This window comes from Rhinolophus hipposideros (assembly GCF_964194185.1).
Source record: "Rhinolophus hipposideros genome assembly, chromosome: 5".
Lineage (NCBI taxonomy): Eukaryota > Metazoa > Chordata > Mammalia > Chiroptera > Rhinolophidae > Rhinolophus > Rhinolophus hipposideros.
The window spans coordinates 95,436,904-95,581,082 of record NC_138051.1 but is presented as its reverse complement, the minus strand read 5'-3'; the positions used below and the strand labels follow the sequence as shown (position 1 = coordinate 95,581,082).

Here is a 144,179-nt window from a genome sequence, read left to right as displayed (position 1 = left end):
CCACTTGGTCTCCTGTCCCTCGCTGCTTCCCGGGGGGGGGGGGGGGGGGGGGGGGGGGGGGACCGCGCTGAGCCTCTTCTGCTCAGGTCCTCCACCCTCCCCGGCCCTCGGCGGCCCCCGAGGCCCCCAAGGCGACCCCAGCTGCCCCCCCCCCACAGCGTGGACGCAGCTGCGTGCGGCCCCCGCCCTCCGAGCGGCGGCGACACCGTCTCACCCCGCGTCTCCGCCTTTCCTCGGCGGGGCGCAGCCGCGTCCCCTCCCCCGGGAGGTCTCTAGGGTGAAGTGGGGTCCCACGAAGCCCTGTTTTGCTCCGTCCTCCTAATTGCAGGCGCCGGGGGAGCCCGTGGCGCGCCGTGGGGACGCGGTGCTTCCCGTGGGCCCGGCTGCGGGGCCCCGCGCTGTCTGCACCTCATCGGGCGCAGGCGGCAGGGGCGGCGGGAGAAGAGCGGCCGCGCGTCGGTCCCGACCCCCGGCCGAGCCACAGCGCGCGGACTCCTGTGTGGGCCGCCCCGGCCCCCATTTCAGGGCTAACAGTGACACCTGCAGTTTAAGCCACTACATGTCACGCTGCAGGAGAGCCGGCCTGGGAGGGAGCCTCCGACCCCCGCACCGCCACCCTGCTGGGGCCAGGGTGGGAGGCTGTCCTGGGTCCCCCACGCAGAGGCTGAGGCGGCTCAGCTCTGACTCCCCGTGAAGGAGCCGGACCGGCCAGAGCCCCCCCTGCCGCTGGGGCCCCCAGCTGAGCCTCCAGGAGGAGGACCTGAGCCCGCGGCTCTCCCCACCCCAAAGCCCGCGCTCCGCACGCAGCCCTGGGCCAGCTCGGGCCGCACCTGCTGGGCGGCAGGCAGGACAGGGAGCTCGTCTGTGAGGACCTGCTCCGTGCAGCACTCTCTCACCTGCTCCCTGCCCCCTCGCCCCACCTCGTCCCACACCCTCACATCTCAGAGAAGACTGAGGACCACAGAGGGGAAGCCGCTCGGTCAAGGCCACCCAGAGAGGTGCTACCGAAGTCAGGTCTCCAGCCTCTGACTGCAGAGCAGTGCTCGGGAATGCCAGGGGCCCTTAGCTTCCGGCAAGGCCCCCGTGGGGAAATGTACGTGCAGCTTTTTCACAGGCCATCTCGTCCACTCTCCATGCTCGCACACGCGCGTGCCCACACCACTGCGAGGGTGGCCAGTCAACATGGATTTACTTCTGCACCTCTGCCTCCCGGGCCAGGTCTGGAGAGGCTGCTTTCAACAGCCCCAGCCCCACTTCCTCCCACACACTGGCTTCTGAAAGCCTGAGCCAGGACGCCGGAGCTGGGCATGGAAATGAACCACGCAGAGATTTCTTTATAACTTTTCTCAATATTCTGCTGATTGCTAGCTCAGTAGCAGATGTGGCGTGCTTAATGGTGCACAGACAAGAAGCAGCCCCAATCCCTAAATGAACTTCTTATCTCTAAATATACACAGGGAAAGCTAGATGAACTCAATTTAGCCCCTCTGCTCTCCCAGCTATTCAGTGGAGGAGTGGAAGGAGAGTGAGCGCCTAGGAGACCTGGCAGAGGCAGAGGAGGGCAGGGAGGAGAAGGTGGGGGAGGCGGCAGGGTGGCCACCCACAGCACCCAGCACTCCCATGTGACCAGGCAGCCCAGCTCTCCTTCCCACAGGAGGACCTGAGAGCCTCCCGAGGAGCCTTCAGTGGCAGCTGTGACAATAGCCACACAACCTGCACCAGCCTCCCCTCCCGCCTTTTAGGTTTCCCATTAAAGTGCAGAGATCATCCCCTCAGACTGGCTTTTCTTCCTAATCTCATCCCCTGCACAACACATCTGTGACAAGACTCATGAAAGTTTTAAAACTGAATTCTTGATACAGGAGGTTAAAAGGGCATTGGCCCTGGCCCTCTTCACTGTGTCCAGACAGTGGGGGGGGGGGGCAGGGAGGGCCCAGGGGACAGTGGGGACAGGTGTGCATTCCAAGCGCATGTGTGTGCCAGAGGCAGGCCCCTGGGCTACAGGAACACAGAAAGGGCCCTGCAGGAATGCCAGAAAGGGGGCAGAAGAAACAGCCAGTGCAAAGGCTCTGGGGCACGAGAAGGCCTGGCCAGTCTAGGAGCTGGCAGTTCGGCTGGACAGTGCAGGGCGGGGGTTATGGAGGCCAGGGAGCAGACAGGGCAGGGTCTCCGATGCCAGGAAAGAGGCTTGATCTTTATCCTGCAGGGCCTGTTCCCTCAGGTGACTCCTGACAAATAAAGACTCTTGTTGCCGTGCTGAGTGGGTGGGCAGGAGAGTGGGTTCTGGTTCAAGACTCAAGTCCGAGAGCTCCCCAGAGGGCAGTCCAGGGCACAGCTAAGTCCCTTCCAATAGCTGTTTAGCCCAGATGGCCTGCTACTCTTAAAGGAAACTCAAAGAAGCACAAAGAGACACAGTGGGAGAGAGAGTGAAATTGTCACCCCCCCTCCCCAGCCAAAGGAGAGCTTATACATATGCAATGCGGCCCACTCCGAAAGCTCTGCCTTTTCCATTAGATGCCTGGAGGAGCTGTGGCTGGGGTGGGGGAATCTGTATTTCACCTTACGTTGCACACAGCTGGGTTCAGACTGGCACCAGTGCTAATATGCAAAAAATGCAGTATCTGTATTCATCAGGACTCTCTGAGAAGCCAGGAGGGGCTGGGCTCCTCAAATGCCACACAAAGACAGCCGGGTAGGGCATGCGTTGGGGGCGGGGGTCAGACTTGTGGGCCACAGTCAGGTGGGAAAGCAGCAGCCGCTGGGATGGGAGGAGAGACCAAGTTTTTGTCAAAGCACAGTTTTCAGGGGAAATGACATCCTCCAAGAGGAGACAGAGCCCAAAGGAGCTGAGAGCCAGAAGCAACTCCAAGGATCCCTGTCAATTGGCCTCATTTTATTGACGGGAAAACTGAGGCCCAGAGAGGAAAACTAGTTTGCCGAGACATGCAGAGCCAGTGGTAATTTGTTTGGTTCATATACGAATACAGTTGTGTTTAATTCTAATTCTTGTTTATATAGGTGAAGAAAGACTCTGGGGACCCTCAGAAGGTTAGTCATCTCCAGGCCATGCCAACTCGGCTAAGCAGTGTGTGTGGAAACAAAGCAGCCTAAGGTGGCGTCCTTCCCATCAGGATGTGTCCATACTGTTTGGGAATAAAATGACCAGCTGCTATTGAGAACACTTAGCCAGCAACACAAAACAAACCGTAGTAACAACTAAAGGATGGGACACTGTGTGCTCTCAAAGTCATGAACACACACTCCATGCCCGGCTGGGCAGGCTCCCCGGGGGGTCGGTGTCCCCCAGAGCGTGGGGGAGGGGCTCTCAGCTGCCTCTCAGCTATACTCCCACCTGCACCTTGCTCTCATTTCACTCTGAGCATCACTCTGGCTCCCCACCCCACCAGTCCCCTTCCTTAGGGTTTTCCGAGAGAAACGGTGTGCCAAACACCTCACCAGTCTGTAAAGATGGACGCAGAAGAAAAACACAGCTCCAATGGTTCAAAGTGTGTCTCTTAAAAAGTCAACTGAGGCCCCAAAGCAGCTTTCCTCCCCTCCCCTGGCACAATTAGAAAATTGATTAGCAGAGCAGTTATCTGGCCAGACGCATGCAGCCGACAAGCTACACACCTCTTATCTGAGCCAGCTTCCTAACCTGTGAAATGCAGTTCACAAGGCCACGCCACAGGCTTTTGGCGAGGAGTCCAGACCATCAGGTAGGTGTACTTGGTGGACACGATGCTGAAGGTAAAGGCATCCAGGATCACCTGGTGAGAGCTGTGAAAACAGACACATAAGCTGGGATGTTAACCACCAAAGATGTGCAATGTGACATAGCCACGAACGGCCTCGCCACACGCCCAAAGACGGGGCACAGCCTGGGTGCCTGTGCTGTGTGACGTGCCTTCCCAGAGCTGGAAAGCCTTCTGCGCTCACAATTCAGAGATTCAGGGTGGGGTTCCCGAGGGACAGAGTATGTGCAAGCCAGACACCCAGATAAATGGGTTCTCACTCTCCGCACAGATCGCCTGCCCTCCTTCCCTCGTCTTCTCTGCACCTTTTCCTCGCCAACTCCATTGGTGACGATCGCAGCAATGCCTCTTAAGTGAGCCCGCACTCCTGCGAAGGACAAACTGTGAAGGCTGAATGCGAGTCTGGCACTACTCTCTCTTGAATGCTCTTAGCCTCCATTGAAAGAAATGAGAATTAGGGAGGTGATACCATATTCATGTTTTATAAAAATGAATCACAGGCCAAGATGAGTTTTTTTGAAATCACGTAAGTTACAGCTTCATTTCCTTTCCCAGCACCGGCCCAGCCCCGCGCTACGTGTGCTGTGGCCGTACTCACAAACTTGTTGAGCCCTTGTCATTTGATTCCACAAAACCCACCGCAGCCAGGGACGTGATGAACTGGGAGACTCTGGGTCACCAGCAACTAGCCCTCAAACAAGGAAAGGGTTTGGACAGTGACCCCCGAGACCTGGAAGGACCCATTAGCTGGGCTCCCAGCCATGGTTTATTCAGTAATGACAATAAGAATTGTCCTCTCAGTGCCTTCCCAGTAAGGTGGGAGGGAACACGGGAAGAAACAGCCCCTGCTTTGGGGGGCCTTTGGCCTCACAGTCCTGTTGTCAGGGTCCCCTGCTCAGCAATCGTCAGAGGGTCTGAATTCTGACTTCACTGCTTCCCAGCTGGTGCCCCTGAACAAGTCACCGAATTTCTCTGAATTCTTAGGTTCCGGGCAACAACACTGCTCTCACAGGGCTGTTCTGAGAACTGAATGAGACACAGAAAGTACCAACAGTGCCCAGGACAGAGTCAGGCACCCCTCTTGTCAGCTCCATTTCTCTCAGCGTCCCCATCACAGCAACTGGGACCTTGGACAAGTATGGAACTGCTCTGTGCCTCAGTTTTGTCACCTACAAAATGGGAATTATAATATCTGCTTCAAGGACTGTTGATTCAATGTGACAATCCCTGTAAGGCATTTAGCACAGCGTGGAGCCCATCAAGTGTTAACAAACGTTAGCTGGTATTCCCCTAAGTACCTTGGGGGTTCCTCAGAGCAGAAACTGGTCCATCCTTCATTCTCTGAACTTACACTGACAAGCATCTACCACACATCATGGGCTGTGGCCTCAGACTTGTATCAAGACATGGTCCTGCTTTCCAAGAATTCGGTTTCCAGTTGGGGAGACAATGCAATATGCGGGTGCGAAGAGTTTAGCCAGAGTGCTTTGGGAGTAGAGGGTCTGACCCAGCCTGAGGGATCAAACGCCTGCTCCAGATGACGACATCTAAGCTACCACTCGCAGGGGGAGTGAAAGCCAGCCGAGCACAAAAGGAATGCGTAGTGAGGAGATGGGGCAAGAGTTCCTGAGCCTAAGGAAGAGCGTGCAATGGCCAGTGGGGGAGAAGTATGCTGTCTCCCTCCTCCAACACCCAGAACTCCCGCCCGGCCCCTGGGGCTCAGGAAGCCCTGAGCAGTAAACCTCCCGCCCGCCTTACTTATGTTTGGCGCACATCCTCCCTCCCCAAGGAGGTGCCGCCCTAGGTCTCCGTGTAGAAGCCAGAAGCAGAGCTTAAGCAACAAGAGGAAAGAGCAGAGCAAGTGGGATGCTGTGCCCGGGCATCAGTGGGTATACCAGGCCAGGCTGTACGGAGAGAAGCTCACACCCCAGGTCCTCAGATTCCCAGAACGGGCTGGGGCCCCAAGGGGTGCTGCCCAGTGGCTTGGGTTTTGGAACCAAGGTTCTGGCAAGGTTGCTTAGGGGGTGAGGAAGCAGAACCCCGAGGAGTGTAGGTGGCCCCAGGGCCACACTCCCCTGGCCTCTTTTTAACAAAGGTTCCCAAAGATTTGTCCTCATGTGTCCTCTTCCTGCCCGGCCCCTGCTCCAGCCTCCCCCCCAACACCCCTCTTCTGTCTGAGATGTTTATTGTTCACTGCGTACCCTCCCCTTCAGCCTGCAGGGAAGGCTGTAATTAGAACCAGCAGACAGAGAAGCAGCGTCAGGAGGATGGGTGGGTGCTTCCCCAAATAAGCGTTAGGTTTTCGCCAGTATCTTCCACTCGGGTTACAAGTTGCTAAATGCCTTGGGACTGGGGTGCCCTTTATGGAGCCAAACGTGAGTGTGAGTGCTTCCCTGATGCCTCCATGCCTGGGGGCAGTGAGAGGAGCCCCGCCTTGCAGGCTCTGACCCTTGGGCGGTGGGTGGTGGGGACTGGAAGGCCATCAGCAGCTCGACTGGAGCGGGAGTGTGAGCAGCAGAGCCGGGCTGCAGGTTGGCTGTGGGCTGGTGGGAGATGGGGTGAGGGCAGGTAGTGGGGCGGCTGCTTTAATCAATGAGCACAGAAGAGCTGTTTCTAGCCCTAATTAAATAAAGACTCATAAATATTCATCTTCGCCAAGCTGAGCCCCACCATGACGGCTGTCAAGGACTAGAAGGCGTCTGGGGGAGGACTCCGCAGAGAAGCAGCCCCTGGCTTAATAGGTCATGTCACGGCCCCCACGTAAGTGTCGGAATGGAAAGGGCACACTGCTCACAGCCTCTGCTGGCTCCAGTGACATGTCGTTCCCTCTACTTGCCTTGCAAGCCAAGTGAACTCGTGTTGCAGGGACCCTGGGCCCACAGCAGCCAGGAGGAAAGTGCTATTAGTACAGGCCTGGGGATCGTAGCCCCCCAGGGGCCGAGACATGGAAGCAACCAGAGCCCAGCGGTCCAGCACACCAAGCAAAGTAGATCCTTCAGCAGAACCACGGATCTGCAATCATCTCCCTTCGCAGGGCTGCTGGGAGGACCACAAGGTAGGGTCCACTTAGTCCAAGGCTGGCACTCACTACGTGCTATTCCGTATTGCAGGGCAGAATGGTTTGTCCCCAAATGCCCGATCAGAGAACACGGGGAGGGCGGGGGACCCTGAGGGCACTAAGCTGTAACCCAGAAGTCTGGGTGAGCGGGGAGACATGAAGGACTAGTAACAGGGTCTGGAATGAAAGGGGGGGCGGGAGCAAGGACCTGATGATGAGGGTCCAAAATGTCGGCGAAGGGCTGTTTCTTCTGGCCACCAGCTACCCTAAGCAGAATGCAAGCTGGTAGTAAGCGGCTGGGAGTCAGGGTCAGGTGCAGCCACAGAAGGATGGACCCTGGCCATCTGTTTATGTGGTCTGTGCTCTGTTCTCCCCCACTGAGGTTATAACCCCACAAAGAGCTTGGAACACGTCATGTTCATGGTGAAATGTTCTGACCTTCGGGACCCTTCATGAGAGCTGTCACAACTCTGGTTAACCTACCACACTGCGTCCCGCCCCCTCCACACATGAGCCTGCTGTCACTTTGAGCCCCTATGCCTTCCCATCAGTGTCTGGGCACCAGCCCTCCTCTCCGCCTGGAATGCGGTCTCCTGCCCTCCACCTACCAAAAGCCCTTGCTGTTTCATGAACCCCCACTAACTCACCATCCAAATGGTACCTATTTTGCCCATTTTCCCGGCAGCTTCTGGGCCTCTAGCAGAGCTAATACTGTGACACCTCTGGGCGCTCACAGCTCTCTCAAGCCGTCACCTTCCTGTTCCTCTAAACTCACTAAGGTCTTCCTTGCTTCGGAAAAGTGCTGCCGGTCCCTCTGTGCCTGGCCAATGCCACGCCCTCCAGGTCACAACCTGCCTGGTATAAAGGTGAGTCTGTCCTTTCCGAGCTCTGGGTTCTGTTCCTTGAGGCTTGTAGTGATGGGTGTCATTTGTTTGCCATCACATTCCCTGTGAACTACAGCTTTCACAAGGACAGGGGCTATGGCCAGTTTTGTTCACAAATACCCAAGGTGTCTACACAACTGCTGAATGAACCAGCGACTCGGAACAAAGGGCCTGGACTCTGGAACCAGTCACGTTCGACCCATTACTGGCCCTACCACTTCTTTACTCCCACGTAGAGTTGTACCGCATCTCAGTGTGATGTCAGCGAGAGCCCCAAGTGCCTGGCACACTGTGGGCGTGCAGTGGATGTCGGCCTTTGATCCTGCTTGCCGATTCTGTTAGCTCCACCTGGCACACAGCAGGCTCAGTGACCATTTGCTAAATGAATGACTACTCACAGAAGGCAGAACTGTACCCATCAGAATTACATCAGTACACCACAAAACTGGGGAGGGCGACCGGGCTAAAGGAAGGCTTTCTGAACTTTTTCCTTTAACCGTCTGATGGGGTATTCACTTCAACATAAAGCCAATCGCAGTATACACTGCAGTAATTCAATCCTCTCCTCGAGAATTTCGGCAGGGGCGGGATTTCCCCATCACACAGCCTGCTCTCCCCTCTGCTGTCCCTGCTGGGTACTGACACCACGGCCGTAAAGCCACACTCTGAAGGCTGGTGCATCAGGACGCACAGAATACTCCTGCGTTCACCATACCGTCGTCAACAGCCATGACCATTTGTAGGGAAAACGCCTACAATACAAAATTGCTTACTAGCATGATCTCAACTATGTAAAAAAGAAAAAGGAAGACAAAGAAAATACATAAAAGATTTTGAAAACTAACTTGGAGAAGTCGATTATGGATGATTTTTATTTTCTTCTTTATATTTCTTTGTGTGTTTTTCAAGTATTACAATGATTATGTACTTCTATTATAATCAGAAAAAAATCAACAATAACAAATTCTAGAGAGCATCAATTTGCCTAAAATCAATTCACCTAATAATGAATTTTCCAAATGGCATATTCACCCACAATACTTACCAGTCATGGCATTTTACATACAATGTAATGGACAAGGCCTCCCCACAAAAAAAATTCATTTTCAGATTATCGATTTCTATTTTTACCTTTTTCTAAAATATTAAGTATCATTTTTATGTAACTCCTCTAAGGGGACTTCTGCCTTAATTTTGTTAACAAGATTTATCAAACGAATTCCTTCACATAGGATATGGTGAAGCATGACCTGGGCCACCTCGCAGGTATCGTTGCTATTTCTATTTGCTGTACTCTTGAGCAGTTTAAATTTCTTCAGCACTTGTTAGCACTCCTCAGATATTACACACCCAGGCGGTGACCTCAGAAGTGCAAAGCTCAGGACTTGAGGCCAACGGGAGTACAATTCAACTGAAAAGACCAAGGTTTGGCAACATTCAACTTATAAATCAGAATTACCGAACAGTCTTTTTTCCCCTCTCCCACTATTACCTGGGAACCTTCAGGAGGGTAGATTTAGGCTACTCACACCAACTAGATATAAAATTCCAAGAACTGGTGATAGTATTTGGCTGAAATTATTTATAAACAAAATCCACCAGGTTGATCTGACGGAAATTTGAAACTTGAATGGAATCTCAACCATGCAATCTCCTTCCAATGTTGGATTGCCTAAACCCCACCTTGGACCACAGCTCGAATCGCCAGACCACTGTGGCTCACGCACATAAAACTGTTAGTCAAAACTTTAAGGCCAATGAGTGCTCCGTGGTGAACGGTTAAGTGCTACAGCCAAGATCTGCCTGCAGCTCTGACTTGAAAACCGCATTCTTTCCACTACCACAATGTTGGCTAAATGTTTTCATTCAGTGACCACGATAAAATGGCAGTCAGGATGGCTGGCTTAAGGGGCAACTTTGCTGAAGGCTGTTTCTAGTATGTGCCACCTCTGACACAGATAATCCAGTATCCTGTGGAAGTCAGTTTTTATACCTGGGACCAGGCACCTCTACCACAAGGCCACCTCCACCAGAAGTGGCAGCTTGGGCCTTTCACTGAAAATCCTAGACCTCGTCACCTCCTATTCTCCATGGGGCCCCAACCTCCCAGAAAGCTGCTGTCTGGTCATGCCTCTAACACCCAGGTGGGATTCTCCCTCCCGTCTTCTCCCCACGGCAACCATCACGGCAGATTTCAAGTAAAACATCACTCAAGCCCCTTCCATGCTTCCTTCTAATCCTTCGTGGAAGCTCCATTGCATTGAATGGTATAGTCTTGAGTGGTGATCAAACCAACAATTACATATGAGAATTTCCAAATAATTCTTAATTAATGAAGTTTTCCTGTTTCTGTGGTTTAGCAACTAACTAGCCATTACTAATTAAAATGTAATTAAAGAAGTCAACTTCCACTGGAATGTAAATTCTATGAAGCCAACAACTAGAAAAGGGCTAGAGAACTTGAAAACATCTGCTGAATAAACAAGGGGGAAGGGGGGCATTAAGATATTTTCCCTAGGTTTCTGGCCTGACCCGACTATACATTTATTTCCTTTATCCTGACTGCATTATTCTTTAAAGAAATTTCATTCTTAGTCACGTCAAAAATCTAAATCATTTCAAACCCTTCTGGAAATGAAATAAAATGTTCAAGGTTTCCTACAGTCTGTTTGCCAAATCCAAGGCTCTTCATGAAAGCAATACAAGGCCAAAAGGGAGCTGATGGAAAATTCCAGGAGTCCTCGCAGCTCACCTTTCTTCCACCCATCACAGTACCCAAGCCTATTTTGTAGGGATTACAGCTTACAGGCCTCTGACTGGACCCGACCCTGGGAAACCAACCTGGCAAGTCTGGCCAATGACACTTCTTGGGAGGCCAGGGGACCCAGATCAAACCTAGCCTCAGAGAACAGGTTCCCAAACATGCTAGGATTCAAGAACACCATGGAGGCTCATTATACCAGGCTCCTGAAAACATGCCATTTTGCTCCTTCCCAAATCAAAGCTAAGTCAAGAGAACAATGCAGAATAGCAGGAAAAAAACCACTTTTGATTCACACAGACATGGAGAGAAATGACATGAAATTTGACAAGTTCTTTCAGCTGATTTGTCTACTGTAAATTACTGGCGTACATCCATGCTTTCCTTGAGGCAAATACGAGTCCCCAGCTTAGCAACAGCTCATGCTCACCATGAACCTCAAAGATGCCAAAAAGAACCTGCTAGAACCGTAAGGTACCAGTCAGTGCGTTATTCCGAGAACTACTTCACTTGGAGGATTTGTCCTGATTGTGATATATTTGAGGGGGGGGGGGCTTGATGGGATTCCCCTTCAGTTGTCCAGTTCCTGGAGATGTACAGTGAGGGTCAGGCTACCAGGACTATCAGCAATGAGTGGCATGCTAACGTCCTCTGGCCTGGCCTGGCCCTGTAGTCTTAATACACTCTGGCCAAAAAACACACCGTGGCGTATGATTTTACTTGGGATAAGAAAACCAACCAATGACAATTCAGAAATCTGTTTGAAGGTCTCATGTTAAAGGAGGCAGAGATTGGTCAGAAGTTGCTTCTAAAAGGAACAGTAAGACCCCTGGGGATCAAGAAAACCACCTTGAGCCCAATCTAAAATGTGTGTGTGTGTGTGTGTGTGTGTGTGTGTGTGTGTGTGTGTGTGTAGAGAGAGAGACAGAGACAGAGAGAAAGTAATCAAGCATTTTGGCAGATGGCAAAAACCATAGTTGCAAAATTAACTTTTTCAAGAATTTTCATTGTCCAGAAACTAGAGTCCACATTTGGTTATTTAACAAGGCAAAGGCACAAAGGCCACAATGATATACTTTTCCTTGTAAGAGAAATAAAATATTCTCATAGTTGAATAAAATATTCTCATAGTTGAGAAACAAAAGCAGCAAACATGTAACCCAGGGCAGCTTAAAACTCAAGAGGCACAATCCGTCTTTAGTACTAGTGTCCAAACTTCTCGTGGGCTATCAAGACCTCACAAAACAGTACAGCTGAGTGTGTGCCAGTAGCCGAAGCTTACCAGCAGTGAGACATGGAAAATACACACCACCATTCTGAATAAGCCAGTTACCCATAACCAAGAGCTATTGCAGCCACTGGTTCTTGAGGCTGTCAGACTGCACTCCCTTAAGGCTTCTGAGGAGGCTGCTGGCTAGAAGAAACTCAGGCTTTCTACAAAAATTGTTGTAATACTTTCGAAATAAAACAATTTTACTAAACCAACTTAGGATGAATTATGAGTGCTTTCAAGAATTTTCAAAAATGATTGTTTCACAGCTGGGAAGTGTGTGTCCTATGTGCAAGTATACTTGTCCTGAGCACCCCGTGAACTTCAGGATAAAAATGGGCATGTGAAACAAGTCTAAATTAGAGGCGCAGCAGTCTAGTGGGGCAGTACGGCTCCTCCTAATAGTCTTGGCACCGTGTCCAGGCACGGCCGGCTCTCTGCTGGTGGCGGCTTTCTTGGCTACGAAGGCGGATCACGCCCTCTGTCACTCATGGGGAGCAGCTCTGCCCAACTGTCTCTTTTCGACAACTTTATCATCAATCTCTTTATTAACAGCTCCACTGCAGTCAGAAAACGCAAACAAGGACCAATTCTCATGCCAGATTTCTGGAAATCACATAGCACCAGGCACCACACAGTGTGAAAGTTTGTAAGGAGGGTGTTATGCCAAGAGAGACAGCATCCACAGGGAACAAGCACAAAGTTAATATAATTATTATATTAAAATACACATACCGACTTTCTTACGCCTAAAATCTGAAAATACCCCCAAATACCCACGTATGTGTGTTATGTATGGGGCATAGCAGTGACATAAGATCATTTTATTTCCCAGAAATAACTGTTATTTTCATTTACACAAGTCTTTGAGCAAAAATTGTATTATACTGAAAATAAATTTAATGATGTCAGGGCTATAAGACATTAGAAAACATACAAGACTGAGATAAATGTCTGCAATGAGCTGTAAGAAACCCCTAAAATCCAAATTTTGAATTACTCAAAATAGGTATTTTCAGATTTCAATTTGCTGGATCCAAAAATAGCACCTCACAATTTATATAAAGGAAATGTTTCTAAAAGGTTTGCAAAGTATTTTTAAGAGACTTATATATATATATATATATCTATTAAAGTACTCACATGATTAATATGAAATTAAAGACATCCAAGTTAAGTGAAAACTGAGACTACTTCCAAGTGTGGAGACACATCCGACTTAGACCTGCTTACCTACTTAGGTAGGTAATGCTTTATCATTTCAGCCGTTAATGACATTCTACTCAGTCCAAGCCTTAAACCTACCCTAGGGCAGGATTCACCCTCAGTGCTCCCTTTAATCTGCTGTGTATGTCAATCCATTGATGCAATTGTTGGAAATATATTCAAAACTATAGGTAAAACAATTTTTCCCACGTTTTTCAGAATGATACGGTGTAGATGAATTTACACTGCTGCCAGCATTTTGCTGGGGTATGGCTTAGTGTCTTAGGGCGGCAGTGTCTGTGCTCCGGCGAAAAGGGGCTCTGCTGCTAAGGCCAAACTGGCAGTGGCCAGTTCAAGCCCAGGGTGACTCAGCTCTGGGGCTTCCAGACCCTCATTCTTTATTCCACAATGCAAAACAAAAACCAACACACCCTTCGGCTTCCCTCGTCAATTCTGGACCAGTAAGCGGAGGTGTGGAGGGGTGTGTGGAGGGTTTAGCATAAACCCATTGTCACCCCTAAAAAAGAAACCACACACTCTCTCGGGTCCTCCCTTCCAAGATGACCAAGAAAAGAAGGAACAGTGGTTTGTGCCAAAAAGGGCCGCTGCTGCCTACGCGTGGCACCAACCGCGCCCGATCGCGCCCAAGGGCAGGGCCACGAAGTCCGTCACTGGAAACACAGTAGAGGCGCGGGGTTATTTCCAAGCGAGCGTCTCCCCCGCCTACGTGCTTCCCAGGCTGTCTGCACAACTACATTACTGGGAGTTGTGCCATTCACGCAAGGTCGTCAGGAATCGTTCCCGCGACACCCCGCCCCCATTTAGACCTGCAGGTGCCACCCCACGACCTCCGCCAAAGCCCATGTAAGGAGCCAAGTCCTTAAGAACTGAAGAAATAGTCTGTAGGATAAAGATGAAATGGAAATTATACTTTAAAAAGTGAAAAAATAACACATATACACAAAAACTCTAAGCTGGGAGGCAAGGAAGAACCACTGTTAAGGGGATTACCCTGTACTTTAGAAATATCATAGTAAAAAATACAGAGCTTTGATTAAAGCACACAGACTGCTCTGCTCGTCATTTCAAGAGATACATCTTCCATCCTACTAGTGGAACTGAAAGATACCCAAAACAGAAGGAAAGTGGCTGCATTATTTACATTCATTATGAATATTTTCAAAGTTACATTTTAAATAGCAGACGGTTAAATTTCATAAACTCTAAACAATACTGTGCTCTTTGTAAAAGATATGATTTTTACCTATCTGAAAACGTGGAGCATTGAAAAAGGTAACTGGAGAAAAACACAGTAATTACAACCGCAACCTTTCACACCCATGTGAGCTTTCAGAAACGTGGACGTGAGTACTGCCTTAATTCTACCCTTTCAAGGAAAGGCCTGTGAATTGGGAGTGGATGAGAAAAGGAAAAAGTACTTAAAATTCCATGCCTTTCAACAACATACGTATATGGTTTGATCAACTGCAATAATGTTCCCAGAATATTGAGACAAAAGCATGTCTCTGAGGAAAAAAAGTTGAAATGACTTCGCAAGTATATGAAATCACTTCTAGAATGAAGTACACACAATCATTTCTGAAATATGTGGCTCAGAAATATTGATACCATCTTTCTTGGTGCCAATAAAGATATATAAAATGTCATAAGAATTTTTAAACTGGTTAAGTATAGAGAAAGGATGAATACATTAATTCCACAAATATGAGAAACAAGTATTACGCAGAATTAAAACAGACTACTTGTCTCTATATGACAGAAGGTCATGTTTATTACAGAACACACTTAACATTTCAGGTCTCAGTTAAGACACCATCATCCATTTTGTGATGTTGGTGTGAAGAAAAGCTAACAGAAGAGGAATAGAGAATAAAAAAACAAAAACAAACCCAATTCCGGCTAAAAGGCAACTAATTGTCTTGTATTATTCGTTTGTTAGAATTAAAATAGGCAAAAGTATATCCAGAGGACTGCTGAATGCCTTTTCGTTTAAATGCATTTAAGTGCACTAGCAGTTAATATTCCCAGGGCGCAGTCTACAAGTTTGGGTATGCTAATGATTTATTTTTCTGGTATCAATTAGTACTTGGAGCTGCCGATCATTTATTGCCACCTTGAGTGCAGCCAGAATTAATACTACACAGAGCTCTAAAAAATTTTTCTGTGTGGAGGAAAAAGAGGTGTTAATTGGAAAAATACAAACTTTATTCCAGAATATACCCAGAACCCAAAACATACAGCTTTCAATTACCATTTTACTAATTCATCGAGATAACTGAAATGCCAAAAGGCCACGTGGGTGATAAAAAGAACGTGTGACATTTAGTCCCAAGGTTAGGTAGAGGAAGTATCAAGGTAGAAGAAGTACAGGAAATTCAACTCTGTAGGTGTTAACAATGGAGTCCAGGGTGATTTTTACACTATTTTCTCTTTTACTGAATAGTCACAGAAGTTAGTAAAACATTATCCCACATTGTAGTCATGTATTTTTGATACATAGTGAAGGCATTAGAATTTAGAATTTCAGGAATGAAGCATGCACACCTACATGTCCCTCAGAGCAATGGCTTTTACATGCGTTCATCCCTCCACTCAAAGCACTTAGGATAACCATACCCAAGAATCGGCCATCACAAACATACAGAACAGTTCACTCCTAACCCAGGAGTTAAATATGCAATGTTGAGCATTTGGGGGTTTAAGAAAAGCAGCATCTCAAATATATGGTGATGGAAAGAGAACTGACTCTGGGTGGTGAACACACAATGTGATATATAGGTGATGTAATACGGAATTGTACACCTGAAATCTATGTAACTTTACTAACAATTGTCACCCCAATAAACTTCAATTAAAAAAATGAAGGAAGGAAGGAAGGAAGGACGGAAGGAAAGAAAGAAAGAGAAGGAAGGAAGGAAGGAAGGAAGGAAGGAAGGAAGGAAGGAAGGAAGGAAGGAAGGAAGGAAGGAAGGAAGGAAGGAAGGAAGGAAGGAAGGAAGGAAGGAAGGAAGGAAGGAAGGAAGGAAGGAAGGAAGGAAACAAAGAAAGAAAAAGAAAAGCAGCATCTAATCCGGGTTTAGTAAAATGAGAAACATAGGATCCTGGCTGGTTGTGGTGTATAATCCTAAATTCTCTGAAAAACAACAGTGCCACCTGCTGACGTTAAAGTACCAACTGCTCTGAAAACCAATCGCTTTGAAAAGGAAGCCCATCAGCGGTGTATTGTCCACATGCATGGAATAAACACACAGAAAAGATGTATATAGTGTCTACATATACAGAATACATATTGTAGATGATGGGACAGCTGAAAGTGAATTAATAGTAACATATTCATGTTTTCCTCCCTAATAAGCAAGTGTATGAAAAACCAATACCTAATTATGTGAGCTATCAATTAATATTAGGCTGCTGCTAATGGCATAAATTAACCAGAAACAAATCTTTTCTAAAAGTAACCACAGTATATTATTTTGCCAATCTTCACTTAGAGCCATACTATATAAACTTATAAGTAGAACCTAGTAGATCACTGAAAAAAAAAACAAAAGAATACAAAGTCAGTCAAAAGAAATCAGCCAACTGTGGGATTGTGCTGTTTTTTTTTATTGTGTTTTCAATGGAGAAATACATCATCTGTTTACAAAATAGCTCTTGAAAAATACAAGGAGTACAGATACTATAAAACAAAGCAAACTCCAGTCATGAGACACTACGTACATCATGCGAAAGCAACAGTCTGACCTCCAGGTTATGAAAACTAGAATTAAAAAGTCACTACACAGAAAAGGTCCAAGTTTCCAGCTTGGCAAAACTTGGGTGCAGTTACATGAAACGTTTAATAAACTGAATTTTTTCCCCCAATGTGTAAACAAAATGACAAGACTAAATCTGTGCCTGACAATTTCAATCTAACTCTGCAGCTACACAAAACACACAGACACCTTGTACACTTTACCTGTTCGTCTGACCATCTTTTTCCTTAGGCGGAGGGAAAGGGGAAGGTGACTGCAGAGCAGAGGTGGGAAGTAGAAATACTGTATACTACACGTGATCGAGTGTGGTGAGAAAAAAGCTTCAATTAATGCCTAGCCTAAGGGGGAAAGACTATACTCCAACTTTGGAAAATTAATTTAAAAGGATGGGGAAGGGCTGAAGGAATTGCAGTTTAACATGAAAAATGCACATGTGATAGAAGGAGCACAATGGAGGACTCATAAAACATGCTCGTCAGAAAACTGTCAGGTCTGCTTTGTCCAGATTAAGAAAGAGTAAGTTTATCGACATCCGGCATCCCTCATACTTCGTAAAGATGGATGTTCTGCTGCTTAATTACGAGGACTTATTTTCCTTAAAGAAAGAGTTCCTAATCTATTGACGGGATAAAACAAAATGAAAAAGGAGAGAGCTGACTAGATGGCAAGTGCTTGCTAGAAATGATTTTTTAAATGTTCCTACATGTAAAATTTACTGACAAATTTTGGTCAACTGTTTAAAAGTAAAAATTAGTTTAAAATTCTTGGAGAAAATGCCTGTTTGCCCACATGTTTAAAACTGAAAATCAACTTTACTATAGACAGGAGTTCTGTGGAGTGTACAAAATCCCTCTCATTTAGAGATCAAATGGCCATCGAGATAGGGATCATGTTCACAGGCATTACTTTTAGTAATTACAGCCATGGGACCAAACTGTAGTGTTCTGTGCCAATATGGTCACAGGGTCACTGGATTCACATCATGGCTTATAGAAATACTGGCATTTTGTTTTGTATGAAATAAATCCTACCTTATGCATACAAGCAAAAAGGAAAAAACAAAAAGGGGGAAGGAGCAAAAGCTTTGTTTGTTTCAAAGACAACAGACTGAAGGCAAAAGAATATGGAACTTTAATAAGCTCAAAGAAAAATATTTGCCGGCTGATCGCTGATTTGTATGCACTCTAAACAATTCTATAAATAAAACCAAAATATCATTTCTTAATCATGACCCCATCAAAACCAAGTTATTTCCTAATTATTCTTTCAATGTCAAATATATAGCCTAGAATTGACATTTCATTTTTAAGGGTTACAGCTACCTCACAGAAACGGAACCAGATGTATTATCCTTTCTCTGAAGTACAACAGTGTATCACTGCACAATGGTATCCGATTTGAAGACCAATGGTAAAGGAAATTCTTCAGGAAAAATGAAAATCCATCAAGCTGAAAATCTAAAATTAGTTCTACTTTCTAATAAAAAAAATACATAAAAGTGCATCATCAGAATAAGGAATTCTTATGCCAGTTTGTTATCGCAAATTTCCCAAATAATGCATCCAACGTAAACCCAGTCCAGATGTCAATTATGGATACAAATATAGCTTGAGGTGTTTTTTTTTGTTTTTGTTTTTTTTTTTGTTTTTTTTAAAGGCAGTAATTTTTTGAAATAGTTAATGCAACTGTTGCTAACACAATAATAATAGTACTCCTGGCTTCACATACTAACCTGGACTTCCGATCAAGTGCTGATTAGCCCAGTAAGGGAGGTCACAAAAAAAACCTAAATCCATTTTCAGTCATGTCTAGTCTTGTACCCTCCATTCTCCTTTTTTAGCATTTGAAGACAACAGGTTGAGTTGGCAGATATTGTTTATGGACCCCTGAGGTTGTTTTTACCGATTCAATCTCAGTTTTATTGAATTCTTGATAACAGGAATAGGATTTGCAGGGAGAGCAGGGATATCAGAAAGGTCTGTACTGGATGTTTTCTGAGAACAAAAGCAAAGAACATAACGTTGTTCAAAGCACTGAAACTTAACAATGAGATTTACTTTCCACTGCTTTACTTCCTAAGACATGGATGGGACCTTATCACAAGAAGTATTAAGAATTTAAAGAAAAATATTCTAAAACGTTATCAAAATGGAGTGTAAATAAATATGTCTTACTATGAAATTATTTCTTCTCCACTTGTACAAATTTTCAAATAAGAGAAATATTTTAGCAATATATAGAAAACTGTTGAGTAATTTCGAACACAGCTTTTATAAACACACTCCTCTAAGAATCACCTATCATATAATTATTAAGCTCACGTTAAACTATTTTTACTTAGAACACTAAGAGCTAATGGCTGGAATATTAATTGGTGCTGGAGCACCCCCGTGTGGGACAATACTTAAAGTTCACCTTATACACAAAGCAGCAGTTATCAGTAAATTTATTATTTTCTGACCCTGTATATTATAAAATGAAATCTATACAACTGAGCAATAATTTAATTATTCTAAATTTTAGAGATGTTTGATGTTAAAAATTAATTAAATTGCAAGCCTTCTTTTAGCATTCAAAAACATAGAGGTGAATTTTTAAATGTTTTATTCTGGAAAATACCACAAATATACAAAAGTAGAGGGCATTATATAATAAATTCCCATGCATTCATTGTCCAGCTTCATCAACTGTCAAATGAAAGCCAAGCCACTGTCCTCCCACCTTCACTCTCAGATTATCCTGAAGCAAATCCCAGAGATCTTAGCATTTCATCTGTAAATATTCCAAGTTTATCTCCTCTCAAAACAAAAAGGATTCTTTGTTAAACACAGCCACAATATATTAATCACCTCCCCAGAAAAAAAAATTCCCCTTTTATCATCAAATATAGGGATGTATTTTTAAAATCAACATCATCACTCTTTTGTAACTGGGTGATTTTCCTTTCAATGGCTCTAGGAATCTTTTCATTAAAAAGAAAATCCTACTTCCTATATAAAAATAGCTAAATAACAAACGCCATGGGTACTAATCACTATAGGGATGAACTCGGTGAGACAGAACTATGAAAATAGTTCCTTGGAGAGTGACGTGGCAAACCAAGATACACAATCACAATCACAGCGCAGTTCTTAAGTTTGATAAACAGTTTGTCCATGTATCAATATCAAGCACACTTCCTAATGTTCTTTTAATTACTCCCCTCCAAAAATTTTTTGTTAGCTAAGACATTCCAGAATAGTAAACATAATATTTTTATCTTTAGGGACTATGACATAGGCATTGCTTAACAGCCAACAAAAACAACACATTTTAGAATTATCATATTAAAACAACTCTGAACCGCAAAGCAGCAAAAATATCATTGTATTAGTTCAGCAACATCGCTATGTAGCAGTCGTTACCCAATTCTTCTGTAGAGGTTAACCAGTTTAACATCTAGTTAAAGAAAATATTTACTTTGTGGGAAGAGTTTGACCTAGGCTTTGTAGTATGTTCATGTTGAAAGAATTCAAAAAGATAATTGTTTCACAAACAAAATGGAGGCTCCCAAATCAATGAGAAAAGATTCCAGGTGCCTACTATATGCAAGGGACTATCATAAGTAGAATTGCTAGGACAAATGAAAAAATAATTTTAAGGAACTATAGATTACATTAAATTAATAACTGAAAAATCAGAGGTAAAAAGTGAGGCAGGAACACATTTAAAAAAAAAAAGATCCTATCAACCTTGGGAAAAAAGACCCCATGAAGAATGGTTTTTAGTTGTCATAATTTAAATTTCACTCTGAGCTATAAATAAAACCTCTATACAAACACTGCATATTGTGACTAGTGATGATTTAAATGATTTGCAATACCAAATATGTAAGGGGATGAGTTAGCATCTTCACAGAGCAAAACAAACAAAAAAAAGGTTCCAACAAATCCAGTGTTCTACCTTTAAATTACAATAAACACATTTACAGCCTAGCAAATAATTACTTTCACAAAGATAATTTTAATATTCTGTATATGCTCATTTTAATTCATTATACCACACTAATCTTAACCACATTAATAAAACTCTCCTTGATTTTTGCACTTAGTACCTGAGAGGCCAACAGAGAAGCTGCTGTCTGAACAGTTTCTGATTGAGTTGTACTTGTCTCTGTATCAACTTGTTCCTGTGAGACAAAGAGGATGGGGGGGGGAAGAGACTTAAAAAAGAATAAAAGAACATAACTGGATTTGGTGGCTAATAAAGAAGACAAATTGGAAGACAGGAAGGATCAAGGGAAAGATGCAAGCACATTACAAAGCCATCTATGAATCCGTGTTGCAGGGCACCACACCATCCATACGCACATGAATTCCTATTTGCCTCCTCAAGTCTCAAAAGGCATGGTCAACGCATCTCATGACTTTCCAACTCACTCCAATTTGGACATTTTAAGCAAACAATAATTAAAGACACGCACAGGCACATTATGAAACGTTGCCCAGACAATAATTAACAGAATATAAACCCAAGCTCTTGGCTATGTGAAAAAAATAAAGCTCATTCAATATTATTAAATAAAATTACCCAGAAGCAAAAAACTCACTCCCACGCCTTTAATTAAAAGTAGAAAATATCTCTAAAACATTCCTCCTTCCTTTTGGTTTTTCTTCCCCTCCTCAATAATCAATGCACTGATTCCACTCTAAGTAGAATCAGAAAACATAGGGCGAACCATGTCATTCCATTGCTCTGAACACACTTTTTTAAAGTAGTGCACAAAAGAAAATAACATACACATATATACACACAAATGAAAATAAAACAAAAATTTGAATTTCTATAAAACAATGAAACAATGAGATAGCAATTTTCTTCTCTGAAATTGAAAAGGGTAAAATAGGGTGTAGGGAGTAGAAGAGAAGTACAGTGTTTCTGAAGCAATACGTATCAAGCTTTAAAAGAAAGCATACTATTTGCTTCAGTAATTCCTCTTCAATGAATTTATCCTAATGAAATAAACATAAATGGATGGCAGGTGGTTAGCAACAGCCAATACTACAGTATGGAAAGAGCTACTTTATTTTTGTAACAGAAACAATTGCTAACAATATGGAATGGGTTGCATAAAAAAATGGTAACTACTTTTAAGATAGCATTCTATGCAGCCATTAATATTATTTGGTCCCTTTTTTTTGGTTTAGAGTGAATAAAGATTTGAAAGTAAAAGACACTGGCATGTATGCACAGACAAAATCTATAAACACATCAAAACAATGCTCTAAAATATAAATCATGGGAATCTAGATAAATTTGGGGAAGATTTCCAATTTTTCTAGAGCAAGGGGAAAAAGTTAAAAGGCTTCATTCAGTACATATCAATTTCTGAAAAAAATGACATTCACTCAAACTTTAATACGGTTTGGCTAAACCAATTTCTTCCATTCCATCGACCTTATTTCAAGTCCCATGCACCCCAGGTCTAGCCAGAACCTTCTGCCAAAAACCAGTTCTCTAAACATACCATATTTTCCCTCCAACAGTGAAATGACCTTTTCATCTTGAACGGCCAAGAATCCTATCTTTCAAGGACAACTCAAATACTACTGCTTTCTTCTATGAAGCCTTTGCTATTTCTGCAGTCAAAAAGTAATGTCTAACTCTTCTCGCCTCTCACCACCCCCACCATCCTCAATTACTTTGATTTTCTTTGATAATGTAATTAATTGCTTCTACTGCTGATCTTCTCTGCTTTATCTAAATTCCTTTAAAGGTAACTTATCCTTCTATTCATTGAATGTTCACCAGATTACCCTGCATCTCTAGTAGGACCACAAACATTTGAGGAATTCAATTTCAGTATTGTAAATTAACATTAAAAGGGACAAACACTTCTCTAAAAACAATACTGAAAACAACCTAAAACCTATAGAACAAAATACAGTACAATATTCCAGAGACATTTCTATCACATCTTCTGTACTCTTAATTGTGTATGTATTCCAAGGCTAAATTATATACCTTTGTTTCTGTTTTATCATGTCCACTCAAAGCAAGACAGTTAGCATCTTCACTTGTTTCATCCTGTTTTTTAAAAAAAAAAGCTTTATTCTCTTAAATGAAAATTTTAGATTATTTGCCAATCAATGCTTTAATTTATACAATTTTTTAAAATTACAAAGTAATTTAACCTGTAGGATCAAGTATGGCCTTAAAATAGATGACTGCTTCACTTAAAAATTTTTTTTCACATTAACAAATTTAACTTGGCTTTAGGATCTTTCAAAATTAAAAAGAACATGAGGAAAACTGTTACTGATCATCACCACCTAAAGTATCTTCCCAAAACCACTGAGTTCATAAAATGTTTTTTGTTAAGAAAGAGAAAAAAAAAAGATTTCCTTGAACAAACAACTTAGGAACTTGGAATACTATCACCTGTATTCTGAGAGATTCACACACATTAACACATAAAGGGTTCTGGAAAGCTCTCTATGTAATACCCCTTTAACTTTCCCAAACTTAATTAAACACAGAATCCCCCTGTTTAATAGGAGCTATTAAAATGCTGAATAGAAGGTTTGAGAAATGCTCTTCTAGGGTCTTCATTTTTATATTTATTATGATTCTATTCAAAACAAACAATTCATTTTTGATAAAGAGAGAAAAGGGGAAGGCAAAAATGGCATAACTTTTCCCATTCCTGCAGTGACTTGTAATAAACATCACTTTCTTAAGAAAAGTAATTTTGACACTAATTTCTCTGATTTACTAGGCAGAACTAAAATTTAATTATAAATGTGGCTTTAAAACAATTATAGAAACCACAGGCTAATTGCAATACCAACAAATTCCGGTAAGCACCTCATTTGTATCCTACAAACATACAAACTTAACAAATAGTAATTTAAGTCACCACTGGGCAAATTTCAACACTAACTGAATATGTGACACTATGAAACTACTGTCAACACTGGTAAACATACACATATATGTGTGTGTACACACACACACAGAGAAATATATATGGTGATAGTATACTATAGTTGTGATTTTTATTGGTTGTGATTTTTATTGGTTCTTATTTTTAGATACACACTGAAATATCTGTGGTTGAAGTGATATGCCTGGGATTTGCTTCATAACAATGGGGGAGGGAGTAGATGTGTAGATGAAACAAGGCTGATCATGAGTTAACTGTTGAAGCTCAGTGATGTAAACATGACTGTTCATTATAATTTTGTACATGTTTGAAATTTTCCGTAAGTTTAGAATATTTATAGAGGGCGCCAAAAACATGTATACACATTTCAAGAAAGGAAAACTGTACTAAAATTGTAATACTCAATATATACTGATAACAAAAGATAAATACATGTCACGTTTGACTTCTGCAATGACAAGAGCTGCTCAAAGTGGTTACCATCAGCGTCCAGACACTTCCGATTACGGCGAAATCCTGCTTGAGCAACGTTGACCAAATGTCCACTTGTATACATGTTTTTGGCACTCCCGGTATATATATCATCATTCAGCCACATAATCCAGGTGACAGAGCAAACATTTTTATTTTTATTTTACATTTCTACCATTTATATGTATTTGAAAAGATTTAGCATATGATGCAAATTAAGCAGAATTAAACTCCCTAACAATATCTAAAACCCTCCTATCTATATACATGTTAGTGGATTATTAATCAAGAAGGACCAGTGCTCTTTCTGGTTTGCTAAAATTTCTAATACCAAATACTCATTAAGGGAGAATGCACGACCCAGTTTAGGAGAGCTTCAAAATTAGGATATTTATAACAATGTTCTTCAAGATTTAGGCCTAGGTTCTAATCCTATCTCTGACCTTAATTAGCTTTATAAATGAGAAAGCCACTGAACCTCAAGTTTCTCTTCTAAGAAATGAGATTAGTTTAGTAAATAACTAAGATCCTAAGATCGCTTCTGTATATTAAAATTCTGTTTTTATTAGTCAACTCTATGGAGCTGCCATAAGTAAAACCCAGACTACAAGAAACTATACTGAACAAAAAATTCAAGAAAACACGGGGAGAAACCTGTATTTTAAAGGATACTTAAGAGACATCAATAGCTAACCAGGGATCTTATTTAGTTACAGATTTAGACAAAGACTATTTTTAAAAAATCAGTGGCACAATCAGGGATACTCGGGCGCTAACTTGTTAATGAATTGATTTTTTTTTCTAATTTATTTTGTGTATGCTTTCTTTTTTGTAACCATTACCTTTTAGATACGAGATTTTAAACATACTAATGAAATAATATGATGTCTGGATTTTGCATCTAAATAATCCAAGAACAAGGGGAAATGGGAAAGGCTGAAAGAATTAAGGGTATAGAGATTGGTCAAGTTCATTATCCTGAAACTGCATGATGGGTACATGAAATGATTCTTTTTACTTGTGTGTATAAAACTTTCCACACTAAGTTTAAAAATTCTATATTCCTAATGCTTCTCTAAACAAGACAGGAAACATGAGTGTTTTCTACCAAGGTAAGAGCAAATGAAATTGCCAACATTGTGCTGGTACACATTTAGTTAGAGCTCGCAGGGTTAAGAAATTAAGTCATTAAAACCAAGGAAACAGAACGATAGGTGTCTAGAATTATGCTTCCATATATTATACTAAGGTAAAAAGAAACGTGAATTCTGACATGGTCTGACAACTCCAAACAAATATCAATAGACAAAATGTGGAATTGCACCAAAACCAATATATTCTCAGGCAGCTACAAATGCAATCATGTAGCATTGGGGCTTTTAATAAAGGATTACCAGAGGCTCTGATTAGCTGCCTCCCCACCACTCCCTGCCTCCAAAAGGTTTTAGGACAGTATTTAAAAGATGGGGGGAGGCAGATGGCTGAGGAAAAGATGGACTGAGCTAATCCCCTTTCGGCGGTGTTTCTTTAAAAAAAAAAAAAAGACAAAAAAACCCATTAAGCTTTACATAGAAACAGAAATAAAGTTCTTTTCTCATTGTCAAAAAAGGGAAATTCCCAGGCCTAACTCCTGGAGAGTCTCTAATTTAGCTATCTGGAGGAGGCCATAAAATCTATATTAAGGAAAAACATAAAAAAAAATTTTAAAAATCCTGAACAATTCTGATGTATAACCAAGGTTCAAAATCACTGCCTTAAGAGATAGATAATTAGACAGACACAGGTGGGTTTTTAGTATACATGTTTTAAAATATACTATAACCCACTTTTTATTAGCATTTAGCATATGAGTGTCAAAATTCATCAAATTATTTATAGTTTGTTAATAGTGACTATTTCTAAAAACTCTAAAACAAAAACGTCAGTATAACCTAAGGAATAGAACACGTAGACAGTAAGTTTTCACCACTGCAGGTCAAACGCTTCAGGAGAAACAGATTTTTCCCCCCATTCTAAAGAAACTTTGTTATAATGATTTAAATTCCTAAATAAGAAATGATCTGCCAAAATCACTACAAAATTGGTGTTTTTGGACTTTCATCTCTGCGGCAATGGTGAATGTCTCACTAAAAGGAAAACAACAGGAAAGTGATTCCAGTGAGCAATGAAATTGTGTGATAAGGCTATTTCTATTTTAAGACACACACCAAAATCAATTTACACTTATAATGTTTTTCCTAAAACTATATGAGACTTTGACAAGATAAACTATCCACTATAAAAAGTTAAAGTATTGCTAGAAAATTTCCTGAAGGGTTAGCAAACATAATCATTCAAGGTCCCAAAACTAATCTGACTTTGCAACTTTGGTCAGTCATTCAATAAGAATTCCCTCAGAACCACTGGTATTCAGTGACCCTATAATACCAAGTATAGGGTAGAAACTCCCAAACTCCATTTGGATCACAGAAGCACAAAACTATGTCCAGAGGGGTTATGCTATCAAACAATCAGTGCACAAAGAAACCATAATTGTAAGAGAGTAATAAATTGAGATGTCATGTAAGTCCATGCTAAACTGTGTTACAAACTAGACCTGCTACTAGAAGCCTGAATGAGAAGCACGGCTTGATGGGAAAGGAAGTTACTGAGAAGAGTGGGAAGGGTAAAGAGAAGCTATGGCACTGCACTGCTACCTAAAACTTTTTCTACACACTTTCCTCCTTGCTGCTTCTGTTTGTGCTCGCAAAGGTTTTCTCTGTCTGGATTTTAAAACAGTTAAGCTGATATTCCCATGGTAACTAATACAGAGATAGATACCTCTTCTGTTTTGGTTTTCTTGGGACTGTCTTCTTTATGAGGTGAGGATCTCCTCTTGACTCCTACTACAGGATTAGGTATTTTTGTTGCTGTATTTCCTGAAGGTCTAGGTGTTGGGTTTACCAGACGTGTTGAGGAAACAACTCTGGAGACCGTAGGCTTTGGTGGTGATGAAATGGCTGGTTGTGTGGCAGTTTGAGGAATGCTTTCACTCGATGTACCTAAGTAATGAGTACACATTAATATATTTATTATACATTAATAAAAATTAAATTATACCAACATCAAGTTATAAGTAAAGCTTTATGTCTCTGAATTTGATTTCTCTTATAATTTTACTAGCAAATAATAAAATGGCATTAAAGAACTGAATTCAAATCACTTAATTAACAAAGAAAGCCATCTTTCAAAATGATGGCTAAAACTCCACATAATGTAAGCACTCTCAAACCTGTCAAACCAATCTCCTTACCCCCTGAGCTTTCACTGGAATTTACTTGTGGCACAGAAACTTCAGTAGCCTGTATGTTGGTCACAGATGCTGCTGTTACAGCTGGAGCAGGACTGTTTCTGCTATTAAAAAAAAAAAAAAAAGTTAAAACGGTGGGCAAAATAGAAGTTTCTGCACACAAAACCTAAGGATTCATGAAACCCTAAAATCCCATTTAGGGGCCCAGATAGATGACACAGGCTCTCAAAGCCCAACCCTGCCTTCCAGGTTCTGGATCACTCCCTCCTGTCATCTCGGGAAATACAATTCATTCCTCCTTTACTCTCCTATCTTTCAGCTTTTCTGTTTCAAATAAATTCTGTACATAAGCATTTAAAAATCCCATTTTTACTACCTCCTGAAAGAAAAACAACAGCAAAAAGTCCTCTGGGGCCACACTCTCTCCCTCCGCTGAAGCGCACACGGTGTGACTGCGGAGTGATGATGTAATGACAAGGTGGGCAACACGAGAGGGCTCTTGGTGCCTATGTGACATTTACATAAAAAACCAGAGAGTATGCAGATATGCAGATTGTTCAAGCTTTGGAGCTAACAGATACAGCAGGTACTCAAATAACGTTTCCATTCAGTCATTTCATTATAATGTTGATGAGAAAGAAAAAAAGTCAGTTGCTGGCTCGGGACAGTGTGGAGTTGTGCAGGTTCTCCCCATGTCTGTGTGGGTTTTCTCCGGATACTCTGGATTCTTCCCACATCCCAAAGCTGTGCACATGAGGTGAACTGGCACGTCTACACTGCCCCAGTCTGAGAGGGAGAGGGAGAGGAAGGGAGAAGGAGAAAAAAGGGGAGAGTGAGTGAGTGAGTGAGTGTGTGTGCGTGTGTGTGTGTGTGTGTGTCCCTGCGATGGTGATGGAAGGGCGTTCTGTCCAGGGTGGGTCCCATGTTGCACCTTGAGCTGCTGGGAATCTCTAGCCACCCATGACTCTGCACAGGAACAAGTATGTTACGTAGAAAAGAATTCTCCTGTTTGCAGTCATCTTTCTTAAATGTCTGTATAGCTCATATTTACTTCAATGTTTAACATTAGAAGTGTCTAGGGTCTTTAGAAGTTTCGTGATGTTTTCGTGATAAGAAATGTGCTGTAGGAACTTAAATCATGTTTGTATCAATTAGCCTATGGTAAAACTGGTGGCATTGTATGTCGTTTTGCTTCAAGTCACAGTTTCCAAGAACCTATCAATGATGTTAAGTGAGGACTTACTAATACATGGAAGTAAATGAAGTCAACAGAGCAGGTGACACCACAACCCCAGGGAAAATACAAAGATGGAAGGAAGGCCTGAAGAGAGCGCCCCCACGGGCACAAACCTCTAATGATTAAACAGAAAAGGAGGGGTGACCAGAGTACTAGATGCAGGAAAACACCTGAAAGAGCTGGCAAAATGGTACCTAATAGATACTCTTATTTCTGAAGCAAATAATCATAAACTGAAAATCCAGAAATCTTATTTACACAAGTTGTTTAGTACTACTTCCAACATTAAACTTTTGAAACTAGTATTAAAACGTCTGAAATTACTTAGTATGTACACCTATTTTACATGTATGTGCATAAACTCAAAGCATACAAAGGCTTTTATACAAATCCTAAAATTCTTAAAATTTCTACTTTTATGCTAAAAAAACCATTAAAGTAAAAATCCAGAAGTTAATGCTCTGTAAGTGGGGAATTGTTTTAAAACTACGAAATTTAGAGGCCATGTTCACGCGGGAAGTCTTCAGAGTATGCAAGATCAGCCTAAAAACCTATCACACATTCAAAGCCCAAAAGAAAACTGGCCCCATCCACAACGCCTCGGCATTTTCTATTTCATACTCATCCGGAGAATCATTCCAGCCGAGCCTCTGACATTGGTAATAGTTTAACTATCCAACTTTCAAAGCTGCTTTTGAAAATTGAAATATAACATGCATTCCTAAACGCTCACATGGTAAGTATCAGCTGCATTAGCAAGTGCTCAGTACAACCACGACAAATGAAAACACGAGCAGTACCCCAAGTCTACCGTTAACAGCTCCCTTTAAAAATTGTCGTTTATCCATTAAAAAAAATTCTGTAAGGATACACTACAAAGATTTATCGAAATTAAATATAAATAATGCCTTTTGTGTTCTAATTTTTGTATTTCTTTCATAATAAAAACGTTTAGCTGCCTTAAATACTTTTAAAGAGACATTTAATTCTTCGAAAGCTTCCGCTAACGTAAAGCTACCCACACAGACGTACACCTTCTTTAGAAGGTCCCTAATACGCCCAGATTTGTCCTCGTGCCACAGGTATAGGCAGCTCTAGGACAGAAGGTGATTTGCTCCCAGCTGTTCTCCTAAGCACCGCGCAGTGCACTGCACACAGCAGTTGCCTCGGTCTGCATGAACCTGAAGGGCTTACGGCACTGACGGTCACATCTGAATCAAGACATGTAATGGAATACGAGCACGACACAGTAGGAAAAAATAAAATAGACTTGCTTCAAAGCTAAGAGTTAAACAGCAATTTGAAAAATATTACAAGATGGAATAAAAACCATATTCTACATAAATGACTTAAACGACGAGAGTCTATCTAACCTGCTTAGAAGTAGCGCCTACACTCCATTCCCTCTGTTTCCTTACCCCTGAGAGCTGCCAGAACTGTTCAATGGACTGGTCTTCATAGCACTAGTAGGTGAAGGCACAGACATGCTGTTATCACTGTCCATAGAGAAGTCGAGGCTGCTGTCGTTCAGAGGTGTCAATCTGACACCTTCTGTTGAATGCTGCAATTAATAAAATATTTAATCAAATATTTTTATTTTACCCAGATCTTTGAAACATGAACACCTTTTCCTTCACTGATAAATTACTTCTACTACAAAGCACAAATCGTAAGTTTTTGAAAATCAGAAGTGTCGTAATGATGGCAAAGATCTGAGAAGACTCATACTTGCTGAATCCTAGGAGGCCTTCAATTTACCTACAGTTCCTCCATGAAACAAAAAAGGAGAAAGGAATGGTGCATTAAACGTACACACTGAGTGTAAGACATATTGCAAATCAAAAAGTACATGAAAACACATGGATCTTAAATCAGAGGGTTTAAATACACACACATTAGAAAAAAATTATAATAATAAGCATGATATTAACAATGAGTATCTCTGGCTAGTGGGATTAGAAGTAATTTTGTTTATAGATTTTTAAATTATTCTACAACGAACATAAAAATTGTGTAATTTCAAAAAAATGATCAGTAAATACAATTTAGTGCCATACCTACTCTCTCCAAAAGAAAGGGATTTCTAGTGCTGACTGAAATTTAGGATTTTAACATTATACATTTAACAGTGTAAATTATCCAATGAAAAACAGCAAAAATAATTTTCCGAAAACTAAACCTAACATCCACATGTAAATCCTAATCTTGGTCCTGCTTCTTAAAATTCAAAGCCTTCAAAGACAGTTACTTGATGTAGGAAAACCAAAATAAAGCTAAAAAAACACAACTTTGAGAGATTCTATGGGATGAAAGTTGATTTCTAAAGTGGGTTAAAGTCTCCATTTCTGTAATCAATGCTGTTATAACAAATTTATTTCTTCAACTTCCTTTTTTCCAGAATATTTTTAGCCTCAGTGTTCATTTACCTACAGAAACATTTTAATGGAAATAATTTGCATTGCTGACAAAAACCCATACTCCATGTGTGTGCGTGTATGTTCTATTCTAATTGGTAATTTAGAACTCCAAAGACACCACTTGTGGACATAAATCAATATTGATCACATGAGGAAGATGAGATTTGGCAGAAGGGAGAGGAGGTGAGAGTAATGCCACTTACTCATGAAGTCAGTTGTGAAACAAATTTTCCAATATCCTAAATGAGCATCTTTCCAATGCAAAAATGTTATCAATCTCTTTCTCCCCCAGACAAGGATTTGTTCAGTAAATTACACTCAATTCTAAATAGTTATACTTGCCTGACCAGATAATCAAACACCTGTGAGATAGCAGGCCTCTTCTCTTGTTAGGGATGATCTGTGAACGTGAAGGCATTAACTGGTGTTCTGAACACAAAGCAGCGTTAAGCTGCTTTGCTTTGCCTCTGTCTGTATCTATGTCTGTGTCTATGTCTCTGTCTTTATTGGCACAAGAGACTTTAATGCCAATCAATCATAAATATTCTATCAAAACTTCCTAGTGAAGGATAAATAAAGACCATACTACAGAGAGAAACACACACACATACTTTGCAGAGACCTAGGTCCAATCCACATCTCATACTACATGAACTCGGGCAAGTTTTTTAACCACTGTTTCTTCTAAAACAGACTAAACTTCTGGGTTGCCGTATCATTCAACACAGTAAAACACTTGTACGTTGTGCTTTGCAAATAGCAGTTAATAAAAGGAAGCTATTGTAAGAGTCCAAAGAAAAGATTCACGAATATACATTTCTAGAGACCTGTTATTCATAAAAACAAGGAAAGTGCTATTTTACTAGTGGAAACTTGGCAATAATCTAAATGTCGTCAGCTAGAAGACAGACTTAATCACAGTGTAGCTATACAAAGAAATACTAAGCAGCTATTACTACTTGCAATGTAATTTGGATAGGTGGCCACAATATACTAATAAGCGCCACAAAAAGGTATCATCAAAGACATTTCTAAAAATACACATTATATGTGGTTACATATGTGCACTGAATAGTCTGTGGAAATAAATGAAAATGTTAAAGAGTAGCTATTACTGGGTAATGAGATTATGGTTACACTTTATTTGATAAATCCCATTTTTGGACTAAACAATAAATTTCTGATCATTAATGATTCCTTTTATATTCTAGAAGATTATATCTAGATACTACTTTAAGAAATAGAATAAAAACAAAATTCACTTAAGCATACATTAGTTGTTCCAAATATCAATACTGCCACGTAAACAGGAGTTTTAAAAGGTAATCTGAATTAAGGGTTCTGGAAAATCTAATTACCTCAGTTATAAATAGTTGTTTTAATAAAATAGAAATAGGTAAGTGTTAAAAAAATCTGATTTAAATTTACTTCCGAAAACATAAAATGTTTACATATCTTTGTATGTAGTGAATATGCATTTAAGTATGGTTGCTTAATCCCATTAATAATATAACACCAAGGGACAATTAGAAGACAAATGTTTGACTTCACATTTTAGTTTAAAAATAAAATTACTTGATGGTAAATTTTATGTTATGCACATTTTATGACAAAGAAAGAAAAAGAAAAAAGACTGTTCAAGATAACTACATTTTTATCACTTTCTTGATTATTCAGTTAACTCATGAAACCATTAGGTTGAGAAGAGAATAACAAGTTAAGCCATATAAAGGCTTTATGTGTTAATTTTTTAAAGTAAAAGATGCTTTAAAAACTTTTCATTTTAGACCCAAAAAAAGTAAGTACCTCTAACCCAAATTCTGAATAATGAAGATGGTGATAACACAAATATAAGCATTTACTGTGTGCCAGGCACTAAACAACCTTTTACAGGTATTAACTCATTTTATCCTCACAAAATACCTAACGAGGAAGGTAAAAATATTATCCTGATTTTAGAAATGAGGCAAATCAAGAACACGGTATTTGTTATAAAACTTGCCCCAGTCGCACAGCTAGGAAGCAGTGGAACCTGTAACTGAATCAAATACTCCAAAGCCCTTGCCCTTGATTTAGATGCTTTTGTATTGCAATGTATTTTATGTCTTAAGAAACCGGACGTTTAAATAAAGTCCAAGTCCCCTAAGTATTAAACTTTATTCCTCTTCCCAACCCTAGTTAACCAACCACTATGGTGAATGCGGTGGTTACTGTTCTCCAACATATACTTTTATCTCATATTCTTTTAAATCATATAGTTTACATTTTTTAAACTTGTAAGCTTTAATGTAGCAAATGGTACATATTCATCTGTACCTTTTTAACTCAACACAATACGCAGTTCTAATTTATTTTCACTGCTATGGCTAAGTAGTCCATTATAGGAATAAGTCATCTATTTTTGAAACCACTTAAAGTAAAAATGTAATTGTTATCACTAAAATCCTAATATGTCCTCTATAATAAGTCCAAATGAGGAAAAGGCTGTAAGTTATTCAACAGGAAGCACTAACAACAGAACAACAATATAAAATATTAACTCTAGTTACCTGTTAGTGATCTTTATAAGTTTTTAAATAAAATACATGTATAATTCTTACCAAATGAACCCATTCATTTAAAAAAGTCATATAATTAACTTGATCGACACAATATCTAATTTAATTTGTTTACTTTTTAAAGGGAATTAGATACTGATGTTGGGATATTAGATAAGAATAAAAGATTTTGAAGAGAGTATAAAGTATATATAAAATAAGGATGCAAAGCATCACCACGAATCTTTCTGAAGTCTGAAGCAACTGTGCGCAACACACCTGATTAGGAGCAAGGTTTCACATAATGAACTGCTCCGGGTAACAACAGATTTTTTTAAATGCTGAGATCTGTTTCAAATATAACTAATTCACTGCGCCTAAAGTTTTGAAGTACTGATAGCTTGGATACATAAAATACTGTTAGTAATGCTTTTGTAAGTACTTTCTAAATTTACCTTTTTCTTTTTCTGAAGCACATGATTAGGTAGTAGTTCATGGAGTTGCTTTCTTTTTACATGCATTGCAGCAATTTTCATGTCCACCTCAAACATCTTGCTGTTTATTGCTTGCCTATAAACTACACAATTAGGAAATTGTTACAAGAAACAGAAACATATTAATAAAGGCAGTTAAACTCACGCAGGAGCTATTCTAAGTAGGGATCCTTTTTCATCAACAATTCCTATCTGTAAAATGATTAGCTCAGAACCTATCTCTAATCTGACGATTCACGGCCTCAGCAAACCCTAAATCCCTTTTACCACAAGGCCTACATACTGAATCAAAGCAAAGTGTATTAATTCTTTCAGTGTAATAACTCTTAAAGTAGTACCTCTTTAAGAAATGGCGGAACTGGAGAAAAAGGGGTTCTTAAACCTGTACCCTTTTATGCTACCAGTATAATTTTAAATTCTTGCCTAAGTATGTAAGAAATGCAGCAAAAGTCAAATTTATTAACTATACCTAAAGATATATTTTCAAAAATCTACAAGATAAAATTGTAAGACAATAACATATTTTGTATTATAGAAATAATTCAAATAACAGAGGTCACAGGAACAAAAATAAATCCAAATAATCTAGTTTCAGAGGATCCCCAAATGAAAAACTTCATTCAAACAACAAATATTTATTGAGTGGCTACACTGTAGCATACTGTTCTAGACAATGGGATACATCAGGGAATAAGAGACCAGAACAACTTCACAAAGTCTACAATCTACTAGAGAGAATAGGGGAAAAAAACTAAGTAAAACAGTTATCCTTTGAACAACATGGGAATAGGGGTGGTGACCTCCCGAAAGTCAAAAATACTTAACCAGTCAGCCCTTCGCATAAGTGGATTCCTAACCATGGAGCTGACCCTTGAACATGGGTTTTGAACTGCGTGGGTCAACTGAAATACTTCGCATGTTAAGTGGATCCTTGCAGTTCAAACCCAGTTGCTTAAGGGCCAGCTGTATGTCATAGCAGATGATGCTAAGTGCTATTGAGGAAAAAGTAGGAAAGAAGCTCAACCTGGAAATTGAGATTACATTTGAGTGGAGACTTAAATGAAAGTGAAGAAGTGACCTGAACAGAGCTGAAAGTACCTGGTGGAATAGCATTCCAGGAAGAGCAAATATCAAGGACAAAATGTCCTGAGAGCATACCTGAAATGTTTGAGGACACAACATAAAGGCAACAAGAAAGGAGGAAAAGTGGAGATCAGTAATCCTTTACCTGCAACTCTCAAATCCCAAAAGCTCCCACCACACAATTTTTCCAAAGACTGGCACCAAAACTCATCTGGCAACAAACCCTGATCCTAAACTATCCGTGGCTATTTGGTCTCTGCCTTTGCCTGCAGAAATGTTAGTCTTTAATTACCAAATGTTGCTCCAGGCCCCAATGGAAATGTCAGTTACTAACTTTATAACCTACTGGCCCCAAGACACATGGATAAGGAATTCTGAACTTATAACAGAAAATGAGGTCAGAGATATAATGAGGTCAGTTCAGGTCAAGGCCTGCAAACCACAATAAAGATTTTTTATTCTGAGTTACACGGAGGGTAAACATGATTTAATTTAGTATCATTTTGGATGCTGACTGCCATAGCTGAAGGTGGGCAAGGGCAAAACAGGGATCCTACAGTAACAGCAGTTATCCAACTAAGCAGTGATAAAGGATTTGAACTAGGTTGACAGCAGCAGACCTATTAGTAGCAGAAATCTCACTGTATTCTGAAAGCAGAGGCAATAGAATTTTTTAATGGATTTATATCAAGTATACCGGGTCCCTGAATAACACTGTTTCATTATAACATTGATGAGAAAAATCATGATTCTTGGCCAGGACCACTGTCTGTGTGGAGTTCACATTCTCCCCGTCTGCATGGGTTTCCTCCAGGTACTCTGGTTTCCTCCCATACCCCAAAGATGTGTAGTTAGGTGAACTGGCATGTCTAATTGTCCCCGTCTGAGTTGAGTGTGCGTGTGCGTGTGTGTGTGTGTGAGTACACCTTGCATTAGAAGGGTGTCCTGTCCAGGTGGGTCCCACTTTGTGCCCTGAGCTACCAAGAGAGGCTCCAGCCACCCGCCACCCTGAGCTGGAGTAAATGGAAACAATTCTGTTTTTATTAAACTTTCTTAAATGTATGTATAGCTCACATTTATTTCAATGTTTAATATTAGAAGTATTTGAGATGTTTATTTAGAAGTTTGGTGATGTGTTTGAGACCAGAAATATGCCATAGGAACTTCATTAGTGTTTATACAGGTAGCAATTATGGTAAAATTGGTTTTGTTATACATCATTTGGCTTGAAGTCGCATTTCCAAGAATCTATCGAAGATGTTAAATGAGGACTGAACATGTGAAAAACGAGAGTCAAGGAGGACTCCAAGATTTCTAGCCTGAACAATTACAAGAATACAGTTGCCAAAACCTGAGATCAAAAAGATTTAGAGTAGCTGGGAAGAGACTGGAGATAAGACTGTGAGGTTTGAAAATGTTAAAGTTGTTTTATTCGAGAATCCCACAAAGCATTCCATTAAAATGTTTCAAGATACAGGATAACTAAATATTTCCTGCTCCAAATACCTGGAAGTTCCTTAAAAATTTTGATGGTTCATTTATACAACCATTGATAAATGGCTCAACTTAGATGCAATGTACAAAATAAATTTTCTAATTCAAATATCTCCACGTTTTGCTAGTTCATAAATAGTTTAAGTTGACATCAGAATTTCTACTTTGAAACACTTGTGATATCCAGCAGATAGAGTTATCACCCTCCAAATCACATGCTAAAAACCCTGTATGAGTACTTTTGTTGTCACAATAATTAAGGATTACTACTTGCTAGAGACACTAAATATCCTTCAATGTGGAGAGCTCCTGACAATGAAGGGCTGTACCATGTCCTACTTACATTTGAAAAGATAAAAAAACCTACTTATCGATTATTTGAACGAAGAACTAAATTTTACATAAAAAAAGTATTTTTCATCTGAATTTTCCAGAAATGTAACTACCATATGTATCAAGCGATTACCTTTAGATTTGAAACTTTAACTTTTATTACGTCACCCATGTCACTGCTACTGCTGTCCTCTGAGCCACAGCAGGTAACACCTCCCTCAGCAGGAATTCACAGATGTCACACTGCTGACTGACTCTACATACAGGTGCATACATACCTGACCAAAGTGTACCTTCTAGTCATTGCATCTGAGCATTTACACATGGAAATACACGTGTTCTAGTTCTCCTTTATGTTTAGTGTGATACTGACTTAACAAATTGTACCAATTTCTGCCTCTCCTCCTCCGCAGAGATAAAAAAATTTCATGTTAAATCTGAATGTCCTCAGGGGAAAACTCCTTATTGGGGACAAGTGAAAATGACACACACTAAAATTTTTTTAAATGGGGGGGAAAAGGAGAGATGCTGGAAAGAACAACTAGTCGGTAAAGAAGATGCACACTCCTCACTGTCTCTGGGCATGTTCACCATTCCCTTGGAAAGCCGTGCGTATGTAAAGCGTTAGCTTCTGCCAACCACACCCACCATCTGGTCTTTACTGAAATCAAACTACCTTCTATCTCAGGGTACAGGTCAATCTGAAACGCAGCTCTCATCATCCTATCCCCCACCCATGAATTAATATTTGAGTCTATATTTGATGTAGAGGATAAATTTCCTCAAGTTACCAAAAGTTTCACTAAAATTTAACATAAATTTCTAAGGTTCCAGATTATTAAGGCAGTTAGACACAGATTCAATCTTTCAGACAATCAAATATTCAGGTGATTCCCAATTTCATAAGTAATTGTGGACAAATCAAATTTAAAATGGTTTTACTTCACTTTAACTCTGCCACAATAGAAAAAAATCATTTATATAATAGACAATACTGAAACTAGTACCTAATCCAAAACCATTAAAATTATTTTGATGGCCACTGTTCAATATTCCCATGTAATTTTAACAATTACAAATATCACTATGGTATACATAGACAAATCCAAATATACAATTACATGTTTTGATTATCCAAATAGAGATATACCTGTATCTGTGAAAGACTGAATATCATAGGTGAGATCAACACTGAGATTTTCAGAGTTTTCTGTTTTTTTAAACACTAACCCAATCACCCACATCGTGCGAAATTCTTCCCTGCAAAGTAAGAAGAGTATTACTATAGTTTATCAGGATTTCATGAAAATACAGTTATCAAGGTGATTAGCAACCTGACGTATGCGGGAAAACTGGGAATATAAATGTATAAGTAAATTAAGTTCTAAACCTAAACTCCATCAAAACTCGAAGTCCTCCCCTGACATCTATCCTCTGTCTTTCTATGATTATATAAAGAGAGTTCTAGGGCAAATATACTCATATTATCTATGTACTGACAGCCACCTTTCTTAACGATGACCCTGAATTACCAGAGGCACTGCAAACAAAGGAAAATAAAGGAAAAGGAATTAATGCATTTAAAAAAATCTGAAACAGGAACAGATATTCCAGATAGAAAAGTTTAACTAGGACTTACTACATGTTCCTTAAACTTTTAAAACTCAATTGAAAGGACACGTGAACAAAAACCCGACTACAGCGCAGTAACAGGAACAAGGGTAATTCAGTTACCTTTGAACATTTAATGAGCTATCAACTGAATGGCTCATACAATCTTTTAATACTTAAGATTGTAGTAACAAAAATTTGTAAAAGCTCAAATCACTCTTTTACATAATTGCAAAAGAAAATAATCTGTATAAACAGAAAGCAACTATTCTATTACAGCACAATCTTAAATGACCCATTTGCTCATATTTTTCAATCTTTCCTTAATACTATTTTATTTTTTTTTAAAAAAGCTCATTACTAAAACTCCCATCACCCTCCAAATGCAACAAAGTACATGTCGGCAAAATAGAATCTCATACAATGATACAGCAATAAGCAAACTACAAAATGATCTATAAAAGACCTTTAAAAGTATGAAGTGAGCCTGCTTTAGCATATCTTCACAATTTTCCGAAATACATCACAAATTAGATTTTTACAGTCAAATCCAAGTGTGTTCTCTTTTTTAAAAATTAAGAAAGCAAAGACTGATATTTAGTATGATAGCTATTCTGACAACCACTATACAAAACGGGACAAGAAAGGAATGTTAAGAAATGCTCAAGGGCAGATCTACAGAATTTGAACTCGAATTAGTTAATGGGACCTAATCATAACAAACTATTATCATCAGAGAAAACAACTTATTTCAGTGGTGATTTTTCTCAAGAAAGTCTTTCTGTTCAATGTTTCTAATCAGGAAAACCTAAACTACAAATCTCAAATTGGTTTTGAGCCGTATGTAATCAGTAAAATAGTGACTCTAGCTATTAAAAATTGCCTATAAATGCTTCTATGAGTAAAAGCTGAAAATGGGAAGAGGAAACAAGATTAAATTAGAAAACTGCTTACTTGTCAGGATTTTCTTTGGGTGCCGGAAATGACTGGGGATTCACATGAGCCAGTGTAATAAATTCGTTCTTCTCCAAACTTCCAACCAGGATTCGGATTTTTGATTCCACCAAGCCCACCCTGAACAAATGTCACTTAGTATTAATAAAAATTCTGGTTAATTTAAACGATAGAATGCACAAAATCAAATGTTTATGTAAAGCAGTAATATGAAGATCACACTTAAACACACAGGGGCAGTTCAACTGTCAGGACCCCCACAGATAAAACCAAAACCTTACGCTCTACCCAAAAATGCTGAAGAGAAAACTAGGGGAGAAGAAAATCAAACATTTCAAACTAGGAAGATTACAGAAGATGTCCCCAGAACTATTTAATGAAAAAAAATATAGTAAGCTAAAACAAAGCACCTTAAAATATAGTTAGGAAATGATACATGGATTTCTATAAGGTAAACAAACAAACAAAAGTTGTATATAAATCCCCAAAATTCCTATACTTCTATTGTAAGTAGTAAAACTCCATTTATGAATAAAACCAAGCTGGATGTTTTAAGGACTTTCTCCCATCTCCTAATGTGTTCTGTGGCTATCTGATTCATTTTGAAGTTTATTTTTTCTGTAAAGTCTAATCTTGTACTCACCATTCTAGGCGTTGTTTTTCTGTTGGTGCACTTGCTAGAAGTACAATATAATGCCTTTGAAGATAAAGACAACATGCTATTTATTTCACTTAAGTGCTTTGTGCTGGATATTAATATAATAAGCTTCGTGACAGTTATACATCAGCATCAATTTAGCAAGGGGGAAATGCAATCTCAATATGCACACAAATCATAAAAGCTAAATTCCACAAGTTTCTAACTACTGGAAGTTTAATTCTTCTGACAAATACTTATTTTATGAATAATTACTCCAAAAGCACCTTAACTCAATGCTGAATACACATTAACTGACAATTTGGTTCAATGACTCCAGTGGAGTGCTTTATCTGTAAAGTTCAAGAGCTGCTCACTAAAATATAATTTATTAAAGCAAAATTATTTTAATGGAAATGAAGTACCAAGGCCACAAAAACGGGATCACTAAATATACTTATTACACCAGTAACTTCAAAAATAGTACCGAAGACATCATGTTGTTTAACTCAAATTAAAAGGTAGCAAAAGTTAAACTCAATTAATACTTAAGTTAGGCCTCACGACTCTTTTCAAGTAAGAGTATAAATTTCTGTAACAAAGCAGCAGACATCACTAATTCAGAGCAACAAAGAAATCTGATTTGTATGCGATTCCATCAAAATTAGAGAAAAGACAAGTTTTGAGAAAATACCATCATGACCAAATATCTATTTTAAGTATAATTCAATTTCATAAGGTGAAAAAAGTTCAGTCCTATGTACTCTTCTACAGAATCCATTTTAGAGGTGCTGGAAGCCAAACTTCTCACCAGAAACTTTACCTTAAAAAGCAAACTGTATCTAGTATGGATACTAGTTTGGAAAAATCAGAGCATGACAAAAAATTTTAAATTCTTTCAAAAGGCTAAAACCTTTATGATGTTCTTTCTTTCACATTTTACAAATGAGATTTCTGGCTAAGAGCAAATGTCTGAGCTAGCCCCAGAAGAAAACTACTAACCTTAGTTCAAATTAACTGCCCCTCACCTGCCCTCCGGCCTCCCCACTCCCACACCCCACACATACACACAGACATTTAAGCAAGGAGTACTGAAGACTTGGCACGTTTAAGCATTTTTTAACCATACTCTCTTAAAACAGACCGTTTGATTATTTATGCTCACAAGTATTTGAAAATAGTTCTAATTCTTAATGGCTATGTAATCTAGATCTAAGACTTGAGTACATCTATACAATGGGATATTTGTCTTATGGCAGAGGAATTGTGTTCAAGTGAGTTAACTTCAAGTATTTATAAACTTATGGTAGCAGAGGTAATATATATAAATATGAAAACATAGTCAAGATATGTGAATATGCAGTCCAAATCCACACAGACTAGTACTTCCTTTACCTGTTTAATTTGTTCAGCATGATTTGGAGCAAACCAAATACAGCTGGCCCTTGAACAACACAGGTTTGAACTGCACAGGTCCACTTATACGTGGATTTTTAAAAATAAATATCGTATTTTCTCTTCCTTACGGTTTTCTTAAGATTTTTTTCTCTACCTTACTTTAAGGATAGAGTATACAATACTTAAATAACTTACAAAACATGTGTTTATTGACTATCAGTAAGGATTCTAGTCAACAGCAGGTTATTGTTAAGTTTTGGGGGAGTCAAAAGTGATACGAAGATTGGAGTTCCTAACCACCGCATTTTTCAAGGGTCAACTATATATAGAACACAGATGGTTCAAATCAGTAAGTCACATGAAAGCACTAAAAGTTCATGCATTTATGTATACAGAAACCTGCTCTCAGAGCCCTAAGTGCTCTTAAATCAAACAAAATCTTAACCAGCTCAGTAACCAATTTCCAATTGCCCGACAGATTGTAAATGGGCAAGATTTGAAAATCAAAAAAAAAAAAAAAAAGGAAACGGAGATGGAGGAAGAGCTTTCTGACAAAGTACAACTTGTAACAGGAGACAACCAAGTATAAAAAGCAAGCATGCATACAAAAACTCAAAGACAGCAAACTGTCTGGGTTCACGCAGCGTAGGGACCAAACTCCCAGTCTCTGAGTCACTTTTTCTGCACTATTAAAATGTATATAATTAATAACCACCTAAGTCTTCCACAAAAGCTCAAATAATGTACAGTGGTCTCTATTTATGAAGGAAAAATGTGCAATACATCTGAACATAATTTTGTTGGCAATTCAAAGGTTAGTTTTGAAGCTTAGAGTTCAACTTTGGCTCTTAATGAAATGGGTGGAGTATCTACATTGTTTATACACAAATGCATTTGTTTAAATATAGCTAAAACTGATCAATTGGTAACAAGTATTTATGCTGGTTAAATGTCCTTTACTCAGCCACAATTAAGCAAATTTAAAGTGGAAATACAAAATACAATGTTTAATACAAATAACCTGCCATTAGGAATCTGTTTATAAAACAAACTCATCCAAGAAATCGAAAACAGAATCCCAACTCAGTTTGTTTTAAAAACCGGAACTGGTATTCAGTTTCTCAAATCCCTATCAGAGCACAAAACCAAGTGGTATCTCTAAATTTAGACTCTACTTTGTTGCTATTCCAAAAAACCTGATCCCCTGTATCACACTGCCACTCTCATACTTAGGATGCTCAAATGCCTTCACAAGACACTTTGAAGTCTTAATGGAATAGTGACTTTCCCTCAAATTGAAAGATTATCAGTTTCCAATAAACTATAAAAATGTGCCCCGAATGAATTAAAACCTATTTAAAAACTACTAAGAACACTTAGTTATTACTTAATTACTATTTACCACTCCCAAAAAAATCTTTCTGTAAGTAGGTTTCCTGGCCATTTCATCACATTAAGATTTTATCTGGGTAGATTATAGCTCACTGAAAAATCTAATTCAAACAAAAATCTTTGAAGTTCCATCTTTACTTCAGGTTCAATAGTTACAGTTCAGTTTTTAAAGTTTCCAAAATATTTTAACGTGAAATTATTGGATACATGTATACTCCTTGAAATTATAAATTATTAATGACATCTTAGACAACATTTTGGTTTTCTTAATACCTTTCCATGTTTCCTAGTGAATGGAAACACCTGAAATAAGTATTCATATTTCCTATATCAATGATTTATTTTACTGTTACCTAAGTGTCAATTTGAGTATCTTCAAGAAAATACATGAAAAATATTTTCTTAGAATTATTTAAAACTTCACAAAGCAATGTTACCCCTTTTCACAAGGAGCACTGATCTCTTCTAGAAGATGACTTGTCTGCTTTTTAAGACAAAGGTCTTCCATGGTTCCCTCCCTTCCAGGAATGGCAGGCAGGTACATTACGTACAATTTAAAATCCTATACATAACAAATACGTGCAGGATATTCTTCGAATAAGATTTAACCCATTTGGAATCAGGGAAAACTAGAATTTTCAATTTAGTTGTACAGCCAATCTTTGGGGGTAATTATTATGTTAAAAAACAATTCAAATCTGTGAATACCTCTGAAGTCTAATAATAATTACTAAAAAAAAGTACAGGGAAATTAGGGGGAAATACAATTTGATATAAATAAAATTAGCCCATTGTTTTCATGTTTTCAGATCTTTTATCCCAGGACTCGTTGAAATTTTAATTTTCCTGCTATTTCTTCCATTTGTTGCTACATCCTCATATAACTATATTTAAAGTCATTTGTGATAACCTAAAATCATTTTGATTATTTCAAGAGTAAAGAGAGTAATCTATAATCTTTTAATGTCAACTGAAGAGCTTATAGATACTATCTGGCATAGATTGAAACACAACTTAAAAGTTTTAAAAGATTAAGCAAGCTTTAAAAGAAAATCTTCAAAGTTCTAGTAATACAAATGTATTCAAATGGATAATACTATCAAGGTTTGTTGAATTTCAACAAAATCTTTCTTAAAAGTGTCTTGTGAAGAAAGACACGAGTACTTTCAAAAATTTCATTCTATCTACCTTACTCCTGTTAAGGAAGTGAGATAGGAAAAAGAATGAATCAAGCTTCATCTTTGATTCTCAGAGATTAAGAGATGCTGATCCTTTTCTACAGAACCAATTTATTATTCTCTGTACAATTATATAGTTTTTAAAATATCAGAGTATGTTTATTAAATGTTCAAAAGTACTTCCTCAACATTGGTTTAAATAAAAGACAAATTATCTGCCAAATGGAAAAGCACAACTAATGGGGAATAGGTAATAAACATAAGCATTCAATGTTATGCTACTTAAATTTTTACTGAAGGTAGTGCTCCCAGAACATAACAATTAAGCTGGCTCCATTATTGCTTTTTCATGCAAAAGATACAGAAACAAAACACAGAGACATCATGAAGGTCATCATTCTTATTTTTAATTGGGGAAATAGCATAAAGCAATCTTGCTTAGATTATTACAAAACACAATCCACAAGATCAAATGGTCAGGAATGTTTTGAGCATTAAAGAAAAAAAATTTTAAGTGGGACTTTGGAAAGTTTTCAGCTCAGGGCAAATAAAAGTGCAAGTCCATTTTTTTAAAAGTAAGATTTATTGTAACTTACAATTTTCATCAAAACCAACACAAGCAGGCTTTTAACCTGTACTAAGGTATTAAACCATCAAAACCATTAATGAAAAGTATTACACCCACTTAGATTCCAAAAAAAATTGTAGAAGTAGCTGAAGGGGCTTCATTAACATTAGAGGGAAATTTCAGGCCAATCGTGCTGTAACTATTGAAAACATTTGACTATATGTGACATGAACTTTGCCTCTTATAGAGAATCTTAATGATAAGTTTCCAGAACTAGCTGAAAACACTTAGTTTCTTAACTACAAATTTTACAGTTCACTCCTTTGCCAAGGTGTACAGAGTCTGAGGTTTGGTGATGACTACCATATGCCTAGAAAATTAATGTTGCTACAAATGGAGTAGGAGTTCAGTTTCAGAAGACAGCAAAACTGTAGGGGTTATACTTTCGCATGACAAGTAAAAATAGGGGTTTAACTAAAACCAGTACACCCTTTGTGACAGAAGGAAACTTCTATAGAAGATGTTTAAAGGAAAATTCAAAACTGCATTAGTCTAGCAAGAAGAGATTTCACATATGCAACCATTACTTAAGAGAGCAACATGTCCGACATGCCTTAAAATACATACTTGTACTTTTGAAAGAAGTTTGGAGCTTCAAAAAGTTTGGACCACTCTCCCTTACTCAGCAAAATTTCATCTGTGATAGCAAGACCTAAATTAAAAACATATTAAAATGTTTGCATGGTTTGGTCTAACAATCTAGAGTTTTAAAGATCTTAAACATACCACATGCGTTCACTATGATCCTACAATAAATTTAATAAACAGTAATTTCAGTCTATGATGTTAGAGCATAAAGATTCTTACATATATACATACTTTTAAAAAATACTGGAAGAGTTTTTGAGAGCCAGGTTTCTGGTAAATCACCATTACTCTAAAATGCCATGACCATAGACTGACTCTCTCCAACAATTAAGCACTGTAGTTACCCAAGAAAAGTTTCCCATAAGCTTTGTTTCTTGTCTTTCAAAAAACAAGCTTCCTGCTATTTCTAAAAGAATAGCAACGTGTTCTCATGAAGAGCCTGTTTAGACCACAGAAAAGAACTTTACACTTCTGAGTTTGAAGCTGGTAGTCAGACAGCTGATTCTACTTCCTTGACTGGTGTCAGTCAAGTCAAACCACCCGCTTCCAGTAACCTCCCTCAGACAGTTTGCCAATAGCCAGCTGTACCTTCAAATTAACAGTGCTATTGGAATTCATGCAAGTTTAGAGGGTCTTCCAAATCAGTGAGCAGTTTGGCCACAATCCTGATCAAAGCTCTTTCCAAGAATATAGCCTGCTAAAAAAGCATCTTTCACGTCACCCAACGGAAACAAACTACGACACATTAAATTTTGCCATGGCAATTGTATGGCACTAAACCAGTCCTTAAAAGCCGTGCTAAGGATATAGCTTTAAATATTGGTTAACCTTCCAATATATAATCAAAAATGAACTGCCTAAAAGGAATTAAGCTAAGTTTTTCAAGTTAATTCTCAAATATATATTGTAACCAATAAACAAAAACATCAAAATTCACCTCAGTGCTTTCTTGAATTTAGATTGCATACCCAACTACTGAGTCTACAATGGTATGTAAATCCTTTGTGTATAAAGGAGAGCATAAGGATAACCACTTACCTTGTTTAAACTCCTCAACCATGACCATCCGTGTTGAAACGGACACATTGTACGTGGAGTTCTGTTGTGGGTATGCTGGTGTAATTATAGGCATAAGATGGTACCTATCACTGGGGTTTACCTACATACAACAACAGCCAATCAGTTTCTTCAAGTACATATGCAACAGATACTTGGACTTTTTACCCCTTGTTAAACTGAACCAATGATTAAGTTTCATTTCATTCACAGCTGGAGTTGAGAAAGAAAAACCATGTAAGGAGACAGTTCTTATAGGAATTCTTTATAGAATCAGGATTTGGTCTAAACTTAAAGAGTTTGTTTCAATCATTTGGGCATGACTATTTTGGCAACCTTACTAGAAACAGTGTGCCTGTTGAGCAAAAAAGGTTCTACTTGGCATCTATGGATGTTTAGTTTTTCCTTTTTCAACAACAGAAATGGGGATGCATACACAATCACACTTTTGAGAAATGTTATACTACAATATTCTGTGTAAAAGGAATTTTAAACAAGATGGAAACTTGTTTTTTAACATACCCTCAACTTATAAACCATATAAGGTTATTAACACATGGCGGAACTACATTATCTATGTTGGTATTATTTTAAGAGGTAATGATTTAATAACTGTTCACCTTAAGCCATATACTAAGAATAAGTGGTATATTTCCATGGAGAAAACTGTAAACTCACATCCTTCCAAAACTAAATGCTTTGAGGTTTGGAAATCTTGAAAAATACATAACTTGATATAATTAACAGAATTTCAAACTGACAATGTTTATGATACTGTATTAAGATAGCAAAACAATATAGAAATATAAAATATTTATAACCCTATAAAGCCTTACACAGACCTAATTTTTTACCAATTAATAAAGTGCATGTTGTCAACATTTGAGTAAGCAGTAATAGAGGCCGTAACTTCCCAAAAGGCAGAATGGAAGCTCTTTGTTGGCCCAACCATGTTTTGTAATCTGAAATACCCAAACCAATTTTTATAATTACATCATACTAATTAGTATCTGCCCCAGGTAAACATTAAGCAACGGTTTTCCTATAACAACCCAATTTTAACAGAATATTTAGATCAAATAAAAAAATACAGGAATTTTTAGGATCCTTTTATTTTGTTTTTTAAGCACAAATGCCCACACAACTTGGACTTACAAGGTAGTTCTATAGAAATTAAAATGTTAGTGAACTTGGTATTATAAACTATGCACAATTAAATGTAGTTTACAGGGTACATAATTATGCTTCTCACATCAGAGGACAATTATAGTTGAGGTTATCTAAAAGAAAGTGTAATACGAACATGTCCACTCATACGTTAAAAGGATGGGAAGTCTCCCTGAAGTTTATGCAGATGACTTTTACTTGTTATTGCACAGTGTGAATTTGTAGGGGAAAAAATAATACACTAACCCTTGGGTCCCATACAGGCAAATTAAGATTGCATTCTTCAGGCTGTTTCAATAGCACTGGATTTGGCCATTCCCTGTTTAAAAAGATTGTAGCACTTGATAAGACTATTGGATATTACCATCTGAACGTATTTTGTTAAACATACAGCATTTGTGAATGTGATCCTTCTTCATGCATTTTGCCCTCTTGGTATATATCATCTTTTATCCCCATCGACGTTAAGACTACTTGAAATACCCTTCTTCTATGAACTTAAACCGTTTGGTAGCTTTCTCAGACTTTAGTCAAACATCTCTGCCTCTCAAAGAACTGATAAAGCACTATTTCAATTAAAAAGTACTATCCCAAGACATCTGATGTGTTCACCTGAACCCTAAACGTGAGAAATCCCTCTTGAAAGACAAAAATCCTATCTTTATACTAGTTCCATCCAAAGAAAATTGAGAATGAAAAAAATAACTCGTTACAGGCAAAGAAGTATGAATAATTATTAAAAAACTGACTAGAAAAATTTTTCTCCATCTCTTGACTTAAGGGTTATGAGTATGTGTTACAAAACTTTGTGACGTAAACACAGTTTCAAGATGCACCCTATGAGTTAGCTATTTCAGTCCTTTATGGAAGAGATTAAAAACTGGAAAACATTTACCATCCTTAATATCAAGGTTAACTTCTTAAAAATATCATTTGCTATGTATGTGTAGCACTAAGAGAAATTCTAACATTCTTTAGTCACTCTAGTCAAACCTGTTTATATACAATTAAATGCTAGCAAATCCGTAAAGAACAGAGTGTGTATTTAAAGGTGTGGCACATTCTACATTATAAACTCTATCCAAAAACTCTGATTTTATAAAATAGGCAGAAAAGACTCGTTTTTCAGAGGAGGAGTTGGCAGAGGGGTTGGCAGAAATTGTGTAGGGAAGACAAATCTCTAAAATCAATTTGATTAAAACCAAGAACCCTAAGCTTTTGGGCCAAAGCAACTAATTTAAAATGGCTATAACCTCTTATCCTACTTTTCTTAAAAAAAAATAATGGTTGACAAATGTGAACATGATAAATAAAACGAGGGAGCTTTAAAAAAAATCTCTCTACGGTTAATGACTAATCTCAAAGGGATGATCAATTGCCTTTATTAAAGCACTTTCAGTTATTCCTAAAAGCTTGCTATATACATCTTAATATTTTACCAAAGATAAATGGGCAGCTGAAAGCAAAAAACAATCGCAAGATTCTAATAGCCTATAGATTTAGAAGAATTCAAAGGGTAAAAGGTTGTATATATAAATTTATCCAAAGTGACATCAGAACCTATTAATTCATTGGATTTTAGCAGATATTACAGCTAAAATTCAGAGTTTATTTAGAGGGTAAATTTACACATGGAAGTACCAATGGCAACTGTCTTACTATCTATCCTGGGGAGGCTAGGGGAAAAGGAATGGAATTAAGTTTGCCATTTTATATACAATATGATCTCCCCCCAAGACTACCTAAATGGTTACATCATGAATTAAAATTTGAATCTGAAACCAGCTGCAGAAATGTCATAGAAATAAGACTAAACTTCAGTGTCTACAATCAATTTTATTTTAATATAATCTAAACACATACCATTTAGAAAATACCAAGAAAAATTTATGTACAAGAGTTGACGCTATTGCATTTGGATAAAGCTGGCAAGTTCTGGCTACTAGCATAGCCCAGGAAACACCACCGAGGAAACCTAATATATTGGAATAGATGTTGTGGCCTGTTGATAAGGGAAAAGCAAAAACAAAAGTTAGTGCTGAACAACAGTTTAAATATTTTTAATAAGCTAGCCAACAAATTCTGAACTCACGTTTGGCCCACAGTTTGATAGCTCTCAGTGTTAACCTGAAGTTGTCAATGTTTGGTACTAGGTGTAAAATTTCATCGGTTACCCTGCAACCTGATTAACAGGAGTAAAAAAACAGAACATTAAATCATCAAAAATGTAATGCTAATGCTTCTTTTAAATTTACTGAGATTGATGTCAAATAAAATAAAAACTTATTTGGTAGAATCAGTAATGTTAATTCAATACAGAGGCAAATAAAAAACCTAAAACTTTCATCTCCTATTACAAGCACTATCTTAACCCAAAGAATCTGAACTGGAATCTGCCTAATCTCAAACTTTCAACCCATAATTAAAATTTCTTCCAGTCCGGATATACTGAGAGTTTGATCCACTTAAATTTCCAAAAATTGTTCTTCAAGACCATGGTACCAAGCAATGCTAATACAAAAGTGACCAACAGCAATCCTTTTAAACACAACAGTTGATAACATTATAAAGGATTTACAAAGGATATTAGAATCAAAATTAATTAGGATTATATAGTGAAACATAAATCATTGGCAACAGAGTACCAATGTCACAATCTTTAAATGTCCCAGTAAATAGAAAAAAAAAAGTGCAAGATACCAATGAGTAAAATAAATTACCTACAGTCTAACTATTAAGTAAAGCACATTTTATGTGACTGACTATGGATAAACAATATAGCTAAAGAAGCTTCATTACAAAACTTGAGTTTAAAACTATTTCATATTTGACAAAAACTGCCACTACGCAAAAGGAAGTACATTTTAACATACCGTTAAGACTTCTTATGCATCTTATATCTAAATTTTTAAGCAGACTGTCATCTCGTAAGTCCAAGTCTTCTGGAATAGTCTGCAGTGCTAATCTTGCAAATAAAATATCAATCTAAAACAAAAACAAAACTTAACATTCCATATCTGTTGGGCTATTTTTAAGGCATTTCTTCAAAAAACAAAACACTTCATACTCCTTAAAGCCAGCATCTTCTCATCAATTATGAACATGAAAATGCCGGCAGCAACCCAAACACTATTAATTGATACCATGGGTATTCTAATCAGACAATGTTAAAACATGGTAATCTGAAACAGAACTTATATAACTACCTACTTGTCACTTTTACAACACTAAGTTTGATTTACTAAGTTTATTAAATGCATACTGGATTTACTAAGTTTGCTAAATTCATAAACTGGATTACTTAAAGTTAACTGTTCGATTCTTCATCTATATAAACTGTGAATTGATTACATACTAAAAGATACCCAAATGTAAGGTCAATATCCTTATATTTAGCCCAAATATATCTGTCAGTTAAAAAAGGAGCTCCTTATATTTAAGAACTTATACATCTATAATATTATGGCATGTTTCTCCAACTTAGTTTTGACTAAGAAAACAAAAACAAACACTGGCTAACTCTGAAGGCTTATGAGGGGGGTGCCAAAAAAATGTATACAAGTGGACACTTTGGTCAACGCTGCTCAAGCAGTAGTTTGCCGTAATCAAAAGTGTCTTGACGCTGAGCACCTCTTATAATTGCAGAAGTCAAATGTGACCTGTATTCGTCTTTTGTTCTCGGTATATATTGAGTATTACAATTTTAATACAATTTTCTGTTCTTAAAACATGTATCCTTTTTTGGGGGGCATCTTCTGTAAAATACAAGTGACAACTGTTTTTTCTTTTTTCAAGAAAAGGTAGGAGTGCAAAGACACTTAGCACAGATTTGGTAATTATTCCTGAGGGTATGATTTCATGCTTCCAAAACTTTGCTGCTATAAACGAGCCTTTTATAAGATCTCTTTAAAAACAAGTATTTTAAGAGCTTATTGTAAAAAATCATTCACATGTACCTACAGGATAGACAGAACTATACATTTATACAAGTATAAATATTAGGTGGGTGCAAAAGTAATTACGGTTTAAAAGGTTAAAAATAATGGCAAAAACCGCAATTACTTTTGCACCAGCCTAATACTTGTGGTGTAGCGTAAGTTTTCCAATGAAACGGATTTCAAAGCCCCAATTTAGACAGAGATAAAGATTATATGCTCACAAAAACAGGTAACTCAAAAAGCAACTCAGTACACAGATATTTAAAAAAAGGATAAAATTACTTCACAAAATGTTGTAATGGAAAGACATTCCGTAATATTATTTTCTATACAATGTATAATGTATGGATAAAAACTACCACATTAAATATTTCAAGTAACCATTTGGCTTTCATCTCCCTCCTAAAAAGTTTACACAACTGAGTGTCCCGCAAAAAAAAAAAAAAAATCTCCCTTTTGTTGGTAATGTTATTTTTGGGAAAATGGAACATCACCTTACATTACAGATTGTTTTATATTTATTTAAACATTGGCAGTAAATTAAAACTACCTGAACTTGATAATCCTTTACTAACACTTTATGTCTATTTATTAAGGTTAGTCATTTGACTTTTCACAGCAGATTGAGTTGGGCATCTTATGTAGACATTATAGAAACCACCTTTTTTGCAAAATAATAGAGTATTATTCAAGTTTACAAATTTTTATAATCTTCACTATTACTATCAGTGCTTCCAGCACCGTCATGTATGGCAGAAGTAACATAATAATTAAAATTGCTTCACTGTCAGCTTTGTTCCAATTCCTTTCAATACACATGATGAAAGCGGCAAAGAGAAATGCATATCATCTCAGGAATTTGAGCTCATATATCCTCTCCCATCAGAAAATATTTCCTCAGACATAATATCAGGTCACAATTTTTTATCAGCTTCTTAAATATTTAATTTAAACAAAGTCAAGGAGAAGTTCTATTTGTAAAAATACATTGTGTTATCTTAATAAGACTAGAAGTATACAAAATTTGCATGTGGATAAACTACCAAGTAAACTGTTTTGAAGCATTTTATTGTCAATGTTTCGTTAGTTCGATTATTTTAGCTCCTAATTTCACTACACTCCTTTAAAAGACTAAAAATGGTATTCTACAAAGAACAGGCAGTATTTCCACTAAAAAGTTAATTCTTATTAATATCAGGCCAACTCACTAATTATAAAACTTTAAAATAAATCATGTTTTTAACTTACTTTGATCAAACACACATAGCAAAAACTGTCTATTTGAACTATGCCTTACCTCTATCCCATCAAAACAAAGTTTGATAACTGGCACAAATGCCTCTTCAACAGCCTATAAGAAAATCAAACAAGTTCAGTGTCTCTGAAACTACACATTACACCTATTCTAGTTTTAGTACTTTTAAGTGAATGCAATACTTGAAATTATTAAAAGGTAATTTAGCATAATGCCTGACACAGACTAGGTTCTCAGCAACCAGCTTTAACGCAGTTGGCTCTTGAATCAGACAAACCTAAGATCAAATCCTTGATTTCTGACACTCAGATATGAGATAGTGGCTAAACTGCATAATATTTTGTTCGCCTCATTTCATACGCTGTACACGAGATTAGATTTATAATTTTAGGCTTGTAAAGAACAAAATGCAAGCACACATTAAAAGCACTTAAAAGGATTTGGCAAATTTCAAGATTTCAATAAATGACAGCCATAAAATTCACTCAATTATCTAATTTTTATAACTCCTTCCCTTTCACCCCAAACATTTACGCACTCTTAAATCTTTTACTTCTTCCTGTAATTTCAACTTATCATAGAAGGAGGTGAAAAAGTCACTGCGATCAACATGTCTTGGTGCAACACACAAGGCATCAATATCAGCACCTAAAAAAACAAACAAACAAAAAACGAGCCCATCAACCATTAATTACTATTATTAGAACATTATTTTATATCTTATTGCAGCATTTGTGGTTGAGAATTGGTTAACATTATACTGGTGAGTATCTAAAAATGCACCCCTCCCCTTAAAAAAAAAGTACCAGTCAGTATAGGAATAGTATGACCCTAATTAATGGGATATATCTTTTTTCCTGCAGCATCCTCTAGTTGCAGTGGCCCAGGTGACATGGAAGTCAAAGACAGGTGACTCAGATGAGACTTTTATGGTGGAGAGAGAATTACTTAAGAAAGGACCTAACATCGTGATGTCATTTAGTCACAGCCATGCCCATTAGTGAAACAAAGAAATCGTTTCCTTCTATACATGACGTGATAGAAGGCTCCTACGTGCTTATAGGCTCCTACATGGCCCCTAAACGGGACCTACAGATCCAATGAGGCAGACCATGGTAAGATATTTGGTATTAATTTAGTGCTTGATAGGTAGGAGGCCAGCACTGAGCACATAGGAAAACACAACAAAGATCATTAAAATCAGTAACTGGGATCATAAACAGGAGAGAGCAGCAGGGAATCAGATCAACACAGACATTTCCCTAAGACTCAGAGCTAGGAGGGCTGAGCACTTCGCACATTCACGAAGCGGACGAGCAAACAGTACTCTACTACTGGCACATAGTGGGAGATGGGGAGAAGGAAGGGCGCCTGAACAAAGAACACATATATACTGACAGAAACTTTTAACGTAGAGGCCAGTGGTTAATGGTTGAAAAGTACAGCCTCAGAATCCCCAAGTTAGAATCCTATTTCTGCCAAAAGGTGGCAGGGAGATATTGTTCATGTTTTATTGCTTCTTTAAGTCTCAGACTCCTATATATTACATGAGAATAGAATGAGAAATAAATAAGACAATGAAGATCAAAAACGTATTAGCTCCATGCTCAGTCAAAAGAAAAAGCTCAATAAACATTCTGCCATGATAACATTTTTGTGTATTTATTTGCAGAGAAAAAAATTACAAGTGTAAATAAGAAAATATTGATAGTAATTGTCAATAGCTTCAGCTACGCATTTTGGTTTACTTTTTCCTTAACTGTATTTTACAACTATAATAAAAGCATGGGGGGGGAATCCATAGATTTGTTTTTTTTTTAAGTTTAAATCATTTGTGTTCTGATTGCCACAGTGATAGATATTCTTCAGGTAGAGGAAATGACATAGAGAGGAGCACTGTTCAAAAGAATTCTCAAATGGGAAAAATGTTCTATATTTGCAATTTTCAATGTGGTAGCCACTAGCTTATGTGGCTACAAACATTTAAAATGTGGCTACTTATACTGAAGACCTGAATTTTACATTTTACTTAATACTGCATTGGACAGCACAGGTATAGAAGGCATGTTATTTCTTTCTTCTTACCCATTTAGGCTCCCTGAAGTACTCTCTTTAACGCAAACTTAAGCTGTATGATACACCACAAGTAACTGAGATGGATATGCTATTATAATTTTTAAGAAATAAAAAAGTGGGTGACCATTTTGCTCAGTGGTTAGAGCGCAGTGCTCATAACACTAAGGTTGCCTGTTCGATTCCCACATGGGTCAGTGAGAAACAACAGCTTGAGCTTGGAGCTGAAGCACCAGTGGACGGCCAGTTGCTCAGTGGTTAGAGCTCAATGCTCCTAATACCAAGGTCACCGGTCAATTCCCACTTGGGCCAGTGAGCTGCGCCCTCCACAACTAGAATGAAAACAACAACTTGATTTGGAGCTGAGCTGCACCCCCCAGAACTAGGTTGAAAAGGACAATCTGACATGGAGCTGATGGGTCCTGGAAAAACATACTGTTCCCCAATATTCTCCCCCTCCCCCAAAAAAACCTTAAAAAAAGTATTCCTTCCCAAAATAATGAAAACCGTATTTACCCTTTGTGTGTACTCCTAATCTGTAAGATCCAAATGTAAAAATTTTTCCACCAACATTTTCAATTACAGATTGTGGAAGATTCTGTTGAAACAAACAAGAAGTAGTTATTCTACCAGCAGAGCACAAAGGAAATTTCAAATAACACTGTACATAAAACAAAACAGAACAAAACAAACAAGATTTCAGTGCAAATTTATACGAATGGTAAACTGTATAAGCTCTACAAAATACCAGGCCTTCACAGATCAACCTAATTTGAAACTCAAGCACTTTTGAACTTTTAATGAGTGTTCTTTAATGAAGACCCTTACTATTTTAGAATTTTATCACATTTCTTTCTAGACACTGCTTTAAAGAGGACTGGTAGAAACCATGGGATTACACAGAAGCAATGTTAGAATCAGAGATTCTATTCATAACCAAGATGCTGTATACATCATGTTAGAATATAACAAAACACATATTGTGATTGCTTAAAAAATATTATAATCAATAATTATACCAAATAGCCCATAATATTAGCGTATAGTTTTACCACATCAAAAGTGACTTATTGGGCCGGCCAGTGGCTCAGACAGTTGGAGCTCCAAGCTCCTAATGCCGGCATCGCCGGTTCTATTCCCACATGGGCCAGTGAGCTTCACCCTCTACAGCTAAGATTGTGATCAGCAGCTCTCCCTGGAGCTGGGCTGCTGTGAGCAGCCGGATGTTGGTAGGTTGGCGTGAGCTGTCTCGGGCTACTGTGTGCTGCCAGGAGCGGCTGGTGGCCAGCGTGAGTGGCCAGCAGCCAGCATGAGTGGGCTGCTGTGTGCTGCCATGAGCAGCCGGTGACCAGCCTGAGTAGCCGGCAGCCGGTGAGAGCTGCCGTGAGCTGCTGTGAGCAGCCGACCAGAGACCGACTGCCTCAGCCAGGGGGAGTGCAAGACTCATAATACCAGCATGGGCCAGGGAGCTGTGTCCTACACAACTAGACTGAGAAACAACGGCTTGAACCGGAGTGTGGGGGGGGAAGAGTGCGCAAGAAGGGGGGAAAAATAAGTGACTTACTTTAAGACCAATACTGTTACATAATACCGTGTTTCCCCGAAAATAAGACCTAACTGGAAAATAAGCCTTAGCATGATTTTTCAGGATGACATCCCCTGAACATAAGCCCTAAAGCACCTTTTGGAGCAAAAATTAATATAAGACCCGGTCTTATTTTCGGGGAAACACAAGAGTTTAATTTTTCAGATTTCCAAAAGACTTTGGTGGGTGATTCTGAACAGAACTAAATTTACTGACAGTTTCTTAAGAGCAGAAACACCAGAAATAAGAATTTTTTTATCGCAAAAAAATTTTTTCATAATTTTTATTTAATTACATTTGGCATAATATTAATTAGTTTCAGGTATACAACAGTGATTAGATATTTATGTAACTTACAAAGTTGTAACTCCAATAAAATTTAGCACCCATCTGACACTACACATAGTTGTTACAACACTATTGCCTGTATTTTACATATCCCCAGGACTATTTTATAACTACCAATTTGTACTGCTTAATCCCTTCCAACCCTCCCATTTGGCACCCATTAAAATGTTATCAATGAGTCTGTTTATTTTGCTTTTTAGATTCAGCATATAAGTGAAATCACATGGTATTTGTCTTTCTCTGTCTGACATACTCAGCATAATTCCTCTAGGTTCATCCATGTTGCTGCAGATGGCAAGATTTCATTCATTTTTATGGCTGACTAATGTTCCATTGTATATGTATGTACCACTTCTTTATCCATTCATCTACTCACAAACACCTAGTAACTTGAAAGAAAAGCATTTAAAAATCACCTTCCTGACCCTGGGACTACTACAAAGTACCATGGTGACTACTGAATGGCCCTGGCGGTAAGGATGATGTCTGCCCAAACAAAAAACTTTAATGTGTGTTAGGTCAATACTTCTCTTTACCTTCTAATTACTCAGTAAAGTCTCATTCAGTACCAGAGCATAAAAAAGACTACTTACCCCCCCTCTGCCAAAAATGACATAAATGAAGTGTTACTTCATATTCCAAAAACCCTAAAAATAAATTGTAAGACTCAGGGACTCCCCTGTTTTATAAGAAGACATTTAATCAATCTACATGCATAATATTACACTTCTTAAAAGTAGTCAAGGCCTTAAAAAATTAAATTTAAAAAGTAAAGGCCTGAACAACAAAAGACCCCAAATTTCCAAAGCAACGTTGAAAAGAACAAAGTTGGAGGTATCACGCTACCTTATATCAAACTACTACAGTAATCAAAGCACCATGGTATTGGCATAAAAACAGACACAAAGATCACTGGAACGAACAGAGCTCAAAAATAAACCCACAGCTATATTGTCAATTCATCTATGACAAAGAAGGCAAGAATGCACAATGGGGTGAAGACAGTCTCTTCAGTAAATGGTGTTGAGAAGACAGGACAGATACGTGCAACAAAAATAAAACTGGATCACTTTCTTACACCATATACAACAATAAAATCAAAATGGATTAAAAACTTTAACATGAGACCTGAAACCATAAAAGTCCTAAAAGAAAACAAGCAGTAAACTCTGACATCGCTCTTAGCATTATTTTTCGGGATACGTCTTCTCAGGAAAGGAAAACAAAGACAAAATAAACAAATGGGGTTACATCAAACTAAAAAGTTTTTGTACAGCAAAGGAAACCATCAACAAAACGAAAAGACAACCTACTGAATGGGAGAAGAGTCTCCAATGATACGTTCAAAAGAGGTTAATATCCAAAGTGTATAAGGAACTCTTACAACTTAACACCAAAAAAACAAACAGTCTAATTAAAAAATGGGCAGAGGACCTGACTAGACATTTCTCCAAAGAGGACATACAGATGAACAGACATGCGAAAAGGTGCTCAACATCACTCATCATCAGAGAAATGCAAATTAAAACCACAACAATGTATCACCTCACACCTGTCAGAATCGCTCCTACCAATAAATCATCAAACAAATGCTGGCGAGGATATCGAGAAAAGAGATCCCTCGTGCATGGGTGGTGGGATTGTAAACTGTTGCAGCCACTGTGGAAAACAGTATAGACGTTCCTCAAAAAATTAAAAATAGAACTACCTTATGACCCAGCAATCCCACTTCTGGGCATTTATCTAAAGAAATCCAAAACACTAATTTGAAAAGACATACACTCATATGCTCCCCTATTTTCACTGCAGTATTATTCACAACAGCCAAGTTAAGGAAGCAACTCAGGTACCCATCAATAGATGATTTGGACAAAGAAAAGGTGGTACATTTATACAATGGAATATTACTCAGCCACAAAAAAGAATGAAATCTTGCCATTTGTGACTACATGGATGGACCTAGAGGGTATTACACTAAGTGAAAAAAATCCAAGAAAAACAAATACCATAGGATTACACTTATATGGGGCATCTAAAAAACAAAATAAATGAAGAAATAAAAACAGAAACAAACTCAGAGATACACAGAACTGATGGTTGCCAGATGGGAAAGGATTGGGGGGACTGGGTGGAAAAGGTAAAAGGGATTACGAAATACAAATTGCCAGTTACAAAAATAGTCATGGGGATGTGAAGTACAGCATAGGGAATATAGTCAATAATATTGCAATAACTATGGATGGTGTCAGATGGATACTAGGCTTATCAGGGTAATCACTTCATAAGGTATGTAAATGTCTAATCACTATGTTCCTGGAATTAATATACTGCGTGTCAACTGTAACTAAAACATCAATTTTAAAAAATTTAAAAAAGAATATGGCATATAAGACTTAATTGTCTGATCTGTACCAAGGGCCCCATATTCTGTGGGGCCCCCATATTTACATACATAAAAAATTTGGTCATTTTTCTCCTGTTTTGTTTTTAAAGAAGTCAAGGCCTTTGCATGCCTATATTTAGGTATTTTAAAAACTCACAAAGTTGGCCTGATTATTTAAATGAAACGAGTAAGGTGTGTGGAGAAACAGGCCTTCAAAGGAATTTAGGAAGAAACTACCTAAGAACACTGATCTGTGGATGTCTCTGATTACGCACATGTATCTTGGCCAGCACTGTCTAACAGAACTGTCCAATGCAGTAGCCACCACCTACACTTCACTACTAAGCTGAGGAACTCCAGGTTTAACTGTAGTTAATTTAAATGGAAATAGTCACATGTAGCTAGTGGCCCATTATTACACTTTTAGACATACGTGTGTTTATAGCAATTATAATAATTACCCACAAACTAAGATTTCTTAATTCCAGTCATAGAAAAACATTTTCAAGTGTAAAATTTTTTAAGTCTCAGGATATTATTAGATGACAGACAAACCAGACAACTAAAGTTCAAACTTTTCCCCCCAAAGTATTACAAATCTATTGTAACTATACATTAAATCAGTAATTTTCAACCACGGGTCATTCTGCCTCTCATGGAAATGTCTGAGACATTTTTGGTTGTCACAATCTGGGGAAAGGGAGGGGGCAGGGACAGTGCATCTAACAGGAAGAGGCAGGGATGCTAGTTAACATCTTACAATCCCAGGACAGCCCCCTAAGAAAGAAATTAGCTGGTCTGAAAATATAAAGAGTGACATCATCAAGAAATCCTGTATCAAGTCTTAAAACCAACCAGCCGAGGAAGAGATTCTCTCCACAAAACACAAATACAAAAGAACAAAACTTGGGAAGCCTCAACTCTTTACTCCCATTCTCTAACAATTTACTACTTATAGAATTAGGCTATAAAGAAAGGACACAGGACGGACGGATGGTTTAGTTGGTTAGAGCACAAGCTCTGGGCAACGGGGCTGCCAGTTGGATTCCCACATAGGCCAGTGAGAGGTGCCCTCCACTAGAATGAAGTCAATGAGTTGCTGCTCAGCTCCTGAGTGACCAGATGGCTCAGTTGGTTGGAGCCCGTCCTCTCAACCACAAGGTTGCTGGTTCAACTTCTGCAAGGGATGGTGGGCTGCACCCCTGCAACTAGCAACTGCAACTGGACCTGGAGCTGAGCTGCGCCCTCCACAACTAAGACTGAAAGGACAACAACTTGACTTGGAAAAAGTCCTGGAAATACACACTGTTCCCCCAATAAAGTCCTATTCCCCTTCCCCAATAAAATTAAAAAAAAAAAAAAAAAAAGGACACAAGAGAAATCTGAATAGGAATAAGCAGTAACTTCACTAATCCAAACAATTTTTCTTACCCTCAGGAAAACCAGCAGAAGTACTGTATCGACAATCAGTGGTTGCCAGATGGGAGGGGAGTTGCATGAAAAACGTGAAGGGATTAAGTAGTAAACATTGGCCATTACAAAACAGTCACGGGGGTGTGTAAAGCAGAGGGAATATAGTCAATAATATTGTAATAACTATGTATGGCGCCAGGGGGGTACTAGACTTATAAGACAAATCACTTTGTAAGTTACATATGTCTATGCTGTACTCCTGAAACTAATGTAATATTGCAAGTCAACTGTAATTGGAAGATAAAAAAATAATTAAAAAAAAATTACTGGTTAAAGAAACTTACTAGGCACTCAAGTACCTGAAACAAAACTATCAGTGAGACAGTACTCGGTTCACATTAAATAAATTTAAGTTCTGGCCTTGAGTACTTGACTATGGTTTTAAACTTAGACTAAACATCTAAAAAAAACAGCCATTAAAACAAATCTATGTTTTCCACACAAGATTAAAAAAAATACTAAGTTCAATAAATGATTAAAAAATACTTGAACACCTTTGCTCAACTCAGAAGACCTTCCTTTTCAAAATCATTTTTATTTACCAAACTCGATCAATGAGAAATAGGCAATACAGAGTCCCCAATTTAAAATACTCCCAAGTTAAAATTTTCATCAGTTGTTTGAACTACATATACACTGTTTTAAGAAAAAAATACTATAAATTTTACAAAAACCAAAAAACCAGCTGACTTTTCTTCTACACTGATACCTCTTCTTCTATCTTGGGTTCTTTTTATTAAATGAACTCCACACACAATTCTAAGAATACATTTCCTTTACCAGAAATCCAGTCATGGATTCATCAGTTGTATGATTTTTCAAAATAAAGTATTAAAAACTCAGAGAATATTATTAAAAACCTAAATAAATATTCAGTTTGAGAGTCTAATATCTGAAAACCTGAAAAATGCTCACTGTTGTAGGATTCCTTAAAAGGTAACAAGATTTTCAAATATTACACATTTTAAAAGCACCTTTCCAGGGAACTATGTACTGTTTCAGTAAATTACATAAATAATTACTGAATTTAAGCTATGAAATGATGTAACCAAAGAGGACTTATAAAAATCACTAAATTCAGTTTTTCCTGCTTTCAAAATAACTAGAAACAAAACATAAATTCCGTTATCAATAGTCTAAAATGGACTCTGCGTTAAAGACTAAATCCACTCAAATAACAGGTTCCGTAAGACAACTGCTATGTTCAGTTGGCAAATTATTTCATGTACAAATCAGTCACCTTACCTTGCTTTCGCTGATTTCTCGTATCCACTCTTTTACCAGGTTATTTAATTTTCCCAAAATTAAAATTCTGTTGATAGAGCAAAGATCAATCAAGTTGTTTGTTATTCCAAATCATTACTTATCAAAATGAAAAGGTTTCAATAAGTGGCTTTCTAAATTTTAAATCGTTCATAAGTTATCAGAAAGTATGTAGTAGCTAGATATGCGTAGGCACTGTTACACTGGGTAAGGCATTCCTTTAGCTGAGTAAGGCGTTCCTCTTTCTCCTGACAATTCTATACTAGAATAACCAACAGCATCAAAAATCAAAATTAAGGGAATAGAATTCTATGTAGAAAAAGTTTTTTCTAAGTATCACTCTTGTCGGAAACATGTATTTGGGAGAATAAGTCTGACTTTCTAAGTAGAGAATGCCTCAAAATTCGTTTCTTATGTTAATAAGAAATTATAAAAATACACACACGTTTACCTGCGCTGCAGTTCCTCTTCCTCTTCAAAAACCCCAAAGGGCTTCAGAGTCTCGATCAGTTTCTGTGTAAGCAGGCAGTCAGTCTCCTTGGGGGCTGCTAAGCTGATAGGAGAGGTAATGCCATAGTGCTTCTGCGGCGGCTGTGTTTGTTGTGATCCCTGCGTTGTAACTGGACTACAAATGGAATTGGATACAATTACCGCCAAAAAATGTCTACAGTTTGATACAAATCAGCATGACTAGAAAACCTGCTTAGTAAAATACATTTCTAAACATAGGTGGTTCTTTGCCACACCTCAAAAAAACTACTTACAAAAGACGTTTTACTTGTGTTACAACAAAAGTAACGAAAAGCAAGTGACCAAATGAAATATTTCTCCTCCCACTCCAAGGAGTTTAACTTTGTCACTACCTAAACATCCAAAACTCTAAGATTCCAGATCAAATATACCACTGGAGAAAATGCAATCTAGACAAGAAGTGAACCAAGAAATTTTACTTCTAGAAAAGGAGCCCAAATCTGTTATACTGTTACTTCTAAAGTAATGATAGACATACTACAAAAACATTATCTTTACCAATACAAGAGACTCCCCAAATGGAACTGAACATGACTCACAATGAATAAAATTTCACAGACAATAGGGCACATAACATAAACATAACGAACTTTGGGGATGGAGAACTATATTCACACTAAGCTTGTGACAGATTTTTAGTAAGGGATTTACACTTCAACAATAATGTTAGCCTAGAAGTTTTTTCCATTTTAAGAGAAATTCAGATTTTTAAAAACCAATAGGACTTTAATGTAACTGGTGTAAAGGAACGGCATGCTTTAAAGGCTTTAGAAAACTAATTTGATTTGGATTCTTTTTTGGTGAAAACAATTTTTTTATCCATCCTGATAATTAACTTTATAAGTCAATGGACAAGGACTCTAAAGATAAACACAATTATTATTTAAAAACTAACAAGTCAAATAACATACAAACCAAGATAGGGGCTAATGGAATAACCTAACATCTGGATCAGTTATATCCCCCCAAATTCTGTTTCTTAAAAGATTATTATACACACATGTCCCTCCACTGTTTTTTAAGTTCTAAATACATTTTTCCTTTTTAAATTAAAGTGCAATAATCTACTTCGAGAAAAACCTGCCAGGTTCAAGAATCCTATACAGGTTACGTGTCCCCATTATGTATTCACCGCCTACTGGCTGAGTTCTGGTTTATACTGTGACTGCTGGACTGCGTTTCAGTTTGTCTTCTGATATCAACACAGACCTAAGAATGCCAGGAAGCCCATACTGTCTGTTACTAATTAGCTACTGGGCTGTATATCACCTAATCAATGTTTCCTGGTCTAGTTATGCATTGTCTCAATTTTAACCGATTTTACAGTAACATTTACTAAATAAATATCAGATTTATTATCTCATGCAGCAGTAAATTCATCACTTCCTCCTACTCCTTTTTTTCCCTTGAGTTTTTAATGAGTTTATTTGAGCCAACCTGATGACATGCAAGATCTTAAATGCTCCCCTTCGCCCTCTTTTAATCTAATTTTTTCAGAGCTGGGGATCCACATGAGCACCAAGCACTACCTGAAGATTAAATACCTTACGTCAATGTCCTATTTTTCAAATTTATGTAGTATCACCTATGATGTATATACAAAACATACAAATTAAGTGTAAGTGTATTCATAATGTCTTGGTGAATACATGTTTTCATCAGTCATCAAATAGTTACCAGGTTCCATAAAACTGACATCAAAAAGGTGGCCCTCAAACCTGCCTAGTCATTTCAAAATCCTCCTTCACACCATACTCTATCAGAGAAATTAGGTATTAAATGGAAAAATGTACACCTACCACATATCCTAACTACATTCTTTTGTACCGTTCACTGCTTCATGAGTCTCTCCAAGTGAACTACAGCCCTTCATGACTATCCCAGAATTATGAAGTTTTATAAATTTTAATTTGAGTAGAGCCAGAAATGAAAACGAGTGTACAGTTCATCCTAGCAAGACTTGGTTCAAAGAGAGTTTTTAAACTGAATTCACGTTTTCTTAATTTCAAGTAAAAAACCCCTATTTAGTTGATTGTTTTGTTTCTATTGTTTTGAGCAAGTAATTTGTTTCTCTGTATTCCTTCCCTTTTTTAAATTCATTACCAGTTAAGTTTAGATCAACAAAATATGAGTACCTATTCTCTGTGGGGTTAAGATTCCTCGCTTACATTTGCCATTTTTTTCTTTCTCAAATATTCAGGTTTTTCACCATCATAGAAAAAAATGCTTGGAAAGCTGCCTATTTCAACTCTATTACCAGAATATTTGGATACAGACTCGGATTTTTAAATTCACACCAAGTCTGTTAACCCTAAAATTAAAAAAAAAAAAAAAAGTTGATGTCTGTATTAGTTTACACATTAACATTTTGATTGGGTAACAAATCATATGCAAGTCATAAATTTTTATTTACTTTACTCATAATGTAGTCACATCATCTATGATAAAACAGTTATTGCCCCATCTAATTCAAGAAAGGACATATATAGTACATGTTTACATATGTATACATATAAATATATTTAATTCAACTATACTTATAGAACACATTAAAATAAATAAAAATAAGTCACAACCAAACAAAAGTAAAGAAACAAATACATGTTCTGAAAGTTACAAGATACCTCTGCCTCCAATAAAAATGGTTTAATCTTAGCTTAGTGGCAGGGCTAGGAATTCCAGGCTGCCAGATGCTTTGAATTTCCAAATGTCCCAAGTAAAAACATTAACCATGATTATACTTCAAGTGGAGGAAGTTAAGTTTTCCATTTAATTTTAATATTAGAAATGAAGTAGAGTGATAAAACACAATTTATGTTGCTGTTCTAACAAAACAAAAATACACACTGCAATATTGGATAATTTGAAAGCTTCTGATTCACAGACTCTCTTAGAACCAAACACCAGACAGCTATCAATCCCAAGAATGCCAAGCTCTTCCTCCCATGTGTGAACACATTAGACACTTGCCCATTGTCCATCACTTCCTAGAGACATTTTTACCAGTATTTAGCCTTCTTCAGACATTATGCTAACTTTAAAAATAAAACTTCTACAATTATGTGAAACAATGGAAAAAAAACTAGACATAGTATGTGCGACTCATTAAAATTTCTGGTTTTCAATATCAAGAACACTTTTGCTTTTCTTGAGCAACTGATTTACTTTCATCTCATTAACATGATTTATATTTACCTTTAAGATATTGCCTAAATTCTTAGAGTGAAACTGGTGGCAATCCCGCAAGTTCTCTACTGTACAAAAATCCAAATACCACTGTATTACTGTAAGAACTATTTTTGTACCCTAATTACTTCCTGTTTTGTATCTCTATCCTTATACCTCCTTTTCACCCACTTTTCATACAAACACCTTGATAGTTTTTAACATGTGACTAAAGTCTTAATCCTGAGTCGACCTCGTAGCTCAGGTGGTTGGAGCGCCGGGCTAATGCCAAGGTCACTTGTTCGATTCCCACATGGGCCAGGGAGCTGCACCCTCCACAGCTAAGATTGTGAACAACCACACTCTCCCTGGAGCTGGGCTACCGTGTGCTGCCGAGAGCAGCCAGCAACCGACTCCGGGGAGGGGGGGGGGGCGCGACAAAGACGGGATGCAAGGCTCATAATACCAACATGGGCCAGGGAGCTGTGTCCTACACAACTAGACTGAGAAACAATGGCTTCAACTGGAGTGGAGGGACAATGGCTAGAATTGGAGCAGAACCAGAGTGGGGGGGAGGCGAAAGAAAGGGGGGAAGTCTTAACCCTTTCTGGATCAGAGTAAGACACACATACTACATATATACAGTACATATACAAATTTCGCTCCCTCTCAAAATCACACAAATGACAGCAAAACACTCCTTTCCCCATCCCACTTCTTTGGGGGCAGGGAGGGGGAAGAAGAGGGCACAGTGTTAAATGTTTTCAGAACCTTTCTCTCCCTGAGAACATGGGGTACTTTCTTTATAATGTTTAAAATATTTTCATTGGGGCAAAGCTCACACGGACACATGCCCACGTCTCCTTTTAATTTTAGCAACATGCTATGTAACAATTCCATTCCAACTACTCCAATTCTGATTCTTGACATTTTGATCCCCCTCTTGCCTTCTATGCCCTTGCCATGCCAGTATGCCATCTAAACTGCTACCAAGTGTATCTTCCTAAATAAAACACACCTTCCTTAAAAACCCCTACGACTTCTGGTAATGACATTCAAAAATGTGTCTTACAAAGTCTGCTCTCAACTCAAAAGCAATCTAATGAAGTAGAAAGTAGGCCTGGTTTCACTTCTGCCACTAGTTATATACTATTATTGGTAAGTTGTATCTCTGCGGACTTACCTTAGAATTAATTCTATCTCTTCTCTAAGTCGGATGGCAAAGTAGGAATTTAAAAACTATCACACGTTTGTAACACAGAAGAGCAGTTTTCCAACCGTAGAAAGTTTTTAAACCAATACTCAAAGAAAGCTCCATCATTTCCCCATGCCAGGCTGTCCAAGACCTGATTGTAATTATGATAAATATTTAGGTGCTCAGAAAGAACAGCAACATTTTTGTGAAATTAGCATATGATTGCAGGCTGATTATGGCAATACTTGTTTCAAAAATTTAGGCATCCAACTTAACCAAAATATACACTCTGAAATATCAAAAAGTACTTTGGTACAGTACTTAAAAAGCTAACTCAAATAGCGCACATCCCTATCACATTTAAACTGCAGATTACTGACCATAAATCCTCAATATGATCAATCTTTGGATACCATGTTTCCCCAAAAATAAGACCAGGTCTTATATTAATTTTTGCTTCAAAAGACGCATTAGGGCTTATGTTCAGAGGATGTCATCCTGAAAAATCACGGTAGGGCTTATTTTCCGGGTAGGTCTTATTTTCGGGGAAACACGTTACATTATTATTGATAACTATTTCAAGTTAGTGAGGAAAGTTTGGAATACTCACATGGCTTTAATAATACATAGTAAAATCTAAATTCCAGATGCAATATTTCCAAGTATTTAAGAATTACAGAGCTATTTCAAAATGTTAAAAAAAAAATGAAGAACACTATTTTCAGAACCACATTTAAACATGACACAAATCCCAAAAGCCATACACAAAAACAGACTTGCCTACATAAAAATACTCCAACTTTCATATAACAAAAATACTTCATAAACAAAGTTGAAGCAAATGATAAGTGAGGAAAATACACGCAACTGATGTCAGAACAATATTCTTAATCCACAAAGAGTTCTTCAATCGCCAAAATAAAGTTTCACTGCAAATCAGGGAAGCAAATTAAGACAACCATTTTCTGCCAGACTGGAGGAAAAGATGACGGACATCTGATAAAAATTAAAGACATTATAAACCTCCAATGTTGGCAATGGTGTAAGAAAATGAGCACTCTTATCCATCACGATGCAAGTGAACTTGGACATCATTTTAAAAAGCAATATTCATCAAAATTAAAAATGCATATATCAATTTTTGAAGTATATGACTAGCAATTTCACCTCTAGCAATCTATCTTAACAGAAATACTAGGACACAGGACTCAAACTGAAGGTCTTGAAGTTGCAAGACATATCCTATTTAATTCATTTTTATATATAAAATATTACATAAATATCCAAATGTCCGGTATGTACTTACAAGAAGCGGAGTACAGCATTAGGAATAGAGACAGTGGAAAAGTAATGGCTCTGTGTCATGTCAGAGGGATAGTGGATGGGGGGAGGGGATTCACACAGTGTGAGGGATATAAATGATAAATGTCTAACTATTACATTGTTTTGTGCACCTGAAACTAATAAAATAAAAATCCAAATGTCCGGCCATTCCCAGGGTAAAAATACAATGGATTAGAAGACAGGACAAACATAGCACAGCTACAAATCTGTAGAGCGACAAACTTGAAATGAGCAGTCTCTATCCCAGGGTTATCCCCCATCCAGGGGCATGCTTGGAATTTGCAAATAAATACCTCTCTTGACCTTGTACGTTCGGGAATTTGACCCTTTTCATAGAAATCATACAAAAAGATATCCCAGGCTGTTCACTGCATAATTACAGGAGATTCTTATAACATCATGCTATGTGATATAAAAAGAATGAGGCAGTTATTACATGTAGTTGCATGGAAAGATGCACACAATGTCAGGTGAAAAGCTGTAGAATATAATTATGATAATAGCTAGTATTTACGGAAACCCCAACATATTCCAGGTAGCATAGGAAGAAGCACTTCTTGACATTATTCCCAATTGTTCCTAACAACTCTATTAATTCTCTCCATTTCACAGATGAAGAAACTAAAGAGAAAAAAAGGTTCACCTAAGTTCCCTGCGCCAGGATATGAACCCAGGTATCTGAATAATTGTAACCGGTATGTACAGAGGCTGAAGTGCCTCTACACATCTTTCACAATATAACATCTTATATCTTTAAAAATCATTTGTGCATCATGTTTATATGTGCATAGACACACACCAAGCAGAATTGAGATTAGAGGAGATTCACTTTATATTTTATGAAGTTTTGTTTCAACTTGTTAAAATTATTCTTAGAAATAAGTATTAATGATGTCATACAAGTCGAAAATCTTCTAATGCTACTATTCACCACTAAATTAAGTTAGTGAGAGTATGGAAGCTAAAACCACCCCCTAAGATCATTCCCTGGCAGAAAGGGACACCAAACAAACGCTCAATTTAAAACAATAAGTAGCTTTTTGATTATTAACTAAAAACCCAGTTTATGCTAATCAAAATACATTATTTTAAAGATGTGAATTAAAACAAGACTAAAAACAGATTTTTCAAGTGGAATACTCTGTGATTAGAAATAGCAAAGACAAACCAAATCATGCTTTAGTTATTGCTCCAGAAAACTGTTAAGGCATCTAAAGCTACCATACTTTGTCAATCCAATTTTCCTAAAAACACCTTTTTCTCATTTATTTTTGCCAAAAAGTATAGCATAATAAATACTTACGTTAAAATTTACCGAACTCTTATATTATATATGTATGAAAGACAATGCTAATTAAAATCAGGACTACAAATACAGCCTGTGTTCTCAGTGAATCTCAAAATCTTGTCGGGGATTCAGCTCCTTAAACACATAAGAGCAAAGTTAAAAGTTAAGAGATGCGCACTCTAAATGCCTGGAAGAGAGGGGGGAAAAGGGCAGTCTAGGCAGATAACACAAGGAATCGCCAATGGTGTTTTCCAGAATAGTTAATGTTTAATGGCTTTGCATCCCAATTTGAACAAAGCTAATAGTACTACCGTGTTTCCCTGAAAGTAAGACCTAGCTGGACCATCAGCTCTAATGAGTCTTTTGGAGCAAAAATTAATATAAGACCCTATCTTATTTTACTATAACACCCACTATAATATAATACATAATGTTACATATTGTAATATATTACATTGTATACATAATATGCAATATGTATACTGTATATACATAATGTAATATACTATAAATATAATATAATGTAATATAATGTACTATATAATACCGGGTCTTAATTTTTGCTCCAAAAGAGGCATTAGAGCTGATTATCCAGCTAGGTCTTATTTTCAGAGAAACACGGTAATATATCCCTGCCTCCTTATATTGGGCATTTGGTATACGTTGTGGCCCATTATATTAACAGGATCAACTGCCTCAAAATGTATACCTACCAGCCAACAGAAAAAAACACTTGATCATTTCTTTGTAGTTGTAGTCAGTCAAGTTAAAAATGAAAGCTGAACTTGATATTCATAGTCTTCTTTGGAAGCATTCAGATAAATCACAATAACTTATTTAATGTAACAATTCACCACTGTATAATTTCCTGTTTAACGGCCTTCAACTTAAAACATAATGTGCCCATTCAGATAAAGCAGGAAAAAAAGGACACTGGACAGAAAAGGAATAAGGGATCTCTCTAAAATATGTGAATGTGCATTAAATATTAATTCTTAGCAGAAATAGTACAAATCTCCTTTCATAGTAAGTTTAACTTTTTTAATTTTACTAGTAACTTAAGAGTCAAGCATATAGCCAAGACAATGTATTTGTTCATAAGAAATTATTCTAAGGATGGCTAATTTGCCTGCCATGTGTTCTGTCAGCGGTACTAAATATATTTAGAACCTAACCAAATTCTTAAAATATGTATTCCAGGTGGATCATCCAGCCAATATTTAGAGCAGAGGCTCAAACACAAACGAACTAACAGTTTATGCTCAAGAGGAATACATCTAGATAAATCCCAAGGCCAAACTTTGGAAATGCAAGATTGATTATTCAGGGAAAGGGTACTTAGCATTCAATTATAACAATGGCCAGGTTAGTTTTCCTTACTTCCTAAGGGCACTTTCAACTGTCCCCATCTCTCTCGAGAGGGGCTAGAAGTAGTAACAAAACCAGCCAAACCAAGCACTCCTGCATCAATTTGCCAAATACACTTGAAAATGAAGGAAATGTGAATAAAATTGAGAATCTGAAAAAGTATAAAAATTTATCAGAAAGGAATAGCCAAAAATATATTAAATCACAGTATTGTAACTCCAGGAAATGCAAGTTAGATGGTTCTGATGACCAAAAATGACAGGAACACTACTCTGAACCCCAAAACTACAATAAAATGCAAGAAGCTGGTTTTTGGACAAAATATAAAGAAAATACGAATTTGAAAGACAATTCTGTATGACAAAGAAGAAAGATACCTAAAAAACACACAAAAAACAAAAAGCCTACTTTTTTTCTTTCCCCAACTCTTCAATTTCCACAAATGAGAATGCTATATACAATTCTGCAAACCTGCAATCCAAAGATGAAGAAACAAACAAACACCTTCTACAGAAGGCAGTGGTCACAAAACGAGGTCTATAACTGGTAAATCTGTGCATGGCCTTAGATAAATGAAACAGTCACTAAAAAGATGACATACGAAGATCTTAGGTTCTATAGAATATTATACTTCATGCATACTGTAACTGTTACCAGTAAAAAAATTTTGAGATTCAAATGTTCTACATATAAAAAACTTGATACTGAAAATTAATTCTATTTAAGACATGTAAACAGACTCCACCCGGGCTGATCAGTTTCCAACAAGGTGCACAGGAGAAGATAGTACGGTACTAGAATGAGAATTGAACATGGAACCCAGAGTTGAATGAATTGAAGACCAATCTACAACTCAGCACCCTTTAATATCCTGGACAAATGACTACTTTGAGCCTCAATTTAACCAATGCTAAAGAGGACTAAATGGCTCCTGCAATTGTTTTGTGAATCATAAACTGAGATTGTGTGATTATTTAAAAGCTGCTGAATAATCAAAACAATGAATAAATGGAATGAAACACAAGCTTCCCACCCCACAAAAATGAGAAATAGCTAAAAATCCAAATGGCCTCATTTTGCCTGAAAATAGTTTTTATAAACTTGCCTAGATGCAAGTGAAGTTGACATTTAATTGTAATGTTAACTTAAAGGTGCCTTAGTTACCAAGAAATGGGATGTTCTGATGAATCAAATAAAAACATTTTAAAAGTTGTGTTATTAAGCCAAGAGGCTTTTGCCTAAGGGGCAGAGGGAGTTATCAGGGACTAGAACTGAATAAACTCACACATTTACTCGACTCAAATGCCTTCCCACCCAACTTCTCCATGAAAAAGCGTGAACTGAAAACACACTTCAAAACCACAATCAACATCTACTAAGTAGTAAGCAATTCATGACAAAATCTCTAAATCCTAAAATCTGGCAATCAAAATCTCTCAAGAGTTATAAGTTATCTTCCCTAAAGGTTATTAGTATCTTATGCATTGTTTTTCACTGACAACAAAAAATAATCTTTAAATCATGTGCGTCCTTTCCTCTAGACTGTGATACAAAAAAAAAAAAAAAACCACCATAGATGTGGCACTGACACCACCACTGGAAACACTCAGCTGTTAGCTGTCACTATACAGCAGCAGTTCTCAAACTTTTTGGTCTCAGGACCCTTTTATAACTCTTAAAATTTATTAATGATCAGGGCGGCCAGTGGGTTAGAGCGCAGTGCCCATAACACCAACATCACCAGTTCGATTCCCACATGGGCCAGTAGTGAGCTGCGCCCTCCACAACTAGAGTGAAAACAACTTGACTTGGAGCTGATGGGTCCTGGAAAAACACACTGTTCCCCAATATTCACCAATAAAAATTAAAAGAAAAAATTTACTAAGGACCCCTTAGTATGTGCATTATGTCTGCCAGTATTTACTGCTTTGGAAATTATAACTGGCAATTTTTTTAATGTTTATAAATTTAAGTAACAAGAATTCCATTACATGTTAACATAATTTTTTCTAATGTTTTCCAAAACAAAAATTTAGTGAGAAACATGGCACTGTTTTACATTTTTGCAAATCTCTTATTCTAGCGTAATCAAAAACAGCTGGACTCCCATGTGTGCTTCTGTGTTCGAGCCCTTTCCGTAAGTTGTTTTTGGTAGACACATATGAAGAAAGCCTGGCATCATACCATTGTAACTGGAAAAAGAGTATTCTAAAGGCCTTTTCAAATAATTGTAGATGTTCTCCTCTGATACTCCACCAAAACTCTACAAGTGGTAATTTCATTAAGATTAATTACACTATGAAAGTTGCAACTGGATCAATAAACCCTTTGCACGCTTGCATTGACATCCATTGGTCTGTCTTGCACTTCAAATGTACCTTTTACCCATGGATGATTTTATTTCATTGTGATTGATTTGGAAACTATGGGTCCACTGAATTATACATAGCTTCCAAATGTTCACACGTTATTATACACTATCAAAAAGACTACATTCATGGGGTTACCGGTTAGCTCAGTTGGTTAGAGCGTGGTGCTGGTAGCACCAAGGTTGCCGGTTCGATCCCGGCACGGGCCACTGTGAGCTGAGCCCTCCTAAAAAAACAAAAACAAACAAAAAAAGACTATATTCATTAATATTACCGTAAATCTAATTAGAAACTTTTTTAATTGTTGGGAAGCTGTCAAGCTTTCCGAAATTCTAATTTTTGCTTGAAAGCTCACATTTTATCATTGACCAGAAATAGTTTGTTACTTTCCTTACAGAGACAGGTTCACTTCATTTTCAAGTAAATGCTAAATAGTCAAGTATGAATATCCCGTTCAACACTTGTTATTTCAGGTAAACATAGAGGCCCATGAGAAAAGCACTAGTTTAGCTCACTAATCAAACAATCATACATGTGCTCTTCTCAAAACCACCATTCTACTTTTTAGTACACAGCTTTATGTGTACTTCCCATTTTATCACAGCATATTTATAAGACTAAATCAAGCGTCAAGATTTAATAAAATTAACACTTTTTACTGCTTCCTCAAGGACTTTAACTCGGTGTGTAGTGAAAAAATGCAATGACTACTAATACAATACGGCGCCTTTGCCTTGATTCCTCGTTAGGCATGAGCAGCATTAGCCAGCATTGCTTTTGCAACACCAGTGTAAACGTCAACAGAGTAAAAAAGACCTAACTTCTCAGTATTGTTATGAAAACAGTTTGGCTTTTATGTACTCCCTGAGAGGATCTCAGCCCACTCTCTACCCCCAGGCTTCCAAAGATCACCCTCCGAACCACTGCTACACAATATTACTACCCACCAATGGGTCCCAGTTCTACCTGTGATGACTACAGGAAATTACTCCAAGTCCCTCTTTTTTATGACAGCTCCACAAATATTTGGGAGAAAAGCTACTGTCTCTCCCAACTCTTGCTAAATGTCTTTCCCAGTAACTCCAACAACCGTCTATGCAGCATGAATGCTAGGTCACTGCTACTGGTTACTCTCCTTAAAGTCTTTTTATTACAAGTGTGATAGCCAGAGAACGGAGCTGATGCAAATAATGACCTGACCAGCACAGAGTAGGGCAGAAATCGGAATACAGTTTCCGTATGTTATACTCTGTATTAATCGCAACAAAGAGATTTTGCTTGGCAATATCTGGAGACATTTTTGATTGTCTCTAGTGGGGAAATGGGGCATGGCGCTTCTGAAACCCACCAAGGAGAAGTCAGGGATACTGTTAAACACCCTAGAATACAAAGGACAGCCCCAATGCAAGGAATCATTCAGCCCAAAATGTCAACTGTACCTACGTGAGAAACTCTCTTAATGAATCCTAAGACTATCCATCAAAATTTTTAGAAGGTTTGATCACCATGGCTCATAGGAACCTTTCAAAATTATATGTGCAACTACATATAATTTTTAGACAAAGTATGGAAACGTGTTCACAATGTTTTGTAGTGACCCAAACTTTAATAATCTATTTTGATTCAATCCATTCTGACAACTTACCAATGGTCTAAGCCTCAATCCCACCCACCCATCCACCCAAATTTAACAGGACAGACCTACCAAAAATGAAAAGTGGAAGACAAACCAGTGTAGCTTGGAAATCACAATTCAAAACATCAAAGAAACAAAATTAATGAGAGTGTAACACCAGAACATGAAAAAGCAAATTAATAAGGAAAAAGGCCGAGGCAGGCTTTGGTCTTTTTGTTGCTCAATTTTAAAGGACGATAGTATACTTGGGGTTAAAAATGAGAGGGACAGCTAATGAAAAACTAGCTATATTGTTCACAGTTCAAGAAACACATTCGAAAAGCAATATCCATGTATAAATCTGCTGTTTTGATCGTCTTTCATTTTATCCATTTTAACTACTGTCAAAAAATTTACAGCACTTAGGTCTTCAAAGAAAATGTATACCTCCCTCTCTCCAAGAAAGTTTAGAAAAAGCAGACATAAAAGGACTTTTAATTTCTAGAAAAAAAGACAAATTATTACTTATTTACTCATTATAGCTTTTAAGGCATACGTTTCCTGTCACTGATCGATTTTTAATACAAACATGATTTTTATAAAAAAGAGAAGTCCATTTTCAAAAGCAGCAATAAAATGTGACCTAACATGAACACGTCACGTGGCATCACTGCAAACATTTTAATTGCTGCTGAACTGAAAAATACCACAAAAATCTTGCTTAGACTCCGCTCTCCTAGAGCCCCTTTTTACTGTTCCATGAAAAATGAATCAATTAACAGGGATCTTGCAGATTCTAAAATCCGAGGTCTATATGTTTAACTAAAAGAAATAGTCTCATTACAGAAATAATATGTTTATAGGCTTCTCGACAAAACGACAGGAGTGGGTGAGAAGGAGGGAGTGTGAAGTTCTTTTAAAATCCTGTGCACGACGCAACCGATGTCTCTAAAGTCTGTGTCCAAGTTAGAGCCAGAGCCTCACCAGCAGAGAGACAGACACATCCGCACACGCGTGTGTAAATACACACACAACCGTGAAACTCCAATCGGGCATGGGTACAGAAGAGAAATTACCTTTACTTAAAAGTAGAACTAAACCCGAGGTGGCACATTAGGCACCTAGAAACCGTGAAACTTGACTTGGCAGCGAAGGAAACCTCCGTGTCCCTTAGTTACACGCTTCTTCGCGGGGCTACAAGGACGACCCTTGGTCCCCGGTCCCCAGGCCCCTCAAACACCGGCAAGCGCGGTCTCACTGCCCAGGCCCCGCCGCCGCGCAGACGCGGGGCAAGCCGGGCCCCGACTCCAACCGCACGCCCCCCTTTCCCCGAGCAGGTGCCGCGTCCCCAAGCCCTCCGGGGGACAGGGCACGCGCAGGCCTCGGACGGCGGCGGCTCGCGGCGTGCAGGGCGCCAGACCGGCGAGCGCGCCTGGCCCGCTCCGCACGGCGCCCGGAGCGAGCCCCGTTCCGGCGAGGAGGCTGGGGCGGCGGGGGCGGGGGAGGAGGGCTGCCCGTCCCCGGCGGGGCTCCACGTCCGGGGGGCTCCTCCGCGGCGCTGCCAACAGCTCCGACGGGGACGCGAGGCGGGTGGGCACGACGGGCGCACGCGTCGGGCGGCGCGGCCCCGGGGAGGAGGGCGGCCCGCGGCGCAGGCAGCCGGGGGCAGGAGCGGGCGGCGCGGCGGTCCCCGCAGGGCTGCCCCTCCGCCACACACGTCCCGCTCCTGCTCCGCGCACCGGGCGGCAGGGCGGCAGCGGGGCCCGGAGCGCCGTGCGGCTCCCGGAAGGGGAAGGCCCGGCCCGCAGGCCGCCGGAGCCAGGGAGCGCTGGGGGACGCGGAGCGCGGCGCCCGGGGAAGCGCGGCGGCGGCGGGGCCAAGGCACGGAAGAGCCCCGGTCCCGCCGGCCTCCCGCGGGGCGAGGCCCGACGCGCCCGCCACCCCCTCCCCCTCCCGCGACGCCCCCGAGGCCCCGCCGGCGTGCCGGAGAAAACAGAATACAAATCACTTACAACGGCATCGTCTCCTGCGCCGGCACCGCCCAGTCACTTCCCCCCCGCAACCGCCGCCGCTGCCGCCCTGGGCATGATCCACTGAGGCGGGAGGGAGGGGGGCCTGCTTCAGCCCTGGGTCCAACCCCACTCCCGCACCCGCCGCTTTAAGCGCTTCTCCTCCTTCCCCTTCGTCCTAACATGGCGCCCGAGCGCTACCACAGCAACGTTCTAGAACCGGTGACGCCGCCACGCACGCCGTGCGCGCGCCTGCGTAGAGGCCGCCGGCGCCGCGAAGCCTCACGGGAAGGGTAGTTCGAGAAGCGGCCCGAGGCCCGGCAATTTCCGCCCCAATCCCGTCACGCTTCGGTGCGGGGTGTCAGGCGCCTGCTGGGAGCCGTGCCGGAGGCTCCGGGGGGCGGGTCGTCTGTCCAGCGGGGACGCGCTTGTCGCCAACGGGGCGACGCGGCCCGGATGGCGCGAGGAAGAACTCGGAGAGGCGCCGCTGCCGGTGCGCCGTGAGGCTCCGCAGTTCGGAGGGCACCTAGTCCCCAGGCCCGAAGGCGCAGACATGTTTCTAGGACCCCACGCTGGACTGAGTTCCCCGGGACGAGGCCGTCCGGCTGTCTCGTGCACCAATCTTCCTGGCGCTGGAGAAGTGTTTGTTGAAGGAGTGAATTCGCAGGGGGGACTGCGGACGGCGGAGTCCGGGAGGCGGGTCAACCCGCTCAACAAACGGTGCTCCGCAGCGTGCTGGTGCGGGCGCGCCTGTCGGTGGGAGTTTAGACGGCAGTCCCCGCCGGGCTTTCAGCCACGGCCTCCCCGGGGCGGTGTTTTCCTGCCCTCGTCCATCTGGGGCGGCGCCTGGGGGGCCCCACGCCCGCCCCCCCCACGCCCGCCCGCCCCCCCACGCCCGCCCGCTCGACCCCCCACGCCCGCCCGCTCGCCCCCCCACGCCCGCCCGCTCGCCCCCCCACGCCCGCCCGCTCGCCCCCCCACGCCCGCCCCCCCCACGCCCGCCCGCTCGCCCCCCCACGCCCGCCCGCCCCCCACGCCCGCCCCCGTCTGAGCGCCCGAGGCGGCCTGACTCTCCCGTCCCGTCCTCTTCCCGCGGGAGCGACGCCCACACTCCGGTGCGCTCGGAGTCCCACCGGGGGTCGATGGGAGGGACGGGCGGGAAGGACACACACGGGACAGTTCGGGTTCTAAACTCGGTACACTGAGGTGCGCTTGGAAAGCCGCTGGAAATTTGAGAGAGGAGTGGTTTTCTCCCCCAGGACGTCTAGCGGGCCTCGCCTTGTGGCATTCATGGCTCAGTGGGAGAAACGGGATTCAAACCTTAGTTGTCCAGTATGGGAGCCGTTCGTCACATGGGGCTTTTGAACACCTGGAGCTAATCCATTTAAGATGCAATGTGAGTGCAACGTACATAGATTTCAGCGATCTTAGGATGAATACAAGAATGTGAAATACCTCATTTATGATATTTTAGGTCGTGTTTTGGATATGTTGCATTAAAGAAAATGTGTTATAAAAATTAACTTCGCCTGTTTTCTTTTTTCATTTTTAAGTGTGGTTACTGAAAAAGTCTAAATTATACGTGTGACTCTCGTTTCTGTTGAACAGCCCCGATCTGGAGACAGACTTGTATTTGATTCTCAATTCTTGCACTTATTCCTTACCCTCTTGTCATCAAGGTGACTTTGGTTAGGGGCCCAGTAGCAGACCTGTCCTTAAAAGTCTGAAAATCTGAGATCCAGAGAAATGAGTACAATGGTAAGGAGCTAAAGAATATTTAGTACCTGGAATGTGCTAAGAACCACATTGCTTGCTGAAGATGATTAAAAAGAACTACTCTTGCAGATGGGAGTCAAGGCAGATTCCCAAGCTTTTCCTGGGCCAACAGTGTGGAGAGTCGTCCCCATTGGTAATGAGAGCGTCCCTGCTTGACACTCTCTGCTTGCCAACTTTATAAATGTCTTGATAGAAAAGTTAAGATTTGATACGTGGACAAGAGGACAACGGCTTATCAGGTAGAGGGGAACAATTAAAAAAAAAACAGAAGGTGCTAAGTTGAGGGTTTACCTTCCATTATGAAAAATACAGTCAAGATCTCTGACCCACTTTGACCTTAAGTTCTGCAGGGGTGGGGGCAGATGATAAGGTATATTCAGAAGCTGGAATTACAGATTGTGATAAGAACCATGAATAAAATAAATCAGGTGATAGAATTAATTGGATAAGCATGATCGGACAAGACTTCTCAGAAGTGCTGACCTCTGAGCTGAGACTTGAGGCCATTCTGAGAGATTTGGGCTTTGTCTTTTTGTGGATGGGGAAACCATTGAAAGTTTTAAAGCCGAATGAGATCACATTTATGTTTTTTGAAAGATCACTCAAAGGATAGGGAATGAATTTGAACTGGGAGAGATTTTGATGTTTTTGAAGTAAAGAAGGGACCAATTTGAGATATTTAGGCGATGCATTTAATCCTGATCGTTAGAGGTGATGGAGTGGAAGAAGACAAAAACGATTACAAAGGTTCTACAGAGGGTGACAATCACTGGATCTACCAGGAAATAAAATAAGAAACAGGAAAATAACTGGGTGAGTGGATGAGATCTTGGGGGTAGTTTGATACGATTTTTGGCAGTGCTGGTGGGACCTTCAGAAATGTCCACCAGACTATTGAAAACATGCTTCAGGAGCCGAAGAGAAGTCAGGACTGGAGATAGAGATTATAAACTCTGAAAGCAAGATCCGTGTTTGGGACTCGTGTCAGTTCTGGAAGGGCCTTACATACACCCAGCCACTACCATCTAATACAACTCAACTTTCACAAGAGTAATGAGCTAGGTGTTCACATATTCCCAACGTTTAGGACCCGATTAAGGATAAACTTGAGCCAAGAAAAGTGGAGAGTAAGATCAAGTCAATTACCAGGATGCTGGTTAAGACAATACCTATATGTTAGCTTTTCTTTGCTTGTCCTCAGAGCCCCGGCCTACTCCCTCCACTGCTACTGCCCCCGCCCTGCAGCCCTCGCCCAACCCACCACTTGTTTCCACCAGCGGCTAAGAATGAGGAAGATGTTTTCAATCAGTATCTTCAGTATCACTCAGATTGCATTTTTCACATAACAGTGGCATAAACAATGGGAAGAATTCCAAAGCTGGTTCACTTAGGTCCACAGTACATTCGCATCAAAAAAATATTTTTGAGAGCACAACCTCTTCACATGCCGAGAATTACGTGGATTGGGTTTCAGTGTCATTTAGATGGTTAACAATTGGAGATACTGTGTGATACGGAGATTTTGATCCCAATAAAAAAGTACAATGATTCATTTGGCTATGAATGGTGCATACTTTAAAAAAATTTTAAAAACCAGATTTGTGAGTCACTAAAGTAAAAATAATAAGCACTTTCATCCAATTGAGTACTGTACCCTTGAGCTGTCTTTTCATTACATTCGCATTCCCCGTTTAGATGTTTGTTAGTTTGTTTACAACAATGTGTCTTCTAACATTTGCATGAAAGAAAGAAGCACCATAGCATGTTAATAAACACTGGCCCGAACATGGGCCTCCTCTAGTCAGTCAAGAGCAGTCCTCCAACAGGCTCAGGCCAAAACAACCAACCAGTATCCTTGATTTCTTCCTGGCCCTGGCTACCCACATCCAACCTATGACCGAGTCCCATTGATTCCACCTCCAAAATCCATCTGAAATTCATCCCCTTCTCTCCATCTCCTCTGTCACCACCCCAGGCATAGCCACTCTTTTCTTAAACTGCCATAGCCTCAGTACTTTTCCCCCACTTCCATTCGTACTTGTCTCCAGTCCACTCTCCATCCAGTAGCTGGACTTTTATCGTGCACTAGATTTTATCACTCCCCTACATTGAAACCCAGCTTTATGGCTTCCCACTGTTCTTACGAAAGCTTTGACCATTAAGTCCTAGAACTCCTAGAAAAAGTGCTACATACCACATTGCTGAATATCATTACGGTCACCTTCAAAGTACTCCCCTTGGGAAGCTATGCATGACGCCAGTGGCTAGTCCACCCTTCAAAGCAATTTTGGAACTTTTTCTGGAATGGCCATCAGAGCTGCCGTCGTATTACCCTTGATGTCCTGAATGTCATCAAAATGTCTTCCTTTCATATTTCCCTTATCTTTGGGTAAAGAAAGAAGTCACTGGGGGCCAGATCAGGTGAGTAGGGAGGCTGTTCCAATACAGTTATTTGTTTACTGGCCAAAAACTCCCTCACAGACAGTGCCGTGTGAGCTGGTGCATTGTCGTGAAGCCAGAGCCAAGAATTGTTGGCAAAAAGTTCAGGTTGTCTAACTTTTTCACACAGCCTTTTCAGCACTTCCAAATAGTAAACTTGGTGAACTGTTTGTCCTTGGTACAAATACATAATGAATAATCCCTCTGATATCAAAAAAGTTTAGCGACATCATTGCAACAAGTTCGTGAACTTGTCAGACCTTGTATACTCCCATGTAACTATCATTTAAGTCAAGATATAGCAAATGTCCATCAATCTATTGATTAAACCTATGCATTTCAATAAAAACTGTCCAGTACCCAGTAGTCTTACTCGCAGTGGGTAACCCTCTGTCACTATCATGCCCCCCCCCCACCATCACCACCATCCCCAACGAACCACTATCCTGACTTCTGTCACTATAGATTACTTCTATCTGTTTTTAACTTCACATACAGGGAATCATACGGTATTTACCCTTGTATCTAACTTCTCTTACGACAGTATGTCTGTGAGATTCTTCATGTTGTCAGAGGTAACAGATCATTCTTTTTCGTTGCTGTGGATTATTCTCTACTACCACGATGTACGAGTATCTTTCTCCTATTGATGGAGATTTGGCTTGTTTCCAGTTTGGGGCTTTTATGAGTCCTGTTGCTCTGAACATTCTTGTACCTGTCTTTTTGTAGACATAGGTACTCATGCCTCTTGGATATACCCAAGTGTGGAATTGCTGTATCGTGTGTATACCCATATTTACCTTTAGTAAGTACTCCCAGATCGTTTTCAAAGGGATAGGACCAATCTATACTCCAACCAGCAATATAGGTGGATTCCGATTGCTCCCCATTTTCCCCCAAAATGAGTATAACCAGTCCATTTAATTTCAGCCATCTGGCAGCTTTGTAATGAAATCTCACTGCAGTTTTCATTTGCATTTCTCTGATGCTTAATGACTTTGAGCACTTTAATATGCTGATTGGTCATTTGGATATGCTGTTTCACAAAGTGGTTACTCGTGTCTTCTGCCTATTTTTAAATTGGATTGTCCGTCTTATTGACTTGTAGGGGTTTTTAATATTTTCTGAACACAAGCTCTCTGTCCTATATATATGTATGGAAATATCTTCCCCATTCTGAAGCTTGCCTTTTCACTCTTTTAATGTTTTCTGAAGACATCTTTGCCCAGCCAAGGCTTACGGAGAATTCCTCTTATGTTTTATTCTATTCTAGAAACTTGATTACTTTGACTTTCACATTTAAGTCTATGAACCATCTCAAAATAATTTTTTTGTGTGGTGTGAAGTACTGTCAAGGGTTTTTCTGTTTTGTTTGTTTGTTTTAATATTGATACATGGCTCTTCACCTGACATGCACCATTTACTGTTGTAAATCAAGTGACCGTAAATGCGTGGGTCTCTTTCTGGACTCCTTCTTCTGTTCCACTGATCTATATGTCTGTCTTAATTACTGGAGCTTTACAGTAAGTCTTGTTATCTGGAGAGTGAAGTCCTTCAGGTTTGAGGTGCTTCGAGATTCCCAGCACTGTTCTAGGTCCTTTGCATCACTATGCACATTTCTGAATCAGAGGACCAATTTCCACCAGAGAGAGAGAGAGAGAGAGAGAGAGGAAACATACTGGGATTTTTATTGGATTGCACTGACTCTACACATCAATTTGGGCAAGAATTGAAGTATTAATGATATTGAGCTTTACAAGCCATTAACGTAGTTTATCCCGCCGTTGATTTTGTTTTTTAATTACTATCAGCAGTCTTTTCTAATATTCAGTATAGAGGTCTTACACATCCTTTTCAGATTTGTCCCTAGGTATTCTACTGTGAATTATTCCACTTCTTTTAAGTAACATAGCGCTATGTCTTTCCAAAATTTAGGAATATATAATACTATGTCTAACTAAATTACAGTTATGTAGGCAGGAAACTTAGCAGTGACAGGCTGCCTTGCTCAGATTTGGGGGGCGGGGGAATTGCCTTCAGAGAGCTTAATTGTAAAATGACACTTAATGGATCAAACCAGAAATATGAAAAGTCATCTTCATGAGAGTAAATGCCTCCTAACCTACACAGACCTGAAAGAGTATGTCTGAAGAGAGAATGTGTTGAGGAAAGTCAGAGGTATTAATTGTCGCTGCCCATCCAAGTGGTGTCAGGGGACATGTGCCTTGTCAGCAAGGACCGGAACACCGGACACGTGTGGCTGGAACGATGGGTCGAGCTAGCAGAGGCTAAGGCCTGTCCTTGTTTGGCGTTCCCCAAGCCTTTCTGATCATTTGGCCTCTCCTATGTAACCTGTTTCCATGAGGTGAAACAGGGAAAGTACCATCCCACTCAACAATCGTGTTTCTCATCATAAATATTAATACATCGATACTCTGTTTTCTCTCCTGGTCGCTTAGGAGGTTAGTGAAGACAAGTCAGCATCTTAGGGTCTTATCTATCCTAAAATATGGCTGAGATCGTGCTTCTTCATTTGCATGGCGAGGGCTCGACTCCATCGTGAATTCGCCCAAATTAATGCCATTGAGTGAAGCTTCTTGATGACTCTCAGAGTTACTTAAGTGTCCCATCACAGCCATATGGGGAAATGCAAATAAATGATGGACTTCATTGAATGACTGGAGATTTAAATTAGTTATAAAAAACATGGCTGTGTAATAAAATTCCAGCTAAATAACTTTCATTCACTGATATTTACTGTATCTCCACCATGTGCTATGTACTTTTTTAGTCTCTAGAGATACAGGAAAACAAAACCAAATGCCTTCGTGGAGCTTACATTTTGGTGAGGGAGAAAGACAATAACACAGAGGCATATGAAATGACGTCAAGTGGGAGCAGAGAAAAGGAACAGTGTGCTGTCACAGAGAGAACCGTCTGGGGAGGCCACTCAGCGGCACTGATTCTTGAGCTGAGCCATCGATAAGGTGAGACTGAGCCACATGGACATGTGTGGGCCGAATATTCCAGGCAAAGGCCCCCAAACAGACTATACTTGGCAATGAGGAGTGAAGTCAGCGGGGAAGAGAGGTCATGAGGGGCCAGACCGTATAGGGCCTCACAGGCCCAGGTTGGCACATTGCCACTCACTCCGTATGACATGGGGAGGCAGGTGGTGGTGGTGGTGGGGTGGGGAATGGGAGGTGTCTCTGAGCAGATCTGATTTCTGTTTTAACAAGATTTCCTTGCTGATATGCTGAGAGTAGTCACAGAAAAGCGCAGGCCAAGGGATGAGCTGACAGCAGCAATCCAGGTAGGAGATGGTGGTGTCTTGGGCTAGGACAGTAGTGTTGGAGGGGTGAGAAGCAGACAGACTCTCTTTTGATTACTTGGATTTTCTCAGTGAGCTAGGAAGCCAAGTCATGAAATGTAACCACCATTAAGGCATGAAAAGATTACTATTATAAGGACTAATGACTTCAAACCATTGAAAATGTGTTCTTTTTACTTACTTAGCATTTTTTAAATTAAAATATAAGGGTCAAATGTAGTGCAGTGAAACAAGAGAAAAACATAGGTGAAAGAACTGAATCTGAAATAAATCTCTTGCCCAAGTTCACACTCTAGTAAAAGACACAGCCAATGAATCTCATGGTCTTCTTGAGATTCCGTTTTACAGAGCTGACAACAGAATGGGAAAGAGATAGAATAAAAACCCAGATAAGCCACATGCAGACCATTTCTCCCCTTCAAATCAAAGTGAGGTTGAACTTGTCTTATCAGGAAACAGCACTATTTCCTGATAGGTCAACAGTTTCAATTTACCGAGGTACAGCGAAAACAGCTAGCAGTGGCTCTCTGCTTTCGAAAGATGTGGCTTCATTAAAATCATTTAATTTAGAGGCCGGCCCGGTGGCTTAGGCAGTTAGAGCTCCATAACTCCACTCTGAAGGCTGCCGGTTCGATTCCCACATGGACCAGTGGGCTTGTGGTTGCAGGTTCAATTCCTCGTGTCCCACAAGGGATAGTGGGCTCCGCCCCCTGCAACTAAGATTGAACACGGCACCTTGAGCTGAGCTGCCACTGAGCTCCCGGATGGCTCAGTTGGTTGGAGCACATCCTCTCAACCACAGGGTTGCCAGTTCGATTCCTCGAGTCCTGCAAGGGATGGTGGGCTGCGTTCCCTGCAACTAGTAACGGCAACTGGACCTGGAGTTGAGCTGCGCCCTCCACAACTAAGACTGAAAGGACAACAACTTGAAGCTGAATGGCACCCTCCACAACTAAGATTGAAAGGACAACAACTTGACTTGGAAAAAATTAGTCTGATTTCCTTCATGCTAAAAATTACTGGGAATATTAGTGTGCAGAATACTTAGATTAAGAATGAAATATTAAATCAATGTTTGTCCCATGAGCTACGCACAGACACCTTTATCAATTTACCTTTCAAACAGAGTTTTAATGAAGTAGTCACTCATTGCCATATAGAATGATTCTACTTAATAAAATATTTGTTGCTCGCGGGGAAAAAGAAAAGAATTTTCCAAAAACTGGAAAAGCATTTTTTAAAGCAATTTTTCAAATTACAATATTAAACTCATCTGTAGCTCTGTAAAGGTCTTTAAAGTTTCACTGTGTTTCTGGATTGTTCTTGAAGAGATACTCTGCCTATAATTCAAAGAAAGAAAATAAGTCTTACAATTCAGAAGACACTACAAGGTATTTATGAGTCATGTATTTGTACTGTTAATGTTTACAATTTTAAATAAAAGCATATAAATCTTTTACTTTCAAATAAGTAATAAAAATATAATTATAAACTGTGAAGGTCTTAGAGGCTATTTCCCAAATCCCAGACACACAATTTCTCAATCTCAAATGGCTTCCCATTTAGAGTCAGGCATATTTTATTTTCAAGTTGATATTTAAAAAAAAAAAAAAAAAAAAAAAACCCACTTAATTCTCTTACCAGAAAATCAACAGGATCATCTGGTCTGACCTTACAACACTCATTCAGACCCTGCATAAGTGTTGGCATAACGTAAGTCATTAAATAGTTTCTCAGGGGAACAGACTGGGCCTCTAGTAATTCTGCTTCTTCTCTTTTCACTTCCTCTAGTCGCTTATTCTACAAACAGAACATTTGGGGGTTGGATACATAGTCAGAAAAGGGAGAACATTTTCACACAACTCATCCCACAATGCGTTAGAACTAGTTGGTGCTATAAATGTTCACGTTATGACAGAGATGGCATTTCCAAACAGCAGAGAAGAGGTATGAATGGTGTTATAACAATGGGCTAGTCATTTAGAAAATCATAAGCTGGATCCTTACCTCACTTCTTAAACAAAAGTAATTACTAGCTGCCCAGATGAAGGAAGGAAGGAAGGAAGGAAGGAAGGAAGGAAGGAAGGAAGGAAGGAAGGAAGGAAGGAAGGAAGGAGAAGGGAAAGGAAGGAAAGGGGAGAGAAGGGAAGGGAAAGGAAGGGAAAGGAAAGGAAGGGAAGGGAAGGGAAGGGAATAGAAAGTCTAGAATGTACTGGTCTGGTGGACATGTGTTATTCCTGGCTCAGCATATGACCATCCTCTTTCGGGAAAAATCATACCAGAATATCTTTGAGAAATCTCCCTTCTCAGCCTGGTGTTTTAGGTGGGCCTTACGCCCATCAATCCAGCCTGCCTCCTGTCCACGGGCATTAGTTAAGGATGGGCATATCAGGTAGAGCCTAAGGATGACGCCAACATGGAAGACAGAGCATAGAAAGGACCCCAATCCTTGGTGACATCTGAATCATTACATGAAGTCTCGCCTGAGGCCAGCCCTACCCCTAGACTTGTCTGTTATGCAAACCATAGATTTTCTTTATTTCTAAGCCATTTTAACTTTGCTTTTCTGTCAACTGCAAGATAAGGAGTAAAGAGTCCTAACTGATATTCATTTGAAAAGAGGTCTTTCCCAGCAAGACAGCAAACCCAGAAATCAAAACGGGAAAAAGACTGATGGATTTGACTACGTATAACATGAATCTTTTTTATGGCTAGAAGAAACACCAATAAATGATGTTAAAAGATAAACAGTGAGTTGAGAAAAACTATTTGTAACATATTATAAAAAGCTGGGATATTATGGGAGTACACGCCATTTGCCAGGCTTTGTCTGCATGCTTTTACACATATTAATTCTTTAATCACTACAGCAACTCTATGAAGTAGGTGCTATCCTGGGACCCAGAGTGACTTGCTCAGGGGGTACATACAAAGAGAGTGGAGAGGACTTGGACAGCTTGGGGGGTCTTGCCTCCCAGGGCCATTCCTGTTTCTCTTCTACTGCCTTATCAGGAATTGTCTTGCAAAATAATAAGAAAAAGACACGTAGCCCAAAAGTGGGCAGAGAGAGAATACGTGTGGCATAAGAAGAAATACAAATGCCTAAACTCATGTGGGAAAAGTTGTTAACTTCGTGATCAGAGAAATAGATACTAAAACAATGACATGACGTTTTGTTTATCAGATGGGCCTGTGCGAGCAAAACTGAGAAAGCAGGGTTGGAGGAGGGGCAGGGAAACACACTAATAAGACAATATAGGAACAGGTTTACCCTCGCTGGAGGGTAGTGTAGAAATATGCATCAAAAATCAAAACACGTACCCAGAGTCTGACCTAGCAAACCTTAGGAATTTATGCTAAGGAGATAAACATGCATACAAAGATATGTACATTAGGACATCCCCCATTTCCTTCCTTCCTTCCTTTCTTCTTTCCTTCCTTCCTTCCTTCCTTCCTTCCTTCCTTCCTTCCTTCCTTCCTTCCTTCCTCTCTTCCTTCTTTCCTTCCTTCCTCCTTCTCTCCCATCCTCCCTTCTGCACATTAGAATCAGTGCAAAGAGAGAAATTAAAAAGTATAAAAGAGGATATAACACGTTTAGGGGAGGGTCAGGAGTTGACATTTTAAGTATGGTGTCCAGGAAAGCCTTCATTGGAAAGATGAATTCTGTTAATAGGAAAGACCCAAAGAAGAAGTGAGGAAGTTAGTCATGCAGATGGCACAGGTGTAGATACACTGGGAAATATTACAAGCAGCCAGGTCACAAAAGACCATGGGGCCCACAATAAGGAGTTTGGGCTTTTGTCTAACGGGGGGAGAGGGGGTGAAGTTTAAACAGAGAATGGCTGTGATGGATCTGTAGTTTAGAAGGCCCTGGCAATAGCATTGGAAGAGACTGGAGATGGACAGGGGCGGACCTGGGGAAACCAGCGGGAAGGCCCCACCACGTAATTCTGACCGAGAGACACTGACCCTGATGAGGAGAAGTGGAGAGCTCTGGGGGAGTCCTATTGTAGGAAGCAGAATAGGTTAAGACTCAGTGACTTGGAGAAAGAGGACGGTGGAATGAAGCTGATCACCTGGGTTAGATGGGTAAACGGAGGAAAATCAAAGGAAATCACAAGGTCAACATGCAGCAAAATGTTACCCATTTACAGGGATGTGTGTTAACCAACACTGTTGGCGCTGGCTAGTTATTATCATTATTGGTAGCTAAGCAACAGACTATGGGCATCTTTTTTAAAATGGTACATATGACAAAACAAACAAAACTTATTAGGGGTATATCTGTGACATTTCTCTGTTAGTAGGATGGGAAGTGCAGCTGGCCTAAATGGCTTTGCTTCTCCCCTGCCCCACAGCTGCGCAGGCACTCACCCACTCCTCCCAGCGGGCCATCTTCTCTGCCATCTCCATGGCTTCCTGGCGTTCCCGTTCTGCTTTCTCCATGGCCTCCTTGGCTATGAGTTCTTCAGCAGCCCTCCGCTCCTCTTCTGCCTTTTCTTCATCCGTTAAACCATAATTTCGAGGCTTCCCAATCTCTTTGATGAGCCGTTTGACAGCAAGTCTGTTCTGAGCGTCTTCAAGTTTTCCTACATCTTTAAATACCAGGAGAGAGGAAGGAGCTCGACAGACACATGCTTATACTCTGGGCCTGCCTGCAATATATTCTGAGGCCATATTAGGGAAAATTCTTTATTACTATAAACTTGTGATGGTAAATTACGTAAATTACCACACTGGCTTTTCCTTTTCTAGTCGCCACCACAGTTCGGAATTTCTTGTCTCACTGGCAAATATCAGGTCGCTGTCTGTGAGACACAGGGAGCAAGACCGACCTTGGCTGTTTGAATTCTGAGAATCACTGTTGATTTAAGTGGATGGATGGTGGGGGGGGGGGATGGACTTCCTCAAAAGGAGTGAGTTCTCCATCCCTGGAAGCATTCAAGCAGAGACTGGGATACTTCCATCGGGGGTTTCTAACAGGACGAAGTCCTGCACTTGTTGGAGGCTAGGCTCGGTGACCTCCCAGGCTTCTTTTCTGTTTCTGAGAATCAGTGATTTTGGGATACACTTTCAAATCGTTAAAAAAATTAACCATTTCAGTTCGCCTCCTTGAATAGGAAAAAGTCAAACTCCACAATATCTGATTAATGTTAATATCAGGACCAAGAAAGAAAACGCTTCCTGGTAAACATGAGATCCCCACAGAGTCACTAAATAGTAAATTCCACACCACTTCCTTGGGTTTGCTTGAAAGATGTCTGCATAGCAGGGTGTGCAGTGGGTGCGCTTTGGTACTCAGTACCTCCAGACCTTCTTCCAGGTAACCCTCACCCCGCCCCCATGTACCGCACTGCGATGTTCCTCTCCCCCACCCCATGTTTGTACCGAATAACCTTGACCTAAACCAGAGGCACCGCCAGGTTCTAACACGGGAAGGGGAAGAACAAGGCCAGTGTATCAGTTGGTGGATGGCAGCAAGCCAAGAAAAAGCAAAAACCGAAAAACTCATGTCTGCTTCCTCCTCGTTGCCTGAGCTCTGACATTTAAATGTATTTCTCCCTGATTCCTCTAGTAATTACCACCATCACATGCTTGAAAGTGCTCTGACACATTTTAGAAAAGGCTCTCTTTTGGAGAAGGGGCCTTCAGAGCACACTGCTGCCCCCAGCAACACTTCTGCTCAGCCCCTGGGGTGGGAAACTGCGGACTGGGTGCAGGTGGGCACCTGACCAAACCACAGCCGCTGACTTGCCCCTCCTGGAATGTGGAATTAGGACTGAAAGTCACGTCCAACTCTAGGCTTGGCTGCAGTGTAGCTCCCGGGTTATGAAACAGACCCAGGCCACCCTGTGAGCCAGAGAGGAGACAGAGAGATTCTGGTCCAAAGTGTGAGAGAGTAAAGAGACGTGAGAGTGGAGTCCAGAGATGCAGAGGGAGAGTGAGGGTGCCAGCATCTTTCCAGGGTCCCATTCCAGACCTTTCTGAGGCCAGGCTGCACTCCTGACCTTGACACCCTCCCTGACGTCCATGCTTAGGACACATTTCTCCCCTTTGCTTTTATTATCTCCCAGTTGTCAGCATGGTGAGCAGGCCCAACCTGACGGGCCCGCAATGATACAGGAACACAACGGCCACTCATCTCCTCCTCATTTCTGTCTTTCTCAGTGTTTCTCCCTGGGACCCTCCTGATCTTTCCATACATACTTTTTTGGGGCTTTGCTGAAAAGATGAAATTTACTACTTTTGTGAAAATTTGCTCCCCGTTGTTTTCCAGCTCTCTAATTAGGGTAAATGACTTTCCATATTAGGTGTCGAATCCTGAGTGTTAACATATAAAACTAACATACAGACACAGCGAGATGAGGGCAAAACCCAGTCACTCCTGAGAGAGCAAAACAGAGAAGAATTTGCAAATTTGTAAGTAGTGGGTTCTTTCTACTTCTTAGGAGGCCATCATTGTATGCCTTGGTATTGGTGGTAAAAACAAAATTACCACGGACAAATTGAACTCCTTCAATGTACCAGACACTTCCTGTCTGTACCATTTGGAATGACTCGACAAACTGGGGATTATTTCCTGTTTCACAAATGAGGAAACTGAGGCAGAGTCAGAACTGGAATCTGCTCTCCTGCCTCCTGCTGACATTAGCTGTATGATTTCCCATTCTCTAGGTTCTAAATGCTGTCCCGTCTGGCCCTTGGGAGTCAAGAGACGCCTTGGGAGGCCCAAGGGGTAGGCCTGGCCACTAAGCTCCCATCAAGCTAGGGTTTTCTCATGAAACCCAGAGGAGGAAGAAGTGTCAAGATCCAGAAAACCAGAAAGAAGTTCAGTTCCCCAAGCCAAGGGGAGTGGACAGCTGAAACGTGGAGCCAGGAACAGTAGTGATGATGGTGAGGATGATGACAGATCACATTCACTGCGTGCCTGCTGTGAGCTAAGCTCTGAGCTAAGTGTTTAGAGGAAACACAGAGAAACGCATTGAGGAGATATTTGCTTCCCTGAGGAGCTATGGGGGTCAGCTGACCGGTTCAAAGGCCAGAAGGGGCTCTGTGAAGAGCACCAGTGCCCTTCAAAGTTACGAGGATGGAATGCTGCCCCCAGGGAAGCTGGGGCATGGCCCAAAGCAGCCAGAAACAAACACACATTTCTGTGAAGTGCCCTTTCAAAAAAGGCCAATTGGGTATTCCACTTCATAATGCAGCCACGTTTTCATGTAACAGTCTCAACCCACCCTCAAATCCTCAGGTCAAAGGACTCCCCGGGAGGACTTCCCCACTCTCCGCCCCCCGCCCGTCCACAGACTTGCACTGGGATTGGCCAGTGTGTGGGTGTCGGATGGGGAAAAGGGCGACCCTCGGCAGTGGCTCTCCACATTCACATTACCCTGGAGTTCATGTCATACCTATGTTTATAGGGTGGATTTCAAGTTCATCAAAATAGTTGAAGACAGTTTCATCTTCGGTATTGATGTCCCGGTAGTCACTCAGAGCCCCGAGGAAAAGGTCCTGGCTGTAGTGCGTTCCCGCCACAAAGCTCTCGGGAAGATTTATCACCCGCTCCTTCAGGAACTCATCTGAGGCATCCAGCGCACAGACAAATTCTGGGGAAGACAAGGCTCGTGAGTTAACCCAGTGAGCGTGGAGGTAACCAGCAGGCACTGGTGGGCCACCACCACTTACCCAAACGTCTGGCATCAGCCGAGACCTTCTGTTGCTGCAAATGGCCTGACAATCGGCCTTCTTTCTGCCTCCATGGAGGTTGAATACATGCAAATCACCAACACTTCCAGAGAGCTCCCTCTGAGGCCCCGCCAGTTGGTATTTGTAGGATCTATTATTTTTTCCCCTCCCTCCCTTCCTTCTTTTAATAAAAGCAGCAGAAATTGTAAATAGCAAATCTCTAATAACCCTCCGGTATGTATCGTCAGCTTCCCAGTCATTCCCCAAAGAGGCTCATAGCTACAAGCGACATGCTTTGATGGCTGATTTGCCAACTTCATAAAAGCAGGGACTCCCCTTTAGTTTTGGCTTTTCCATGGATCCAGCACGTTCCTCCCTTCATGCCACTGGCTATGAAACAGCTGTGTCCAGCACAACACGGTAAGCGCTTACCTAAGGTTTGACGCATGGATTGTGTTAATGAGGCTGTCATTTCACCCTCCTGTGATTTTCTTTTCAACTAGGAAAGCAGTTGTTTCTCCAGCTTCTAGTACAAGTTCAATGCATATGTCATGCGGGGCGTCTGGCGGGGTCTCTAGTAATGCTCCCCACATAAGAACGCAGGACATGGTGAGGCCAAACAGGAACACCCACGGAGCCATAGGTAGGGGAGTCATACCACTATATTCTCGCTGGCGGCTGGGCTGGAGACACAGGAAGGAGGATCTACATAATCTGCAACCCACCGTCCTAACAGCAGACCGCGCTTGCCAGCCACCATCTTCTTGCTAGCCCCCATTCCTTTCTGCTAGCGTAGCCACAGCAGTTATATTAGTGGCCAATGGCTTATGGGTTACAGCTGACGGCCAACTAGCCACAGCTGACGGCCATCTGATCACAGTTGATGGCCATTTACTACCCGAGCCAGCACCTTTTCTATGTGAGGCCGAGAGCCTGGAAACTGCTTTTTGGGGCTCTGTCCCCACAGCATATTTGTTGACTGACTGACTGACTGACTGACTGACTGACTGACTGACTGAATGAATGAATGAATGAATGAATGAATGATGCAAGTGCAGGTCAGTGAAGAAAACTTGCTACTGTGTTTCCCCGAAAACAAGACCTAGCCGGACCATCAGCTCTAACGCGTCTTTTGGAGCAAAAATTATTATAAGACCCGGTCTTATATTATAGTAACATAAAACTGGGTATTATTATATGTTATATATTATATAATACCCGGTCTATATTATATAGTTATATAAGACCAGGTCTTATGTTAAAATAAGATGGGGTCTTATTGTGGGGACAGAGCCAGGAGTGCAGTTTCCAGGCTCTCGGCCTCACATAGAAAGGTGCTCACTCAGGTAGTAAATGGCCATCAACTGTGATTGGATGGCCATCAGCTGTGACTAGTTGGCTGTCAGCTGTAACCAGTGAGCCATTGGCCACTAATATAACTGCTGTGGTTACGCTAGCAGCATATGGGGGCTAGCAAGAAGATGGTGGATGGCAAGTGCAGATTGCAGTTAGCATGGTGGATTGCAGCTAGCAAGTGAGGTTGGATGCCAGAGAGAAGTGAACGGCAGGTTGCAGGTCATGTGGCTCCTGTTTCCTGTGTCTCCAACCCAGCCACCAGCGAGAATATGGTGGTATGACTCCCCTATCTATGACTCCGTGGGTGTTCCATTTTGGCCTCACTATATACTGCGTTCTTATGTGGGGAACGGGACCACATGACACCCTGCATGACACTTATGTTAATTTTTTCTCCAAAAGACGCATTAGGGCTTATGCTCAGGGGATGTCATCCTGAAAAATCATGCTAGGGCTTATTTTCTGGTTAGGTCTTATTTCGGGGGAAACATGATAATAAGCTTTCTTGAGTGAGCAAGAAACGTTAAGTATAAGTGCAGAGCCCAGAGCAGGGTGTATGGACCACGTGTGAACATTGTCTGCGTCGTGTTAAGAGTGAAAACAAAAGCCGAGGACGGAGCTTGTGGAGTATTTCCTGTAAACTCATAAACATAGTCTGATACCACCACTATTCTCACCCAATTCAATTTAGATGATCATCTTTGACTATCTGATTTTCACATGTAGCTACTTGTACGTTTTGAAAAGGAAAGAAGACAGCTGGACCCCAGATACGGGTATAGGACCTAACTTGAAATTATATGAATAAATTCGCTGGAAATTGAATCTTTTTAGGCTCCATTATGTCAGATATCTAGGTCAAAATTTAGTAATTCTGTTAATAATCTGAGAATCTCGAAACGTAATATCGCACCTTTTTTTCCAGTGATCAGGAGATGGAAGTTTCCAGGTAATCACATATTGCGAATAATGAGTGATATACTTGACTTCTAATATTCAAAGAATTTTAATACGATGCAATATATTTTCCACTAGACGGTATAGTTTTAAAAGTCCTTTCTCCTTTATGATTCAGAGAGAACTTCAGGATTTTGCAGTATTTTGAGATAATTACTCAGAATGCTTACTGCCCTTGAGATGGCTAACAGTGGATAGCAAGTACTAGATTTCTGCTTGGTAAGAGTGGACGGAACGACGAGGTTACCACATTTGGCTAACTGGGAGTTATGTGAAAATCTAAGTGTTAGCACACTTTTCCATATATGTCGGGTAGGTACAACATTAAACCTGTCTCCTTCACCTAGGAGATCTGAAAAGAATCCAACTGGTTAGAGACTAACAGCAGTGAATTACCACCCAGGACTGCATTAGCACGGATTCAAATAGTTTATCACTCACATCAAGCATGGATGCCTGCGTGAATCATGCTATTTTCTGTATCCGATGATGTGACATCTTGAGGGGGCCTTACAGACCCAGCAGCAGTGGGGAGGCTGCTCCTACCTGGCTAGTTCCTGGGCTAGTTCTTAAGCTGCCCCTACGCTAGCTAGTTGCCAAAGATAGATTTACTTGGGAGCCAGCCTCTTCTGTGCAAGCCAGCCACCCCCTTTATTTACATAACACACACACCAGGCCAATATTGTCCCTGCTTGAAATCATCCCAGGGCCTAATACAAGGCAACTAGAGACCAGAGCCCACTGGAATTAGGTAAAACAGCCAATCCTCTAAAAAAAGCTGTTTACTCTGTCCTGCCTTGCTTTTCCCACGGAAACCCCCCAAAAGGTCATGTCCTAGACATTTCCCAGTCTCCTGCTTCTGCCTCTTGACCAAGCCCAGTGCTTCCCCATGTGGTCCGGCACACCCCCTTCTCTGGGGAAATATGAGTAATAACTTCTTGTTTCAATGGCATTAGCCTCTCGTGTTATCATTGTTACCTCCATAAATTAAAATACTATAGTTACAAATGAGACAATGCTCTAATTTCTTTTAGGAAGATAGAAAATAATGACAATTTCTGGAAAGAGAGTAATTTACTAAGAACATGCTAAACATTCCAAATAGATTATATCTGAGACACGTTTGGCCTGTGTCCAGCAAAGAGAGGGCAGCCCAGGGACCATGATTCAGGATCGTTTATCATTTTACCCCTGTGTTTCCATTTCCCTATCTTAGGGAGGAGGTTCATTAATTCCGCTTTGTGGAGGCAATGGAGTGAGAAGACCTGGGTTTGAACTGAAGCCCTCTCGTTCACCAGGGAAGTGGGCCTGGATAAGTCTCCGGGATTTAGCTTCTGGAAGGAGTAAGTGTGGGAGTAATTCCTGCCTTGTACGATTGTGGAAAGGTTCAATGAGCTCAAAGCTCACATGCTGCCTGGTGTGACAAAATGGTTAGTTGAGCTGAATTTCATCTATTTATGTATCAGCGAGATGACTATTGCCCACAAGTGATAAACTCTCATAAACTGGACTGACCTGGTTATTTAGAGTAATCGACTTTGCTTTGGACCCTTTTTGAGGCAAATACATAAATAAATGGAAAGTCTGAGACCACCCTTCCCTCTGGCCTTCCAGTTCCTGCCACCTGTTCAGAGCACTCAGGCAAACGATAAACCTCCACCCCTCAGGATGATGGTTCGCTGGTGCTGGTGGTCTCAGTGCTTCCAGAAGCTTCACTGCAAGCCATGCCTGGACCAAGACGAGGCGGCGATGACAGCCATTAACTTTGATGCAAGAAAGCAGGACCTTCTGAGTTACAACTCTCAGGGGCCTGGAACAGGCTGCCCCAAGGTGTATCATCTTGGCCTATTGATTATTTTGAATTAAGAAACTGCCTGTGCAAGACGAATACCCTGGCCTCTCTGTCCCCCTAAAAGCAGGAGATCAATCTCCCAAGTGACAGGTGACTTCCTTTCCCTGGAGGGCTGAGGGACAACCTTATCACGAGAGTTAAAGAAATCCAGAGTAGAAAGTGTGTATAAACAAGCCTTGTAAGGCCTTTCCCAATTTTCTACCCAAGCCCAAACTTTGGTTAGATTCCTAACTAAGGAATACCCCAAACTTGCTTAGATTCCTTTCTAATGAGCGCTATTTTTCTTTCTTATGTCAATTTTTCACAAATTTATGTTTCTTTGTCTAAAAAATATAAAAGAGTGCCGGGTTTGATCATCTCTTTGAGCCTCATTTTATGATCTGAGCATCTTATGATTTTCCTGTGCACACGTACTAAATTGTTTTTCCCCCTGTTAATCTAGTCAGGTCAATTTTATTATTTTATTATTAGTCCAGCCTTAAGAACTAAAGAAGGGTGGGAGGTGGAAAGGTGGGGGGTTAGGGGGAAATTCTCTCCCTTCCTGACACAACCTTGTGATAAGTTGCTGAAAATAGCTGTTCTTGTATTTACCATCTGACCAAAAATTACCTCCTATGATTACACCTCATGTAAATTAATTTTAAAAAGAGAGAGACAGAGAGAAACTTTTAAAGTTCATGGCAAGGGTACAAGAAATGCCTGCTAATTAGTCAGCACATCTTTTTGGTGCAGGAAGTTGTTTACGCTTCTCTTTCAAGAGCACATTGCACATCGTGAAATCTCAATATCAGCGTATGATAGAACAAACTTGCCATGGTTTCACAGTAGACTAAAAAACTTTTTACCTGCCCTGCCTCAATTCTGGATTCTGAATGTCTTCTGGAAAAGGTGATGATGGCATGGCTGGCTCCTAAAACAGGTAGGGACGGCAGTGACCCAGTCCCTGGTGGTCTCGACAACTGACTCAGAAGTCAGAGCACCTTTTGATTTGGTACAGGAGCGGGCAGCAGAAACAAACATCTCTCAAAGGACTTTAATATCCCTGATATTTACCCCAATGCGTTCTTTAGTTTGAAAGTTTGATTTTAAGTGTATTATTTGACTCTTTTCCTGGTGTGGGGGGGAACTACCTTATTAACGTCAAAAAGATTGTTTTGGTACAAAGAGGTATCAAGTGGCATTCCTTTAAATATGACCTCGGAGGAATATTTTAAACTTACCAGGTATGGTTAATTTATCAAAGGGAAACATTTTGCCTCTGACTTCATCCTCCTCCTCCTCATCTTCTTCTAATAAAAGCAAAATATACATCATCATGGTTATTATACATATTATTACCCTGGACAGCTCAAAAAATTAAAATATTTTAACTAGTAGTCGCTAAAAAAAGTTAGCCATAAATGGGAAAGCATGTGTTTCAGACATAGTCTCTCTGATTTTTTTTTTGTTTATTTTAATCGAGTGACTATTACTCTGAACAATAAAGTTGCAACTTATCTGAAAGTAAACACTCAAAATACAAGGAACACTCAAACTTACGACTGAACAGGTCTTTGGCTTGATCATAAGTCTTTGGAAATCCATCCAAAATGTAACCTTGATTCCTGCAAGGCATCGATTTTAGCTTTTCTCTTACAAATCTAATTATATATTGATCGTCCAGCTGGCCTGATAAAAAGAAAAAAATATATTCCTGTGGAGTCACATTCTACATAGGGGTCACATCCTAAAGTCATCTGAAAAATTGTTATGTAGTCAAAGTTACCACTTAATATCCCTTATTTTTCCATTAACGTGAAAAAACATGTGGTTTTGTATTTCAAACATGACCCATGAATTCTAATGCACACTAAAGTAGGAGAACCCCAGGAGTTGTCCCCAAGGAAGGACAGAAGCAAATGCTGATGTCTGCCCTTCCAGAATGTCACCAGTGGTCACAGCTTTTGGGTGAAGTTGAAAACAGAGTAAGTGGAGGAATCCAGAGTGTTCCTACTTAATGGGGGTTTACACAATTCTCTTTTGATGTTATATCTCTATAACCTTAATACACAATGATAAGTGCTTCTGTTGTGTGAATTAAGTGAGCGGCATTCATGTATGTTGCTGGCCCACAATTTATTCATAGCTAGTGCTCAATAAACGTTTGCTGCTGTATTCAAAGAAAAACCAAGCTTGATCAGAGTCTCAAAAGCACTGTTTTCTTTAAAGCTGCAGGAGAGAACAGACCCTGCCCTTCTCCCTGTCTTTTGCAGATGGCCTGGCTTTTCTGACCTTCGCCTCACTGGACAGTTCCCTCTGAAGCCTCCTGCAATTGCTTGGGGAGGCTGAGGAGGGGGTAGTTAACCACTGGAACAGCGGTTAAAGACATAGGAATTCAGAACAGGCCTCCCCAAAATGTGCCACTTTGACCTGTGAACTATTTTGAGCTGAAGACAATCAAAACCCTGCAGGCTCACGAGAAACTTTCGCCTCTCCCTTAAATAATTTAAATCATAAGCCTTGCCCATAATAAGAGTTCTCACTAGAAATAATTTTTTTTTTTTTTTTTACCTATTTATAGGGCAGGGCAAACTACTAATTATTGAACACCTGCTCTTCTTATCATCCGGTGAATGACCTGCCTCCCTTTGGAAGGAAGGTAACTTACCTTATCCTTAGCTCTGTAAGAGTAGGTTAGCATAAGAAAGGAAGCCATTTTCTGAATGACCTTAACAGGGTGTGGACCAGATGTCCTGTTTGAAAAGAGCTTATCTTGTTAACTGCCGACTAGGTGGGGTACAAGCTAGCTTATCTTGTCAAATCCTCAGACTGTAGTACAAGCCCATGATATGTATACTCTTTGAAGCTATGGAAAATTACTGGATGCTTTAAAGATGCTATATAAACCCTTGGCTTGGAGTGCTCAGGGTCCTTGTTGAAACCCGCTGCGTCGGGCAGATACTCGGACCCCAGCTAGCTGGAAATAAACCTCGCTGTGTGACTTGCATTATCGCGTGTGTCCTCTGTCCAATTGAGGGGTGGTCGATTCTAGACCTTAACAGCTCAGAATGTCATATATATACACCTCATTTTCCCTTTCTGTCTCTGAACCCCTCATGTATGCAGACTCTTTGACTCTCTTATGTATGTGGGCTTCCCATGGGTACATATGTAATTAAATTTGGTTATTTTCTCTTGTTAATCTGTCTCTCGTGTTGATTTCATTATTAGACCAGCGGAAAGAACCTGGGGGGTAGAGGAAAGTTTCTTCCTCCCTGACAAAGACAATAATGATGCAACTCCATGACAATGTCCCATTATCATTCCATCATAATTATTAAACAGCTATCATTTCCAAGACTCAGCCCTGCCCTTACATTGCTGCACAAATACATTACAATAATGGAAGTTTGGCAAGTTTGAGAAATTGCTCTCCAAAGCTTTTTCTAGGGTAGAACTATACTTTCAGTTTATGGATGGGTCCATAAGATAAAATGAATAGTGTTTGGCCTCTTTCGATCACTCTATTAATGACAATAAAATGAGCTCATCAAAACACCTCCCCTTTCTTTTTCCTTTCATTGTCACACGACTCATTAAGCAGTAACTGATTGAGAAAATAATTGTCTTTCAGAAATATAAATATTACGGCAGGGACAAAAATAATCAAAGATGTTATTTAGCATAATGAAGTTCCTTGAAATGATTTGACATTACTTCCCGGTAAGGTTCACAATGGTGCAAAGAAATAAAGCCAAATTAAAAAAAAAAAAAAATCAAGGGATTCACTAAGACTCAAAGGCGAGTGCTGTTGAAGCACTGTACTTTTACTTTTCAAAGTTTCCTTGGTAAGGCAAAGGCACACACTCAGAAAGTGAGCTTCTGCCCCCTTCCACGCATGCCTTGGTTTATTTCAGGCAGTGAGCTTTGCCATTCATTTGTTTGCATCTAATCCTAAGTGTTCAGTATGCAGGAAAGGGCCTCCAGGAAGTTTATGATCATTGTGGAATGTGAGTACACAAAGGGCCAAGCCCAAGTGCATTTCTCTAGAAAACTGTGACCTCTTATAGATACACCCAGGACCAGTGTAGAGCTTCTTGGAAGGAAACTGTCACTTCTGCTTTCAAATGAATGAGCACAGCCCTACTGTGTAGCCTTTTAAACACCACACTGCTTTGTTTTTTCTGTTTTTTGTTTTTTTGTTTTGTTAAGTCTATCTTTCAAATGCTAATATTAACTGATATTCATAATTACTAAAATACTGTTTAAAAATAGGCAGCTGCAACAAAGGTGCTTTGTTGTTGTTTTTGTTTTTAAATAAGAAACTGCCAAACTCAACAATTCTTTTAAATCTTATAAATACCATCATTACCATGAATGGCCATGGAAGAACATTGTGCATTTCCTCCAAATAGCTAGAGGAAGAACAACTTATGAGGGGGGAAAAAATCTCAAAAAAATTTAAATACCAAGGTTGTAATCCATGCACAGTATAGACAGTGTCAAGTTGACACACTGACATGTTTTTCCTTCCAACCTTTTATTTTCAAATTCATAAAATAGTTGGAATAGTCCAACAATCACCCAGCATTCCACCAACTAGATTCAATAATTCCACAACGCTTTGGAAATACAGACAGGGAGCACAAAGAAGCTATAACTAGTACACTCAGTGGTTTCAGCAAGTGCCTATTTCAGCCACAACTGTCCGGGGCCAGTGGGAATAGAATTGTGAGCAGACGCAGAGGTGCCTTATGCAGGATTGTGCAATCGATCGGTCTTGCTGGAACCATTACAATCTTATGATAACAGACTGGGTCATGTGGGACAAATGAGCTCACCTGGGTCCCTGTGCTGTGAAATGTCTGTGTGGGATTGTGAAGGGGGTCAAAGGTCTTGTTCAATCATAATCAAGGTCCACATTCTACACTGTTTTTGGTAAATAGGACTAGAGAGGATTTGGGGACAAACTTGAAGAACAAAATACCTTCCTTAGGTTAAAGGGGGTTGATGAACTACTCCAGTCCTATAAGAGGAGGGTGCGTGGGTGGCCCACTAAAAGGGGAGTGGGGAGGGAGGGGTGCTTGCTGTTCTGAAGACTTTTGGTTCCCCAAAGACTGCTCCCTCTGCTCAATCCCAGAGTCCCTCCTGAAGCAGGCTGCTGACCCAGTTTCGCCTTGCGCATCTATCTGGGGGAAGAACAGAGGCCCTTCCTGAGCTTGGGATGCAGTGACCGATCTCAGCTGGGCAGAGTCTCTACTATAATTCTATGTGGTCACCTCCTCAGGCATGAAAAGAGCCCAATCAGTACCTCACGCCATCCTGTTACAGGAAGTCCTTGGATAAGACTTTTGGGTCCTTGCAAAGACCAATCACATAAATCTATGCCCATCAATATTGTCTATTGTTTGTCTTGTCCGATTATCTTGAATACTGGAGGTTCTTGCCTCTTTTCTAGGGGCAGCACTGTTCACTGCCCCCTAGTACCCTCTTTCTGGCCTTACACCTCAGGTTTAAAGTGTACACCTGTGGATTCCTAAAAATCCCAGCCCCCTTTCTTTCTTTCTTTCTTTCTTTCTTTCTTTCTTTCTTTCTTTCTTTCTTTCTTTCTTTCTTTCTTCCTTCCTTCCTTCCTTCCTTCCTTCCTTCCTTCCTTCCTTCCTTCCTTCCTTCCTTCCTTCCGTTCTTTCTTTCGTTCTTTCGTTCTTTCGTTCCTTCGTTCCTTCGTTCCTTCCTTCGTTCCTTCCTTCCTTCCTTCCTTCCTTTCTTTTCTATCTCTCTCTCTCTCTCTCTCTCTCTCTCTCTCTCTCTCTCTGTCTTCCTTTCCTTCTTTCTTTTTTATAGAATTTTTATAAGCGTTTATTTGAGCCAAACGGATGGCATGTGGGGAAACTAGACCTCAAATGCCCCTCCCCCACGCTTTCACGTTGCCTGGCCAGATTTCTTTCCACAGGTGTCTTCACCATGGAATGTCTTACCTTAGTTTTCTTCCCCTCCCGCAAATGGCGGTGGCAGGACTCTGTTAGACTCTAAACCAGGATAGTGACTCCCAGTGTCTCATGCATGAGGCAGAGGCAGTGTTCTATCTCAAAGAAATGAATCTGTGTTTTCTCTATGCACCTTCCTTTGCCTCTGGGAAATCTCTCTGGGACTCTAAATTCCATTTCCTCCTGACCATGTCCACACGAAAGCAAAAAGCAAGACTCTGATCATCAGCTGGTGTAAGTAGACACTCAGTGTATGCAAACAAAACCAGGAAAATCAGATTGGCGTGGCCTGGGAGAAGGACAGGAGGAGGTGCAAGCATAGCCTGGACATCAGAGGAAGGCCAGGGGGATTAGAGTCCTTGAAGATGACAGCTGGGAAGAGGGCCACCTGGAGGGACGAAGGGTGGAGGGCCCCAGAGACCCTACAAGAGCAGCGCTTCAGGAGCCAGAGTGGATTGTCCTCAGGGCGAGGTCCTCAGTGGCCACCTGTCTGTCGCCCGAGGCCAGTTTACCCAGACCAACCCAGGAAGATCAGAAACAGCCACCAGCCAGAAGGAAGAAGTAGAGGGAAGAAACCAAACACGCTTGCTAGGAGGGTGAGGGGAAAAACTATTGGAGGAAAGTCCAAACTATTGGTTACACATTGGACTAATCTCTAAACCACACTCGTATAACCAGTTTGCTGGAGGGTCTCAACTGTCTAAGGATAAAAATGAAATGTTTTTATTTTTCTAGTCTAACTGCTGACAGACTGTTTTCCTGCTGGGTCACAAGCTCCTTTAGAAACATCTCAGTTCAAAACCTAGTCTGTGATTATTTGAGTGGAATGGACTTCGAAAAGCATGAATAAACAATGAGGTTACTTAATCATTTTTCTAGGAGTTGCAGTGGGACCAGCCTGAAACTCCATCCCAGGGTAGGGAAAGAAGGATTCCAGAGTTGGAGTTTAAAGTGACACTTTACTATGATGAGTTGGTTCAACAAACTGGTTAAATACCAAGTAAGTGTGGACAAAAAAAAGGGGTTCTATGGAAAGTAGTGATCTGGTCATAAATTCCTACCTGGGCAGGTCATGATGGGTCACGCCCCAGGCCTAGAACTTCTGTAGTGAAAGGTTTCAAGCCAGCCCTGCCCATTGTTCTTGTGCGTCTAGGTTAACACACCTTTGAAATCCAGGGGTAACACCCCTGAAGGGAGCACTAACCCTCAAGAGACACATAATCTGGTTAACTATCCTGTAATCAATCCGCTGCCTCGCTTTCTCCCACCTCTATGTAAATCTTCCTTTCATCCCCTCCTTAATCTCAAATGCATAAATGAAGCTGCAAAACTGTTATTCTCTGAAGCATTTGAGATCTTGCTCCCTGGCATATGTGGTCAATTTGACTCAAACTCTTATAAAAATTCTCTACAGGTTTGGATGTTTCTCATGAAGACACGTAAGAATATTTTCTTATGTTTCTTATGAAGACACGTAAGTATTTTCCCATTCATTTGTATTTTGTCCTGCATGAATTATGGGTCCATGTTATTCATCAATTTTTTTCTATGAAGATTTTAATGATTTTCTTAATAGCTTACCTGAGCATTTTATATATTAAGGATATTAACTCTTCTTGGTGGCAAATAAGAGTTGGTGGCAAATATTTTTGGCAAATATTTTTTTCCTGGTTTGTCCATGACCTTTTAATTAATGATTGTTGATGCTTATAAAATATTTATGACTACACCTTTGATCTTTTTTCTTTTTAACCTAGGTAGTTCTTTCCCGTCTTATGATCAATCACCAAGATGTTAAAGTGACTTTTATTTTTTCCTGGTGGGTGAGATAAATAAAATTTCTTTGTGGCTGTTATAATTTCTATACTTAATGTATAATAGGAAACAAGGAGTCTTTTCTAACAAGAGGGAAAAACCCTGAAGACTCACAGACCAAATTAGAAAAATAAAATAAAAATGTGCTGTTTACTTGGGGAAAAAACAAAAACCAACAAAACCTCTTAACAGGACCAGCTCAACCCTGTGCTGTGGGCGTTACCTGCGTTCTGCTCCATGCTTTCCTTGATGCCATCCAAGAGGTCCTGTGCGTCGTCCACATTCTCCTCTTCCTCCTCTTCACCTTCTTCTCCTTCCCCTCCATCTTTATGAGCCACGATCGCCTCCTGCAGACCATAAGGATATTCCAATTGGATGATGCCCACTGACATGCTACTCACGAGTCACCTGGCAAGTGGTGTTGGGAAAGGCTGAAACCCAAGTCAGGAATGCACTCAACCCCCCCGGACAGGCGTCCTGCAAAAGTCAGACTGTGTGTACTCGCAAAGGTGGAGGAGAGCCTTGAGGTTTTCCTTAGTGGAAAATGGAGAATCATCCATTTCTGTGCTGATGCCAGAACTGCTTAAGAATCAACACTTTTCTAGGTAGTACCAGATTATAGCTTACTCGAAGGACACACGTTTTGTACAAATCAAGACTTAAAAAAGCTGATTGGGGGTAGGGAGGTGTTTAAAAAAGAAGCAACAGGCCCTGGGGAAGCAAACCAAGACTTAGTTGCAGTTTTGGCCCCTCCCAGGAATGTGACCTGAAACCAATCACTCTGGAATTCCATGTTCAACACTGGTGAGGCAATCTGCCTGATAAAACCCCTGAGCTCCTCCTTCCAAAGAAAGGTGCCCTTGCCTGAAATAATCCTTTCTTTTCTTTTGCTGATAACTTTCTTGCCCTGCCCAATTTCTGCCTATAAATAAACCTTCCATGTTGAACAAATTCTCAGAGGAACTCTACTTGCTAGGGTGCTGTGGGATTCATGAATCACTCAGTAAAGCCAATTAGATCTTTAAATTAAATTTACTTGGCTGAATTTTGGTATTTAACAGAGGAAAGGCAGAGCACAGAGGATGTTTAGGGCAGTGAAACTACTTATTGTATGAAACTGTAAGAATGGTTACGTGTCATTATACATTTGTCCAAACCCATCGGATGTACAGCACCGAACACGAAAACCCTAATGTAAACTGTGACCTTTGGGCCGGCCCTGTGGCTCAGGCGGTTAGAGCTCCATGCTCCTAGCTCCAAAGGCTGCCGGTTCGATTCCCACATGGGCCAGTGGGCTCTCAACACACACACACACACACACACAAAGGCAAAAAAAAAAATGTAAAAAAAAAATTTAAACTGTGACCTTTGGGTGATGAGGACGTGTTGGTTCATTGATTGTAATGCATCACTCTGGAGAGGGATGATGGCAATGGGGGCAGCTGCACTTGAGAGGGGTAGGGGACGTATGGGAAATCTCTGAACTTTCATTTTTTTTAAAACCTTTTAAGTGTGTTTTTGTTAGGTACGGCCAGAGGAATGAGTCACAGGAGACCAACATTGGTCCTTTAGAATTTATTTGGCATGTTTGAGCTGCAGGAGGTTAGGTTAGAAAAGACCATAACCTCCCCAAGCAAAAGGGGTGTGGAGTTTTATAGGAGGGGGTCAACAAGGCTGTTCCCCTTTTAATGTCTCAGGGAGTTTTCGTTGACAGAGGGTTCCAGGACCTGCCCAAGCCCTCCAGCTCCACACCCTGGCCCCAGGTCTCTGTCGGACTGCCCAGCAGGGCTGATCACAGGCTCCTTAGAAGGATCAAGACAAGATGGCTTTTACGATAAGCCTTCTGCTCCGGGCCTAAATATGGTTTAACATCAAGTAGTTGTTTCAATCTAGTTGTGGAGAGTGCAGCTCACAGTGGCCCGTGTGGGGATCGAACTGGCAATCTTGGTGTTATTAGCACCACGCTCTAACCAACTGAGCTAACTGGCCACCCCAGGAATTGTTTAAAAACTAAAAATGTTCCAGTCAACAGAGAGAATACAAGATATATTTTGAGCAACAGCAGGAGACAGACTAAATTTCAAGGGCAATCCATGAAAGATGCTTGCATCTCACAGAGGAAAGCCCCGGGATAATGTGTTTTCCTAAGCAGGGCTGACAATAAAATCCTTAACAAATCTCTGTGTAGGATGTCATGTAAAATTAGTGGCTTCCTTATTATAAGATTACGAAAAGCATTTTTAAAACATTTAAATTCCCAGGTAGCCGGTTAGCTCAGTTGGTTAGAGTGCGGTGCTCTTAACAACAAGGTTGCCGGTTCGATTCCCACATGGGCCACTGTGAGCTGCACCCTCCACAACTAGATTGAAACAACTACTTGACTGGGAGCTGATGGGTCCTGGAAAAACACACTTAAAATAAAGTTTAAAAAAAAACAAAAACATTAAAATTCCCCACAAAGTAGTTAAAAGTGATACCAGTTTTGCTATGGCTTCGGAAATGACGTCCTTCACTTTAACGTGATGTAGTTTGTAGTGCTTGGACAATGCTTCTGCAATACTGGATTTCCCCACAGCAGGAGGACCAAGAATGCAAATCTTGATGGGCTGCAAGAGAAGAATAAGTATCTACAGCAAGCTCTGAGTAGTCTGGAGCTAGACGGAGTGTTTTATTCCGGGGCTGTGCCTTTTGCAGTCTCCAGATCTTTCCAACTTTCACTCCTCCACCTAAATTCCAGTCACTTTCTCAAGGTATTTAATCAGCGCCTAGTGTATGCTTTGGTCTGGGCTTGGAGAATACGACACTCAACAAGATGTGCTCAGGAATTCCTCAAAAGTACTAAAAAAGAAAGTACTCGACCAGTACACGCTACCAGCTTCGTACTTTCTGCATTATTCTTGTAAAGGTAACAAAGAAACCGAATAATTTTGGGTCTGGAGTAGACAGTGCTCAATGTATTGCCTCATGAATATTGCTTCGGACTGAACTTGGTCTTCAATTATCCTTTCTTTATTAACACAATTCTAGTTTTAAAAAATACACTCATTAAAAAACAAATGCCATTTCTTCTGCTGAAAAACTTGCTTGAATGCTAAAGAAGCTCTGTCATATTCATAACCAATGAGGAAATGTTTATTTCTAACAGAAGCGAACATATCAGTAACAAATAGTCATTTCTTTCAAAATGGTCCAAACGGTGGTGAAACCGAAGCCTGGTATTTTGCAAGGCACATTTAAGTACTTTTTAATTAATTTTTTTTTTAAATCATGCGAATGAAAAGAATTTCCATTAGCAGAGTGTCCATGTGCTTCAAGATTACATAATTTCATCTACGAAGCTGGTTGTGGTTATTATTACCACCACTTGTCAGACAAAGAAACCAAGGCTGTGAAGGAAATAAGCAGAGATATGAGCTCCCCTTATCCAGGCAGGAAGCCCAAGTGGCAGTGCATTCGTTTACAATGAGAAGTCTGAGTACCACTGAGCTCAGAGCACTCCGAGCGCATGTGGTACTTTTACTCCCTCAGGGCAGACAAGCATGTAAGTTGCTTGATGAGCTTTGATCAGAACAAGGAGAGTTAGTACAAGGGACTGTGTGCTGGCATCAGGTCAAGCGGACTGCTGCACCTGTCTCTGCAGCTAGGACGACTTTGCTTTGCTAAAGGAACTGGGATATCACGGAAGCCCTGGGCTTGAGGCTCCATCTTTCTGGATGGCACTGTCCACATTGCCCTCTTGTATTTCCTCTTCTATCTGCTATGCTGAGCAATGTCCCCAGGGGTGGGTAGGCTGGTACATTTTTAGATATGCTTATTCCTTCTATCACGTTCTTGCCCAGTGTTGCTAACCGGGGACCATGTGGTCTCTTTAAGGTGTCTTTTGTCTAACTGCGCGCTGCTGCTTTACAGTTGACTTGCAGAGGAAAACACTAGTCTAACCTCTCGAGTTGGGTGAGTGTGCGCCTTGGAAGAGTCTCCAAGTACAGCCACCACGGGTTTCTCAGACGCTAGAACAGGTCATTGTTTCTTTTGCTGAGTGGTATACCTTTTACTTATTCTTCACCAGCCACGTTTTTCAGGAGAATATGGTTCTTAGGATATAATGGCAACACTGTACTCGTCTGAAGGATTCCCATGCAAGGTAGTAATTATGATTATGGCGGCACCTGTTACTCAGATCCAATCTCCAGCTTTCAAAACATTTTCTCACGTAATACCCATGTCCATCTTTGGACTGCTTCTGTGGAATAAGTTCAGAGGTCTGGGCCAGTGCTACATTTACCTGATTTCAGAGAGGGGGTAGGCCATTCTTGCTAAGTTTGCATCCTAGCTAGTTTGAATGCCCAACTAGCTACCTATGTGACCTTGAAGAAATTGTTCCATCTCTCTTGAGTTTTGGTTTCCACATCTATAATATGGAGATAAGAATATCTACCTTGAGAAGTTGTGATGATTAAAATGACTAGCAAATGTCCTAGCCAATACGATCAAAGTAATAATCATCTTCCATCTCCTCCTTACCCTCTCCCATATGTGTTCCCAGGGCTGAAACAGGCAGGCCAGTAAGATACCTGATTTTTCTCCTTATACGGACAACTCTGTGACAATCAGTCTCGAACTTGCTATTACGTTCAATGTGTGTCAAGCATTAGTCATTATCTACATTAACTTAAAAATTTTTAACACTGAATTGATAGTATTAACAAAATATATGTGTAGATTGTCAGACCTGGACAAATGGATCAAATCTAAAAAGGAACTTGAATTTAGAAATTTGGACATTTGAGAAAGGAAATACTTTCACTGATATACTGAAAGTTTCATTTACTTTGCGTAAATCAGCGTTGAAACAGGAAATGGTTATAGTTACCAATAATCCTCGGCTTTGCTTGTACTCTTTGAGGATACTGTTGATATTTTCCACAAATCCTGCTTGGGCAACCCATCGAATGTTAAAATTCTCCTTCACAAACAGGGTTTCCATTCTCAAGTTGACCAGTAAATGGTCAATATTCTCTTGCTAAGAGATAAAGGCACATTAGAGATTTGTCTCTCTCTCTCTTTTTTCATCTTGACAGTTATAACAGACCAAAATCACTGCAGTTGTTTACCTTTTTTTAATATGAATTTATTTAAGTTTTTTGAGCCAAACTAATGACAATGCCAGGAAGCAAGAGCTCAAATGCTCCCACTGCAGTTTTTAAAGAAAATACATATACATTCACTGACCGTGAAAGTCAAATAATGCAGCATGCAGTATTGCCTGCTCTGATACTCTCCGACACTTCTAAACTCTCCCCACCTCTGCTCTCGTGATAAGCAGCAGCCACCCTGACTCCTGTCGTTACACAAGCACCTCAAAGAGTAGAAAGATATCACGAGTCCAAGTGTGATGTTCCTTCCTAAAATTTATAAATTGTATCTACTTTTTGAATAGTGTGGTCCCATGGTTCAAAATCTAAGGGGACAAAAAGCAGAGAGGAAAACGCTGCTTTTGACACCTGTCACCACCGACCCAGTTCTGTTGCTCAGAGGCAACCAATGACATCAGTCCTTCAGAAACCTTCTTAAATGCAGTGCTTTGATCAGTATATTCCTAAAAAAAGTTACATCCTAAAGCTAGCTGGGGGGGCCGGCCCGGTGGCTCAGGCAGTTAAAGCTCCATGCTCCTAACTCTGAAGGCTGCCGGTTCGATTCCCACATGGGCCAGTGGGCTCTCAACCACAAGGTTGCCGGTTCAATTCCTTGAGTCCCGCAAGGGATAAGGGATGGTGGGCAGTGCCCCCTGTAACTAAGATTGAACACAGCATCTTGAGCTGAGCTGCCTCCCGGATGGCTCAGTTGGTTGGAATGAGTCCTCTCAACCACTAGGTTGCCGGTTCGACTCCCTAAAGGGATGGTGGGCTGTGCCCCCTGCAACTAGAAAACGGCAACTGGACCTGGAGCTGAGCTGCGCCCTCCACAACTAAGACTGAAAGGACAACAACTTGACTTGGAAAAAAGGCCTGGAAGTACTAACTGTTCCCCAATAAAGTCCTGTTCCCTTCCCCCAATAAAATCTTTAAAAAAAATAAAATAAATAAAGCTAGCTGGAAGAGCACACTGCATAACTAACAAACACTGTATTGGTTTTTGTTGCGATGGAGTCAGAATTCAGCCTCCTGTTCAAATTTTACAAAAGGCCAAACAGAATGGCACCCAACGCTTGTGCAGCATTTCACGTATCAGACAGCTTTCATATACATGTTCTGACCATGACCTTGGAGAGTTTTTCAGGAAAGAAAAGAGGAAGTCGCTTTAGGGTGGATGGCTCAAGAGCTGAGCTGAGCTTGAAAGCCAGGCATTCTGACTCCAAATCCCTCAAAAACCACTATGTTTAGGAAAAGAGTAGGAAAAAAAGAATCTCTTATATACTAACTGTTAAGTCCTTGGTTAGGAAAGCGTTTTCTTTGGGTACTTTCTGGATTTTTCCAGGGCCAGTATGTTTGCTGATGCACTGTTAGAAAAAAATAGAAATATTATTTGGTTTACCTGTAAGATTTTAAATATAAAAGTTCTCAATTGAACACAAAACATGACTGAATACAAAAAAAAATATTTTGCAAAATAGAGGGCAGTGCCCAATGGTGTTCATTCATTTATTTGTTCTATGCATAATTCATGATCACCACTGCATGTCAGGAACTGGAGAGAGCGATGAGAAAGGCCCAATTCCTGCCCTCAAGGAGCTCCCAGTCTGAAAAGGGAGGCAGACGTGTGTACACAGATGTGTAATGTTTGCAGCTTGCAAAGGAGCTGCTGGGAGTATAGAAAAAACATCTGGCTTATGCGGGAGCTGGGAAGGAGGCAGGGAGAGTGCAGAGGAAGACATCTAAGCTGAACCTTAAAGATGAGTGCGAGTGGTCAGGGCAGGAGATGGCTAGCTGGGCTCCAAGGGGACAGGTGGCTTTAGCCAGAGCAGCCTGGGCTAGAGACGGAGCCCTCACATCCCCAGAGCTTCTGGAAGACACCAGTAGGTTTGGAGAACCTGACGATCGCGGTACATTGAGGCAAGGGTCCACAGACACATTTTAGTATCCCAGTGAGTGATTTGTGTGTGTGTAGCCCCACAATGGTCTTTCCTGTCACCTTCCATGCAGTTACTGGACAAAGGGCCACTTTGATTGTCACTTCCCAACACATACACTACAAATACAGATGGTGAGTTTGCTTTTAAGGATATTCTACTTTAGGAGCCCCCAGTCTTGTTAGCACACCTGATTTCATAACTACATTTTAGTGGTAAAACGATTTAAGAAGTGCCGTCAAATATGGGACAAAATGGCTGTACCTTGATAAAGTCTTCCAGTGTATGTACAGACTCGTCCACGGCAACCAGGTAACGGAGCTTTGGCACGTGGTCTATTATGTTTTGTATCATTCTGCAGACCAATAGGGAAAATCATCACCAGAGGGAAAAATCCAGAGAGAAGCAGTAAACTAGACTTCACTGAGCACCACCCACCCCCACAGCCGGTCACCACGGCACAGCCCGGGGCTTTAGGAAGTGATCTCATTTCATTTCCGACCTGGTCAGGAGCGGGATGGTGATGTGTACCACAGATGAGCAAGCTGGTACAGAGGTAAGTGACATTTCTCCGGCTGAGGGGGCTACAGGATTTGAAGCCAGGTCCATCTGGCTCCAGGCCCAGCTGGTGTTCTTCAAAGAAGTACCTGACCCCCCAGGACTAGTGTTGATAAAGTCTGCCCACTCAGATGTTCCTATAAGTCATCCTCCCCAAAACAACTTTGGCTTTAGAGTTTGCTATCTAAATTTCTGGAATTTAAGTTGGTGGGCCGGACATATCAATCTTACCTGGGACACAAGAATAAGAAACTAGGTCCCCAGGATAAACATAACAAGTTCATTCTTTTCCAGAATTGGAAGGCATGCTATTCTGCTGATAAAGTTTCTAAAAGATGGACCTGAACTTGTCATCGGATGCATGGAGCTTTTAGATGGTGGACACTATTTCATCAAATACAAAATGGAGATAATAATAGTACCTTCCGCATTGGGTTGGCGTGAAGAACAAGTACAATACTACACGTGAGGATCTTAGCCCTTGGTAAGTGCTCAATAAATATTCACTTTTAAATAAACACATTAGTCCATGAATTCTAGGGAATTTGAATCTCTGGGAGAATACTTACCCTGCTAGATCAAGAACATGAATTGCTGGAATTACATTTGTTCCATCTCCAAAAACTGGTAATGCAGGGACCTCACCCAACCAAGCCATCTAAAAGAAAGCAAAAGCATATTTTTCCCATTCTATGTGTACGAATATTACAACTTGCGTAAAAGCCATAGGCACCCATGAGATCTATCTGATGAAGTAATAATCAGATGAAGCCTCAAAGAAGTGTTTTGTAAATCAGCTCTGATGAGATTTATCAACTCCTATTAAGACAAATAAAGTATAACCTGAGTTGAAATACTTTTCAAGCAATCTATAATCTCATCATCTATCTGTAGCAGTCATTTGTTACCTACATGTTACCTACATGTTACCTACCTTCTATATGTTACTTACATACAGAAAGAAAACGCTTTCATATGCATGATGCCTTTGATTCTCACAAAAATTAAAATTTAAATTTAAAATTAACCTGACTGGCTAGGCGTAATCACCATGAGTTCATAAGTGAAATGTTTAGTAAAATATCCCACAGGAGGTTACACTTCTGATGAGTCCTAGAGCCTGGATTTGAACCCTGATCCTCAGGCTCCCAAATCCGTGTCTTTTTCCTCCATTAAATATTTCAATAAATAAATAGACAGCCTGGGTACTGTTTAGCTGTCAGGTACTTGGTTATTTTAAATTGCTTTTAACGAGTGAAAGAGGTGGAGGTGAGGGCCATAGTAGACCATTGAATCTTACAAGGTATTTTGGACTTAGGGAAATCATTTAAGGGTTTTAAGCACTAAAGTGGCATCATTAGATACACTTTTGCTGCCTTGTGAAAGAATGATGGGAAGTAAGACTCTAAATGGGAAGATGGAGGCCATGACAGTGGTGTGGACAAGAGATGGTTTAGCTTACCCTGTGGGTGGGGAGTCAGGGGAGTGAGGTTGGAGAGAAGAGACATATTGAGGAGGTTGGCTCTGCAGTAATTGGAGATTTGTGATGGATGAGAAGGAGGGAGGAGTTGGGTTCTAGTTGTTGCAACTGAGTGGAAGGTGGTGCAATTTTCTGAGATGGGCCCTGGAGGAATTTTGGGGTGACTATAGATATATTTTGGATTTGTGAAACATCCAAATTGAGGTGCTGAGTAGGCAGCTGGATTTATAGAGCTAGAACTAAAGAGGGAGAGCCCTGCTGGTGACTTACATTTGACAGTCATTGTCACCCACCATGGGAATGAACAGACCCACTCAGGAAAAAAGTGCAGATGGAGAAGAGAGTCTAGGGCAGAGGCCCTGAAAATGCCAACATTCAATGGTCGGGTAAGTAAGAAGTAGCTGAGAACGGACAATAAGAAAGAGCTTTCTTCAGCTCCGCCTCTTCAGTTGCCATAACTCTTATATGAAAAAGTCAAATCAACCAACTCTCTCGACTCACTATACTTCTAAATATTGCCTTCTTTCTTTGTCCCACATTATAGGAAAATTTCTCAAAATCCTTCCCTATTCTCCCCATTTCCACTTCCCCTCCTCCCATTTGTACCCTCTTGAACCTCCTCATATCAGGCTTTTGTCTTACCCAGTTTCAAAAAATCCAGAGGTCAGTTCTCAGGTTTCATGTTATTTGGTTATATGCAGCATTTGACACAGGTGTCATTATTTCTGTTTAGAAACACTTTTTTCACTTGGCTTTTTAGACACTCCCCAGCTGTTTCCCTCTTACCTCACTGGGCACCCCTTCTCAGATTCCTTTCCTGATCCCCTCCTATCTCCTTGTAGTCTCCAAATCCTGGAGTTGGAGTGTCCCAAGACTCTGTCCTTGACCTCTTCTCTTCTCCATATTTATTCTCTAGGCGATGTCATCTAGTCCTATGGCTTTAAATACCACCCATATGCTGGCAGCTCCCACGATTATATCTCTAGTCCAGACCACCTTTATGATCTCCAAACTCATGTCCAACTTCCTACTCAGTACCTAAACGTGGACATCAGTCATTTCAAACTTAACATGTCTAAGACTGAACTCCTGAACTTCCCGTTGCACGCCGTAACCTGTTCTATTCTTGCTTCTTCCCATCTCAGCAAATCACAACTTCATACTTTGTTTCTCAGACGAAAATCTTTAAAGTCATCCTTTTCTTTCTGTCACCTTTCCTTCCAAGCTTTGAACCAATCCTGTTGACTCTACCTTCAATATCAATCCCCAATCTGAACAACCTTCAGTGTCTCCATCATTTCCACCCAGGGCTTAGGCACTAACTACCCGTCTAACCAGAACCAGCCTCCCTGCTTTCCCTTGTCCCACTACAGTGCAATCCCAACCCAGCAGAGGAATAGTTCTCCTTTTAAAACTTAGGACAGATTATGCAACTTATGTACTCAGAATAGCCTACTGGTTTTCAAACCCACTCAAAATAAGAGCCAAAGTCCTCACAATGGGCTACAGGCTGGGCTCCACCCGCCTCCCCCGTCACGTCTTGGATGTCATTGCCTACCATCCTCCTGTACTTAGGCACATTGGTCTTTTTGCTGTTCCTTAGCATGGTCAGCACATGCCTGCCTCAATTCTTTGCATTTACAGTTCCCACCACCTGGAATGTTCTTTCCCCAGGGAGCAAGTGAGTTCGCTCCCTCGCTGCCTTTCACGTTCTGTTCCAATGTCACATGGTTGGAAAGGCCTTCATCAACCATCATGGAGAAGATATGACCTCCCAACTCTGGCACTCTCTCTCTACCTTTCTCTGCTTAGTTGTTTTTCCATTCTATCTTTCAACATCTGAAACACTCTACACTTACTGGCTAATTTGTTTACTATCTCTTCTTCTCTACCCAACCAGAATGTGAGCTCCCCGAGTGCAGGGACTTTATCAGGTGACTGTATTTCCAGTGTCCACAATGGTTTCCAGCACAGGGTAGGCACTCAATCAATGTTTGTGTCCTGAGTGAAAGGAGACCCTTCTTTTATTTTATTGTCCTGAGAGAGGTGAATACAAGTTGGTAATCATGGGAAAGAAAAAGAAGAGGTTATGGTCTACACCCATATTTACCTTAACTCTCTGCTACTATACTGCCATAGCCACATCTAGAAGCAATCAAAATTATCTTCAAATTGTATAACCTACTGTAAAACATTTTAAAAAAATCCCCGTAGAGGGCCGGCCAGGTGGCGCAGGTGGTTAGAGCTCCGTGCTCCTAACTCCGAGGGCTGCGGGTTCGATTCCCACATGGGCCAGTGGGCTCTCAACAAAAAAAAAAAAAAAAAAAAAATCCCCGTAGACATTGAAAAGTCATACCTTAAAAAAAGAATGTAAGATGCCTCCGTCTACTCCATACTGAAGTCCAGCAGCAACTACGTAAGTCATGAATTTTTTGCCCTATTAGGTAAAACACAGGAAAAAAAGCTAAATGTACTATTACTAATCCCATTGAACCAGACTATTTTAGTGGTTAAAATGAGCACTTTAGGAAGTCTCACGACTGCTTTCAGGCTACTGAGGTATTGTTTAGGATAGAAATGGTCCTCTAAAGGGGAGAATCGATACCACCCACACTGTCCACAAATGCCTCGTGTAATGGTGCAATTCCTTCTGGATTGCTGATGTGAGGTCCAAGTATAAAGGGGCAATGACCACCAGAAGTCTGTTGAGGTTCCATTAAGCATTTGACTCACAGGCCAGCACAGGCTTTCCCACTACAGATCAGACTTTTTCTCTTTGGTTAATTAAATGGGAAATTTAATCTTACCTGAGAGAGAGTGATTTGTGAGTATATGTGTGTGTGACTGGTCTCTTCTTGTTAATCCATCACCCAATAAAAACACTGTGGTTGGCCTCAGAAGTAGAATTATCAATAAAGGCAACCCTTATCACCACCATGATTAGATTTCTAGGTTAGATGTTGGTAAGTTGAGGGAAGAATGATGTACTGAGGATAGAGTCCATACAGAGGTGGGAAACCTCATGGTATAAGAGTATTGGGCTCACTGAGTGAGGTTTCTGAGGAGGAACTATGTTTCTGTAATTGGTCCACATTCCTCTCTATCTGGACCAGTGGGTAAGCCAGGCAAAGGCAAGGTGACCTAGTCCCTTGGGTTTTTCTGATTGTATTGGGTAAAGTGATAACAGAAAATTCCCTTTAGGATTTGAAAAGCCTTTAGGCTTGAGGTTGGTGAACACATGGCGATTTGGAGAGAGTGGCATGCTTGCAGAGGGCAAGGAAGCTCCTCACCCTTCCCCATACCTTGCTCTAAGGATCTCTCCCATCTGATTATTCTTGAGTTATATCCCTTTATAATAAACCAGTGATGTAATAAATACTAAAGGATTCTTTGAGTTCTGCAAGACACTCTAGCAAAGGAATCAAACCTAAGGTGGGGGTCTCCAATTTATCACGGTTGGTCAGAAGCACAGGTGACAAACTGGGCTTGTGACTAGTGTTTGAAAGTTGGGAGGCCAGCAGTCTTGTAGGACTGAGCCCTCAACCTGTGGGATCTGGTTCTATCCCAGGTAAACAGTGTCAGAATTGAGTCGAATTGTAGGATACCCAGCTGGTGTTCGAGAATTACTTTGTAGAATGGGAAAACCTGCCCCCTGCCATATATTTTGGAATTGAGTTCAGAAACTTTATCAGAAAAATGAATTTTCCCTCTTCTGCTCCAGGAGAAAACGGTGGATTAAAAAAAAATCTCAGGATTTATAGACGATGTAATACAGAATTGTACACCTGAAATCTATGTAAATTTACTAACAATTGTCACCCCAATAAATTTAATTAAAAAAAAAAATCTCAGACTTTTCCTATGTGGACGAAAAAGGGGTTCTACAGAAAGTAACCTCACAAGGTGATCTCATCATAAATCCCTCACTGGACAGATTATGGTGGGTAGTCACACCCCAGGCATATAACTTTTTTAGTAAGTTATTTCTTTTTGCCGTAAGCAAGCCCTGTCCATTGTTTCTGTGCATCTACGTTAACACACCTTTGAATAAATGTAACTGTTACTGGTCCAAAATCTGTGTACTAGATGCTTCAAAAGGCCAAATCTCAAAATGTCAGTTTAGAGTAAGGAAAAGTTTGTTGATTGGGAAGGCACCAAGCAAGAAGATGGGAGACCTAGAGGTTCCTCAAATCCGGTTTAAGAAAATGCAGAGTTCAGGCTTCTTTTATGTCAACAGAAGGGGAAGGGGGAGGGATAAGAGGTGATTGACACCGCAGACATCTGGGTGCCATCAGGGGTCTGAGGAAGGTTGTGCCAGTTGAGGTGAGTCTGGTCAGGAGGTGCACATCTTTGATAAACAATCATGATTTTTGTACAAACTTCCCTTAACTCCCCAGGAGAGGTACCTTCTGGTAAGCGTCTGTTTTTGTAAAACACAAGCCCCAAGCAGAATCTCTCTAATGATTGGTATGTTTATATGCAAGACTGAGCAGAAGCTATGAGCCTGAAAGCCAGGCGAGAAAAGCTGGTTTGAACAAGATGGAGTCTGAGAGACAGAGCATTTCGCTGTTACATAATCACCCTCAAGAGAGCACATAATCTCATTCCCCACCTTGCTTTCTCCCACCTCCATTTAATTTTCCTTACATCCCCTCCTTAATTTCAGATGCATAAAACAAACTGTAAAACTGTCATTTTCTGAAGTCTTTGAGATCTTGCTTCCTGGCAATTGTTGTCAGTTTGGTTCAAATAAACTTTTTGAACCAGGGTTGGACACTCTTACATTAACACCTACTACAAACACCTAGAAATGCCACTAGTGTCCTTCTACGTATGGCCACGTGCTCAAGAAAATAAGAGGTATCCCTGGGGGCCAGAAATTAAGACTTGAAAATGAGAGTGCTGAGAGCTGATAAAACGGCAGCCCTGGGAAGTCATTGGTCTCTTAATTTAGGAGTGTGGGCTTTTCCATTCACATGGATGGAGGAGACAAAGCATAAGATCTGGTGAGGTTTGGAGTTGGACCACAACAAGGAAGGGTTCGTCCACAATGACAGGATGAACAAGGAAAAAATCCACCCTGTGGCAGAGGGAGGGAACACGCAAACATATCAAACCCAGCCAAGGTTTTGGAAGGAACAAAGAAAGCTCCCTGGAGAATTCTAACCTTGGCCTTGTACTTCGCAATGATTTGTCTTTCAAATTTAAATTACCTGCTTAACCCAGGGATTCCAGGGCCAAATTCACATAACAAGCATGGTAGGCAGGGAGACACCTGGGGCACCGTAGTTCAAATACAAAGCCCCTTCCCCCTTCTTGTCTTGTAAAGTCTCAGTAAAGGCACACCAACTGGGGTGAGGGTGGTGACTTCATGGTAACAGATGAGATTGAGAGTACAGCATTGACTGTCATGCCAATTACAAACTGTGAGGTATATTCTCAGTGTGAATTCCCATTTCACACCGACCACCCTGAATCTTGAAGGTGCCTCATTAATCAACATACTTGAAACATTTATACCAGCCCTTTTGAAAGACGGATAGACTTTGCACTAGCCCACTTTTTCCTAAGAACTCACTTACATGAAGTCTTCAGGGACGATGATGAGCTATAAAGAAATGTTTGTTAACTATTTATAGAGAACTGTGAATGCAAAAGGGGGTTCTATGAAAAGGAACCCAACAGGATGATCTGGTCATAAATTCCTACCTGGTCATGGTGGGTCACGCCCCAGGCCTAGAACTTCTGTAGTGAAAGATTTCAAGCCAGCCATGCCCATTGTTCTTGTGCGTCCAGGTTAACTCACCTTTGAAATACCAGGGGTAACACCCCTGAAGGGAGTACTAACCCTCAAGAGACACATAATCTGGTTAACTATCCTGTAATCCAATCCGCGCCTTGCTTTCTCCCACCTCCTTGTAATGTTCCTTTCATCCCCTCCTTAATCTCAAATGCATAAAAGAAGCTGCAAAACTGTTATTCTCTGAAGCATTTGAGATCTTGCTCCCTGGCATATGTGGTCAGTTCGACTCAAATAAACTCTTATAAAAATGCTCTACAGGTTTGGACGTTTTTTATGTCGACAGGCACTAGTTTTAAAAATCGATGTAAAAATCACAGGATTCTTTTCTCTTATTTTTCCCCACAGGATTATTTTTAAATTTGAGTTTTATAAATCACAAGAAAATATATACTTATTAAGAGACACTTTACATTGTTAGGAATTAAAAAAACCCAAAAACCCTACTGAAGATTAATTCACAAACCAAAACTACAAACTATATGAGCGAACAGTTCACCATGAGTGAAATCAGACTTGCATTGCCTTCAGAAAATAAATTAGCAGAGATTATAAAGTAAATATGTTTCAAACGATGGGGAAAAAAAAGAAATGGAAAACAAAAGGAAAAGAACATGATGATGATAAAGAACAGGCCGATGTGACTGAGCGAGGAATAGAGAAGAGCAAGAGAAGGGGGCTGACAAAGATACAGGAAGGAGAAGAAAGCAACTGAGCCTCCCTCCCTGCCACACGCATCTGGGCTGGAGTCAGGCTGAACTGTGAGGGGTGAAGTTTCAGTTTAAGTGACAGACTGATGGCTTTAATATGCAACGTGTCCAAGCCTTTTTAAGAACTAGAAAACACTTCATTAATACCCAAGAATGGCCTGAAAAAGATGTGGACTTGGCTAGAGGTATTATCCTAGTGGTAATTATTGAGAAAAAAATAATTTTACAGTTTCATTCCTGCAATGTCTAACACTATGAAGGGGTTACAAGAAAATGCCCAGCAATTTTGAATAAGCCAAAAACGAAACATAATTCCAAAGAGAAACAAAGTCACTTCACGGTGGGAGATGTGTAGTATGCCCTTCTGAGTAATTGACAGATTCAAGAGACCCCAAATTAGCAAGATTGGCAAAACACTTAAGAAACTTGACATAAGTAGACACATATACAACTCTACACAGTTTGAAATAAACAGGTTTTTCAAGTCCATATGGAATTTAAAATTTAAAAAAACCAAAATTGCCCACGTAGTATGTAACGAAGCATCTTACTAAATACCACAGAATCAACGCCACACTGGCCATGTGCTCTAATCATAGAGCAATTAAATTAGAAATGAACAACAAAAAGATAATGACTCCTCCATATATCTGGACGTTAAAAAAAACACTTCTCAGTAACTTACAGGCTAAAAAGGAAATTATAATAGTCTTTAGAAAAATTTTAGAAATTAATGATAATGAAAGTACTATTCAGGTTATTTCAAAACTGTGGGATGCAGCTAAAACCGTATTTGGTAGCAAATTTATAGCATTAATTGCTTATATTAGAAAAAAGACTGAATATTAATAAACTTAGTCCAACTCAAAACAGCAAAAACCCAAATTAGAAGGCAGAATAATAAAAAAAGAGAAAGTAATGAATTAGAAAACAAGGATAAAGAACTGACATAATAAAAGCTGCTTCTTTGACAAGAATAATAATATGGAAAAATTAATTAAGATTGATAAAAAGGGGATAAGAAACAAGTAAAGGGCATTATTAGAGTTTGAGGGATCTGAAAGCCACACCCACTTTCCTTTTGGAGTCTAAAATAAGTGAGAATTTTTAAAAAGGCAGATGGAGCTCAAAGTACCATCTTTACTACTGAAGCAAATTAATTTGGAGCAGTGATGAGGAGCTTGCAAATCTTGAACCCCAGAATAAAACATGCTTTCCCAACCAACCCCAGGCAGCATGGGGAAACTGTGGACTTCTTCATACGGTGGCCTGCAGCTGTAAAACTTATGGCCCAAAGAAGATAAAAGCTCGCTTGCTTCTATCAGCTGGATCCCAGAGATGAGAGGGAGGAGGAGCCAACGAAACATGGCCAAGCCCTCCCCTAAACCCACCAATCAGGTAATTTGCTTGAGTTTCATGAATTTGGATAGGGGTGGTGCAAGAAGATAGGTGTATCTAGAGAGAATATTTAGAATTTTCCTCACTGAAATCAAAGGAGTGGGAAAGCAGTGATGCCTCACAAATATTAGTCCTGAAAAGGGGGACTTAATTACAGATAGAGATTTTAAAAATCATAAGAGGGGACAACTTTGTGACAATTAATTCAAAAACTTAGCCTAAATTGGGGCTAATTTCTTGCCTCCAGACCCCATCACTGCCTTCACACAGTCCAAGATAGTTTTATAAGCAAATTCTACAAAATATTCAATGGGTAAAACCAATTTCATACAAATTGCAGACCACAGCAAATTTTGTTCCCAATCAATTGTATGAGGATAGTTGACCCACGAGACTGAAACCAGAAAACGACGGTATGACAAAGGAAGATATAGGCCAATCTCATCTGTAAACTCGAATGGAAATGCAAAAATCTCAAATATGACATCAGTAAAGCAAATGCAGAAAACGTTTTTTCTAAAAAATAATTATCATGAGTAAGTTGGGCTGGTCAGAGAATATAAACATCAAAAGCCAGTGGGATAACTATCTATTACAAGAAATTTCATAAATTGCCATTGAGATTTGGCAGATTTTTTTTTCAGGGACCATACACACTAGATACTAAGGGACTACTTAACCATTTAAGTGACTTTTGCAAAACAGGTGGACAATTCTGGTTAATTCAAAATACTAATTAGAGTTACTATAATTGTACTGTGAAATACAATACTTTTAAATACTCCAAATAATTGGCATGACTCATTTAAAGATGGACACATTTGATGTTAGGTAAATCAGAATTATTTATGCAACTTGTATAATTATTTGGGTTTCCCTTTGCCTCCAAATACTATGTAAGCTGACTTTCTTGTGTTTGTAATGTAGTACATAAATACGAATGTGATTGCTGCAGGTATGGTAACAGTAGGTCACCACCAGCCCTGGGAGTGCACAGACCATATCTGTTTTGTTTGTGGCTGTAAGGCCAGCTGTCACTGCCGAGTACACGGGAGGACCAAAGCAGATGTGTGCTAAATAACTGGGTTAAATGATTACTTCCAAGGTTCTATCCACCTGATGAAAAACACAAGGTTCAAAAAGGGTCATTGAGATAACCAAGTTGGCCAGATCAACCTAATCTTATTAATTGTTCAGAAAAGAGTGGTTAAGAGAGCTGGGGATAAAAAGAATAGATTTTTAAAATAAAATTTTGATTCTATCATTTAGAGTCTGGGACAAATTTAATGTTTTTATTCAAAAAAACATTAAAAGATATTATGATCACAGTTTTTCACCATGTTAGACTATCATTCACATCAATGATCTGTGTGTGTGATCATGTCTTTTCAACCAGTGAATTAGACATAAATGATCAAGAAATCATGGATTTTTTATTTGGGGCAATGTCCAAAGTTTAATAAAATAATATAGGATTTGCAATTGGAAGCGATATACACTATCTAGTCAAGACCCATTATTTTATTTAACCCCACAAGTTTAATAACTTGTCTAAAGTCATAAGTTAATAGGTAGAAAAAGGGATAGAATTCCTAATCCAGTATTGTTTCCTTCAGATATTTTATACTCATCGTGTTTGTATTGTCAAAGCAAAAAAAGACAGAAAGAAAAAGAAAAAAGTTTAATAGAAGTTGAACTTGGGAATATTGCGAATTCCTATTGTAATATCCCTGCGACCACTAGGTGTCACCTTAGAACTATTGTTACACTACTGTGGGTCTTCAGCAAAGGGGAAAAACGTAGCCCATGGAACCTTGAATGGTTTGGGGGTTCTATATAACTTCTACATAAGTTCACTGAGGATAATGATACCAGCATTTAGCTCACAGAGTTTTGAGGACTCTCTATGAGATCCATGAAGCTCACAAGAAATACACGAGGATTGCACAAGGTACCGTTAAGTAAAACACATAGCCCAGTGCCTGGCATGCAGAGAGCAAGCCCTCAATAATTTTTAGCTGTTACTACTCATTCATCACCAGGGCATTGCTGTCACCTGCTTTGATAAAGGAAAATGTAAAGACAATAATTTCATTTTATATGTATATGATACATTTGCTGCAACAGAAGGCTACTTAATGAGCTATTATTATTGTTTACATGAACTTCCCAGCTGTAGGTCTGTCTTAATGATCAGTGACCATGGATGTGTCAAGGTCAACTCTATTGAATGATGGCGTTTTAGAGTCGGGCAAAAACAAAACAACAACACCCACAGGCTTTGGTGTCTGATGGGTCTGGATTTGAATCATCGTTCCGCCACTTGCCACTTCTTCCCCAGTGTCTGCATCTGTGAAACGGGGATAACTATTTACGTGTACAATATGCTGTTGTAAGGGGTAGATGAGAGAAAGCCTAGAAGTGTGCAGGGTGGTTGTCAGTAAATCCTAGCTGTGCCACCTTGAGCAAGTTACTTAACCTCGAGAAGCCTGTCTCTTTATCTGTAAGTTGAGGCTAATAACCACTTTTCAGAGTTGGAAGGAACAAATGCGATAGATTTCTGGAAAAAGGGAAAACGTGGTTCCCCTCCTCATCCGTCCGACTCCGAGTTATTTGCCTCTCCCGGACTAAGCAACTCCTTGGACCCACGGACTCGGTGGTAGATAAGGGCCTGAGCTCTGCTGTGAACCCACGTACAAGGCTTTCAACTTAGAGGGCTGGGCCAGAACCTGGGCCACGACCTAAGGACAGTGCCTCTTGGCTGAGTCTGAAGCTCAGAAATCTGTGGATGGAAGGACCAGGAAACCAGAGACGCTTACCAGGTTGAGATGAGGAATGTAAAGAATGCGGAACAGTCCTCACCACGCCCCTAGTATGCTGCCTCCAAAAGAGCTTTTCTTACCCAAAATGCTCTACCACTCCAAACGTACATTTTTTCCAAATTTCAGGACCAGTTTTTCGGCATTTATGTGGTCCAGAAAATTAGGATGGTTCTTTCTTCTTCGATAATCCTCTTCAGTAAATGGAATGTCAGAATCATCCTATGAAAGAAAAAAAAGGCCAAACGTGATGTGTTAGAGACGTAATACTTCTAAGCCCACAAATGCTAGGTCGGCCATGTTCCTTTAAGCTCAAAAAAAAAAAAAAAAAAAGAGTGCTGTTTAAATAGTGAGTTAATTTTCTTGGAAATGTTTTAGCTAGCCAAATTTTATTATTTAACCTTAATCTAAACAAAATAAAAGAGCTAAATGTCTTATTTTGAAGAGACGGTACCAGGTTGTCACTGCAATTCCATAAAAGTCATTAAATAACCCATTTCCTAACAGTTCCTGAAATGTACCATGTTTCCCCGAAAAGAAGACCGGGTCTTATATTAATTTTTACTTCAAAAGACGCATGAGGGCTTATGTTCAGAGGATGTCATCCTGAAAAATCAGGCTAGGGCTTATCTTCCGGTTAGGTCTTATTTTCGGGGAAACACGGTATGTAGTTTCCTTTTTTAAATCTAAATTGTGATTTTTTTTTTTTTCTCTTTTCCACACTTTCCCTCAAATTAATCCCATGTTAATGAGAACATACCACATGCACATTTCTGCTTTAGGCTTTAAAACCTGGTTTCCTCAGCTAAGACGAAATATCAGCTTACCCTGAAAATCAGAGATGAAAAATATTTCCCACAGTCCACACTCAGTCTCTCCGCAGCTCACCCTCCTGTGCTGTCCCATGGAGGCAGATCCGAAACAATTAAATTAAAACTTACAGGAGACTCAAAGAGAGAAACTGAGTTCCATGGTACAGGGTGACTTTCCCCAGCTCCATCCAGATTTAGAGGTCCTACTTGGAGTAGGATTTTAAAAATTAGTGTTCAATAAGGAGACTTCTTTTTTCAAGACTTTATTGGGGAACAGTGTGTACTTCTAGGACTTTTTTTCCAAGTCAAGTTGTTGTCCTTTCAATCTGAGTCACAGCTCAGCTCCAGGTCCAGTTGCTGTTACTAGTTGCAGGGGACACAGCCCACCATCCCTTGTGGGAGTCGAACCGGCAACCTGTGGTTGAGAGCTCATTGGCCCATGTGGGAATCGAACTGGCAGCCATCGGCCTCAGGAGCACGGAGCTCAAACTACCTGAGCCATAGGGCCGGCCCCAATAAGGAGCCTTTCAATCATATCACATTGGTCTAAGTAATAACCCATCCAGAGCATTGGAGTCCAAGGCTCACAGGAAATTAATCAGAGAGGCAGAAGAACACAAACATGAGGCCCCTGCAGGTAGCACAATTGTTGGCAGGTTTGAAAAATGGAAAGAAAGGCCCAAACGGTTGGAGCCAAGCTGGGTATTGCTAGGGGAGGAGCTAGGCGATAGGCAGATTATCAGGGCTTGGGGAGGAGTTTAGGTTTACATTAAGAGCGTTTGTTAGAAGGCATTGAAGGGTTTTAAGCCTTTGAAGCAGGACTGTAACGTGATCTGAATTCTATCTGAACAAGGTCGGTTAGGCTGTTCCCTGGAGATTGAGTGGAAGGCAAGAACCAATGGATGGTAGGTACCGGTTCCATGGCCATTTTAGTAGTCCATCGATATTTAGTAGTCCAAAGAGAACAAGATAGAGTTGGGATACATTTGGGATGATGAAGGAACAGAATTTACTGATGGGCTGGCTGGTGGATGGAAAGGAGTGAGGTTGAAGGCAAGAACCAATGGATGGTAGGTACCGGTTCCATGGCCATTTTAGTAGTCCATCGATATTTAGTAGTCCAAAGAGAACAAGATAGAGTTGGGATACATTTGGGATGATGAAGGAACAGAATTTACTGATGGGCTGGCTGGTGGATGGAAAGGAATGAGGTTGAGCAACTGAAATGATAATGATGCCATGGGGAGAAAGACTGGGGGAGCATTTGTTTTTTGGGGGAAGATCAAGTGAAGCCACCTCAGCTCTGGGTCCACAGGATGCATCCGATGAATACATGTTACCTAAGTAGATAACCTTTAACTATGCCAGTGGCTCACGTGTAGGGTTGCAGATAAAATATGGGACACCCAGCTAAATTTGAATTTCAGATAAACAAATAACGTGGTAGTAGAAGTAAGTCTTACATATTGCATGGGATATACTTATGCTAAAAATTACTTGCTGTTTATCTGAAATTCAAATTTAACTGGGTGTCCTGTATTTTCATTTGCTAACCCTGGGAATCCTACTCACTCAGGGTCTGGGGACAAGTGTAGTCAGCTTTGCCTTAGGGATAAAGCCAATTAGCTAACACAGGTGATCATTTGAATTACGAGGTGAATCCAGGCCAAACGATGTGTGACAAATGGCGCTGTTAAGTCCTCTTACTTGGACCTAACTATGGGGTATCATTTAAACATGTATGTAACAGGTTGTATCTGCTTGTCTATATAAAAGGGTAGAATTTCCTTCTATCCTTGCAATCTCTTACTGGATTGCTTATGACATACATGACACTCCAGTTTAACGCTTATACAATAATGAAGCTGTTTTCTTTCTTCACTACTTCGTGAATAGATTTTCTGGGTTGGGTGAAGATTTCATTTTTAATTATATTTCCCAAGCAGTATACACATATTTTTTTCCCCCTGAACCATTTGAGAGTAGGTTGCATATATCATGCCCATTTTCTCTTTAATTTCCAGTGTGTATTTCCTAAGGACATTTTCTTACATAACCAGAGTACAATTATGAAATTTGGGAAATTTAATATGCTATAATAATTTGATCCAATCAACAGTTCATGCTCCAATTTTGTCAGTTGTCCCAATAATGTCCTTTATAGCATTTTTTACTCCAACATAGGGTCCAGTCCAGGATCGTATATTTCACTGAACGACCATGTCTCTTTAGTCTTCTTTCTCTGGAATAGTGTTTCAGCTTTCTTTGTCATTAATTGACATTTTTTAAAAACATAGGCCAGGGCCAGCATGTTGGCTCAGGCAGTTGGAGCTCTGTGCTCCTAACGCCGAAGGCTGCCAGTTCGATTTCCACATGGGCCAGTGGGCTCTCAACCACAAGATTGCCTGTTGGACTTCTTGACTCCCGCAAGGGATTGTGGGTTCCGCCCCCTGCAATTAAGATTGAACACTGTACCTTGAGCTGAGCTGCCACTGAACTCCCGGATGGTTCAGTTAGTTGGAGCGCATCCTCTCAACCACAGGGTTGCAGGATGGACTCTCCCAAGGGATGGTGGGCTGTGCCCCCTGAAACTAACAATGGCAACTGGACCTGGAACTGGTCTGTGCCCTGCACAACTAAGACTAAAAGGACAGGGGCCAGCCCGGTGGCTCGGGTGGTTAGAACTCCATGCTCCTAACTCCGAAGGCGCCAGTTCAATTCCCACATGGGCCAGTGGGCTCTCAACCACAAGGTTGCCGGTTCAACTCCTCGAGTCCCGCAAGGGATGGTGGGCAGCGCTCCCTGCAACTAAAATTGAACACGGCACCTTGAGCTGAGCTGCCGCTGAGCTCCCGGATGGCTCAGTTGGTTGGAGCGTGTCCTCTCAACCACAAGGTTGCTGGTTCGAATCCCACAAGGGATGGTGGGCTTTGCCCCCTGCAACTAACAACGGCAACTGGACCTGGAGCTGGGCTGCACCCTCCACAACTAAGACTGAAAGGACAACAACTTGACTTGGAAAAAAAAAAAGGCCTGGAAGTACACACTGTTCCCCAATAAAGTCCTGTTTCCCTTCCCCAATAAAATCTTTTAAAAAATAAATAATTAAAAAAAAAGAAAAAGAAAAAAGAAAAGACAATAACCTGACTTGGAAAAAGTTATTTCCAAGTTATTTTATACTGTTCCCCAATAAAGTCCTGTTCCCCTTCCCCAATAAAATCTTAAAAAATAAAAAAGAATATAGGCCAGTTATTTAACAGAACGTCCTTCAATTTGAATTTATGTGAGCTTTCCATATGATTGATGCAGGTCTCTGCAGAGCAAATCTTGTTTCCCTCATACTCCCAATTACGTCCTCGCCCCCTGGGATTATTTTGAAGCAAATCTCAGATATAGTATCATTTCATCCATAAATACTTCATTAAGTTTATTGCAGTCGAATTTATCAATCTTTTAAGAAATATTTAACATTGTTGGGTCTTCTACAGAAATCCTTCCCTGTAAATTCTATAATTTTTCTTAAAAATTAAAGTTTTCCTTTTTCCTTTTAATTTTTGGATCCATCTGGGACTGACTTTTTGTGTGGTGTGAAGCGGGGTGATGGAAATATTCTCTAGCTTGATTGCTGTGGTGGTTATACCACTGTATGCATTTGTCAAAAGTCATAGAACTATACAGTATAAAGGGCTAATTTCACTGTGTGTAAAGTATACCTTAATAAACCTGACAAAATCATCATGGGCTATTAGGGAAATGCAAATTAAAATCACAGTGAGAGGATGGGGACATGCCAAAAGGACACAGGAGCCAACACAGGAGCCATTTCCCCTTATTTTCTTTGGGAACCATCTCCTCTTCTCTCTCAGCCAATCCAGTTTTGGGGGGCACTGATCATCCCTGCCTCTGCAAGTGGGTCTGTGATCCCAGGTCTGGCCAATGAGAGCTCTGCATTCCCCTAGCCACAGTGACTGGTTCAAAGTTAGACCCATGACCTAACACCTGGACTAACAGCATTTTCCAGCCCTGCGATGGGACGTGGCCAAAATGGAAAAGAGAAATGAAGCTTTGGGGAGGAAAGTCTGGGAGCTGCTGGGGGCCAGAAGGAGGAGAGACCGTACCTGAGAACGAAGCCTACTCAGAGGAGGAAAGAAGCAATAGAAGAGAGAAAGAAAGTAGCTGAGCCTCTAGATCTAACTATGCCTCAAGTCCATCACTTGACCTACCAATTATGTGAGTCACGAAGCTCCCATTTGCTTCCATCAGTGCAAGTTAGCTTATACCTGAAGGAATGGGGACAATCAACCAGGCCAGCAAAATGGTCAGCCAGTCAAGTGACCAATGCTGGCTCAGTAGCAGACACTGTACTAGACACTCTGAGGGAAGGAAATACAACAGGAATAAAGTGACTAGCCTGCTCCTTGAGGTGATGGCATCCCAATGGGGTAGGTGAGTGAACTTTACCAGGAAAGAACATGAAACCTGCTCTCAAGGATTTCCTGGTCCACCAAAGGAGAGAGAATCAAACAAACAAATGTCATTTGACGCAGGAAGTGTGATAAAACCCTATTTCCTTGTTATAAATAATGTATTCCACTGATTCTCACACGTGCATGTACATCATTTTAACCTCTCTGAAGTTAAATGACTTGCAGTTAATGGCTTGTTACAATCATAGTCAGTGAGGAAGCACTGACGCTGTCCTTGCTGGTGCCTGCGTGACCTTGAGCGTGACTGTTCATACTGTCATCCCTCCCCAATGAGTTAGGTACCACACATGTTGACCTAACTGCCTTTTAAAATGTCTTTGAAAAGACTATACTGTGATTCAGCACTGACATGAAAGGTAGTTCACCGGCATGAAGACGATGGAGCAGAGCAGCAAATATAAATCTGAGGTTAATAAAGAAAAAAAGCAACACAGGAAGAAAGAAAGACTCTAGGTCCCCATCTTCTTGTAAAGTAATAACCAGGCACTTTATAGGAAAGGAAAGTGCCTACAAATAAATGACATGACTCAGGCTTGATATTGAGTGACTAAGTGGAAACAGACAGAATGTAGGTGTGATTCAGAGAAGTTAGACTCTGAATATAGAGAAGTTTGGGGGACCCCAGCACCATTCATTTTGCTTCTATTTTCCTTTTAATGTGTGCACAAGAATATAGGTCTAAATATATAGGTCTAATATATGACAAGAATATAGGTTTAAATAAGTCTAAAAGACAGCTCTTTCAATGTAAAATAAAAAGTGTAAGTGATACGCAAACATTGCTATAGTTTAATAGGCAGCATATAAAATAGTGGGGCCCGTTAGAATTGAGTTTAGAGTCAGTGAACTCTGTGGAGTGCTTATTGTGGGAGCGGGTTCAGGAGTGTAAGAATACACAATTCACTGTAGAAACTTCTCTGTGCACAAAGATTACGGAGGGTGAAATGTTGCATAAAGGACAAGCTAGTGTACTTACAGGGTCCAGGGGTTTGGATCTTGCCCAGGTCATCACCGTGGAAACTAAAATAAACACCTTCCGCTTTTCAAAATGGCTGACTTCTTCATTCAGTGCTGTAGGGCCAAAAAGCGAATGGTTATTTGGATCCATGCAGAACGTGTTTTCAAAATCATGTGTGCTGTTAGCGGGACTTGAAGCTACTCCTTTTTCCTGGGACCACTTAACACCAGAGTGATATCCCTCTGACGCTTCATTGTCCAGTCCCCATCATTGCTCTTGGCATTCCCCCTCCAGCCGCGCCTGACCCCTTCAGAACCCAGCTGAAAACTTGAGCCCCCTTCCTATTTCTTAGCCTGCTTTCACTTTTTGGGAGGGCCAGTGATACTAGTAATAATCCAGCAGACATGGGCCAGCATGATTCATGGGCTTTGTTGATTTCTCACCGTTATGAGATAGGTGCTACTGTGATCTCTGTTTTACCGATAAGGGAACTGAGGCACAGTTTGTCCAGAATCGTGGAAGGAAGTAGTGGGGCAGAGAGTGCAGTCCAGGAAGCCTGGTTGCAAGGCCTGTGCTCTCCCCACAATGCTGTAGGACCAGCTGCACAGAGAGTGGAGCAGGAGGCCCCATCAAGGTTGGAGGGAGGGGCTTCATATCAGAAGCTAAGGCCCTCTGAGGATCTCACATAAAGCAGTCCTATTTGGCCTAAGCTATTGTGGAAGAAAGTACTGTGTTTCCCCGAAAATAAGACTTAGCCAGACCAGCAGCTCTAACGCGTCTTTTGGAGCAACAATTAATATAAGACCTGGTATTATATTTATTACATTACATTACATTACATTACATTACATTACATTATACCTGGTCTTATATAAGACCCATTATTATATTATATTATATATTAAAGACACGGTCCTATATTATATTAAGACCAGGTCTTATATTAATTGTTGCTCCAAAAGGTCTTATTTCCTGGGAAACACAGTGATTTGGGGTATGCCCTCCCTTCACACTCTTCTAGCTGGGGGCGCTGTGTGGAGGGCCTTAGGAGGGCAGGAAAGCTCCATTATAAGCAAGGATTATAAACCATGTGTAGGGATCAGAGTTTAGAACAGTGGTAGATGGAAGGGCAAGTATTTGATTTCCAAATGGTCTGTCACTTTCCAGGAGGGACCTCCATACATTGAATTTCCCTGAATACTTCTGGCATCTGATTCCACTAAAATGTTTCTCATGATGTATAATTTTCCAGAAAAAAAGTCTAAAGTGAGATCTAATTAAATTATCATCAGGGGATCTAAGTGACACAGTTGTCATGGACATTTTTAGTCTCATGAGCTGATTCCTTAAATAACAAGCAAAACAATAAAATGCTGATATCCTAAATTTAATAAACATATGGATTCCAGCCGGAAAATGAGAAAGTATTATTGAATTAAGTCTAAGAGTATTATGTCTACACACTGATCCCAACGTGTTAATTTTAGTTTCTATTTTTATTCTATTAACAAAAATTGCCTCTTCAATTTAATTTTGCTCTTTTGCCCTTTCTGCTCTGCGGTGTTTCAGATTGGCCTATTTTGTGAATGTTGGCACATTTAGAGATCCTCTATCTGGGTTATCCTTTTCTATTTGTGATCATTTTAATGGGTCTAAAATGACCTGCTTGCAAGCACATTTTATCCACATACACAAATGTTTTCTCTCATTTCTAATACTTTCTTCCTTTCTACTCTGTTATTTTGCCTTCTTGATAGGATCTGTGAAAGGCAAGGTAGGAGAATTCTTTTATATTAAAACATTTAAAAATAATACCATAAATCATTATTAAGAAGTAATACATATCCATTGTAAAACCAAACCAAAACAAAACATCGAAATCTAAGAATGTGCATTATGGGGTGACTGGTTAGCTCAGTTGGTTAGAGCGTGGTGCTAACACCACCAAGCTTGCCCGTTCGATCCCCACATGGGCTACTGTGAGCTGTGCCCTCCTTAAAAATAAAAAAGAATGTGCCAAATATATGGTGATGGAAGGAGAACTGACTCTGGGTGGTGATCACACAATGGGATTTATAGACAATGTAATACAGAATTGTACACCTGAAATCTATGTAAATTTACTAACAATTGTCACCCCAATAAAATTAATTAAAAAAAAAAAAAAAGAATGTGCATCAGGTAAAATGACAAAGCTGCCACTCCTGTTCTGCATAGCGCCACCAACCCCATGCCCCCCACATGACCCTGAAGACAGAGTAAGGGCCTGTGATTATACTTTCTTGCAGACATACTCTGTAGCTCAAAAATGAGGTAATACAGTTAAACCTTTCCACCAAATAGAGAAGTGACATTTTCTTAATTATATAAAGCTCTTTCTCTGTCAGAACCAAGAAGGAAGCAGTAAAACATACCCTACAGCTTACCTTCAAAGCTCATGAAAGGTAATGCAGTATCAAACTTTGAGAATCGATTACATTCCCCTGAGGGGCACCAGGGCGGGGGCGGGTCCTATGAGAGGCTGAAGCTCGGCTATCATGGCGGGAAGTCAACGGTTAATGTCTAAAATTCACAATCACAGGACATCAGGTGCAGGCGTTTTTACGTGTTAAAAGGAACAAGGGGGTTGAATGAGGTTCCTTTTGGGGAGTAAGAGTGGGATGCAAAGGAAATGCAGGGAATGGTTGCTTTTGCTTCTAAGCCCTACTGTGCTTTTCAATGTTCAAAACATGTTCAATTTTTATATCAGAAAAAGTATTAAACATTTAAAGAAACTTGCAAGCAGGCATTATATAGAAAAATCAATTTCCAAAACCTGGCACAAAATAAGAACTCAGTAAACATTTGCTCTGATTATTATTTTAGGAGGTGTAGTTGTTTTAGAAGGTGTAATTACGCGTCATCGGGAAATACTTGCACAGGGAAAAAGGCACAAAGCAGGCTTTCAAACAAGCTCTGTTCCAAAAGATGACACAGTGTTCATGTTTCCGATTTGCAGCTTATTGAATGAAATTTAGGCCCAAAGTCAGAAGTGAGAAATCAACCATTCTAAGTTCCTCAAGTGTCCCACACACCTGCCAACAGTGTGGTTTCCATGACAATTTCCTCAAATATGGTACATCCTTCCCCTGAATATGGCACATCATTCCTGAGGCTCCGTTCCATTTCTTTGGATTGCAGGCCAAACATGGCGTTGCTGGTGCTGTTATTCAGGGGTTGACTAACTACTGCCTGACTTTTAAACAAAGCTTTATTGGAATCAGACCATCCCTTTACACATTGTCTACGGCTGCTTTCTCACTACAGTGGCAGAGTACTTGGCTCAAAGAGCTCCAAATATTTACTATCTGGCCTTTTACAGAAAAAGTTCACTGACCCTCATCTAGTCTTCCTGAAACAACAACATTGAAGTGTAAAAAATATTGGAGGGTAAGGTGCTCTGTGTCTTTTTGGCTGTCCCCCTACTCCAAAATAATGATTCAAATGAGCTCATTTGCTTTCTCCTTGGCTCCCAACGTAATGAATCACAAAGACGATTCACAATGCACCAAATTGCTAAACATCGCTTTGTTCTCTGAAATCTGAGATCCTTAGAGTCTAATACATTATATTTTTTCAAAGCATTTTAAAACTGTTAAGTATTCCTGTGAGCCTTCCCTGATCCTGGCTATCAGGGAACATTTGTTGAATTGAATCACATCCGTACGGTTAGAAATAGTTCTTCTCCTCTTAAAGTCACACCCGTCCTGTGGTGCCCTGCTTGTGACCATACCATTCCCTACCCTGCATGAAAGTTTCCAGGGTGCCCCTTAGCTTTCTGTGGGCCTCCAAGCGCCTGGAGGGTATGATCTTTTTCTTATTTGTCTTTGTACCTTCTTCCCAATACATGCAACCCCACCTCCTTAAGTAGTGTCTGCAGAAGGAGTAAAGGTCGGATTTTGGAAGTTAATGTTTCATTTCTTTAAATGATTAAAAATGTTCTACGCCTTAGAAGCACCTATTGTTAAATTAATTAAACAAGGAGGCCATTAGGCTCAGGTGGTTCTAACACCTTCACAGCCTACATCAACAAACCAAAACTTAAGCCTGTAAATGTCTCAAGGTTAAGAAATCAAAACCTGGGGTGGCTGGATGGCTCCGTTGGTTAGAGAGCGAGCTCTCAACAATAGGGTTGCCGGTTCAATTCCCGCCCTCCACAACTAGACTGAAGGAGAATGACTTGGAGCTGATGGGTCCTGGAGAAACACACTGCTCCTCAATATTCCCCAAAAAATAAAATAAAGAAAAGAAATCAAAACCTAAGGACAACCAATCACAAATAGCCAACTAGACTTCCAGATAAAGTAAATGCTTAAGCAAATGCTTAAGGTATATCCAAGCAAATAATTGCTTTGCTTTGCTTTTGGCTTTTCTCTACAAAAGCCTTTCCCCTAGCTCCCGTGGATGGAGCACTCTGAACCACTTCCAGTTTGGGGCTGCCCAATTTGAATTGATTTTTGCTCAAATAAATTCTTAAAAATTTTAATATGCCTCAGTTTATCCTTTAACACTATTCACAGACATATTCACTAGCCTGATTTCATGTTTTAGGTAAATCTTAGTTCACTTTTTTTTTCCACGGTCCTAATTTGCCCAGTGTTCATTAGATGACTTTCAGGTAAAGTCAATTACACAAAAATGATATCCCCGGAGATAAAAGGGTGCATCTTACTGACCAGAAACTGCCCAGATGGCTTCCTCTACTTGCTGTGGATTCTCAGAGATGTTATAAATGATAACATCACACTCCAGCAGGCGCATGAGAAGGTCTTCTCGAGGGATGGTCTGGAAAAGAGAATTGACAGTCATTTGTTCAAGAAGCTAACAAAGTAAGCTTAATATTTAGACGGCATGACAAGTTCCAAATTAGATATGCCACACTGAAGAGTCCCACAGAAAAAATTTGCAGGAGAATATCTACTTAAAATGAAATTTTGGCTCTCTTCTGTGTGTAGTTTTCAAATAACAAAGAAGTTTATGAACATCACTTGGAACAGATGATTAAAAAATTGCATAATGATCTTAGGTGCTATTTCTGCATGCTGTTTACACCGCAATTCAGAAGGGAAGAATTAGAACACTCTGGAAGCAAATGTAGGAGGCATTTAAAACTAACTCACCCTCTATGCAAGACTATTTGAGCAATTATATATCATGAATCACTCAGAAATGCCGAGGGGTGATTTATGTGGATTGTTTCAGAATCCTCAAGATGGAATTAATCTGTTCTGTTTCTAGATGTAAGGTACGTTATTACAGTTGACAGTTGGGACTATTTAAAAAATGCAGAAACTTTTAATGGTTAAAAATACAAAGTTCTCACATTAGATAAAAGTAACTGTGGTGATCATTGTGTTTTTACTAGTTACTCCTTGGTGCATGGATACTAGCACATTTCCCGATGGTGCAATACTGTGGGTGGGTATTAAGATAACCATACAAGGATTTTGTATTTCCAAACCAGTGTTTGCATTTATCCTGAGAGTCAGAGTATAAAGGGCACAAAAAATTTAATTTGGGGTATACTGATTTAGAAGCGTCTGCAGCACATCTGGGGGAGTGGGCCACAAGGCAGTTGGATTTTTGGGTCAGCAGAGCTGGAGACAGATTTGAAAGGCATTGATTTGTATGGGGGAGCTGAAGCCACACGACTGGGAAACATGAAAGAACAACACCTAGTATGAGAAAGGAGGGCGCTCTGGGGACACTTGCTTTTCAAGGGTGGAAAGAGGAAAAGGAACCAGTGTACACCCAAGAAGGAGTATTTGGATGTGTAAGGGGAGCCGGAGTGTAATGGCTGCAGCAGGAGAAATGAGAGTTTCTCCTGGGAAGCCTGCAAAGATAGGCCGTTGGGAATCAGGGGCTCACAGTGACACTGGCCAGGGCACTTCCTGTGAAGTGGTGGGGACACAGCCTGCTGGCACTGGACAGACCGGGGACTGGGTAATGCAGGAGTGAGCTCTGCCAATGAGGCTGGGCCTTCCCTGAAGTTCCATGGTGGCAGGAGCCAGGCGCAGAGAAAGAGGCGGGTAGCCATCAGGCCCACTTAAGTTTTTTGTTTGGTTTTGTTTCAGAGTGGGAAAGTTTTGAGCATATGTACAGATGGAAAGAAAGAAGCCAGCGGTGAGTGAATAGGCAGAAGCATGTGAAAGGGGGAAGTGGTGAAGACGGCTCCCAAAGATGGTGGGAGGGGACTCATGCATTCATTTCTCAAATATTCACTAAGGGCCACTTTCTGCCAGTCACTGCGCTAGGTGCTGAAGATGCATGGATAAACAGGAGAATAGTGAGGTCCAGTCTCTGTCTTCAAGGAGCTGATATAGTCAGTGAGATCCACAATAGACTGATAATAACAGTGGCGTGTGAGAAGCACTATGATCTATGCAGGTAAAGTGTGCTATGGTTGTACAAGAAAAGAGCTCAGAATCCAAACTGGGGGTGGGGAAGACATGGGAACCATGGAGGGCTTCCCGGAGGAGATGATATCCTGAGTTAAATCTTGAAGGACGAATAGGGCTGAATGGGGAAGGAAAGAGGAAAGGCTGTTCCAAGACACAGCACGTGCAAAGCTGTATAGGGTCTGGAGAGCATCAGGCAGGTTGATGGGAGGGGTTAGCCTGGGAGGGACACTCCTCTTGGATGTTTTTAAATGTCTCAGGATGAGGACTGTGGAGAATTTGCCATGTGGAGGCAGCCCTGTTTCTCAACAAGACAGCACTATAACGGTATAGCATTCCTGAGTGGCTTATTGCTAAAGGAGATTTCTCTTTCACAGTTATGTAGTGCCCATCATGGCCACGGGTTGTGTTGGGGTAATGCAGGGCAGTATACATTTTATATGTAGAGGGAGACTATATGGAGAATTTTAAATGTATAGAATTCAGTATATAGGAAGAATTTTATGAGCCTGAAAATCCAAATGAGATTCATACTTTCCAAAAATATCTAATTTCAATTCTTTGCTTCAGGCAAACCTTTCAAGTGGACACAGCGGTTGTTAATTTCCTTTACAGGACAAAGACCTGCCCCCACCTTGTCCCTCACCTTACCCCAGAAGAGAGGGAATGAGAAGCAAAGAGTAACAATACATTATAAGGGTGATGGAGCGGAAGGTGACACTTGGTCTACTCTCAGCAGAAGCCACCGAGACTTACACAGTATGTCTCCATGGCGAAGTCAGGCCCAGGTTTTTCGAGTGTGGAAAGCGTGCCCACAATCTGGAACGTGCCTTCCTTCATTTTGGGCGAGGAGGCGCCTGCCATAGCTGACTTACTGTCATCTTCCTCTTCCTCTTCTTCTGTAATCTCTTCAAGTGAAGCCCCGACTACACAATTAGATAGAAACTGCAAGACAACAGCAATTTCTTAAAAACTAAGAACTTAGAGTAAGGGCAGTCAGTGAATGATGATTTTGAAAGCTCACCTTTAGCGAGGGCTGCTAGAGGTGCCATACATGAACATAAAAGACATTGTTTAGAATTAGCATCACCATGTATCGCTAAAGCAGGGGTGTCCAAACTTTTTTCAATGTTTTTTACCTAGGGCCATATGCAGTAAAATACACAAACAGCTGGGCCACTCACTCGAGTGAAGTACATATTGCCTCACCTGGTTTATTTAAGTAAACTGAATATACATTTTTGGAATTTGCTGCGGGCCAATTAACAATGGATTTCGGGCCGCCGTTGGCCCGCTGGCCGCAGGTTGGACACCCCTGCGGTAAAGAACAACTTCGCTTATTTGCACCTATAGAAAATCCTTTGTTCACTTAACACCCATAGACATTCCATCCTTCTCTTCATGTAATTATTTCCCTTTCCTTTCTCCTAAAAACCTTTTGCCTTCGCTGCTTAATCAGAATACTATTTGGGTTTCTGCTGGAATCAGTGCTTCCTGAATAGCTATTCTCTTTGGATTTCAAATAAATGCTGTTTGCCTCTCACCTCGGCCTTTTATTTTTAGGTTAACAATATAGACAACAACAATTACTTGACATTTGAGAAAGAGGGGTCCTGGTTAGTTAAGGAATAACTGGAAAGTTCTGTTATTGATAACCTTCTGAAAAATATTTCTACAAACTAAAAGTTTTATTCTAAATACATGTTGTTAAAAAATAATCAGGGCTCAAAAGGGGGTTAAATAAAAAGTTACATTTTTTTCCTCTCTCCTAATGTCAATCATGTCACCTCCCCTTTTAGCTATTCCAGTGGCTTTTATTGGCATTAGAATATAAGCCAAACTCCTGACCCACAAGGCATGATCTGGGCCTCTGTGCTTGAGTCTCCTTCGTTAATTTCTTCAACAGATATCGATGGAGTTCTGACCTGTGAGGTGCTGTTTAGTTGCTGAGCAGGGCCATGTTTTCCTTCGTGGGGTCTTTTCTCCATAAAAAGGCATTAAAGTGATTCTCTACAACTGTATTGATATAAAGACAAACATTCTTTGACCCTTAAATTTCATTTACTTTCTTCTGATTTTCAAAGAAACAAAAACGTTTCAGAAGTCCCCAAAGTCTCCTGGGCCCTGTGCCTGCTGTGCCAATGAAGGTGGCCCTGGGGCCCTGGGTCACTGCATTCCTGCCACTGTCCTCTGAACACACCAACCTGATTCCCACCATTGCCCGTGCTCTCCCCCTGAGAACGAGTTCCTCACCCTGTGTAGTCAGATTAAATGCCCGCCTTCCAGACAGCTCATGCGTGCAACTCTATTCCAAGGAGCTGTCCTCTTCCACTGGTCAACATTTTAGGTCCTCCTTCCTTCAGAGTACTTATCCCACATTCAAATAGCTTGTTTATTCTAAGAAGTATTTATTGTCCGGCTTGTTCCAGGAGAGGGAGGGTTCTTGAGGACAGCAACATGTTTTGGTCTCATTTACCGTGTAGTTCTCTGCGTCCACCATTTTGTAGGTGCTCATGAAGGAATGCCATCCTCCAGGGAGATATAGTTAAGTTTCTTGTGTATCCTTGGAGACGGTTTCTGTGTATAGGAGATCTATCTATCTATCATCTATCACCTATCTCCTCTCTCATCTATCACCTATCACTTATCTATCTATCATCTATCTATCTATCTATCATCTATCTTCTCTATCTTTTTGAGACACAAATAAGTTCAGACTACACTTGTCTTTTTAATGCTTCCTTTCTTTAAAAATTTTTTTTGTGATATTGTTTGTCTTTGTCCCTTCTTTCCTCCCTTCTTTGGTAGTTTGTTTTTAGTGCCTTCTAGTAAATATATATCATATATAATACATATAATATCACGTGTATTACCATGATTACATACTGTATAAAATATGCTATTTTACATATAAATTATATAGCTAAATTGATATTGTTTTGACTGATCAACTTTAGATGATATACTAGGTTGAACAGTGTCCCCACCCCACCCCCACCACCCCAAATTCCCGTCCACTAGGAACGTGTGAATCTGACCCTATTTGGAAATAGGGTCTTTGCAGATGTCATCAGGTTAAATGAAATTATACTGGATTAAGGTGGGCGCTAGCCAATGACTGGTGTCTTTGTAAGAAGAGGAGAATTTGGGCACAGACACACTCAGGGGAGACACCACGTGAAGACAGAAGCAGACTGGAGTGAGCAGTCTCCAAGCCAAGGGATGGTAGGGTAGTGGCTGGCAGCCACTGGAGGCCCACACAGAAGCATGGAACAGATCCTTCCCTAGAGCCCTGGTAGGAACCAACCCTACCGACACCTTGATGTTGGACTTTTGGCCTCCAGAACTGGGAAAGAATAAATTCCATTGTTTTAAGCCACCCAGTTGTGGTAATTTATTACAACAGCCCTAGAAAATCAAGACGTCTTCTTCTGGGAAATGATAAAATCATGGCTTTCTTCTTACGACCACGGAGCATTTGAAGGTGAAGGGCGCCAAGGTCCTAATTTTGAATATCTTCATTTCCCAGTGCTTACAGATGAAATATGAAGAGGACGCTTAGAGGGCCTCAGCGCCCAAAACAGTGCCTGGTACACAACAGATGCTCAAACCGTATGTTGAAAGGATGGCTGAATGAAAACTGCTTTGTGGGTGATACAACCACTGCACTTATTTTCTTATCAGTTGCCTGCTTCAGATGAAATGGCGGAGTGTTAAAAGTGCCCAGTTAGGAGGCCAGAGACCTGGGCTCTGTTTCCAGGCCCTGACCTCAGCTCACTATGTGACCCTGGGCAGGTCCCTTTCTTCCTCTGAGCCTCAGTTTCCCCTTATTAACAGGGGAGGACCGGAGGCTGGACCTGCAATCTTTAAACACCTGGGCTTCCACATGATGTGCTTGACCAGCCTGGATGCAAACTGGGTTCCTGGGAGCACTGGCCATGCCCATGACAGGGGACCCTGTCTTAGGAGAGGTCCTGATAAGAGCCCCATGGCTCAGGACCTCGCTGGGTTTGGGGACCTGGGGGGGGACTGGGAGCTGGGGGCCAGGGTTCTGCTCTGACGGCAAACACTCACCTTCCCGATGTTTCTGCTGCTGTATGAGTCCAGCAGGTTTATAAACACCCTCTGGATTCGGATAACTTTCTCCGTCTGGGCAGTCATTTCCTCTTCTTCAGCCATGGTGGGAGCCGCGCTGGTTGCTAAGGACGAAGCGTCCCTTTGGTTGTCAAGGAGGCAGGGCCGCTTGGCCTGGAGACAGCGGGGGAAGGGGGGGGGAAGTCCTTGGCGGCTCTCGGGGGGAGGGCCTAGGGCGCTGGGCGGGGTGTTCCTGGGGCGGGGGCGGGGCCACCAGGTCCCCGCGCTTTGTGGGCTCCACCGGGCCTTGGTGGCCAGGCTGGTGGTAACCCCAAGCGAGTGCTCTCCTCCTCCGCGCCCTGTGTCCTGCTAACACGCTGTGTGCCCTCGGGCGGGGCACGTCCTCTGTTCCCTTTCTTCTCTTTCATTCGGAAACTCTGCAAACAAGTGCCAGTGTCCACCTGACAGGGAGGACCAAAATTATTGATGAATCTGAGGAAAAGGTAAATAAAGCCCACAGCCTAAGCCTCCCCTGAAAGGTTGGAGTAACAGTCCTCTGTGGGATGGTCTGACCTGGAGGCCGTGACATAATCCTCTACTGTAAAGATCTGCTGCTTTGGAGTTTGGGGTCCTGGACACCCGAATGACAGCATGTGTGCTCCTCACCGTGCAGCCAGTTGCTGCTTGGTCTACAGGGCTCAGTGGTTTAGGGGTCATTTCCTCCCAGTTCTGAAAGACCTCTGGGAGTGGGGTGCGGGGGTGGGGGGGGAGGCTAGAGGCCACCCAGTCAGGATTCATTCTCTCACCCTGATAAAGGGACGGGATTTCGCCTTTGAGCTTTCCAAATAAGATTGTACATGCAGTTGCCAAGATAGGATGGCATTCAATTTATCTCAGAGGCCATCCCATCACAAAGGTGGAATATAACTACAGCTTGCCATTTGTTACCTTGGAATAGCCCGAGTCTATTGAAATATTGTTGTACTTTACACATTAACTTGTTAAATGTAAATACTTAACATATGCAGCAATTTTAATTTTTAAAATACTGATTGTCTCTAAAAAATGGAGGTGGCCGGGAAGCTCCAGACAACATGGAGGCTCTGGGCTGTCAGGCCCTCAGCTTGGGCTCTGAGTGGCAGCTCTGCAGCCATTTGTGGGAGCCTGGGACTCACTGTTTCACCTTTCCCAAGCTGTTGAATTGGCTGTAAAACAGGAGTGAAACCACCAGTCGAACAAGTCCCTTAGGATTAAATCAGACAGACAGGAAAGCGTTTTCTAAAGTTGTCTCCAAAGATGAAATGGCTTTTTATTCTGCAAGCCTAAGGCACACTTCTACAAATAGGAACCTTCTCATGCCTTTTTTTTGTCCCCACCCCCTTTTCTTTTCTATACATCTCATTAAAACTTCTTTGAAAGAACATCTTGCTCATAGCAACATTCTTTAAAAAAAAATATCAACAAAGTGCTGTCGATTTAAATGTACCAGTATTTATGCAAGACCAGTGCAAAACTTGATGGAATAAATATACCTCAGCATTCTTTCAAATAACTTGTTAGGTCAAATATTCTAGAATTTACCAGATGCCTCATTTCCAGACTTTTAGTTTGTCCCTGTTGATAATGAAATTAAGCAGGTAAGTACTTTGAAAATTATTCAACTGGTCAACTACAAGGCATCTTCAGTGATGTATGCTACGTTTCATTCTTATTGTTTACACTGATAATAGGTAAGTGAGCTAGTGCCATAGTTATAAGGGGATGGCTTCTAGGGAATTTTACATGTATCGCATTGGTAGGTTAGGAAAGGAGATTCTGTTATACCAACCTACATATCTTTTATGATGTTATCCACAAAATAAAGGGGTGGAAGGAAGAGTTCTGAAGTAAACATGCATATAGAATCTCAGTGTTTTCCTAACTTGTTCTCACTTGACAATCAAACAATGCATTTTGTTGTTTTTGAACACTGCAGAGAGAATAGCGCAGTGAGACAGAAGGAGCTAATGACGAGTACGCCACTGGCAGCTGATTTGGGAAATCTAACAATGGATTCTGGACCTGGAGGAAAGGTGGAAGAGTGTCATCATGGGAAATGAGGTGTGTACTCTTTTCACAACCATAGTACCTGTTCAAGGATCCTGGGAGTGGACATAACCGAGCACTGTTTGGTGCTTTTGCTAGAGAGAAAGTTTCTTCAGCTGGCTTCAACTCCGTATTTACTGCATTTCCCCTTCAACTAGTACATACCTGACAATTAAGTTAGTGAGCTCATCCTAGAAAAAGTGCTACATACCACATTGCTGAATATCACTACGGTCACCTTCGAAGTACTCCCCTTGGGAAGCTATGCACCGACACCAGTGCCTAGTCTGCCCTTCAAAGCAATTTTGGAACTCTTTCTGGAATGGCCATTAGAGCTATCATCGTAGTACCCGTGATGTCCCGAATGTCATCAAAATGTCTTCCTTTCAATATTCCCTTTATCTCTGGGTAAAGAAAGAAGTCACTGGGGGCCAGATCAGGTGAGTAGGGAGGGTGTTCCAATGCAGTTATTTGTTTACTGGCTAAAAACTCCCTCACAGACAGTGCCCTGTGAGCTGGTGCATTGTCGTGATGCAAGAGCCGTGAATTGTTGGTGAAAAGTTCAGGTCGTCTAACTTTTTCACGCAACCTTTTCAGCACTTCCAAATAGTCAACTTGGTTAATTTTCATCCAGTTGGTACAAATTCATAAGGAATAATCCCTCTGATATCAAAAAAGTTTAGCAACATTGTGCAACAAGTTTGTGAAGTTAATCGTCCAACCTCATACAAGCAAATATGAAACAGCATAAAGTAAAAATCACCTTTCTTACCAATGAGTATTACTATGAACACAGGGAATATTTTATTTCACTTCCCTATTTCATGAGATTCTTTTTCAAAATAGATTACACTTTCATATCATTTTCAGGTAGTATAATTTCCCCCACTGCCATTTTTTTTCATGATTTTTAACGGCTGCATATTTTTCCATCAAGAGAATGTAGTGTAACTTAATCAGTTTTTAGAGCCATTGCAATTTTTCGTTAGAGAAAATGAACATCCTTGTAGTGGATCTTTTGCTGAGACACCCTTCTATGTTAAATTGCTAAGATATTACCCGTACAGAAGTTATGAGCTCTGTGAAGGCTCTATTACCAAGTTTTCCAGAAAGATTTCATCAACATGTCCTCCAATAGAATGTAAGAATGCCCTCTCACTAGTCTTTACTGGTATCATTATATTTAAATAAGAGAAATTATTAAATTATTAAGTGAAATGGCCAATATAGCTAAACCTATTTACCTTTCTTGAACTACTAGTCAAGTTGAATATCTTTCAAGTGATTCTGGATATTTGTGTTTTTTTCTGAGTTGTTTGGTCATATTATTTGCCCATTCTCATTTTTTTCTTATCGATTTGTAACATTTATTTAGGTTTTTTTTTTTTTTTTTTTCCTCTCCCTTTTGGAAGTGTAATCAAGGCTTAATTTATCTGGCTAAATTCCCTAAACAATCTAGGTAAAATGGACGTTTTAATACCTAGTGGAGGCTTTAACAGGTTTTAATAGTAAACTGTGAAGT

At 40.5% G+C, this 144,179-nt stretch overlaps 2 protein-coding genes across 6 annotated transcripts; both read right to left on the bottom strand.

Annotated features, from left to right (window-relative positions):
* Positions 1-16,513: 16,513 nt before the first annotated feature.
* On the bottom strand, positions 16,514-77,031 carry PAPOLA (poly(A) polymerase alpha). 4 transcript variants are annotated; one of them, XM_081049480.1, is made up of 22 exons: positions 76,802-77,031; positions 62,366-62,539; positions 61,897-61,963; positions 55,379-55,460; positions 53,328-53,437; positions 52,832-52,885; positions 50,470-50,581; positions 49,689-49,778; positions 49,460-49,598; positions 47,843-47,915; positions 46,412-46,532; positions 45,353-45,437; positions 40,196-40,249; positions 39,553-39,672; positions 38,138-38,247; positions 34,039-34,160; positions 30,048-30,190; positions 27,396-27,493; positions 26,924-27,144; positions 22,711-22,773; positions 20,801-20,875; positions 16,514-18,701 (listed from the first exon to the last, which is right to left on the bottom strand). In XM_081049480.1, the coding sequence occupies exons 1-22, from the start codon at positions 76,807-76,809 to the stop codon at positions 18,606-18,608; spliced, it is 2,217 nt and encodes a 738-aa protein (XP_080905606.1). In that variant the 5' UTR covers positions 76,810-77,031; the 3' UTR covers positions 16,514-18,605. The 4 variants fall into 4 exon arrangements, with proteins under 4 accessions (XP_080905606.1, XP_080905605.1, XP_080905607.1 ...); XM_081049479.1 differs by having other exon boundaries at positions 27,396-27,496; positions 76,802-77,028; XM_081049481.1 differs by lacking the exon at positions 22,711-22,773 and having other exon boundaries at positions 16,539-18,701; positions 27,396-27,496; positions 76,802-77,028.
* An 8,420-nt stretch (positions 77,032-85,451) lies between these two features.
* On the bottom strand, positions 85,452-140,719 carry AK7 (adenylate kinase 7). Of its 2 annotated transcripts, XM_081048536.1 has the most exons (18): positions 140,573-140,719; positions 137,255-137,443; positions 134,777-134,885; positions 130,080-130,174; positions 123,916-124,026; positions 115,434-115,514; positions 112,167-112,255; positions 111,304-111,394; positions 110,392-110,469; positions 108,844-108,993; positions 106,451-106,579; positions 104,197-104,320; positions 97,732-97,860; positions 97,413-97,481; positions 91,751-91,948; positions 88,719-88,939; positions 85,986-86,144; positions 85,452-85,684 (listed from the first exon to the last, which is right to left on the bottom strand). In XM_081048536.1, the coding sequence occupies exons 1-18, from the start codon at positions 140,675-140,677 to the stop codon at positions 85,646-85,648; spliced, it is 2,166 nt and encodes a 721-aa protein (XP_080904662.1). In that variant the 5' UTR covers positions 140,678-140,719; the 3' UTR covers positions 85,452-85,645. The 2 variants fall into 2 exon arrangements, with proteins under 2 accessions (XP_080904662.1, XP_080904663.1); XM_081048537.1 differs by lacking the exon at positions 108,844-108,993.
* Positions 140,720-144,179: the final 3,460 nt, after the last annotated feature.

What these genes read in the sequence shown, in the direction of transcription:
- PAPOLA (XM_081049479.1), bottom strand. An exon ending in GAAGAGGAACTGCAGCGCAG is followed by an intron (nt 61,964 to 62,365) that starts GTAAACGTGTGT and finishes CTCTATCAACAG; the next exon opens with AATTTTAATTTTGGGAAAAT. An exon ending in AAGAAGTAAAAGATTTAAGA is followed by an intron (nt 52,886 to 53,327) that starts GTGCGTAAATGT and finishes ATTTTCTTATAG; the next exon opens with GCTGTTGAAGAGGCATTTGT.
- AK7 (XM_081048536.1), bottom strand. Translation starts at nt 140,677, where the DNA reads ATGGCTGAAGAAGAGGAAATGACTGCCCAGACGGAGAAAGTTATCCGA. An exon ending in TCTTACATTCTTTTTTTAAG is followed by an intron (nt 112,256 to 115,433) that starts GTATGACTTTTC and finishes GCTTTCTTTTAG; the next exon opens with ATGGCTTGGTTGGGTGAGGT. An exon ending in TGGCCCGCTGGGAGGAGTGG is followed by an intron (nt 86,145 to 88,718) that starts GTGAGTGCCTGC and finishes TTCTGTTTGTAG; the next exon opens with AATAAGCGACTAGAGGAAGT.